This window comes from Larimichthys crocea, chromosome XXII (assembly GCF_000972845.2).
Source record: "Larimichthys crocea isolate SSNF chromosome XXII, L_crocea_2.0, whole genome shotgun sequence".
In the NCBI taxonomy this organism is placed as follows: Eukaryota; Metazoa; Chordata; class Actinopteri; family Sciaenidae; genus Larimichthys; species Larimichthys crocea.
Window position 1 is genome coordinate 16318364 of NC_040032.1, and position 117468 is coordinate 16435831.

General features: G+C 39.7%; 1 protein-coding gene across 5 annotated transcripts; it reads right to left on the reverse strand.

The window, feature by feature from the left end:
- Positions 1 to 17328: 17328 nt before the first annotated feature.
- Positions 17329 to 103120, reverse strand: sez6a (seizure related 6 homolog a). Of its 5 annotated transcripts, XM_010750430.3 has the most exons (18): positions 102813 to 103013; positions 56840 to 57580; positions 56306 to 56427; positions 43275 to 43467; positions 33973 to 34158; positions 32877 to 33045; positions 32178 to 32344; positions 31894 to 32088; positions 30911 to 31049; positions 23424 to 23620; positions 22481 to 22675; positions 20990 to 21181; positions 20591 to 20785; positions 20371 to 20409; positions 20159 to 20267; positions 19973 to 20069; positions 19211 to 19284; positions 17329 to 18428 (listed from the first exon to the last, which is right to left on the reverse strand). In XM_010750430.3, exons 1-17 carry the CDS (start codon positions 102895 to 102897, stop codon positions 19258 to 19260), a joined length of 3048 nt encoding a protein of 1015 aa, XP_010748732.3. In that variant the 5' UTR covers positions 102898 to 103013; the 3' UTR covers positions 17329 to 18428; positions 19211 to 19257. The 5 variants fall into 5 exon arrangements, with proteins under 5 accessions (XP_010748732.3, XP_019127414.2, XP_027129611.1 ...); XM_019271869.2 differs by having other exon boundaries at positions 17329 to 19284; XM_027273810.1 differs by lacking the exons at positions 17329 to 18428; positions 19211 to 19284 and having other exon boundaries at positions 19294 to 20069; positions 102813 to 103120.
- Positions 103121 to 117468: the final 14348 nt, after the last annotated feature.

Sequence of the window (117468 nt, forward strand, 5' to 3'; positions counted from 1 at the left end):
TAAATGATTGTAGCAAATAGCAAAATTGAGACATATTCATGTCAAATGTCAGTGATTGGAAAAGGATTTATGAGACCATATCCTTTGAAATGTCTCCACTGAAAACATCAGAAGTGAATTAGATAAGTGCATTGGGGTGTTGCACTGGGGTGTCAGTCAGAGGGCAGGTCAGAAAGTAGAGCAGATGGTGAGGTTGGGGCTCTGTGTTGAGTGCATGACGTGCCCTCGGGCCCAGGGAAGCAATGTCTAAATTAATATGATTTGTCCACCTTTGATATTTAAGAGGATTATACCTTATGTTCAAACACAGGCTTGTGAATAGCCTAGGATGGAAAGTGACACAGAGCAGAATAGAATTAACGGCTCCTGAAGGACTTCTTCATTCATTGTTAACTTCTTGCCTAATCCTTATTAGGATGTACAGGTCTGAGGGAGCTGATCGTGGCTAAGGGGACATGTGCCCCTATTGTGTGCCTGATGGTTAATCATGCTGTCATGGCAGGGGGAGGGGAAAGCAAATGGGAAGAGAGTGAAGGATCAAGAAAGTGTATAAAGGCCCCCTGCTCTTTATGGGTGTTACCCAGTCTGGCTGAGCTCTGATCCTCCTCTATGGCGTTAAGTATGACATGCAGAGCACAGACACTGGCTCCCAGCATGTGCACATGAGGTATAGCACATATGTATTCACACAGAGAAACCTGCAAATTGCATGCAGTCCCGGATTGAACAGATCAGGCTGGTTTCATGTAGCTGGATGTGGGAACTTCTTTTTCATTTGGTTTAGACTGACAACATATTTGTCATTTGCAAAAAAATATGAGAGATTTTAAAGCAAAATCAACATATTTCTGTATTTTATTTAGGTTTTTTAAATGTATGTGTGTGAGTATGTGTCTCCACTCTCAAGATAAAATCCTCCGACCCTCCCCTGTCTGATTTCTGTGACCTGTTTCCTGGCCTCTCAGCAGGGATCAACTTCATGAAATCACAGTGTGGCAGTCCACTTCATTACAATGTTCAGATTTATATGAGTGACTCATAGCAGATCATTTAGTTTTATGATGTCAGCACAGTTTATATGAACCCGTATGTTGTGTCTTGACAGAATTACTGAATGCCTTTGTGTATGGCCCATTATTCAAGATTGTGTCCGTCCGCCCTCTGCCCAGCCTGAAGCCTCTGTCAGTCCATCAGCATCTCCGATGAAAGGAAGCTTCGTTTCCCTTAGACGTTCATGCCATTAATCTTGGTGCAAAAGAGGCAAGTTAACCCTGAGAGGGAAGTGAGAACAACTTTGACTATTATCTAGGTCGCCAAGAATGTCAGCTGTCCTTAAAGAAATGACGCAGTGCAGACAATTTAAGGAATATATCCTCAAAGGTTGTGTTTTTTATGTGTCAGTGGGGTAGAGCTACACATGTTGTCTTTTGGCAAGTGTTAGAGTCAGTGGAAGTTTTGTCTCATTGAGTCTGTCAACAATAGGAAATAATGCAAAGATCCAGTTACACTGATTCATTTGGATTTTTTCACATCGACACAAAGATTTAACTACGCTGTTGCCCATAAAGTTAAAATAAAATATTTGTATCCTTGTCTTCTCATGAAATTATTGTGACGACGTGATTTATTAAAATTTTGATAGATAAAGTGTTCTCAAAACTTTGTTGATCAATCTCTTTAAAACATATAAGAGTGATAATTAAACAACAGTTAACCAGAGGTGTGTAAATAAAAATAAAAAGAGGAATGTGTCTGAAAACAGAATTATTCCAACTTTATGGGTAACACTGTATTTACCCTTATGAATCATAACTCAACTCCAATCTTGTCTGTTGGATTAACTGGGGGGTTTTTTGGTCATTTTTGATCTTTTAAGTTAATAAGTTAAGATTTGATATGAGGTGATATCACCTTTTTCAAACTATGACATACGTGTGAGAGGAATGTGAGAAAATACCAAAACAGTTCTCACTTTGGCAGAAAATGTTGCGTTTGTGTGTTTTTCCTTTGTACAAGAATATATATTCATGACTTTCCATCTGTAATCAAACATATTTATATGCCTCCCCTGCGTGTCAGTGTGATACAGCATTGTCTGAAGATTAGAGCTCTGTCTTTGTGTAGCACTGTGCATCGTGTGTTCTCTCCTCAGATAAGAAAGCTGGTTAACAGGAATGTTATATTTGTATTCTTCCGGGTGTGCACCTTCCTCTCAGCCCTCACTCCCGCTCTCCAAACCCCAACGTGCTTCCATCTAATGCCACAGTGCACTTGTCTGACCCCAGCATGCTCGCAGAGACACCGTGGCAATACTATCATGTAAATGAAGCCAGGCTCATTTTAAGTACCTTTGGGAGAGCACTGGTTTATCGGAAACATGCCTGCCAGAGCAGCTCAGTATTGTCCAGTCACACCATTGCACGGAGAGCGTGTGTGAAGTCATATTCACAGCCCAAAGGTCAACATCAATACTAATGCAAACAGAGGCGCATACATAAAAAGCAGTTCAGGTTGTTGCTGCCTATTGTTGTTATCATGCTTAGAGGGTCGGGGGGTTTCTAAATCTTAACAATGACGCAATTCACATATCAGTCCATATCTTTATGTTCACTCTGTTTTAAAGAGCAATTTTTCATATTCTTTTGTTCACATTTGACGTTTATCAAATGATCATGATATCATGATAAACGCAAAATCAAAAATAAAAATGCCACTAAGTTCATAAATAGTTCATGTAGGTGTCATTACTATTGGAAACCAAATAGATTTGTGAAATGAAAGAAAAAAAAAATCAGCACTAGATTACTTTTTAAATGGAATCCAGCTCAATATCTGCACAATCCTAATTTACCAAACAGTGCATGACATTGACAGCAATGTACCCGCTTGCTTATTCTTACGCCTGCAGAGCTCTCCATCAAAATGTAATTAAATTATGAACTGATACACATCGGGCTCGCCACGCTTGTTTGTTTATCCATTATTAGAGGCGCAGAGCTTCCATCCTGTGAATAAGAAACAGGGCTGACTATATATGAGCGCTATATGAGCCACAGAAGGGTAGACAAATGAAATTAAATCATTCTTGTACTGTATTAAATGGATGGGGAAAAAAAGCCAAGTATATGGTTTACACAGAGCAGGTTTGACCAGCCAATAGTGATAAATTGCTAATAAAGACAGAATTGAAATGATTAGTGATGGAATTTTATAAAAAATAAAATACATGACCATTTCCATTCAAACGAAACCATCTGCTTTATTTAACTTTATCCGATGACAAATTAGGTGCTCAATACATCTAGGTACATGTTTAAAATACATACTAAGAACTCTGACCCTTTCCAAAGAAGAGGCCGACATTCTAACTCAAAAGTCGCTTTAAAAAAAACAACCTTTTTTTTTTCTTCCTGTTGCTGGCTTTTGTTCACCTGCTTGCTGTCAAAACGGCTTTTGTCAGGAGAGAAACACTCGCCCTACTTTCGGTTTACACACACAAAATTGGAGACACGTTATGCTTCGAGGGTGAAATTCAGCGCCTGTTTGACAATTCAGCCACATCCTTTCTTCAACAACTAATACAAGTTTATGATGAGAGATGCTGTTGTTGTTGTTCCCATTTAATATAGTGTCTAAAAAACATAAATGGTATAATTGGAGTCGTTAGAGCAAATTATGACACTTATGGGTAAACGTTCTGTAAACTGCCATTAGAGGTGAGCAGGTGGAGAGGCAACAGGCTTTAGGCAGCACAATCTGCCATAATAACCCTCCCATTTACTAACATCTTCCATCTCCCATTCTTCTGTGTGACTGAAGTACTTTGACAGTTTCAGCTCTAGGTGCTCCACTTATATTCCCATATCAGGAACATTATTTGTGTTTAAACTTTGCAGTAGCCTATTATGAATGTTTTTTTTTCATCACCTGCCTATTTCTATTTTGAAATAATAAACAGTTGTACCCCATACAGTGCTGTGAGTGTTTAACATAAAATGTCACTATTATTTCTGGTCAGATAAAAAAAAGAATTGTCAGATTTGAACAAACAACGACTGAAGTAAATGTCTGACATTTGAGTCTTTTACTTAAGCAGCCGGCTAACTTAGCTTTTAAGCATGATGTTATAGGTGTAAATTAGTGAGTTTTAGAGGTAGTGCTGTTTTTGTGCTGTGCGACATGTAACATAATAGCCACAGACATGTAAGAGTGATATTGACATTTCCCAAAAAATGTTGAATTTAGCTCTCTAAAGTGGAAGAATTTCTCCTTAATTAACAGTAAGAGCTCTTCATTTAAAGAGTCCTCCATTTCCGTGGTCACTCCTCTCAGATCTGGTACAATTACAACAATTACACAAGCAAAGTGGCACTCCGTCCTCGGTGAGAAAAAAAAGTGTGTCATGTGACCCTCCGGGTGATTACCGTCTCCACTTCACACCGCAGCCATAATGAGAGTGGAGATTATAGCTTGCAGAGGTTATGAACTCTAGCTGGACTTCTGTTACACTAGTATTCATTACTCTGTTGATGTTCTCTGATGCGATAATGATCCACTTATGTCTGCCACAGAAAACCCTCCTCTTAATCAGCACACAGAATGAATGTTCCTGTAAATATTGAGGGAGATTTTTCAAAGCATCGCTAGCATCTGCTTCCACTGGTGGAATTTAGATAAGCCTTTCAGAAATTAAACAGAATATCATACATGTTGATGACTTATTGAGACAATATGTATGTATGAAGTTGGAGCTTGCCATTTCATTAATCTCGAGCCTTGACCTTCTGGGTCCACTGGTCTTTGTTTTGTGATGTCTTTTCCCAGTATTTTGTGACAATGTCTTGTATGTTTTTTTTTAAAGATTTTTTTTTTGGCCTTTTATGCCTTTATTGATAGGACAGCTGAAGATAGACAGGAAGCAGGGGGCAGATAGAGGGGGAGTGACACACAGTAAATTAGCTGTCCGATGCGGGATTCGAACCGGAGCCAGCTGCAGCGAGGACTATAGCCTCCACACACGGGGCGGCCGCTTAACCCGCTACGCTACCGATCACCCCAATGTCTTGTATGTTTTCCTCACACAAAACATTGCTAAATGAGTTACAATGAGAGTTAAACAAAAAAAGATCTACAATATTTGTCTTTGTCCATACTGTGCGCACAGGACTTCCTGATACAGCTTTCTTAAGAAAAAAAAAAGTCCTTCCCTTAATGTAGTCAGAGTACACACCCTTATCCCTTTTTCTTTTTTTTTTTTTTAGAAATCAGTAAATCTCTTTGAAATGTGACACTGTATCTGGCAATCTTGTGCAAATAAGATTTAAGGCGGCGAGATGAAAGCACTAATTTCATCTCTCTATGGCCATTCTCAGCGCTCCGCTGAGTGACCTCCGTTCATTATCATTCAAATATGGGGACGCGAGGCGAGCTGACAAAATTTCGTGCTCGCGCACTTAAGCAGCACACTTCTGGGCAGTTTAGCAGCTTAGCTGAGAGAGTGTGACAGCTGGCATTGAAAACCTGGTTTCAAAGGACGTGCTTAATATTAGCTCAGCCTGATGATAACAGAGGTAAAATAACACTTTCATTCATGCACTTTGTACTCACCGCACACATTAAAGTTTCTATAAGCTCCGATGATGCTATATGATGTCTGAATAACCTTTACAGGGTTGTTTTTTATTAGAATAAAATTCACTATTCAGCTTGTAATCAGTATGAAACTTTCCAGTGATCACTTTGCATACATTTTTACTATTATCTTTCACCGATTGATTAATGACATGTGCTACTGTGCTCCGTCTGCAGACTGGTCATTAGAGAAGAAGCAAATATCAGCAGGCTTTACAAATAAGATTGTGTGCTTGTTTTGGAAAAACATACGCTAGCCTCCTTTCCCTGCCATGCTCCTGCTACAGCAGTGAAACTGAAGTCATCATGATGGACTCTGCAACGCCGATGTGGCCCCACAACGGGGATCTGGCTGCCCAAAGGATCCACTCACCCATTATGACAATATTCATAGCATGATATCTAATAACTCCACTAATTATCATGCAAAAAAGAGTCTTTTTCTTCTAATTAGGATATCTTGGAAAGAGCTGTGATGGTTAGTGGAGTGTGGAGTTCTGGGCTGTAAAACCAAAGGCCAAAAAGGCACTCTGAGTGAAGGATCTTGGGAGATGCTCATGTTTTATCATTAGGGAAATACATTCCATTATGAAAAGCCGAGAACACTGCAATTAACCCTCCAATCATTTATTTAGGCTCTATCTGTATGGGCCTCATACAGTGCTTAATCCCCATATATGTAGTTAAACCCGGGGCATCATTAACTAGACTTGTCAGGAATCTCATCTGGCTCATCTTCTTTACAGTCCTCTCTCCTAACTAGCTATGGTTCATCAGCACAAGTTAAATGAATCAACTTTGATTCAAATAGTTATACCAGTGTGATCATAAACCAGCTATCTATCTACGTCTCCATGAAACCATCCATCTGTTGTCTATATATCTAGTGCAGTATTGTTGGGGGGCGGCTGGAGCCTGGCCCAGCTCATTGACCAAGAGACATTCACCCAATAATCGTAGAAATGGAAGATTAAGTTAAAAAGGAGATTTTATGGAAAACAATGCTTGTTAATTGTCCTTAAGTGAATATGAATCTTTACTGCATGTCAGCATATCTAGATATGAACAATAATAATTCAATTTACATTCTGAAAGGAAGAGACAATGGCAGCAAGGCAGAAAAAGTATGATGGAAGGTAGATGGCTTCACCAGCTAAAAACAACATTATGGAAGTAAAGGAGAATCAATAGCCAGAGTTAAGTAATATTTAGACATCACTTTCCAAATGGAAGCTGCTAGGCTTCTTGTGTAATAGGCCGACACACTCACACTACATTGCTGATTTACAAATGGCTTTGGAATTACATGTACACAGTGTGAAAGCTGGCATGAGGGATGGCTGGGTATTCACAAATCAGGGCCCTCTTCAGCCATTATAAATGTCCCATTAACATGAAAACACTTTGAAGCATGAAACATCAAGCAGTTGGCAGATGTGACTGATGAGTATTGTTTCTAAAATAGAGACAAAAGATTCTGTCATCTTTCTTTTAAAAAAAAGACAGCGCATGAAATATCAACACCTCTTTGACAGTACACTGGAGATTTGCGAGATATTTATGTATTTTTAATGGAACATTTTTGTTCAATAAAAAATCACATTCCTCCCATAGAATTTCTCCTCGGCCTTTTACTCATATACCTCGAGCCACAGTTGAAACACAGAATGACTAATTATAGTATAATTTGAAAATGCATTTGCTGGTAAGTGATTAATCAAGACACTTGTAAAATATAGTCCAGTAGTGCCTCCTGGTTAACATATTAAAGAACATATTAAATTTTAATGTTTAATTATAAAAAGATCTCAGATGAATTATTAATGACTTTTAATGATTCAGGTGATGATTTTGATTCTTATTTGCGGTGTGTGTATGCTGCTTCCACAGCGTCCAATGAAAAACAAAGATCTTACAGCTTTTTAAACTATAAACTATAACTCTATTTTGGTAATAAGAAAGCCCTGAATAATTTATAATCATTCAACAAATGTATTTTTTCCTGCATTGATCGTTGTCTCAATTAAACCACAGAACAGGTGCACAGCAGCATGTACTGCATGCAAATAGTTTAAATGTAATACTTCAAACAAACAATGGAGTCATTAATGTTTTAATACCTGCCCAGCTCAGTCAGAGATAAAGTGATCCGTCCTCTTTGTTCATTTTTGTTCCTCATCGCCTGCTGTGAGACATCGCCTCTCCTTGAGGTTTAAATTCAAGATTTCATCTGATGAAATATTTGTATTTATGATATATAGTCACTTTATAGTTGGATTATGGGTGTTCATACCTAAAGCAAAGGTTATTATATAATAGTAAACTAAACTAAAACATCTCATTTTAGGGATGAAAAAAAAATTGTTAACTTATATAAAAATTTTATCTTTTAGACTTTAGAAATGAATAAATACTAATTGAAACAATATTTTGTGCTTATATAACTAATTAAAATAAAAAATATACAGGAATAGTCTTTAAAAAATTGATTTATTTGTTAACATGACATACATGAGGAGGCACTGGTGCTTGTTTATTGTGACTGGGATGTCTACACAGTCAATTGCTTTCATACTTTCAAGTGTTGTGTGCATATTGCAATCCCTATATTGGCTTTCTTAAATCTTGCCATCATATTCTAATAAAAAAAAAAACTGAACTGAAACTAATAAAAACTAAACTAAATATTTAACATGAATAGAGCAAGCTCGCTCGGGAAACCAACTGAAAATAAGCTGAACTGAAAACCAAAATCCAAAATAAAACCAAAAATTGAAATCAATGAAAAATACAACACTTTAAGAACTCTGCCTGAAATATGGAGTTAGGTACCATTTCTTTGGTTTTGAAGGTTGACAAAAGTGTTTGCCAGTGATAATAGCTTTTTTCTTTATCTTTTCTTTTCCTTATTGTTACGTGCCTCTCTGGCTCCCACAGAAGTGATGAGGGAAATGTCAGCATGTGAACTCTGCAGACTCAGTATTGTTTACTCCTTTATGTATGTCATGCATCCAAATTAAGCCGTGCACAAACAAACTTTTACCTGGCATCCCACGAATTCCGAATCAGTAATATCTGATAATGATTATGCATCACTGCACTGAACCGAAATGTGGGAAGGAGGAGTGAGGAGAGACTGAAATCGATATAAACAGCACATTCTTCCCCTCCATGGCGGAAAGGGGATCTATTATGGAGAAATCATGATTTATGTCAATGGCAGGAGGGATGTCAGCTTGAGCAAGGGATGGAGGTACGAGCCAATAATGATAAATGCCCCCCATTCACAGGCCCACCCAGCCCCCAGTACACTCCTCTGTGGCCAGAGGTGAAGCTCTTCAGCACATCTCTCCACCCGTCCACTGGTGTTCAGCATTTTGCACCACCACACCCGCATTTTCTTCTGCGGTTCCACGCTTCTCTTTTTTATCCATGTCTTTTTATCATTATTAATATCAGATAGAGTGCCATCTTCTCTTCTGTTGTTGCCACCTCTCTGTTGTTGTCTATTGCGTGGGATCTGTCTATGTGGAGACCAGTACTGCTGCTCATGATGGATTCCAATGATCCAGCGCTTTAGGGAACAAGGAGCGAGGCAGTCACCTTTAAGCTGTGGCTGAGCAATCTGTCTCTGTCAGACATCCCCCATACATGCAACATGGGCCAGACAGTGAGCAAGAGGAAGAGGAGGGGATGAAGAAGAGAAATGGCCGAGATAATGTACGGGAGAAGATCAAATACTAGATGGAGCTAAAAAACAAAGAAATAATTAAGGAGGAGAAGATTGTTGAAATAATGTCATCTAAAATATCTGATTTATAGTAAAATTGCACTTTATGCATGTGGGTAATCTAAATATTTGGTGTTGTAGTAGATTTAAAACATGACACTGAGTGGACAGCAATATTTAGATTGTATAAATCATTTTAGTTTAATTAGTATTGAGCTGTGTGTCAATAAAATCTGTTTCAGATGGCAGCTTCATTCATGACAGAAGTGCACTGAATTGTTCATCAATGAGAATTAGCATCAGACTAAGTATGATGTTATTATTTATTAACGCTCATCAATAGGGAAGTTACACCGGAATGATTTTCTTTTATAAGAGCTATTTAGTATGTGTTGAAAATGATAACACCTTGGCCGGTGTTTGCATGTTCTTTCAGTGTGTCCAGACCAAGTAAGCTCAGCCAATAACTATAGGACTGACTGTAAGTGCGAGTGAGTGACTGTCCATCTGTATTAGTCCTGTGATCGAACACCCAATATCTACAGAGATAGACCCACCTCCTCACCTCTCCACCCCCAGCCCTCCCTTTACCAATGGAACTCAATAGGAATAAAACAGGTTAAGTCATTAAAAATCATGAATGAAAGCACAATTGTATCAACGCTTTCTAAAATAACTGGCCTGCACACATTCAGCAGGTGTCTGTTGTGGATGTGTGGTAGGATCTTTTTCACTGCGTGGTAGCAGGAGGGCGAGAAGCACATAGTGTGTAATTGACAGTGACAGATAGCAGTCAGATGTGATTAGTTCCGGCTAGGTAAGCAGTCCATCGGTGGCCTGGCTGACAGAAGAAAACAGAGAAGTGCAAAGGCAGCAGCGGGAAGAGCCTAGGCGTTTGGACACAGGGCAAACAGTAGTAAAAGATCAAATTCAGCATCGCCTATCTTCCTCGAAATTACACAGATGATTAAATAGTCTTCATTTCTACTTCTATTAAATCAATTACTACATTTCCCCTACAGTAGCTTACCTAAAGAGGCTTTAATCCGCACCCAGTGAGACTACCCGCTGACACACCTAACAAAAGCATAAGCTTTCCATTGACTTTGGTAGTTTGACCTTTTATATATGCAAATAGTCTCATTTCTATATTGAGATAACTGCGTTTTTATTTTCCACAACTATGAATTAACATATAGAAATGCCCCAGTTGATTGGCAAATAACAAAATCTGCTTAACATGCTGAGGTGCGTGAGTAAATAAGACAACCCCGGACCCCTGCCCCAAGACTCCATATTTGCTATGTGGTAGACAGATACCTCCCTGCTTTTAAGCTACAAGCAAACAGGATTGCCCGCTACAAATTTACATATAGGATGAATAGGTTATGAAATCCCAGTGCACCTGTATAGGGTTTTCAAAAGGTTAGTTCCACTGTGCGCACCTTTAAGAGAACAGAAAATGGTGTTCAGATTCATGTTTTACTGCTTTATATTTGCAAAAGCAGCAATAAAAGTAAATCTTCTACCCACTTCAATAAGTGATGAATAGCATATCACACATTTTAAACAATCTAGAGGTAGTGATGCTGAGTTTTACTATTAAAGAAGACATTAAAAAAGGCACATATCTTGCTACGGTTTTTGGGGATAAAGGTAAAACAATTAATCTTTTTAGATTAGAGGAGTTAATACACTGTTAAGATTAGACTTGTAAGTGCCATGTAGACTGGTGTAGGCTGAACAATAGCGGAGTTACTGGTGCACAAATAGCTGACAAAATGTCTCTGCCGGGTAGGAGCATGATCTAAATACTAATCAAACATCATTTGCAGCTGGCTTTATTTGAGGCTCCTGAGACTGTCCCATCCTGCTTCTTCGCCATGGTAACCAGGGATTCATTTCAGAGGTGTCATGCTGCATTATCATCTCACCGGCTCATCCACTCCCCTCCGCCCTCTGGCTCGCTCTCTTTTGTCCCTTCTCTGTTCAGACCCTTCAATCTCAAACCTGCCCAGCATCCTGGAAGGAAAACATCTCCTATCTTGCTCTAGCTCAGATAATACACCGGTGTGATCTCTCTGCCGTACACACACACACACACACACACACACGCACCTACACATGCACGCATACTATATAGACAGTATTTCGTGGACACACTTTTAGATTATTTTCACACACAAACGCACAAAACAGTTACTTGAACAGCTACACATATACAACCATCACAATGCCTTCAAACATGTAACATTTCCAGTAACAAAGGGCATGTCTGAAAGGTGCCTATGTCAGCCGTGTTGGTGAACAGATTTGAGTCAAACTGTATGTAGCATAAAGTGTGTAGGTTGCAAAGAGCAGTTACTTTATTTTTTTTTAACATTCTTTTATTTCAAATTATGCATATAAAGAACAACACAAAACATTACACTAAAAACAAAACAGAACACAACAACCAGGAACAATTAGTGTCTCAGCATACCTACAATCCCAAATCAAGACAAACTACACAGATGGATATCCCACCAAACTAATCCCAGAATACAGGGGAGAAAGTACCCTCCGCAGGAGACCTCCACAAAACAACAAAAAACACAATACCGTAATAGCTTCTTACGACCAGCCGTTACCAAATTATCTGTCTGGCCATCCAAAATGGGAAATGACCCACAAAACCAAAAACAAATCCATTTGTACATGAAGTTTTGCAGTTATCTTTTCCATCAAATACACATTCTTTAGTCTCTCTCGCCATTGTTGAAGGGTGGGAGGTAGAGGTTTAAGCCAACACAGGGTTATCATTTTCCTCGCCACTAGTAGGAGAATCTGTAATAGTTGGGCCTTTCTCTTCCCTATATCCCCCCCTGGATTCAAACCCAGTATATAATGTAATGGGTTCAGCGGTAATGTAATTTTCAGAATGCTCCGGATTTCTGCTTGGATCCCTTGCCAAAATGGAGTCAACATCGGGCAATCCCAAAAGATATGAGTGTGGTCCAAGAGCAGTTACTTGATTCACCTTTTTATTGTAGAATTTTCTTCAAAAACTCTCTATAACAAGTCGTCTATTCAAGTTAATTCAAGAGTCATACCTCGACTATGCCATTTGTCCTTTAACAAGTTATCCAAGGAACTTTTCACTCAGTGTCTTGTCCAAGATTACTCCGACACGTGAACAGGAAGAGCTGTCTAAGCCACAACATTGCAGCTATTCAACCCACCTCCATCATCATCATTCATCCCTTTACCCAGCCTTGTACACATCCATTCATCCTCACAGTCATCCTCCCATTCCCTCCCCATGCTCGGCTGTGTGCATCTCTCCCCCATGCTTCAGGTATACCATCTGCGGCTTTCAAAAAAAGCTGACACCTGAGAGACAGATTCCCAACATTGAGTCATTTTCTTTCCACAGTTCCACATGGCCAGCTCTGCCCAACAGCTTCCTGCTTTATTTATCCCGACAGTCATTAATCCTCCCTCTACCATCCATTAATCCTTTAACACCAAAATGCTACCTTTACATCATTTAACCTTTAACCATTAAGTGGTATATGTCTTTGCCAGTAAACAAATCCTGTGCATGTAAAAGTGCAAGGAGTGCTTTGCCGCATCCCGCTGGACAAAACGTCTCTGGCAGTGTGTGACTGGACAGGTGTTGTAGAGGATGAGGTGAAGATGAACCATGATAGGACCCTTTGTCAAGCCAAATCTACTCTGAAATGGAAGATCTGTGTATAAATGTTTCACATGCTCAATAACCTGTGGAGAGAGCCTCAAAGAGTGATCTGCCACATCCTTTCCTCATGAGTATGAAAGGCTGAAAATATTATAGCATGTGCTATATGCAGGATGTAATAATCCTTTTGATCTATAGCAAAAAATAATAATTAAAATACATACTGTACGATTTAATTCTTCTTCTCCATGTCAATCAAGATATCTTCTTTTATGTGTCTAAAGATAAAATGTAATTTCATGTGCCACCATTCAAATAAACGCAAGAGATGAAAATGTATATCCCTCGCTGGAGCCCTTGTGATAAACTTTGCCAGTAGGGGTCTAGAGATTGGAGACGGAAGCTAATTCAAGCACTCTTTTGTTTACATGAGTCTCAGTGATCTGAGGGCATTAGGGAAACCCTGACCCCCTACATATGCTGGTGAGATTTGGCATCTTGCCACATCGAGCAACACCAGAGGCGTGCAAAGGGTTTACCCTTTTGTTTTGTGCAAAATGGCTTCCTGAAGGCTGCACTTTGTAATAACAAAGACAGTGAGCCCTGTCTGTGCGATATGACATGGCTGCCTGCCTCATCAGCCATCGCTCCCCAGGGACTGTAACAAATACAGTACAAAGTAGCAAACCGGAATTCCAGAGTTCCTCCCATGATATCTAGCAACGGAGGGATGAATAGGAAAAAGAAATGAGAGACAGAAAATCTCTCTGTCTGGTCTTTCATCCTCGCACTGATAATTATGAGAGAAATATTGGTGATTATATACTTCTGAATAAAAATTTTCAAATGACTGTGATTCCTAAATCCATCTGTATTTCAAGTATATTTATTACAAATGTGCAGATATTACTTGTAACAAAAATGTTCACACTCAATGTTGTAAAATATATTGCACAAGTATTTATTTCTTCTCATGGTTACAGACAATCGTTATATAAAAAAAAAGACGTGTGGTGGCCCATTTACTGTAGGTCTATGTGAACAAAGGTCAGGCTTATATGAGGGTCACAACCTTCAGCTGGAGCAACCAACCCCGGCACCAACCTTCATTTCTCCTGCACCTGGTGTTGCTACCTCTAAGGCAGGTTTAACCTGTCCAGGTTCCATTACTGAGTTGATATTTCTCCTGCTATACCCTCTTAATGGCATATTAATCAGATTAATAGAATCACGCTTTAGGGAGGGAGAAGCTGTCTGTCAATCTTGGCTTAAAAACACAGAAATAAAAAATTAAAGAAGCCTCTGGGTGAACCATCAAAGCACTGAGAAATCTGATTAAACTTCAAATGTGATACAAAAAACAGACAGAAAGGAAATATTTACATTTTTTTTAGCCCCAAAACTAAAATGGATAAAAGAAAGCCACTTTGACACTTTGTTATTTGGTGGGAACAGTGGAAGGGAACAGCTTGTAATTCAAATACAGTGTATCTAGATCATGTTGCAAAAAATGTGCGCACGACTGGTAGAAAAAACACATAAAATTGATTTAATTTTGAAAGCAATTTATTTGAGAGCTCATTCCTAATATGTATCGTCTTTCTGAAAAATATGTGTTTTACTGAGCATACTGCTTCAGAATTCTCCCAACTGTCACAACTCAGTGCATACCGTACACTAGAACTATTTGAATGGGTCATTACATTAAACTATCTCTCATAATGTGTATCCCACAGCCCTGTGTTAAGCGTACTGTATGCCCTGGGGGTGCCTGCACAGAGAGGGAGGTCTAATGGACTGCTGTATTAGTGGGTTAATTGCCATGTCCTGGTCTCCACTGGATTGTGAGTAGGGCGTTTTATTTTAATTGTGAACCATCCCGTCCTGTAAACCCCCCCACACCCCCCCAAATCCAAGCATCCTGGCACTGGTGGGAGTATTAAGTTTTGGAGATGGTCTTCATGTTGCGGCTTGAGGGCAGCTGACCCCCCCCTTCAGATAAGTGAGTTGGTAGCAGACTGCCACCTGCTGGCAGCATTATAAAACTAACCCATCTTTGATAACAATAGAATCAGCACAAAACAGATATTATGGCGATTGATAAACAGATGTTTATGAATTTGTAGACAGTATGTTGCCGGCCACCGCCTTTCACTTTTGGTTTATCAGTTCCTGCCACGTTCCAGTATCTTCATCTTCGCACTTCTGGTCTTATCCTATCTATACTTAGGCCAGTGTTACACAGTGGAATTATGGACTCCACTTTACTTTTGCAAACTGAACTGTAACTTTCCATTATAGTTTTTGGCGCCTTTACATTTCTAATAAACTGATGCCAGCTAACATCAGTCCACATTCAGAAAAGTAGGAAAATAATGAGTCTTATGATGTTACTCCAAAAATCTTGAAACTACTCAAGGTCTTAGGTCATTTCTGCTATCAGAGCGATATCTGTACTTTTATTGGTTGCTGCATACATTTAATGTAAAAAGCTCAAACTGTTACCAGCCTTTTGGGCCCTTAATCTCTTCCCGAATGTCAAAGAAATCACACAAGAAAGAGTTTAAACGACAGAAACGAGCCAATCTTTTTGTTTAATTTTTTCATATTTGTTCTTTATTATATATTTTCAGAACCCCTGTCTGACAGTGGACATCAGATAGAATCAGTCTGTCATTGATTAACATGTGAACAAAGAAAGAATGAGCTGACACATTAGTAGATCCTCTGTTGTGGTCCTTTTCGTCAACCTACACTGACTGCACAGGAAATTTACATTTTAATGGCTCCAACTGCTCCTTCCACACACACACACACACACACACACACACACACACACACACACACACACACACACACACACACACACACACACCAACCCCTCCCCTCCATGCGTCAGAGTGAAAGCTCAGCTGAAACCTCGGGTGACTGCCTCCAAACTGCCGGCCCACTGAGACAAACCACCTCCCACACAAACACAGGCACAAAAACAGAAACCTTGACATGGTCATAAAATCTTTTTGGATGCACTTCATTTAATCAATCATTTTATTAGATAGCATTTCCCATAATGCATATTAAACTAAAGGGCCAGAGTTAAGTAAAGTCAAGTATAATCTGGAGGACAACCTCTTCAGGTTAACAGAGTCACTGTGTCCCGTACCCACTGCCACTGTTTTGTGAAGCCAAAATAGGGCGTGGTTGTGGATTATATAAATATATAAAGAAGTCTTCTATGACCTGCCCAGTACTTTGAACTTTAGGGAGCTGGCTTCTCTTTGCATGTTCAAGGCAGGTTTCTGTTCCTTGCTAATGTGGATCTAAGATCTGACAACTACTTAACATTTAGTAAACCTAGTTCCTGTTTGACGCTGTTCATTTGCCAGCGTTCTGTAATCTGAACGCCATATAATAATGGCCTCAGATTCTTCAGTATAGTCTGGTCCAGCATATCAGACACGCCCAGTCTTCCTCCTCTCTTCATGCATTATTTTGTTGAATATTTAATGTTTTGTGTGCTCGGTATGACAGATTAAGGATTGTTGTAAGAGATGAATCAAAAATGGGCGTGAAGTGAGTGAGATGACTTGGATACACTGTGTGATATAATAGACAAATATAAGTTGAATGGGAACAACAGCATGAGCATGATGTGCACACTTCATGTCCTACTTGTTATCATGCTGCCATCTAGAGGTAAACCACTGTATGACATATTTAATTTGGTGCTTCCTCCCATACTGCTGTATGTGTGTTACACTTTAATATTAACATGTATGCTTCAATTATACAGAGATAATAGTTTAAACAACTTCAGTTAGAAATGTATAATGGTCCTGGTGTTTATGCTGCTGCTTCTATTGACCAAGTCAAAGAGATTTATACAAAGTATTTTAAGTCTATCTAATTACATAGCTGTACTTGTGATGGAAATCAGTGGTGTTAGATAAAGTAAGATTTCGGCTAGGACTTTTTCACAGCAGATATGTTGACTTGTCATGGCGGGAAATGCACAGGTGTCTCTTATAACATTAAGAATTCTAGTAGGTATTTTATCATATGTTCATGTCTTATGATCATTAGATTTCAAATGAATGTAAATATTAGGCTGATTATTAATCAAACACTTTGCCTATGAAGGCAATTTACACAATATAAACAACAGTTTACATTACATTACCTTATTGTCTGAGGTGAGACTTGTTTCAGTCTGTTTGTTTAACCACAAACTCAACACAATAAAATATCGTATAAATGAATATGCTCATTAATGAGTCGACAACGATACTTTAAACAACAATTTATTTTATTATTAACCAGAGGATTATAGATATTTGAAGGTGATTTGGTTTCCTGGTGGTGGTTTCACCAGTTGTGGTGCTGAAAGAAAGATTTGTTACAGTATAAAGGATATGGAGAAAAAGGATATGAGGCTTATCTACAGTTTTAACATAAGCAGATGCACCACAACAATGTGACCTGAAGTAAAAATCCATCTGTTTACATAAGGATCTATTTTGCAGGACTGTACACTTTCAATTATTGATTTGCAGGCGCAGGAATCAATCTGATCAATGCATCAGTAAGGTAGCTAAATCATGTGGTCACTGTATGTTGTCACTAGGTTTTATCTGACGGCGTGCTAATGCTCAAGTGCAACCACATTTCGGAACATACACAAATGAACAGATTGCTACATAACCTTTGAGGCAGACTTTACAGTGTGACATAAGAACAAAATTAGGCATAGCTGATGGGTCCCACGTGATAACATGGATCTGATATGCAGGTGGAACCACGCAACAGCTAGTAGGAGAAAATCCGGCATCATGAAAATAAACTGTATAATAGGGGGAGGGGGGGTCGCTAAACAAAAAGATTAGTTTTACAAACATTTTCACATGTGATTTGTCAGGTTATAGTCAGTCATGAGGCACTCATATTGGACAGGCAGTTTATTTACAAATAGCAGACCCATACACACAAAGAAAAGAAGGTAAAGATGAAAAATTTCCAAGGAGTTTTGGGCAATGAGAAATTTGTATCCAACAGATCTCAACAATCGAAGCAATTTCCCTCAATCTCTAATTGCTTCTGGCTCGGGGCATCAAAAAGTACTCAAAAAACATACAATCACTGACGATTATCAGCAATTTACTTTATAAAAATATCACCATGGTGATCCACAGAGTCACAGATTTGAACCGTGGAAAGAAAGAGACATATTTACAGTAATCCACACAAAGGGGAAAATGGAAAGAAATTATTAAGGAACAAAAAGGTTGGAGGAAATGATGAGAAGTGCAGAGAGGGTCCCAAAAGGCAAAGCTTGAGCAATTCTTGCTTTAAGGTCTCTAAATGGACACCTCTTAATCTTTTTCATTTGTCCTGTAAAGACCAGATAAATATATCAGTTAAAAATGAATCTTAATGATCGAGGTTTAAACAGTTTGATTTGCAGTTGTGCCTTTATGATTTGATGTGCATGCACAGGTGGAAAATGTATGTACTCTATGGTGCTGCCATAATGATATGTTATAAAATAAATGGTGTTTATCGGTATTGTCTTACACATTGTAAATAACAAAATAATCAGTCATATATCTTAAAGTGCTGCTACTTTATACTCATAACAAAATATGAACAGTTTCCATGTGACATATTACAGTCACCTATTGTTTATTCTACCATACAGCACAACATCATCAAGTTTATCGCAATGTTAGAATGATAGAGATGCACTGGAGGTATTTATGAAAAACAAACATTGAAAAGTAGCTTAAAGCCTTTTAGACTGAAACCAAAAATATCAGATACTTTATATAAAGGTGGAGAGTTTTCCAATTCTTCTTGTAATTTTTAATTCATTATTTTAGCATAAACAAACTTTTAAGAGACCACATGTCTCCTAACTGTGCCTACATTGTGTTTCAGACTCTGTAAACACGGGGTGGTCTGTAAATATAGAAATGTGTTTTTAGACAACAAATGTACAAGTACAAGAAAGAGCAGAATGATTGCATGATTACAAAAATAATAATAATACAAAGTGCCAAATGAAGTTCTGCGGTGAAACCACATCAGTTGAGAGATGTAGTCAAAACTATATGGCAGAAGGGTCAGGTGACATGAGATGTGTTCTCCGCATCAGGAGGAGGAGGAGATCTCACCTCATAGTTCTTCAGCAGTAAAGCCAATGTGGACAGTCTGAGAGGGTTTAATATCTAGAATGAGACGGCCAGCGCTGAAGGAGCAGGGGATAAAAAAGACGAGGATGCAATTGAGATCGGTGCATGAAAATAATAATGAACAACAGAAGACCTACATCGACATATTCAGACAGAAACCTGTGGCTAAGAAGGTTCTTGGCTCTAGCTACTGTACATATCATTGTGATTGATCGGTCACTTGGAAACAATTAACACTGGTACAATAAAGCCTTCACAGTAAACCAAGTGTGAGATGAGCAGAAGCTTTTTATTTCAAATGTCAAGTCAAAATCTATGGATAATAATACCATGTTTTGAAAACAAAACAGAAGAGATGAGACTTAACAAATGTGCATTTACACACATGGTGTAATTACAGCGTGCAATATGACGGGTAAGAGATGACATATCATGTGAGTGATGCAAATCTAACATATAACTCTCACTCACCCAGGTGGATAATGTACAAGACATAAAAATAAGCTCTGACCACAGAATGAGATGAGGAAAAGTGTCCTTTCTTTTATATTCTCATGAGCAACATCATCAGTCAGCTCTTACTGATGATTGCTGCAGTGATGGAAGATGAGGGGTGGTGGTGGTGCCCTCTGCTGGTGAAACATGAGATGACGACAGGATGACAGCCAGATGGGAAGGGGATCAGGACAGCACACTGGTGTTCTGTGAATCCACGTCTTGCATGCTCATGACATCTGTACTTACTCCGCTCTCATATACAGGGTTGTCGAAGGCTGACTCTTCTGTCATGTTGTCATACGGCGGCGAGGACGTCGGCATTCTGATCGACTTCCCTTGGAGTCTGTGTAAAGAGAAGAGAGAGAGGGACATCCTGTAAAGGCTCAGTTGGTTCCAAAATGAAATGAATAAAAGTTTGAAGTTATTACTCACTTTGAAAAGTAGACATAAATCCCGAGGACAACCACCAAGATGATTGCAGTTGGAATAAAAACGGCAAGGGCGATATTGGTTCCCTCCATGCCATAATCCATATTAACAACTGGAAAGAAAAACACAGAAAAAAAAGGCATTATTTTCTGTTATTGTGCACACAAAAGAAATATCAATATATCGATATTGCAATGTCTCAAAACATGACTCACCATCTAGCCTGCGTTCATTCACATATTGGGCCGAGGACACTACAAAGACACAATGGCAGATTAGTCAGTATTTGGACCAGAGTTGTGTAACACAAAGCACAAAGCACAACACTCTGTACATAGGTACAAAATAAATACATTCACAAACGGCAACAAAATCAATAGCACATAATATGGTCTATGTCGAATGAAAAGTTCACAGTGTGTGGGCATGGTTTACCTCTGCAGGAGGGTGGAGTGCTATTCCACTGTGATGGATGCCCAGGGATACAGTAGATGGTGGCCTCACCCTGCAGCTCGTAGCCTGAGTGGCAGGAGAAGGTCAGCATCTCGCCTGCTTGGTAAAAAGCCTTTTCAGAGCTCTGGACGCTGGTGGAGGCAGCGCCAGGGTTCCTGCATGGCTCGTACTTTTCAGCTGAGAAGCAGGACAATAACTTAGGTCACAAAAACAGTAGAAATGCTGACACTCAGCAACAGGCACATTTAAAGAATTTAAATTGCACTTTATGGAAACAGGGATTAACAGTTAATCATGTATTCAAAGCACTCAAACAGTTTGGCTGTGTGTTGTGTGTATTTTCATGTCCATGATGTATTATTTCTGTCTTGTATGACTTACGGACACACTTGGGCAGCCTCTCGCTCCACTTGGGTGTAGCTGAATCTCGGTTGTAGCAGGTGAGGAGGCTGTTGCCGGACAGGACGTAGCCTTTATTACAGACGAAACGTACCGTCGATCCAACGGTGAAGCGGTTGCCCGTGAGCATCTTTTGACTGTGCTCCACATTCCCAGGGTCTTGACATGTCATAACTGAAGCATCACAAAAACAAATGATGGTTATTTATTATCCTTGCAGTCGGTGGTGGTGATAGAAGTAATAAAAAAAGACTTTTATATTCATATATGACTGTTATAATATTACTTTTTCCAGCATAAACGACAGATTATGTCCAGGTAAAGATAATTAAACACTATTTACAGTATGAAAAAGTATTTTAAAAGATTACTACAATTTAGCTTTATACTCCTATAATATTTCTTTTCCTCTTTCTTTTTAAAAAAAGGATCAAAATTAATAGTCATATGTCTTTTTATTCCACATATTTTTCTTCCTTGTCAAAATCTGATGCCTACATTACCCACAATGCAACTAGACCACTGCAAGTTTGGTGATGATGATTGAGGTTTGTTATGCTAGTAGCTAGCACTGACCTCAAGCAGAGGTGAAGAGTGGACTACAGAGCTCTAAGACTTCTTTGATTTTATCATCTTCAAAATCAACCTACGCTGACCCAAATTACATCACTCAAATTTGCGCTGCTGCCTCTGTAATAGCCTGATAACCTGTGAAAGTGAAATATTGATATTGTGTTAATGGCACACATCAATAATGTCTTGTAAATAATCCAGTGCCTCATGTCTCATTTCTCTTTCTTTTTGTTCTTACTTTGTAGTTCACACTACAACAATTAAGATAATACACCTCAACAATAGGTGCTACTGTTACAGATGAGGGAATTCGTTTGCCAAAAAAGAGTAAAAAAAAAACACCCAATAAAAGTTAAAGATAAATTTGAATAATAGTTTTATTTTTATTTTAAAATATTCTAGAGATTACATGGAATATTGTTGTCATGTATTCTCACTAATTGCGTAGTGAAAACACCCAAACACCCAACACCCATAGCCGCAAAAAAGGTTCAGACTTTTCACATATGCAGAACTAGTACTGCCACCCTGACTAGTCCACAAATCACAGTCACTGCTCCTAAGATGTGTCATAGTATTGGACAGCTAAAAATGACAAATGACTGTATATCAGCGCTTGAAAATAGCTAACGCTAATTGGCAGCCTATCAAAATATGATCCACCTTTGCGTCAGTGTTTTCTGCTGTGAATCAGCTGCTTTAAAATATTAGAAAAGTCTTGTTTTCCCGTGTATCACCATATCATATTGTGACAGTTTGCTTCCTATTGGACTACTGAAAAGTCTTTGTGACGTGCAGATTAAACCAAAAAAGAATTAGTTTTATTACATAATCTAATCTGCCCACTACAGATTGCGTGGTCTGGTCACTCTGTGACGGGTTTTGTGTGCTTCATCTCACCTTCCTCACATCTCGGCACATCACCGCTCCAAGTGAGATCCCACTGGCACATGAGTATCTCGGAGCCCACCAGCTCGAACCCAGGGTAGCACTGGTAAGTGATGACGGTGCCGTGGATCAGGTCGGGGTGGGACGTGCTCTTCCAACCGTTGGTGATCTCGGGCAGCTCAGAGCAGGTGTCGTTCCTCGGCACCTCTGTTGCGGTTGGAGAGGTTGGTGTTGCATTGTGTTGGAAAAGGAAAGACGAGAGACAGAATTACACATATTTGTCTATTTATGCTGACAGAGTGAGGAAAGACAAGGATGGGAATACAAAAATCCCTTTTTTCCTGTGCAATAAACATTACATTTTGATTCTTTATATAGGATCGAGATTGTGGAGCGACACGCAGCGAGGCTCCTCAAGGAAATCCTTGCATTATCATACAACAATCTACTCTGAAGGGAATGAATGCAACTGGAAAATTGTCTCTTCTGTGGGCACTAAACAGGAGCAGTTTGGGAGGAGAATGTAAATAGAGGCTTGTGATGTTTACTGGGAGGAACACAGCATGTGGTTTTGGCGCCAGTCAATCTGCGCCTCCTTAACTGCAGCATGCATGGCCAAGAACAAAAAGCATTGGGCAAAACCAGCTGATGTTTAAGTGTAGCCTGTTATTGTGTTTCTGTGTTTGTTGTTGTGCACCTGGGATAAGTCAGAAGACAGACAGAGGCACAGCAAGAGAAATGGAAATAAATAGACTTCTTTTTTTTCCTAATTGGTAACCTGCTGGGTTCTAAGTAAGAGTAACACTTTATATTCCGCAGCCTGGCTTTGCCGTCTTGTCTGAAATGGGAATTTTACACTGAAAGTAATAGATTTGCAGTTAACCAGAACATTTGATTAAAAAAAAATTCAAGCAAAGCTATAACAAAGCAAGAAAAGGAAAAACCATGACCTTACCAAAGAAGTGGACTACAAAGCCGTTGTTGTAGCCATAGATATTGGTGGCAGGATCTGACTGGAATTGAATAGTGACATCAGCCATGGAGGTGTAGAGCTTGAAGTGTGGCCGCGTGCCGCTGTATTGGCCCAAGATGTTGGCTGTCAGGTCATCACCATCATAGAAGGTCAGCAGGTCATTCTTCCCAACATGAAGACTAGGACACACATAGATGACAGAAAATAATAGTGATTACATTTTATTTCAACGACACGAATTAAAGTTTTCATATAAAGGCGCGTCCGTACGGAATGTTCCGTGTTTGTGTGTGGCACGTTTTGTTTGTGCATTTCGCTCAGAGCTCTAAGAGTTAAGTGACTCCCTCGGATGATGAAAGCAAAAGCTGATGACAGAAAGCGGTGTCAGCAGTACTTGGGAGATATTAATTCTGTTTATATTGGATGGATCTGATGTGAAGTAAACACTAAATAATTCATGATGTAGGCCTCTTCACCCCCCCTTGCATTGCTCTCATGAATATCTACTAAAGTGGATTTGCAAATCTGTGAGCATAATATAATATTATCCTTCAGGTCACTACAAAAAAAAAGCTACATTACATGGTAACCCGGCTTATAGAAAAATAATGAGGACTAAAGGCCTCAGATAAGTAAATAAATACCCAATAAATATTCTAAATGTTGCCCAATAATCTGCTCAAATACGAGTTAGCCGAGATGCTGTTTGACAGAATCTCGGCTGTCTTTGATTAAATTACGAATGAATAGACCTTTTTTCTATTTGGAGATTCACATGTCCTTGCCCCGTTCAGTGAGCCTCACTAAAGCTTGACATTTCTGCGCACACATTTGACGATATTAAAGGGAAAAAAAGTGATATACAGCTGATATAATGAGCAGGGAAACTAGTTGCTTTATGTGCCTTAAGCACGGTATGTCAAAATAGCGGTGCGGATTTGTCTGTGTGCTTATTCTGTACTAATATTCACAATCTGGGTTGAACAAAACTGGCATGATGCCATTTTTCATGCGTGTCACAGGAAGAACCAATAGCCACGAATCACCTATCCTCTGATCAGCTCTCCACCACCATTTAGTGTGTGTGTTCAAGCAATCAATCAAGTGTACACGCTATTTTCAGGAAACCAGTGTTTGCCTAAGATGGTAACACATAACAACCACCACCACCACCACCACCCCCGTCAGCTTTTCTCAGTTCCTTTTGCACAATTTGCATGGATGCAAATTGGAAGTTGCAATGCCTGAAAATCTGATTTCCAGCTCCCCTGTCAGCCGTAGTTGTGATCACACCTTGTTCTCAAATCCTCTCTCGTTGTAATTTCCCCTGTGTTTATCTCTTTTATTTATTTATCTACACTCTGCAAAACTATCAATGCTGTCATGTCATTTAGTAATGAGTTGGTACTTTTTTTTTAAGACAAATGTTTTGTCTGTTCTTGCAGATAGCTGTGTGATTAGCTGAAGTGAAAATTGAAAAATAAATAAATAAATGTGTGTTCTGAGACAATTTTCTTCTCCTTTTCTAATGTTGTGTCCTAATATATAAACATATGGATGTTGGTGGGCTTTTTTGCCTAATGAATGGCATCCTGGTGACCTGTGTGACGCACTATACTGTATGTGACTGACTGTTTTTCCTTTCTTGTTTTCAGAGGGCGATTTTTACTGAAACACTGATGCACACTTTGAAATTAAAATCTTGCATCAGAGTTGTGATGGAATTTTTCTATTTTTTTTTTCCACCCTCAAGGCTAGAGCACTGATCATGCACAGACTAACCACATTTTTGTAGCTTTGTTGGAACAAACACACCAGTGGGTGTATTAATCAGTGATTGAGAGAATTCTGCGATCACAGAAAGGAAGCGAATGACCCGAGTCTGTTTACCTCTCCTCAATCTCTTATTCACAATATCCCCCCACGGAATTTTCACAACACATCTGAATGGAAACACGCCACAGCTAGAATCAATGAAAGGCACCCACATTTGTTTTATTCACCCAGGCTAGGAACAAATCATACCAATTTATGTTGACTATCGGCATTAACCAATTATTTATATAATTAGACCCCACTAGTTGAGGCTGGCAAGCCCCCCTCCCCCACAGACACAAAAACATGACCACAATGACTGGATCCCGCAATGTGCTGGTGCTGAAAATCGGACAAAACTAAATTCCAGCTTCTCCTGATGGGCACAAATAATAGATGCCAGCTGCATGAAGGAGAGTGAAATGAGGTGCAGAGTGACAGGCTACTCCCTCTGGTTAGTTGGACAGCTATAGGGACAATTTACACCTCCATGTTCTCTAACAATCAGCCGCTGTGAATAGAAGTGACAGGAATGACAATGCCAGTTTCCATTTCCAAAGTGCCATGAGAACACACCATGCATATATTGAAACGAAATGACGTTTGTTAAATCAACAGAATCAACCAATTAAGTGTCGCATGCTATAGGGCTCCTACATTCTTTGATCTGTATTTTTGTCATATCTTATTGGATTCACACCTTATGGGTAATATGCACCCTGCACACACTCGGAGAGTGCTTTAGATGGACGGACACAGGAGATTTTTTATTAGTAGTGCTACAATAGTTGTCACAATAAAACAGGGGTATCCATCAGTGAAGTCCTTAGAGCAACACTGCAGCCCGATGGTGTATGCATCTCTAAATCTCACACTTCACTTCGATTCAAGCTGTATCCTCCACTTGCTGCTCATGTCAACAAGGCTATCCACCTTATCGTTGCACTGTATTTCACCTTATCTCCTCCCAAAGGGCTCCCTGCATTCAGACAACTCTAGAAGGAGGGATGTGGTACTGTCAGTCGGCAATCTTACCGCGTGATTAAATCCAGTCTCTGCATTTTATCGAACTCAACACATACAGCACCTCCTACTCCATTTTTGCCACATACTATAAATTTATGGCCATTATCCAAACGAGTTTAGTCTTACTGTGACTGTTTATTGTAATGCATTCTATGTTGCTGTATCTAATCAATGCGGCAACCCTTCTTTAGCTTGTTTCACTAATCTGGTACGGTGATACGGCTTAATTGCTCATTTTTTTCCTGATAACCGTATACTATGAACATGGTTTTGCACTTAATAGCGGAATCTGCTTTCTGTTCTTTCTTTCAGAAGTCCAAGTAGTTAAAGATTGAGCCTGTTTTTTCTGTATCTCATCTTCTCCATGGACAGATCAGAGTTCAAATCTATCCTGACACTTTCCGCTGAGGTCCTTGTCTTTCATGCATAAATATTTTGGCTGCGCCATCCCCACAAACCTCTGCGACTTCAGCACTAAATTCTGCTTGTTCTTTCTGACTCGTTCAGACACACAAGTGATGGCCAACTTAATATCTATTTTACAAGACAGATGTTCATTGGCAAAACTTTTTTTTACCGCAGTAGTTATTTCACAACTGACAACAGCAATTTTGGTCTTCTGTTGGACAGGATGCCAAGGCCAACAGCACAGCCATATCCGAAAAACAGAAAAACAGGCCAACCGGATTTATAGTCGAGAGCATTAGAAAATCACACTTTTATATTTGACACACTGCAACCTTTCCTCCTGTCTCGGTTCTTAAATAGTCTCCCTTGTTGCTCTAACTCATCGAAAATGCTGCTGTCAACCTTGGTTTTTACATTTTTCCCACTGACCCCATCTATTCACTCCACTCTCTGCTTGAAGTGTTTTCAAAATCATGGTGACAACGCAGAAGAATGTCAAACGCATTGCCTTCGGTCCGAACATACACAGCACTCCGTGGTGAGTCACTACAGGTTGCCTGGCTGTAGTGACCTGGCGACTGTTCCACCCAAATGTCAACCCACTTGGCTCCCCTTCAGACATGAAAGAAGTGTGTTGCAAACTGATAAATAATCTTCTAAAGAAATACTTGAACCCTGTAACATTAAAAGTAACATAACTGTTTGTCAGGCTGTCAGGGTCTTGTTATTTTTTTGTATATTTTTGTCACTTTAATGTATGATGTTGTAAGAGCCAATCAGACAGTCAAAAACCAAATAATCAAGCAAAAAAGAATAAAAACTAGTTTGAGTCTTCTGAGATTATACAGAGTCTGGATGACCTACCAAGACTAACGTGAGCCTTGAAACTCAGCCAAAGCGATGTCAAAACGGTGATGTGTGAGGGTGTAAAACTGTTTTTTTTACATGGCAAATGCTCACAAGGTAGAAGACAAATGCACACAACCTTTTTTCAAAAAACTTTAAAGGCAATACTTGTTTCCAGTTGTCTTGTTTGATTAAATCTCCTCCGCCGAGGTGGCTTGGGTGTTTACAAAGGTCTGTTTTTGAAAAAAGCACTCAGAGAATTTTCTGAAACCTCCTCTGCATAACAATGGCGCCAGCTCAGCTCTGCAGATGAGGGGCGATGACGGCTGCGTTTTTATATAAGCCTCCAGGCATTTTGTCACCTTCACTGACCTGTCAAGGCAAGTCTAAGAAACCCGGCAAATCCCCTAGTAACTCTAACAGAATGGAAATTGCTTTCAGTGTCAAGCTTTCAAAAGGCAACTTTCTACATCTTCTCAAACATATCTGACACTGAACCGTTCTGCTCTGTGTTTTTTCGGATAAAAATGACGATTTCATTTTCACCCACATAACCTCACATCATGAGCGGGCTTGCCTGTGACGTGTAACGCACAGAGTCCCCACAAGAGGACTCTACAAACCCAGCATGCCATGTCTGGAAAGGTCTCTGATTCTGCTCAGTAAACTGGCACAAACACCACTGTACAACAGACTTCCTCACTGTGTTGACATGTGAAACACATTTCTGGATATGGTATACTCTGAATGCTAAAATCCACATGTGAACCAGTCACCTTGTTGTGTTTCCACAGGTGTGGATATCAGCTGTAACCTCTTCTCTGGCTCTTGCTCGAGCCACGCTCCATGCTAATTAGCAAAGAGCCAGCCCTCCTGTTTGGCCTAAATTAATTAATCAGTGCTCATTATGCACACTGCTCCTCTGTAATTGCCAGCACAGGCACAGTGATGAATGATAATACAGAAAACATTCTCATTAATGTGGAAAAGTGTGTGCCCACCCTTATAATAAGACAGCTCTCATCAACAAGGGCCTTTTGTCACTTCAACATGCATAGCATGTGCACACAAACACCACAAATTACATGTTGACCAGGCCTTTAGGAATGGCATCCTCAAGATGAGCGGGCAAGCCATGAGGGTAATGGCAGGGTTTTCAGGGATCAGACAGGCTGTGGGTTTCTACTGCCATCAAGGCCATGCATGACCAACCCTGAGATAAACACAGCAGCATTAATTTACAGCGAGCAGCCTCATGTGGCTCGGATTAAAACAAATTTAAGTCTGCTGTGATTTATTTGAAACATATCTTTGAATGAAAATCAGTTTACCTCCAATCAAACTTGTTTACTTCTGCATGATAGAAAAAAGAAATCCCCTCTGATCTTTTTACCCTAGGTGCACTGGTTGGCTCGCAACATCAGACATTAAATTACAGAGTCTTAATCTCCATCTAAAGAACAGGGAGGCGAGCAGGGTCACTCAAACCTCTGTGTGCTATTCCGACTTCGTGTATTATTGCTATCCTCTAATTCTATTATTCCCTTTTAATCTGTGGATCATATTTGAATGATGGCTCATATCTCGGTTGCTGTAAGCCTAAAAAAGATAAGGTTTGGGGCATTATGTGTATTGTGATGATGCAGCTGCATACAAAACAGAGCCCGTACAGAAACCATCCACACTTCCATCAAAACCTCTGACTGTATGAGTGCTGGAGCTATTTTAATTAGTATATTTTAGACTTAATTCAGCATAATCTGAACGTCGGCTGAATGTTGTCATGCTTTAGAAAGTTTACTGAGTATAATCTGTTGTTAATATAATAATTCGCATGTTATTCCAAAGTATATTTGGTGGATGATTTCTTGGACATTTTTAATTGATATGGATTACCAATATATAGTATTGAGTCAATAAAGCCAGTACAGTTGTGGACTGTGATCACCTTATTCTGATTAGTGGGGGCAGTATAGCTTCTAACTGTGTCCAGATTAAAGTGAACAGGAAATACTTTTTGTGATATGCCCATTAGTTTATTAGTTTTTATGTATTCATCTTTTTAAAATGTCTCAAGCTGTGTTTTACACATTGCTCTTAGATATACATGAAAAGATAAGCCCATGTGTAACTAAAATGATTTTTCACTTTATTGGAAAGTGTTTACATCATATATGATATGATATGATATATATTTACATCATATTTAATTATGTCAGTATATTATTTTTGCTGCCTAAAGAATGCAATATATATATATATATATATATATATATATATCATCTAATAAAATGATGTTGGATTGTGGATTACAATCAGCACAGCATTCAGACCCCGCGTCTTGATTAAAACTTAGGATCTTATCGACTGTTCGGAAATGTATATGAATTCTTACGGCAAAAATTAATTATGAATCTGAATATTTTTATTAACATAAAAACTAGGATGAAGAAAAAAAGGATGCAAATTCCGACATACATAAATGTCCACCGTGACCGTAGCCTCTGTTTGAGATTTGTGAGTGACTCTGTTTTTCTCCAACCTCAGGCAGTATTCCCGCTGGTTTAATTTGAACCTCCATGCACCCTCTTGTGTGCAAGTGCTTCAGGCAATGACGCAGATCACTTGCGCTGTAGTTTTTTTTTTTTTTTTTTTTTTTTTTTTTTCTACAGGTTTTCATGGAAATATTGTGGAAATCAATCAAGCAAGGCAAAAAGGGCGAATACGTATAAGATAAGCAGACAAGGATGCACATTGTCATGCACACACTTGTTTTGTTTTTTTGTTTAAAGAAAGATTTAGGATAATAAATGAGGAAAATAAAGTGATGTGATCATTTACACTTCATCTAAGAGCAAAAACTTGGATGAGAAAACGGGGAGGTGTGTGTGTGGTGGTGGTGGAGAAGACATTCATGTACAGTAAACGCGAAAGGGAAAACGGAGTGTGACTATATCTTCGTGTGCTTCTGTCTATTGTGACATCTGTGTGCATGTGTGTTGAATTACAGTTGGGAAGGCTGGATAAGTGGCTCAGAGTAGTTCACTGCCAGAGCATATTCATTTCAAAGCCAACTCTGAGACACACACCAGGGAAGTGGGAGCAGGGAGGCTTACTGGCTAATCTGGTCAGAGAGCGAGCTGGAAGCTACACAGAATTCTTAATGTAGCGGATGAGAAAAAAAAAAAAAAAAAATAATTAGCGACTGCAACCACCACGTGCACGTCGTGGCGTTTCTATGTGTGAGCGAGAAGAAAGATGAGGGAGAAACTGTTTGTCTGGAGATGGAGTGTTTAACATTTCGAGGTCAATCTGACCTCCTCCTCCGACCTCTGTGTGATTTCTCACTCTTACACCTGAGTGCAGTCTCTTACACTTGGATGTCAAGCATGATCCTCTTGTCCTCTTCCACATGGATACCCCAGATGCAGTCCTGCCCCTTGTCATAGGCCTCAGGCCAATTAGGAGACAACACCACACCGGCAGAGTCTGTGATCTCCCCGCTGCACACAGCTACAACACACAACAACAGCTCAGGTTGGCGCCGAGGAACAAATACATGCACTGCAATGGATTTCAAGACATTGAAAACTTACAATAATGTCAATTTAACACGCAATGTTAATATCAAGTCATGCAACTTGCAATGTGCAGTGAAAGAAACTAAAAATATGTTCATACATGAACTTCTTTTGTGACTAAGAATGTGGAACTATGCTTAATAAAAGCACAAATCAAGTGTGCAGGCTCCTTGACATGAACCTTGTAAAACTGCATACTACCGCTGAACAGTTTGGTGACCATGACCCACAGGAGCAGAAATTAAATTTTCTCATATCTAGCTTTACTGGAGAGCTTTTCAATTTCACTCTGTGGCAGAATGACCATGTAGGCAACAAAGACCGAGTGTGAGGTCAGCGTGTCGCATACGTGTGTGGGAAGAGTGTGAGAGGATAAAGGAAGAGCAATGGGCGGTTAGAGTATTTAGAACGGCGCATAGTCTCTGCAGTGTGCCAGCGCTCGTCTCAGGCCAACTATTGTATGCATTTTTAATCTTAGACACTTCTAAAATCTGCCCTGCAAGCACACACGTCAAAGTAAATCACTGTTCCAATTTTTTTAAGAGGAAAGTTATCATGGTTCCAAGGAAAGCAGCTTAGGAAGATACAGTTAAGGTCTTTAATACTTGAGTAAAAAGACCTCGCTGCTTCCTGCAGTGATCAGGCAGACAATGAAAGCCTTTGGTCATGTCTGCCTCGATGTTCCTCTCCAATGGAAGCAACATTTAAAAGGAATAAATAAATAAAAAGATTTAACGTTGCACAATTGCACGAGCTCATGAAATCTGTTTACTCACCCCTGCAAGCCGGCTCGGTCTCATTCCACTGTGGATTTTGTGCATCCACACATTCAATCACGACAGAGCCTTGCTCCAGCGTATAGCCAGGGTCACATGAGAATTCAACCACCGCTCCGACACTGTAGGTGGAGTCACTGCTGCTGAAGTTGCCGTACTTCACAAAGGGCTCATAGCACATACCTTTTGCAAAAGCTGTGGATGCAAAACAAAAAATACATAGCATCGCACTTAAGTCAAGAGTACGTTATTAGCAATCTCTGCAAAGTGCATGATCAACCTGCCTTCGTATCTGATGGCTGCACCGGTGGAGGTCATCGTCCCGTCCGTGGTGAACTCTACAAACAAGTAACGTCCAGTGCTGAGCACACCCTCATTGGGCAGATACTCTACCTCATAAGAGTCGTACACAGGGGGAGAGTCTATGTTGTTGCCGTTCTTAATGAGCAGCCTAGAACACACACACACACACACACACACACACAGAAGAGAGACGGATTAAAATAGATGTAAGTGAGCCTTGAAAGGTAAAGAGGAGTTACAAGCTATCTGAGAGCTGTGCGCTGTTCCAGTTGTGGCTGTAATAACTTTCTGATATGATTCTCCACCCCTTGGTAATGAGGTGAATGGCCATGTGTGACAATAGCCATGTGGATCGGTAGTTAGTGAAAAATGTAATGCAATCGCTGTTTCGTACCTCTCACTACCCTCCGTAGTGCCTCCAATTCATTCGCTTGATGGAACACTGTTAAAGGATTATAATGATAAAAGGTTCTTTCAGATTCATCTGTCACTCCCTAAAGATTTTGGTTATTTATAGCCTTTGAGAGTTTTAATGGTCTACCCACGGGCACTGTGTTATTCAGAAAATGACTTTAAGGCTCTGTGCCATCCATTAGCTGAAGACGCACGCAAAACTTTGCATTTGTTTTTTTTTATTCTCAGTGTGTGTTGTTGGGTTTTTAGCAGTATGCATACACCACCTGTCATCGTCCTCTGCCAGAGCCACCTTCTCAAAGTGAATGTGGAGCCGTTGGCCTTCGGGGGCCTCTAGGACCCAGTGGCACGTCAGATTGTTGCTGTAGTTGCCAGGGAAACCAGGAGAGACGATACGTCCATAGGTGGCATTTTTTATCATTCCCCCACAGGATGCTATGTGAGACAAACGATGGTGAGAGAAAGGAGAGGGCGAAGCCAAACCTATAAGACTAGGTGAGAAAAGTAATGACGCCAATTATGGCGGTTGGGGTTGGAGGAGGAGGGCGGGGGAGGTTGAAGAAAAGTCTCTGTCTGAGCGTAGATTGCATCAATAGGCAGTGGACTGTGGCTGGACTACACTCGGCAGCTCACCGAGGCCTAAGAGCGTGTGACTGTGTGTGATGGACTTGTAACAGCAAAAACGGCGGCAGTAACACTATCAGTTCAGAGCAGCTGCAGGCAGGGATGGAGAAAGGCTGGAACTGGCAGATGAGCCTTTACCAGCAGGAGAAGGATAGTCATGCGGCCCAGTTCTAATTAAGGCAGCCAGGTCCAATGGCCTTGTTTTGCCCTGTCTCCAAAGAATAGCTCCCTGTGCTGCTAATCACATGCAAACACATTCATTTGGCCTCAGAGTGTAACTAATCAACTCAGGAGACAGCGTAGTGAGAGCTTCCGTTAATCAAAATCACCTGTATTCCAGAGGAAGGCTGAAGAGGAAAAGGGTTTATATATACCTCCGCTTTTCAAGCTTTTAAAGTTATTTTCTCTGCGCATCATTTTAATTGTTAAAAGCTGCTTCTTTCAGATTCAAAATAATATCACTCAGTAATTTAATTGAACATTTCATGGAAAACATTAAGACAAATTTAATTATAGATACAAGTTCCCTTTAGAAGTCTGTCCCCTAGTCAGTATTACCTACTAGAAGGTAATTTAGTACAAAATAGAAATTGAATCTAGGTAGCCAATAACCCAAATAACCTGAAGGTATAACAACCTACAGTTAAAGAGATTTAGTTTAGTGTTATTACATTTTGAACAGTTTGTTGTTGCCCTGAACTCTCCCAGTGTTATTAAGCCAACAAGTGTTTGTCTTACCCACACATCTGGGCTCCTTTCCACTCCAGTAAGGTACGGTTGCATTGCGACAGGTGAGCATTTTAGGGCCTTGTAACTTGTAGCCGGTGAAACAGCTGAAGAAGGCCTCGCCGCCAGCATGGAGGTGCGTCACAGAAACTTCTCCACCTGCGGGCTCTTTGGGGAATGCACAGCTCAACACAAAGGCTGGAGAGGAGGAAAAGAAAAAGGAGACCGTTTAATCACTGTGAAACATTTTTGTTACGTATAAAGCCAAAACTGAAATGCATTATTTGATTAGCACTACGGGAACTTTTAGTGACTTCCTTTGAAGGAGGACAAGTGTGGTAATTTGGTTCTACTGATGTAATGTCAGTAAACTGTATTAAATGTGTGATTCTCTGTGGTCTGTGCACGGTAAAGCCTGTTATGCACAAGATGTCAAAGGGCAGTGATAAACACTAACTTATTTATTTCAATTATATCGTAACATGATTAATTTGCAAAATTATCGGCTCTGTAATGAAAGCGCAAATAACTATGTAGGTCCCGATAATGAAACACTTCATCAAGAGACCAGCTTGGACCTTTATTTTTATCACAATTTTAAGCATTCTTTCAGATGCCTGAGGGAGATATTTAATGCAAAAATGGTCTTTTTGATGCAAAATTACAAAGTCTTGCCAAAACAGACAGCTGACAGTGTTAACTGGCTCCACAACATAATCCTCTGTGTCCTGCGCTGTGTATAAGCTGTGCTGTTGTGTTGAATTGTTGACCATGTTGTCTCTCTGCCAAACCATCACTGAACACCGGAAAACATTTCAATATGAAGGCAAAAAAAAAAAATAGAAATGAAAAACCAAATTGTTTCTCTATTATTTGTGCAAATAAATCAGGTAAAATGCTTCGACACTCCGTCCCCGCCGTCACGTTTCTCTTAGACACATGCGCTCGCACACACACACAATTAGAGATGCTTTATTACCAACCTTCAACTTTGTTTATAAACACTCCATTTCTTAATTAATTGCAGTTTACCAGTTCGTGCAGTATGCAAATATGCAGAGACATGTTTGCAGCACTACAGTAATTAACATCCCTGTGTGTGTTGCGGTGTGGAACCGCCGCAAATCCTTTGACAAATGGAAACGTTGCTGATCAGCTGAACATCATAGTGAGCCTGTAATGTGATAGCCAGAAGAGGAATTGCCTCTGTAGTGGTTGTCAAAGAGTCGTGATTCCAGCAGGGTAAGATCAATGTTCTTGGACTTGCTTTGCATTGTTGTTCTGTCCCTATTTTTTAAATAAATGGTGTAGGATGAGATGGAGTTCACATGGATAATGGAGTGAGCTAACCAAGTCTGTAATGGAAGCTATTAAACAACCTTCTCTTCCTGTCTAATAACCACACTGTTCTACCTCATTAGTGTGGACACTTTAATGACCAGACAAAAACTTTTAAACTTCTGGAAATGTGTTAACAACAAAACAAGCAACATAATTGGACCCACTACGCCTTGTGTTACAATAACAGTGCGATTGTGTGCTGGCAAAAAATTACAGAAACCTTTTTTTAAAAGCCGCAACTTTACTCAAACTTTGCAAGTCATGTTTCAGCTTAATGGAGTGTACGCAAAAGCCTGAACAAGAGCTAATAGAAGGGGAGAGAATAACAGAAGAAAGGCCATACTGGAGGACCCGTCTGCGTTGAAATTGTATTTGCAGTCTTAAAAGCAATTATGATAATAATCAGGCACGGGCTATGTAGTGTAAACACCTTAATCTACTTATGTTAATATGATTCAGGTTATTGGGTGTTTACAGAATCAAGAATTGGACTACAGCAATGTTCAGCTGCTTTGTTGAAAGGCTGTCTGTAGAAACATACTCACCTGTTTCTATTTTTATTTATTTTTTTGTACATCTAGCCTATTTACTTGATTCCTATCAAATTTAACATCATAGAACTGTATCTTCTATCGCCGCAATATGCACTTCTATTGGGACGAAAGAGGTAGAAAGGGCAACATCCTATTAAAGTTAATGTTTACTGAGGAAATTGAAAGTCCCAACATAATAGGGTCTATTTTCTTTTAGATGGTTTAAACCATGCCCGACCCAATTTAAATTGTCCCGATAAAGCAAACATCAGCTGTTAAAAGATTTTGACACAGGTCCCATGATAAAACTGCCAAAGGCCTTGCCTTTTTAACATCATACGCTCCGAGCATGTAGAAAGCGCGAGCTTGACACTTGATAGACAGACTTGTTGGTCCACACACATGAATACTTTAATACATTTGGCTTCTGAGGTCCTTGCATTCACAGATGCTGAACAAGTGGAGGTTAAATAGCACAAAGGATTAGACACTCTGCAGCAGGTTGGATTTGAAGTGCTTTCATATCAGCCCATCATTTGTAGATGAAAAACAACACTTGATGTTTCTCGCATTACCTTGAAGCTGCAAATTGGAAAAAAAAAAAAATAAATAAATGTTATTCTATCAATCTTTGAACTCGAGGGAAAACAGCCCTAAATGCATAATGGCCATAAAGGCTTGTGAAACTGCCCTCATCTACTATGTTTTAATCTACTGACTGTTTTTTTCTTTTACACAAGCCACTGGTTTCCACCATAATGAAACAGGACTTTCCTTTTGCAGTAAATCAGTGAGCCACAGGGACGAGGTACGCTGCCTCTGGGTCATCCATTCAATTCATAGTTTATCACTAGCTCCAATGAACCTAGTTATTGCCATTATCATAGCAGCATTTACATCCCTATTGAGCATGCAGTGGGAGAGCCAGAGGCAAAAATTGTGGAGCCAATTCCTGAAGTATTAAATTACGTGCTGTCTCCATTCCAGTAGATGTGGTGCTGGGCCATAAAGTCTGATTGTTTTGCCATTACAAATAATAGATCCTCGGTGCAGACAGCCAGTAAGATTAGCTGTTGGTACTTTAGGGGCCACAGGAAACAGATGTGGAGCTTATGTCTTTAGTTAGTGTTCCCTTGTAGAGGAGAGGAAATTGTCACATTGGTAATACACAGGTAAACAATCAGTTTCAACATGACTCGTATGGACTATAGCATTTCAGATAAAATGTCAGCCTTTGCAAAGAGACAAAATTCAAAACGGTGCATGATACAAACAATTTGCAATGTGCATGTTTTCTGAATCACAAAACTAGTTATGGCCATTCTGACGAATCCCTACATAAAAAAGTGATCTTTAGACATTAATATTTAATGTATTCATGTTGAATAGATAATACGGTGTCCTTGTTGAAGAACTTTGTGTGGAAATGATTGTGTGCTCCCATATTTCTTTCAAAATGACTCTGTTTAGACGAAGAAGGGGCATCAGAGGTAAAAACAGGGAGACATTACTGACATAAATCCTATAATGTCAATGTCAAATTACTTTCTACTTGGCACTTAGTTTAATATTGTTATAAAATAGGCCTGAGGGTGGAAAATAGATAAAAGCCTTTGGGATTTAAATGGCAGAGTTTCAAGTTAGAAAGCTTTTTTGCGTTGTCATAACCAATACAAAATCATAAGGCATCTGAACATGGGCTGAATGTTTTTTTCTTTCCAATTTGTTTTTGTCATTTTACAGTACTTGTTCACAAGAGTTCAAGAGGAACATACCCTGTCTTGCTGTATTTTCTTTCTTACTCTTATCCGTGCAGCAGCAATGGATTTGCCCTCCCCTTTTTTGAATATAAAATATTTCTGTTTATATTGCTTCTGGCCCCTTTTTACCTTTCGTAAATTCAAGTATTTTATGTCAACAAATATGGGACCATGAATCTGCATGTGGATCCAATAATGAGTTACATTTTCTTCAGCCCTTCTGTCAAAAGTTTCCAGAGATCAACTTTCGGAAATCATTTCAAGAAAAAAACACCTCCTGAAAGAGCACTTGGTGCGACTCCCACATGCACTCACACACTCCTGCTCCATTAATGAGCCTCATTCTGCTGTATGCACATTTTTCATTTGCCAGACTACTTCAAATTGAGAATGCCACTCTTCAACCAATAATGGACAAATACTGTTGACAAGAGGCAAAACAGATGAGGTGAAGAAACCAGTAATACTACAGTTTTGGACAAACAAGTCAAATGTGTTTCTATTTAGGAGTGTAACTGCTGCTCTGTATCTCAAATGTCGCCTGAATCCCTTCAGGTAGAGACCTGGAATGAGATCAAACTTGGCAAGGTGAGGGCAGGAGATAATGAAATAGGCTGTCTGAAAATGGAACACAAATAATGAATGTAGTGCTGATTGTTATTGTTGCATTTAATGACGGTATATTTGGAGAATATTATCCACCATGTGTTAGAGAATTTAGAGAGTAAAATGTCTTTCCCGAGGAGAGAAAACCCTTTGCTGATGACTTTTCATCACCAGTTAGTTGTTGTTTTGGTGCACTGAGATGTCAGCAGTCATGCAGTTTGCAGTGTGACACTGTGACAGTCACTGTATCCGAGCTTCGTGTCCTGGCTGTGCACCAAAGCATTACCTTTTACAGCAAGATCAATACTGTTGTCTCTGGGAAAGTGATTCAGTTGTAGAAAAGCCAGACCATAGTTCTGCCATGATGTGGCCTATTGATATTTATGTGGTTGGGTTAAAAACTCAATTTTAATGGTCATTTACTCAATAAAGGCTATTAAAGAGAAATAACTTTGGACTAGAGGCGGCATCTCATCAATGCTACTGAGGAGATGTGGCGAATGGTGGATCACTGCCAGTGTCAGAGGTCCTCTGGCCACCTCACTTGTCAAACTGGCTTATTAATTACAACCAATCAATAATTCCCTGCTGTTGGCAATGCAATTGATTATGCTTTTATATACTTCATGAAATCCTGAAATAACAATTCAAGCTCACCTATAGATATTAAAAGGTCAGAAATGATGACAATCGTTTCATCAACTAAATAACAAGGAGGTTGTGGTTGAATTCCATTATAAATTTAAGTTTAAATCAAAATGAAAACAAATTCTGATTTGGAGTAAAGCAGCCTTTGGGTTATCCACATTTCCATGTGCAGATACATTATTATACAATTATTGGTACCCAAAATGTTCATGCATACAAATGATGTTTAAAATGACAGCATTCATTGACCACCCTGTTTTTAAAAAAGTCTGAATTTGTCTTCTGATGATAGAATTATACGTTTTGCCAAAAAACTTAAGCTGCTATTGACATATAGTTATTAGAGTTTTTAGAGGAATGTTAGAGATTTCATTTCCCCGGTCTATAATTAGTTTGGCTCCTCTGGGTGCTAACACTTTTGGATGAAATATCCTCTCAACATGTTTGCATGCAATGTAGCACATTAATGAAAGAAATAAAGCCAGTCTTTATTAAACAGTACCTTTTTTTTCATATATTGCAAGTTGATGACTGCCAGTAATGATAATGTTGTCATTTCTGTAGACTGATTATGCACATATGATTTTTAAAGTTTACTGGAAAATCCTAAAGAAAGTCTCCCAATGAACTGTGACATGATTGGGTATAAAAAGAGTTTTTCTGAAGTAAGGATGGGGAAGGGTTCACCATTAAACTGTGCTGGCAAATAGTGCAACAATTTAAGAATGTTTCCTAAACCTGGCAAATTGGAAAACTGCCCTGGGCAAATGCCAAACCACATTCTGCATGTATTCCAACAGCATAGTAGTAAAAGAGTGTGGGTGTTAAACTGGCAAGCCTGCAGTCCGGACCTGTCACTTACTGAAAATGTTTGGTGCATTCTGAAACGTAAAATACAACAAAGAAGACCACAAAGCTGAAAACCTACATCAAGCAATAATGAGAATACATTCCACTTTCAAGATTACAGCAATTGGTCTCCTCAGTCCGCAGACATTTATAGAGTGTTGTTAAAAGAAGAGGCGATGAACGGAGTGGTAAACATGACCCTGTGCCAACTTCTTGGAAGGTGTTCAAAATCAAAATGGGCATATAATTTAACATTTCTCACTTTCAACAGTTGCCGTTGTGCTATTTTCAATTAAATATGAGCCTCGTGTTTTTTTTTTAGTTTACACAGCGTGCCAAGGATAAGAAAAGTCTTAAGCTCCTCTCCTGTCCCACACACCTACTTTTCCTACACTATACATATCAACAGTAATACACACCTACAATCATGATCCAAGTGTCAGGCTCACAGCTGATGTTATAGAGGCATCCATCAGTCCACCGTCACAGGCGGAGCCAACGCTGTAGCAGATATTAATTACCCCGAGCTGAGATCCATCTCTCCACAGTTCTGTCGCCCTCTCCACGCTTGTCCAATCGCATTTCTCACAGCCCATTATAAAGGACAAGGTGATACTTTGCTTACCAAGGAGAGAGGAACACAAATTGAAATATCTTCCGTGTATCCAATATGTCTTGTCTACAAGAAATCTGCTCTTTGCATTTTTTCTCATTAGTGTAACTAAATTTGTCCCATCATCTTCTAAACCAAATGGATTGTTTGGTAGACAAGTAACTCCAAACGTCTGACTGCAGGGCTTTTTATATGCCACCGTTGCTGGCAACAATTATAATTCAGAAAGCTGTCATTGTGTCAAGTGTTTTATCAGAGTTTTTTATATGGTCGTAACTGTTTATATCATAAAGTGGCAAGGAAGTGGCTACTCGGACACAACAGGATATAGCTGTAAAGTTATTTGAGTTGATGTTAATATAAATTTTAATAGAACATTTTGGTGCCCTTGGCCAGACCTCCACAGGAGAAATGATCTTTTTATAGAAAAATTATTTAATGATAATGATGATTTTTTTTTTTTTTTGGCTTATCTAAACTGCTGGTTTATTCTGTCACCTTCATCTTTGTTATTATCCAACAAATCAGTTTCTGTCCTTGATGTACCAAGGCGCAGCTATGTCCCGACACACATTTTTCATACAAGATTTATTTAAATTCTACAATAGACCATCATTAAATTTAGTACAGAAATTCAGATGTTGGACAAATGTATTTTTGTATAGTTTACTTATTAGCATTATTATTATTATTATTATTTTCTTTAGTAAACATTTGGCTCAACAAATTCTGGCTATGAGTTTTATCCATGTTTTGACCTTATTCAGGATTATGTTTGCACAGGACATAAGGAACCACTTGGTTATTCATGTTCCTTACAAAGCAGCATGAGCAAATGCCATGTGGGTCACAAAATAAGCAGGAGCCAGCAGTTTCAATTAATAATGTGATGGGCAACAGCAGCTTGTATAGTGTCCCCACTGAGTCTGCCTGAAGACCCCTCCCAGCATCAGGTGCATAGTGCAATGCTATTTGGGTTTTATCTAACGATGAATTTGGAAATTATGGGAATATGAATACTTTTGTGTCAAAGATATCTATCTATATACATATAGATAGATATCTTTGACACAAAAGATGTATACATCAAACATTTCACACAGTTATAAGATTAACTGAAATGCAAGGAGGAGAAGTGAAGGAGAAGTACACCTGCTGAGAGTGTTAAAATATTTCAACCATTTGCCACCATCTGTCCCCATCTATGCATCACCCCATATAATCTGTACTGACCCTTCGCTGTCATCATTCAGCCTGACCACACACTGGTATTCACACATCCAACAGCGACTGGGCTGATTTATCCCACGTCAGCGGCTCTGTTTTGATGGAGGCTTTCATTTTCGAGCTGACGAAAGTGCTCCAGTAATGTGGTGGAATGAATGTTTTGTCCACCAGCTTCCACCATCAACTCAAATCGATGGGGCATGTAATTGGAGGCCACTTTGTGTGATTGCTAAGATAAACAGACATTGTTGCGGACACGGAAGATCAATGTCATGCACAAAACAAGCGAGCCAAAGGGGGAGAAATTTATGAGCCATCATATTCACGGACAACATACAGTAACTATCTCTGCTGACAGATTTCGCTGCTGTCACACGCTCTTTTAGCTCCTCTTTGACCACCGTTAACGGTTCGTTCTGTATTGTTTTGACCTCTGCAAAAGGCCAGCGGGATTCAGCAAGCACAAAACTAGTGAATGTTTTAATATCAGTGGCAAGCTGTCTTCCCTTCCTGTCAAGGACGTCGTCTGATTGACAAGTGTAGAAAAGTATAGAGCACAATTACATTCTTGTAACTGTAACCATAATACAGTAAGATCAACAGTCAGCAGAGCATTTTATAGAAAATAGACTGTTATTTATTTTTTTAGTGACAGTCCTTCACTCCCTATCTTGTTGGGTGATAACAGCAACATGATAAGAAGTAAAGCAGAGGAATCTTTTGCATTTCTGTAGATAAAGGTTGTCTCAAAACTTCTTTAGACAGGCATAACCAACTTCAACAAGTGCTGAGAGGCGAGAGATGGCAACATAAATGTCAATATGCATTTACACTTAATGTCAGTGTAATTTAAATCTGTGGTCATATTTGTTTGTAGTCTGTGTGTTTTTTTTGTGCCCTGTGCTTGTGCTGTCTATTTCACATGCAAAGAGGATGTGCCATCCCCAGGAGGCGATTGGTGGAATAATTTTCCAGTCCTGGCCTGTGATTGGTTGTACCTGAAAGCCCCTGAGATTTAAGGAGCCAAGATGGCGGCTGGCAGGTGGACACCGGCACTTCCTCATCCTCCTCCTTTCCCAACTGTCACCACATGTCCTTTTGTGAAACCGTTTGTATGAACTTTGAAATAGCTTTTTGTTTGAAGAGTAGGGGTGGACTGCCATTTTGTTTTGATCGTGTTTTCTCCTGTTTTTTGTTAGTTTAGGAAGGTAAGTTTATTGTGATTTTGATTTTCTGAGGAAAGCGATTTATTTTCAAGATAGTTTGTTTTAGTTGTTGTTTTGGCCTGGGTCCACCCTGAAGTTGATTCCTTAGTTATAGTTGTTTGAGATTTTGACTTTTGTAAATAAATAATTTTTTCGTTTGTACATAAAACTTGTGTAAGTGGCTACTTGGGACTCGGGGAAGATGGAGACACCTATTTCTTGTTATGCTCTAGGCCCCTAGACTGGGGCATAACACAGTCCTTCACTCCCTATCTTGTTGGGTGATAACAGCAACATGACAAGAAGTAAAGCAGAGGAATCTTTTGCATTTCTGTAGATAAAGGTTGTCTCCAAACTTCTTTAGACAGGCATAACCAAATTCAACAAGTGCTGAGAGGCGAGAGATGGCAACATAAATGTCAATATGCATTTACACTTAATGTCAGTGTTATTTAAATCCGTTGAGTCTAGGCTGAGCAGTTGTTGGAGTGGTGCACAGTTTGAATAAAGTGACAACACGTAGCTAGCAGACCTTGGTAATGCAGCAGGACGAATCCGGAGTTGTGCAGTTGGTCACTCCGGAATCTGATGGAGATCTGGTTGCTCCAGCTGCGTAGCACGAGGCCCCTCATCAAGACGGACTCATTGGCGAGGATGAAAGGTTCTCGGCCACCCGTATCCTCCACTGTCACCTGCTCCCCCTCCAACACACTCACATTTAACACCTAAAAAGAAAAATAGACACCGTACCATATGATTACACATCTGAGCATCATATATGTCATGCTATCACACGGTCCACAGTCTGACTTATCCTTTGTAGAGTGACACATGGCGCACAGAATAATCAAAGCAAACTGTCAGCGCATTGTATTTCTAGCCCTGTTAGAACGAGAACATTTATTTCTACCAACTCTTTGGAGGTGAAAGTCTGAATTTTCAAACACTGAACACTGCACACAAACCAGGCGACTAACTGTTGACTTATGATGTCTCAGCTCACACCAGATGGGATCCGAGTTCAGCATCACTTCTGTGTTTACATTCAAAGCAAGGCTTGGTCTAATGACGTGAAAAATGGGTCACCTGCTGTGTTACTTTGCTCACTTGCACAGAGATATGTTTGGTTTAGTCATTTCTTTGCAAACCGGGCTCCTGGAGTAATTGTAGAACCTGCCTGGGTCATTCCACAGTATGATTGACTCATCCTCTTTCTGTGTTCTCCGTGTGCCTATAAGCCACTCTGACAGCAGTGCTTTATGTCTTCAACAGGTTCGAACAGCATCTGCAGCTAAATCTGGTGAGGGAACCTCAGGAGAATTGCATGTAGTTAAACTGTCTGGATAATGGAGTACTGACACATTTTGGAGCAACATCTGATTCATTCCCCACAGAAAAGTGTATAATAAAAGTGTATGATAAAAAAAAAGTTTTCACCTCTACTTGTGTTTCCATAGCAGTCTTTTGGCTGTAGTTTTGGGGGTTTGATAGACTTTTATTCAAGCTGATCCTGGATTTAATCTTGTAAATTTGTATTAAATTATTCAGGTAGTTAGTTTGGAAATGTTTCTAATGCCCTTGACAAAAAAAGTGTCTAACTTCAAACTTTAACTTGAAATAATTCTGTTAAAGATGTTCAAGATACCTGAAGCTCAAAATTAAGCCTGATGGATTAACTAATAGCTCAATGTTTCATGCATTGGCCTGTGCTTATAAAAAAAAAGAGAGCGAGAGAGGGGAGATAAAATTCCTAGCTCCTGTCTTGAAAGATAAGTGCACCATCAAAGCCAATTCAACCACGTCAATTTCAGCCTCTCGGTGAAATTCATAGCACGTTCTGAAAGCTAATGCTGTCATAGGAAGCAGGCTCAGGTCTCAGGTAAGAAGGTAAGAAAAAATGTGTTGCCCTCCATAGGCCGATGTCCCAGAGGTAATATGTGTGCAGGAGTGTTAGTGCAACAGCCTGGAAAAGCTGAGACAGTGGGCACGATGAGCACATTGCACAACAGTGGCAGGAAAATGAATTTGGTCAGGATGACTAACTGTCACTCAGTCGAAGGGGAGCTGACAATGAGCGCAGAGAGGCTAATGGACACTCCGAGCTTAGAGGTGACTTCTTCCTGAATGATCCATGAGGTCAGCCGCTTTGATTGATTTGATTTTTATCACAACTGGATTTTAACACCACTCTGGAGGTTTTTCAGACAAACTGAGAGCACAGAGAGTGCAAACGGTAGATCAAAAATAGACAAACGGCAGATATCACCTGTTTTGTCTGCGCACAAAACATAAAAAGAAACACGTTTGTGTGTGATATAATGTCACTTCTGTATGTTTTTTACCATAAAAAACTGCATCTTGTCATTGTAGCTTAGTTAGTTGAGTCGTGCGGGAGCCTTAAACAATGGTGTCACAGTGAGTAATAAAGGGAATGTCACATTATTTTAGAATCCATGTTTCTGTTTCTCAAGGGCAACTGCAATGACAAAGCCTTAGGCACAGTTCTTTTTCTTTTTTTCCCACTTCTGCCTTTTTTCTCTGCGTTAATATGGAGGGCTTGGATGTTTTGCAAATCAGGTTATTTCGCCTGTTCATCGGTTCACTTCATCATTTATCCCACAGTGCAGCACAGCAATTCAACAGCTTAACATTCATGCTCATATATTCAAGGAACCGTACTGAAAATATGAAATTGCAATTTCTCTCAAGTCTAAATTACATTCATAATTGAGTGGCTTGTGACTGATTGTTTGTACTGAAGTCTCGTATAATGTAGCTTTTTTTAAGATTTCATCATTTTCAAAGAACAAAAACAAGTGGAGCGTTTGTTATTTTACTCTAACATCGGGTTCACATATTTCAGTCAACCATCTCACCAAAAAAAATAAATAAAAGAATGAAAACACAAGGCTAGAAATTACATGTCCGTCTTTCTAAAGCCCTCTGTGGAACTGGTGGAAAGCCTCTTATCCTAGCTCAGCCCAGCTCAGCCTCCCTTACAGCCAGTGGCTCCAAAAATGTCTGTCTCTTAATAATTTGGAAATAATAAAAATACAAGAAGAAATTTAAATTGTGCTCTGCAGTGAGTGCTTTGTGCTATGAGAAAACTCCATCAACCAAAGAGAAATTAAACATTAAAGCCAAAGTCTGCTTCTGACAAGGCACCTTTAAATGGGGGCTTTTCTTATCATAACAAGACATTTATTCTTGATGTAAATCAATGAATAAAAACATTGCAAGTCTAAACAAATTTATTTTTTCATTTATCTAAATGCATTAATGGCATACTCAAAAACATTAGGCCTGTCTGTAGAAATAATTTAAGCATTAGACAGCTAGAATCAAGGTTGTTTTCATCCCTCCGTGTCATTTGTCATGTTGTGCATGCTTTTATTTTTCCCGGGTGGACTACTGTAATGCACTTTATGGTGGTATAAGTCAGAGCTTCCTCCACTGACTCCCGGTGCAGAACATTGCTGCTTGAATTATAACCCGGCACCAAAAGATATGAACGTATTACTCCTGTACTAGCTAACTTATGTTGGCTCCCTGTTCTACATTAATTTGAACATTTTACTGCTGACTTTAAAAGCATTAAATGACTTTGCTCCACAGTATAAAGCCATATCTCTGATTTGCTGACTCCTTCAATACCTTTATGTCGCTTAGATTGATGGATGGGGCTCTTCTGGTTATTTCAAGGTCTCTGCTAGTAACCAAGGGTGACCATGCCTTTGCAGACAAAGTCCCCTCGGACAGCTACCCATTGACATCAGACAGGCTACATCTTTAATCACCTTTAAAGATATTATTTAATACATGCATAAAATAGACCAGTAAATATTTAATCTTCCTTCTGGCTGTGGTCAAGTCCTCTTAATAATTACCATGATTAGCCTGTGATTGCTTTTATTTTGGGTGTTACAGTTATTTATTTCCATTTTTTATTACTTAATTGTAGTTAAAGGTTTTACTTAATAACTTGATACACCTGATAGTATAATACAAAGCAATAGAATAACCCCATAAACTATCTAAAAATAGTGGTCTATTATTTATTTAGTTGTATTTTGTCCATCTACTGTATGGTACGCACTGATATTCAGTGACGTCAAAACAGATTGTGTTTCTGTGACCGCTTGGTTTACATCAGCAGCGTTACTGGTTTACATACTGTTTACCAGGGAGGCTCATAAAGGACAGGTGAGCAGATAGTGGACAGAAAACATTTGGACTGATAGATAGCTTGGCCCCAGAGAGCCCTATCATCTGTCATCCACCCTGGGACCTGTCAGTGCAGCCAGCAACAGCTGTCCTACCTCAATTATGAATCATTGGCCATGTCAGGAGACATCAGACTACCTTATCTTCACCAGTGCTACAGTTAATGCCCAGAGGGACTTCTCTCTCAGTGTCGCACACGCATACAGACACACACATGCACGTGCACGCACGTACACACATGCGTGTTCTTCTGGGCTGTAATGAGAGCAGGCTTATTGTAACTCCTGGCTGGAATGTCTGCCTCGGCAGACACATTTGCGGGACTGGGGATTTGGCTGACCAAGCACACTTCTGCACCAACCACAACATTATCAGAGGATGGCATCTAAACATTGTGTTGTTCCATTTTGAGAATTGCGTTCAGAGTAGAAAGAATGCCTCTTTTGCTTAGCCCCCCCACCCCATCTCTCTCCTCTAGCCAGTCTTTTCAATCAAACCACTATAATGAACAGACCATCCTGCAAGGCCATGGGACAATCGACAGGCTTGAACTGCACCCGGAATACAAAAGATGGGAGGGGAGGGCGAATCTCCAAAATGTTTCAAAAGATAACAATATTTGCAGGATTGGATACCTTGAACTTTCTATATTTGCCGTGACCTTTTGTAGAACAGGGAGCTCACAGTGTGCTGCGGTGTTTAACTATATGAATGAACAGTGAGCCGAGGTGAAGATCCATCTTACTGCATCCAAACAGAAAGCAGCTCGGCGGCGGCTTTTAATCTGTAACAATAGCTGGTCTCACACTTAATCTGTATCATGCAATCAGAGCTGGGCACAAATACATCATAAAGTATTTTGATACAAAATACAAATACTTGGTCAAAAAATGTATCAAAATAAAATACAAAAATACTGGTCTAGAAAATGTATCAAGATAAAATACAAGTATTTTGTATTTTGAAAATACAAAAATACACATGAAATAATGCCAGGATTTTCTTTTATTCTTCTTATTATAACAACAAAACATTGCTTGTGAATGGTGGTACTCCATCACCTTAAAGTTATTTCTCAAAAAAAGTACTCTTCAAGCTGAAATTTGTTTGCTTGCACTGAACTATGAGTACAATGACATGTAAAAGTCAGTGTTTCGGTCTGCATTTGAAACTGAGGAGCATACAGCAAATAAAAGTGGAGGTTGCTAAATTGAAATCCAAAGATTAAAAAAAAAATTAAGCTACAAAACAGAAATCACAGACCAGTTAGAGCAGTAAGTGTTCAGTTGTTTTTTCAGGAAAACCAACTTCTCGAGCATTTCAGGTGTCAACGAGCGTCTGTGAGGCCGGTTGACAAGTCCAGCGAAAGAAAACAAACGCTCGACTGGGGCTGATGATGGTAGTGTGGTGTTGAATCTAACAAAGAGACGTTTTATTAAGGATAGGAACCAGGGAAGACAGGTCCTTCCAGGATCTTCCAGGAAGTGCACTATTTGTAGATCATGCAAACTGATACTTCTCGTTGCACATCAAACAATATGGCCAGTGTTCCTGTGTAGCCTAGGCTGCCGATCGCTAGGTAGGCAGGCAACAAAAAAAAACTGACCAAGGTCAAGCTATCCGACAGAGAAAGCTGCATGACTGCCTCGTCATCATCCTCATCCAGGGCCGGTCCTAGCTATGGGCAATGTGGCGGCCGCCCAGGGCGCATTCTCCGTGGGGGGCGCACGAACGCGTGTGCGCCAGGGCGCAAATGTGGCCAGGACCGGCGCGGTCCTCATCACTGCCATATCGTGTTTAATTTACCTTTTGCGAGTCAGGCACGTTTGACCTGTCTGCTCGATATGTGATAAGTTATCCTCTAAGAAAAAAGATCGCTGACCTAAGCAACTTGTTAATCAACCGACCGCATCTATCTACAACTGTGCATATCAAACACACTCACCATTAATGAGTAGGCCCTACTAACAATTAATGTATGCCCTAGCTCGTGCTTATTGTGTAATTTGGTTGACAGTGTTGGGGGGTGTGGGAAGACGGAACCATATATTTTTCACAAAGCATTTCACCTTAGTGTTGTTTCCATGCCTCGAAAAGCCCGCTTGTTGGTACAGTGTCTCTTCGCCATTCACTGCTGTTGTGACTCTCGTAGCGCGGAAACAGCAAGATCCCATTCAAGCCTCAATGGGCGTGTCACGTGATCCAGGCGTACGTCTTGACTCGTGGTGATTGTTTACGTATCCAGTCTCACATTTAGGCTGGTTTAATCAGGCTAGATTGATTGACGCTTATCTTTTACTGATTCAATAATAATAAATAGAAAAGTATTTTTGTATTTTAAATACTCAAATACAGTACCTCAAAGCATTTAAATACAAAATACAAACTACTTCTTAACAAAGTTGTAAAATACAAATTACAAAATACACTAAAGTATTTTAAATACGTATTTTAAATACTTGTATTTGAAATACTGCCCAGCTCTGCATGCAATTAGGGAGTTACTGTCCTCTTTAAAAAAAAACAGAAGTCAGATTTCTCCTGGTGCTTTGTAAGTAAACAATCAGTCAAACAAATTGCACTTTTTTGCACGTGGCGCGTTATCTTTATTCACTCCTTTATTAATTTATCTGTATAGTATACACGGCGTGAGTTGATCGTCCGCAGAGGCTGCCTCGCATTGATAATTTACTGTTGAAAACATCTGGTGGTGCTCTGCGACGAACATTTACACTGACTCACAGGAGCCATTGCTGATGCAGAAATGAGCAATATGTAATCAAAATGATCCCACTATACATGGAAATTAAATGACCCTGCTGCTGGGGGCAATAAATCAACAGCCATTGGACTCACCAGCTGCAGTGTCATCATTACTATGATAAAAACCTACTGGCTTATGCAGCGGAGCACGCTGGTAGCGTACCTCGCCCTGTATCTAAGGCTCACATTTGGATAATCTTGGTGAGCCACATCCAGTTGGTGTATTTGTGCATCTCCTGATAAATCCATACAAAAAAAAAAAGAAGAGCTCCTCCAGTGCTCATTATATTAAAAACGTTATCTTAATTGAACATTCACCTCTACATAAAGGCAGCCAAGGCCATTTGCTATTTGCTGTGCTGTTTAAAACAATGGATCCTTACCGATCAGCAAAAGCTGAATGTTAATGAGAATGTGCCAGAGCCAGTTGCTTGCCCATTGTCACTTAGGATAGTCCTTTTTTATGCTCCGCAGATCACCAAATGCCTCCACCGTACAATGACCATCTTCTCAAACTAGTTTTTTTTTTGTTTTCCTTACAGAAGCTTACAGTAAAACACACATTTAGACCCTCAGCATTTGAAACACTTTCACAAGTGCTTCTTGCTTTTCTGATAAATCTGCCTTACTTACTTGAGTTGCCTCTTGGGCCTTAACATCTCAGTTTATTTGCTGCAGTGTGGATACATTTTTGCATACATTAAAATTCATGCATTGCTGATTACTTCTTTTCTAGAACGCGTCTTCATCTCTCCCATCCTCGTCATGACACTGAAAGAGTTGGAGAGAACATAGCCTTCTGCCAGACAGAGTCTTCTCCCTTCATGACAGCTAGCTGGGTGGAAGAGCAATTAGTGTCACCTGAAAGCGTTCCCCTCGGGATGGCTAGGCCCCATGAAAACTCATCTCAGCAAAGCCCTGACACCCTAAAAAGCTCATCAAGATCAAACTGGGTTTCTTTATGTCCCGTCTTACTTCCCCAAGGCACAACATGATGAAGGCTTCCTTCTGCCTCATCTCAGGTTGATTAAAGGCAGCAAGCCCTTCTTGGCCTTCATTACTCAGCTGGGCTTAGTTTCTCTGGGACAGATCTGCTATGTGTTGTCAGTTGTGCTGCTGGGGACCACCATCACAGGATAGCCCAAACACGTGCCTCACCTTGGTAAAAACACCCATTTTAGTATGTCAGAGGTGAGAAGAAAGGATTACAGGCGTCATTGTATTTTAAAGGAGAACTGCTGGCTTTACAAAAGTGCTTCCTCTTGGTGGATATTTCATAACGCTTTCTTGTGGCCATTTAATTTGATGGGAGCACAAGCAGAGTCACTGAACACCGACAAAACAAATTTAATTCCCTCCTTCATCAGCCACACTCGACCAGGGTCAATGCCATGTGCATTTTGCTTCTTTTGTAAGGAATACTAGAATTAAAATGAGAGCGCAAGGATCAATACGGCAATTCACCCAGCACTGAGAGGAGACTGTGTGTCAAGTGTTGGTGCTGCTTATTAACATGACTATTGATTGGAGTCAGAGGAGCGTGGTCGCAGAGGCAGCATCAAATACCAATCGTTAACCCTCGAGTCGGGGTTAGCTATAAACATTTGGCATGCTCCGTAACATCTCAATCCTTAAGGGGGCACTTCACTGATGATCAACTTTGACAGTATTTATCCCAAACTGAGGTCTAACTCATTAGCACATACAGCCACGAGCTCATTAGACGCTTTCTTTTTATGGTTTTATTTTTGCTTTGTTTGGAATTGTCTAAAACAATGTTCACTCATTTGAGGATGAAAAACTTGGAAGCTGTAATTTTCTCCACTGAGACTAAAGGCCTTTGTTTCATATTTACAAGCTTTAATTAACGAAATAAACAGAGAAAGTTTTCTGTTCTCTTTCACTTGCTTCACAGTTTTTTAATTCAAGACTCATCACAGTGGCTTAGCTGTTTCTAATTTTGTAATCTACAGTCGTTGTTACAATATTATGCTTCCTTAGTATTTAAATCCTGCTTTAAAGGTCCAGCGTATAAGATTTAAAGGAATTTATTTACAGAATGTGGCAGAAAATTGAATGTGATATGCATGATTATTTCTTTTATTAGTGTATAATCAGCTCAAAATAAGAATCATTATGTTTTTGAATGCGCCTTACAGATTTCCACAGAGTCTGCCATGTTTCTATGCCATGTTTTCTAGCCCAGAATCTAGACAGGGCTTTTAATATCTGAATGCATTTCATTGCCACAGCATTATCTCTTTCATGCTATGAAGGAGAGGGTGAAGCGAGGAGGTTGCAATTAGCAACTAAACCACTAGATGCCACTAAATCCTGCACACTGGTAACATTTTACCGTCACTTATTTCACTTTACATAATGTGGAGAATAAAAGGTAAAAATATTTTAATGAGAATTTGAGAAAAAGCAATTATATCGAGCGAAGCTAGAGTTTTTAATTAATTCCCGTGTTCTGCTAATTTATCGCCGCTTCACCACAAGAACTGCTTTTGTTTTTCAGCCAGGGTAGAGGAACTAGAGGAAAACTGATAAAGAAGAGCAGGGTGGAATTTTTATATTATTTTATGGGAAAAGAGGAAGAGAGTTGTGAGACAGGTGGGGAAAAGAAAAAAAAGGAGTTATACAGTATTGACCTCATCCTCCCTCACCATCTCCTTGAATGATGCGGCTTTAAAGCTGTCAGAAAATGGAAGCGCTCCCCCAATCAGCCTTTTGAAGCAGTGGGAGAAATTGGCCACGTCTGGGCTCCTAACCCCTGAAATGTATCAACCTCTCTCAGTCGTCCCCACACAATAGTATTCTCTTTTAGTGAGAGTGCAGAGATGTGGCCACCATGAAACAGAGCTGGGACAGCCTGTTCAGAGCCTCACATGGTAACTCCTTAAGACTCAGGCAGGTAGATCAGCGTGCAGAGGAGTCGGGGAAATCAGAGCGGGACAGATGGCCTGGAAAGAGCTGATAGCTAGCTAACCCACTGGATTTATTTAATCAAATAAAAAGAGCTCCAAAACAGATTTTAAGCACTTTAATGCCACAGCCCAGTTCTGGAGAACCTCCATCTGTCCTCTACTTAAACCTTATTGCCGTAGTGATTGCAGAGGAGGAGACAGATATAGAGGACAGAAATAAGATGTGCTTAAGATATCGCCAATTTACTGGTTAAAAACCTTCATTTAAATCTGTGTATGCTGTGCACAGTGAAGAGAGGCTAGGCAGACTCACAAACAACTGCAAGACTGACATCCCATCAGTGCCAATTCATAGGTAAATTGAGTGACGCGGCTGTTTTTATATATAGTGTAGCATACAAACTACAGTAAATATATATAAACAGTATATATCTTTATTAATAAGAATACATCACACCCAGAGCAACTTAACTAGATGTAAGATTGATTTATTTAACCTGCAAACAGTATATTTCAGAGACATGAAGACTGAATAAACTAAACCCTGAGGAAAGGCCTTCCTCCATATTACATGAATGCTTTCTGGATATTCATCATTAACTTGATATCAAACTTGATATAGAAAATGTCAGACAAAAATCCTAAAACTCATGACTGATTATTTGCACTCTACCTGTTCAAACGTCCTGCAAATATCTTACATATTGAACTATTAAATGTACGCCACACTTAAGTATTTAAGTGCAACACATTTTTCTGAAATATACTTTCAGTGTTTATTACACCACACTTATCTTTGCGTTGAAAGCTGTTGTTACATCAGCCTCCTAATATTTCTGCAATTATTCTGCAAATAAATTGTAATGCAGCCAGAATCACCAGATGGGGCAATGCATTATATGCCGTTGGCTGTGGCAGAGAGGTTGAACAGTCAGGCTGAGGGCAGTAAATTCTCCTGATACATTTTTCATCCTCCCTCTCTTGCACGCTGCCAAACTGCTGAAAGGAGTATTGACTAAACACAGAAAAGGTCTGATCTTGCTTATTTATTCCCCCCTCCCCAATTGCTCTGTTTTTTGAATGCTGTTGGAAATCAAAGAGGTCTGAGTGCTAGGAAATGACACTGTGCCTATTTATATATATATTATGCTTTAGTGAATCCTAGGAACACATCAACATAAATATATATTATACAGTAACCTCATCTGTCCTTCAGAGTTTTTCTTTCCTTTCACCTGATTCTCTTTCTTTGCCCTTGCCAACTGTTAGTCTGTCTGCTATAATGATGACTCTCTTCCATAACGGAGGCTCGCTGCCAAAACAAGAACATGCACTTCAACCATAATGTCCCTCCTACAGCTCATCTGCTCTGAAGTGTGGAGCATAAGCATTTTCCCTATGTTAATGTTCAGTTGCCAATGAATGGCAAAAAAATCCAGCTGATCAAAATGAATACTGACAAATACAAAAACAAATCAACAAATTCAACTTAGTTGCAGTTTGTTTCAGCATCAGCATTCACATTAGTAGATTGTATGTTGCTATCTGTTGTTAGTCACATGTTTTTTTACGCTATACTATACTGGATTCACATGTCTGGACACAAATTTCACGAAAGAACAACATAAAAATGCCCCTTATGTTACCATTTGCCTTTTGTTCATTACTAGCTGTCCTGAGGGGATGCAGGGATGTGCTGAAAAATGACAGCTGCATGTCAGCATTATCTTTCCTTTTGCACCATTTCAAATCCATTCTTTCCAAATGCAAGATGACTAGTGTTATGTATCACAGTCTTAAGATGTTTACCTGTCTGTCTCTCTTGCTGGGGCAATAATCAGTATGGCAAAGACAAAAGGCACACGTAATGGTTGTTGCATTTCACTCTTAGGTTCATGTCATGTGTCCCGTCACACTGTACTGTCCTCTAATCTCCAAAAACAGGATTAGAATGGGTCGCTGACTAAAATGCCGTGAGGATATAGCACAGAGGATATCAGCCAGAATGCAGCAGCTCATACGCAACTCTGAATCTATATAAAGGTGATGTAATTGCAGCTGCGATGCTCGAACTTTTAGGTTTGGATACGTGGTTTATACATGTGTGTGTGTGTGTGCTCACATGTATTAGATAAATCCCCACAAATAGGTAAATTCCATGGAAGGGCTAAATGCTGTGTCCATCTCTTCTTGCTTGCTTTGGGAATTAAGCGCAGGTGAGTGAGGTTGTAAATTGCCGAGAACTAAGATGTGTAAGAAATATGCAAATTGTAGGGTTAAAAATGTTCCTGCTTGCATCACATTTTCTGTGCACACTGTCTACTTTCTGGTCTCATTTATTCCTTGAAAAGCCTTGAAAGCCTCTAGGTAAAGGGGCTTCATATAGCTTATTGCTGATGAGAAGCTACGACACAAACTCGACTTTAATTTCTATCCTTCCTTCTTCGGTAAGTTGATGTCTTTGCTGGGAACAGAGACTGTGGCTCCTCGTTCTATTCAGTCATGCCAAGCAGTTTTCTGTATAGTTTGCCATCAGATCAATATCAGTTTAGCTGTAGGAGGGAGAGAGACTGTGGCTTCATCTGTTCATATGTTGGTGCTGAAACACATGGCTTCCTCCTGTTTCTTTATCTGGCCTGGTGATGATAAAATGTCTTTGCTTTCACCAAAGAAATTTTCAGCCGAATGCACTGGAGAAGCAACAGAAGTTGAGAGCTGATATATCAAATATGAAATGAAATGTGGTGAAATGCATATGTGTGTGTGTGTGTGTGTGTGTGCAGGTAAGCCTGCCTGTGCGTATAGGAGGTTCAAGATTTACTTAAGTTACCCAGAGGAAGCTTTCAGAGACAAACACTCTCAAACATATACTCTGTCAAGACTTATCTTAGCCCTCCAGAGGCGGCAAGACAAAGCTCACACATTTTAAAGTCTCCAGTGGTAAATGAGGCGTTTGAGGAATTTCAAATGCCAAGGAACACACACACTGACAGTTAATTTTTATAACCTTTTGTAAAAAGACTTACCAAGCAAACATTCCGCCTGAGACAGACCCCATCACTTGTGGCCCTATCCACCCACTCACCCGGGCAATTTGCTGCCTGTCTATCTCCATCAGCCCACACAAGACCAGCCAAGACTGTAACACTGAAGATTAAACTTGTACTGTATATATGTCCATGCTCTTTATTAATATTTTTGCAATGTAATTTTAAAGAACCAAACAGTTTTTCTTTAAATAGCTATAATCAATATGTTTATGCGAATTGGGTCATGACAAATCTGCACCACATTCTGCAGTTCTGGGCTTTATAGTGTATTTCAGCTGATTGTTTTTGGGTTTATGGCTTTTGGTTCAATAACAAAACTCTCATCAGTGTCATTTCCAAGTGCAGGCAGCAATTTTCATTGAAAAAAACTCTGATAAGCTAATGTATGCTACCTGCCCAGCATCAAACAGCAAGTTACCAGCTACTGTAGCTGAGAGAAAGAAACAGATGGGTTGGTGGAGACCAACATGTACACAGAATATTTTCAGAATAAATGCAGGTTTTCAGATGCAGTTCATAACTTTATCAGAAGTTCTATATTGTAACTTAAAAACTGCAGCAAAGTGCATGAACATGTTTTAGGCTTTAGCACTGACCTGAACCTCAATGCCATATCCCAGGTAGACGGTAACCAAGTAGTTACATTCCACTCCAGAGTCAAGTTGCTGCAGGATTTCGATGTTAGCCTCAGGGTCAGTGAAATTCAGACTGCATGGCTCTGTGGGAGAGAGTAAAAAGACAAGTGATTCCTTTTTCCCCGGACCACTGATCTTTCTGACAGCCCACCTGTGCCTCCATGGCCTTGTAACCCTTTAACTAACTCTGCAGATTTCTTCTCCGACACCTCTCATCTAGGCTTTCAACCCTCTCTGGCCAGTGGAAAGGACAGGCAGGACACATCAGGGAAAATCAGATTGCCTTTGACACATGACCAACTCTGTTATCCCTGGTGGAGAAATGAATCCAGTGTATAGCATTCTAAATGAACAGCAGTGATGTTGATGAGCTGATGCTTAATTTTCCTGGCCTCTGGGATGTGAAATCTTTGGGGGAATGTTGTTGAAATTATTTCCCAAAGTTGTTATGCTCAGTACGTCAATGAAAGTCAGAGAAAATGTGAAAGTGCCTACCTGTTTGCATGGTGGTGGTTGTGGTAACGGTTGTGGATGTCGTGGTCATACCTTCTCGAAATACTGAAGTTGGGTTGCGTAGCGGATGATCTGGGCTGGTTTTGTTTTTCCCTGTTGTGTCTCTAGCTTCCTCTTTCTCCATCCTCATTGAGGAAGGTCCGGGAGTAGCCTCTGCAGGAAAAGCGCTGAAACTTTGTGATTGACTTCTCTGTGAGGAAGCCACCGGGTCATTTTCAATTAAAGAACCTCTATTGTTTGGGGTCACTTGAGTGGTGAAGGAGTCTGTTGTTGGTTCTACCTTGTCTTCTCCCCTGGTCTTCTCCTTAGGGAGCTTCTTTTGGGGAAGAGACATGGGTGGTCTTGGTGTTGTGGGAAAAAATGTAGTCAGCGGGGAGGTGGCAGCTGCAGTGGCAGTAGTGGCAATGTCTGAGAAGGCTGGGGCATCCTCATGGGGCACAAGTTGAGTGATAGGGTGCCCTGCATCTAAGGCAGACACAGAGCCCGGCATGGTGGAATATGCAGCCACAGAGCCATCCCTTCTAAAAAAGTGCTCATCCCCTTGGAAGTCCCTTGTAAGTAGGTGTTCATGAAGCAGCAGGCCCTTAAAGACAGGCTGGTGGTTGGGGATATTCACTGGTGAGACAGTGGTGACAGTGTGGACTTCACTCTCTCTGTCCAGTGTTGATGAGTCCCTGTCTGGGTCCAATGTCCTCTTGGTGATGCTGTTGATTTCCTTTGGACCTAAGAGTAAAATAATAATACTTGTGTTAAGCAATTTTGTTTTACAGACCAGTAAGCTACAAAAGGAACATACTGTACACAAGAACAGTACGTCTTCTTGACAGTTTCATTATAAAATCATCAAGACTGCCAGCCTATAATCTACCAAAATTATGCCTAATGAGGTGAGAGGCTGTCCTCTTGTATAATTCTTCCACACATATTTTGTTGCTATTTAAATCAGTTCATTATGCATGTGCGTGTGTGTGTGCGTGTGCATGTGCGTGTGTGTGTGTGTGGCTTTGGGGGGAGGGGTAGTGGTATAGGAAGTACAATGCCTTTGCTATCCATAGAAGCTTTAATAATAGCAAAACAGTGTATTGGACTGACATATGTAGGTCACACATAACATAACGTGTGTTTCATGTATGACGTGATTCTGTTGTAAGAACACAGTTCATTTTCAAGTGTATCTTCTGTGCCTAATTGAGATGTCTTCTTTTAGGACTTTTACATGTTGTTCATTGAACTACATGCAGCGAGATGAGCCGCATATGGACTACACGAACATCTTTTTGAGGTCCCTGTGGCCGATTAATACTGACAGTGGTGAGTAGCAGCTTGCATAAAGTCAGTTTATTATCAAAGATGAATTCCACGCTCACACCCGCAGGCAGTGAAACTTCAGAGCAGAGAAACACGGAGCAGAAATAGTCTAGCAACTTGTAGGATAAAAAAGGTTTTAAAAACACATATTTTTCTAAGACATGTCTCTGTAGGCTATTCTTATTCCCTTTTCCTTTTTTTCCAACCTATCACACACACTACTCAAACACAATGCAGGCATTGTTAAATGTCCCACGCGAAAAGCACTCAGCAAGCGAATAAATCAGTAAACCACAAAAAAAAAAAAAAAAAAAAAAAAAAATCGAAATTAATGGATGAACCTGTTAGTGTCATCTGCAAAACCACTCATATATCCAGATTTAGAAGATACACTGGAGTGAACTTAATCAAATAATCAACAGAAACAGTGATTTTAATCAAAGGATCAAATTAGACAGGAAAAATACGTAGAGAAAGAGTATTTACTCTTATATTAAATGATTCGACTTTCCTACACTCTTACTGATTATCATTATCACCAAACATGGAGCATGTACATGACATTTAACAGTGTAAAATCCAAAACAAAAGATGTTCTCTGCTGTGACTTTGCCATTTTGGCAATGACACTGCTAATCCATTTAAAACACAGACTGAGCTCCCGTTTTAATGAAACAGTCACATAAACACAGTTATAGTGTAGTACCAGCAAGCAGATGCAAGCGTTTAATAATTGATTAAACAATAACTTTCAAAAAAAACAAGACCACCGGTGTGAAGTTAGCAACATAAAACCTGATTTATCAAATTAAAGACTGGGAAGATTAAAGCTCCACATGTTGCCTGCACCTGTCTTTGTGACACCTGTCTTATAAGGCTTAATCATTTTGATACAGTGAAGTGTTTAATAAAAATCTGGTTGTAACTATAGCGCCTTCCTCACCTACGGAAGGTGATAAACCTGATATATAGGAACATTCCAGCCTGATATAATCTAATGCGCTTTATCTACTCACCTCTGTTTAATTCAACATTAGCATATTTTTAAAAAAAGGATACATCAGCCAGTCGGTCGTTTGTCTAGCCGGATAATTGCAAATGTGTGTCCACATTTATTCCATTGTCTGCTGCATTTTAAATTGATTGTTTGGGAGAATCTTGATAAATAGATGGTTCCCACTACTGCAAATCCTCCAGACTGTGTAAACACCAGCAAAGATGTATGTCTTTGTATGTCCTCGGTGGCTTTGACAGGATAGTTACCGTGAAATGATCAAACGTCCTCCAGCTGGATGCTAGTTGGACATGCTCGGATGACAACAAAGATTTTTGCCTCATTTAGGAGCCTTTATGTTTTGGTTTCCTCCGCGGGTTTTGAAATTCAAGTGCTCACTTGCGGCTCTAATGTGTTGTGCATTGGCAGGATTTCTTTCTGTCTTGTTAGGATAGAGAGTGTTTCTTTGGGTACTGCTGGACATAAAAATAAAACATCTATGGCAATCATCATCCATTTAGAACTGAGGAGGTGAGCTGACTAGAAATAGCACAGCTGACTGTGAATTCTTGCCTTACTTTAGGCATCAATGCAATCTCTATCTTTCTTTTCTGTACTTCACCTTAATACACTATACATTGTTCGTCTGTGCAGCTGTATAACCAACTGCAGATATATAACACACTAAATATAATTAATTACCCAAAGCTGGCATCTTAAACAATTCTATGTGTTTTTATATATGCCATGAACAACAAAAGATACTTATTAAATGGCGAGGGAGTTAAAATAATCCTCTTATTTGTCTTTGTACATGTGTCTACATGAAACAATGGCATGTGCTTTGACACCTTAATTAGCTTGCATTCAGGATGACAGCTTGTCTTCATGAGGGATGCCAGCGCACTTTTCATGCTCGCAGATGAGAGGATGTTGTTGACACAGGCAGCAGAACGAGTGAGATATTCCCATGTTGAGCGTTTTCTGATGTTTGCGCCTGTGTTAAATGTCTGATAAAATACAGGAGCGTGTCATGACTGAAACAACATGATATATTCTCAAATGTATTTCACGCTGAGTTGACTTGACTTTCCCTCGAAATTCTATGTCGGATTTCCCGAAAATCCCTTTGGTTGACAGTTCATAGAGTTCCACAGCCAGCCGAGTGTCTATACCTGTTTAATCCCCATGTGATGACTTCTTAACATCTGAATAAATTAGAAAGTTTTATTATTCCACAATTGACTGGCTCATTTTGGGTATATCGATTACAAGCACTACTAGTTGCTTTTTCTTCCTCCCTGAAATAGATCCTTAAAACCGCTTGCCAGGAGGCAAACGCTCACCTCGAGAAAACTGACTTTGTCTTTATTGATTCTTTAAGGATCCCCATAACGAGAAACATACATTTGACTTTTCATAAATGAGAAATTTTGTCTGAATAAATGTGAAAATTAACCGTGCCGAGTGACAATCTCTTCTTTGCTCATAAAACTTTGAAAGTAGTCGTAAGCCATTGTTAACATTTAGCTGATGCTGAGTAGTTTTACTACCATCCAGCTTATTAAAGTTTGATCAGGCTATTCAAGAGGAAGAGTAAACAATTTTGTTACAAGACCTCTCCCAGGCTGACAGAATTGACACATGGTTTTACGTTTTACTGGCGGATGCGACGACACATTTATCTTTCTCGGCGACAGAGGCAATTCAAAGACCTTTTGATGTTCCAAGATGGAGGAGAAACATTTCCTTGTAGCCTTATTCTGTCACAACAAGAGTAGCAAGAAAGCTGCACTATAAAGGCAGACTAAGCATATTTGACATGTCTCACAAGAAGCGAGAATAAAGAGTGTAAAGGGTGGTCCTCATGAATGATTGAACTATGTAAGGCTGTCCCCTGCCCATAATTGCAAAGTCTAGAGGAATCTCAAACACGCACACATACTGTATGGTCACGCTAGGGAAATGATCCTTCTGCTGAAACAACTGGAAACTGAACTCCGCCTCTTGTTTTTCTGTGTTTGTCTCCCTCTGGGTCTTTATCTGTGTCGGTCAGCTTTTGCCCATCCTGGTGCTGCCCCTCAGTCAGAATATCGAGTGAAAGTGGAGAGTGAGAATGGAGAACAGGGTAGAACCAGAGTTTCTCATACACAGATCAATACAGGATCAATGTGTACAGGTTGAAGACCTCTCTGTGGTGATTACAGAGGAGCGAGTACTGCTCCAATCGCGATCCCCCTCTTGGAGCCTTAATTGGGTGTTTCAGAGAATAGAGCTAAAAAAAAATGAATTTTAAACATAATTTGGTGAATGTTGTTTAAATTTAAATTGATACATTCACAACAGGAAATAAGCAAGTCGTCTCTTTTAGTTGCCATGCCCCGTGCATAGTTTACATTAAACAAACAGAACATGCCAGTCAAATTACATTAATGCTACCAGATTATGAACATGAGAATCAATCAGTACAAGCACCTTATCTACAGATTAGTACATAATCAAAGTGCTTGACAGTTGACTGATGAGGCAATAATAACAATGGAAATATAAGACACAGTTTGAGATGAATGCACACGAGATGTAAATATATATATATATATATATATATAGATATATAATATTATATATACTATATATATATATATATAGTATAATAATAAATTATACACATAAAAGGGAGTCGATAGTTTTAAAACAGGCAATTAGCGTGTTATATATAGAGAACATGCATCCTAAACAAATTAACCGGCTGTTCATTGATGGATGATACCGGGTAGGTGATTTGTTACGTTTTAACAGGGAGAAGCGCCCACTGGGATCCTCCTTGTGATGATAAGAACGGTTCATTTAAGTAACCCGCTATGTAGGCTATAGTTTAGAGAATATAATAGACTGAGAGGAAAAAAGGCACAATTACAAATTCATCTGCTACAAATCTCCAGATAAAGGATCAATGAGTCAGGCAGACTCGACTAACGTATTCAACTGAACAACCCCTCTGCCCCCGCACTCTCTCGCTGCAAGGGTTAGGGTGTTCAATTAAAACTCGAAGAGATTCGGTTGGAGAAAGTCTCCGCAATTGCATAATAAACAATCTGAACAAATCTTAACAGTCAAACAGCTTTAACAACTTTTTTTTTTTTTTTGTTAAAAATAAGAGAAGAGAGCTATAGAAATTGAAACTCTATATAGGATTTGCGCTGAATCAGATTGTATTGTCAATTTTTCATATTGAACTGGAGGGATAATAAAAAAAATAAAAAATAAAATAAAATTGTCTCAGACTGTCAAGATGTCAAACAGAGTTAGAAAAAAAAGGGGTAAAAGCTACACTACATTTATTTTATTTTTTTGAAACAAGAAAATAACATTTATTCATTATTAGAAAGGAACTTGTTATTTATCCCTTCAGTTCAATGTGAAAACGACTAGTAAATATTGTTAAACATCATTGAACTGTACGTTCTGAGTTTGATCTGAGAGTCAGTTGTATGTGGGCTACAGACTACTAGGCTACTTCATCTTATATGACATGGAATCATAACACAAGTTAGATAGTATGATGTTCCAGACTTTTGCTTCAGGAAGTTTTCTCTAACATTTTTTTAGATCATATCTGACAGATGTATACCCTCAACACAACTCCTTAACACAAACACAAACTCAGCTATCCATTCATTGTTTGACTGCAAAAAAACAAAACAACAAAAAAGATTCCTTCTATGAAATATGACTCACAGTATATTGATTTTGTATTGAGCAAATTCTAACATGCTAAGTTGAAAGATCAAATCCAGCTTCTGTTCAGTGTTTGGCCAACATTTCTCATACATTTCACTTGGGACAAACAGGCAGACAAGACTATAAACCATGGAGGCTTTTCGTATTTCTCATGTTGTTATCAGGCTTGAAATAAAATGACTGAAATGATGTTCATGTGATCAGTTACTCAATTAATCAAAAATTTGCATCTAAAATTGCTAGACCTCGATTCTGTATAAACACAAGCAGGCCCTGTTGTCACCTTTTCCCACCCACAGTTAGAAAATCACAACCTACTGCCAGCCACTTTAAATTTATTGTGCTTGAAGGACTCCAATCAGGTCATAACCAGTCTACTGTCAGAACAAAGTGATTGTAATGTGCCCTGCCAGGTTCACAAAATGGGTGTCATGCTATCATATTTAACCCCTGAGACACCACAAGCTGCATCAAGCCGGGGGCAATGAATAAAATCACGAAAAAAGATGATGGATATTAACGTTTGTGAAAGGTGTGCTGTGTATTGTAGTGTACCGTGAGTGGTCAAAAATACTAAGTGACAGCGAGCGTATGAGCTGATGGAAAATGTATCACAGATTGTTAGTCTGCACCTGCTGAATTTAATTTACTGCCGTGGATCCAGCAGTTAAAGTAGATCACCACGCTGCATGCGCGTAACTGCATTACATCACACCACACTGAAGCTGGTTAATTAGAGCTAATTCATAAATTAGAGGAGGTAATAACCATTGCAGAATGAGATTACTCTTATCTTATTCTGAGCGGTGACACCAATACAATAAAATACAATTTACTGTCCTCTGAGAGATTTAGTTGGTGAATTGTTTCTTCCTCTGGGCGTAGAGCACATTTCAGGGTATGAAGGGAAGCCAGACGTCTTAAGCGTGTGGTACCTGAAGAAACCTATTGTGCCCTCATGTACTATACCACATCCAGTTATGTAATGTCCCTGGTGCTAATATTCAACAATGGGTTTTTTTTAAAGCTAAATATGCAGCCATAATTACCTGATATCTCGTTAATGATGCGGAAAAATCTGACTTGACAGTATGAAATTATCAGAAGAGACCTAGGTTGGTTCATTAAAAGTAGTCTGCATGTCTTGAGGTCAAGTGTGTTGAGTTTAAGAAGGTAAAGTAAAGATAAAGTATGAATGTAAACAGGATATTATGCCACGGATTCAAGTTTTTGTCCCACGTGCAATAAGTGCTCTTAATTCTCATAAACTGCCTCTTGATTCCTCACACAGCTTAGCATTTTCTGTTTCTTATCTTTATTCTTCGTGTTGCTTTTTTCCTCGCTCTTATCGTGCAGCTTTTATTTTATTCTTGAATTGCATAAAGGACATAGTATCAGCACTTTTAACGTCTTCGATTTTATTGTGTTCTTATTGTGCTGTATTTTTATGCCGCCTTGCTCTAAAAAGCAGTGGGACCTTCTCTCATTTGGGCCGCTCATTTGTTTTTCTCGACATAATGAAAGAAGCGAAGGAAAATATGGTTTGCGGAAGACTTCTAAAATTGTAAGGCACGTTTGAAGTCCTACATTGACAAGATTACAAAAAAATATATATAGACTAAAAACTGTCTGGCCGACTTTTAGAGTTCATGCTTTACCCTGATATTCGGCGGATGCATGACAATTCCTCTGTCTGAACTAAGATGACAGAGTGAGCAATCATAGGGGAACCCTCCTCAAGATGGCAATAGACAGCCTCCTCTCTTCAGTTGCATATCAATGGAGTCATCAGTGAACACTCAGTGCATGGAGAGAGCGCTAATAAGATGGGACAAGCTACACTTGAGGCAAGCTGCTGATTGACATCAATCTTCTTATATCCAGGGGTTTTATTTCCTTATTATTACAGAGAGCCACTAGACAAGCAAATCAATAATCAGCTTCCGCTGGGTGGAGATACGAAGCCTTCAGATCACTCTACACGAGTCCTTTCAGGGTTTGCACTCATGAATTCATTCTAACACCAGAGGTGAAAATTTCCTAGTAGTGACATTTGCTGCAAATCCCGCAGTATGTGCAGATTCTACACTTGTTTACACAAAGCAATGAGGGAAGATTATAGGAAATAATGGGGTATAACTGATAAATGATTCCATTAGTTAACCTAATGAATTGATAATTTAATTTGGTTGGTGGGTGTGACAGGTGCATGAAAGTGAAGAGGGAGGGGGGGAAAAAAAAGGTATCTGGAAGAAAACGAAGAAAATTAAATTAAGTGAGCACTGTCTGGAAGAATAAGCCTTTCGCAAAACAAACAACAAAAGGTCACGATTTCAACGCTTGCACTGTAATTTCCAGCCCGAAACAAATAAAGTGCACCCATGACTGTGCAGAAATTCCAATTTCAGAGCATCGGCTTTTCCTTTTACCGTCTGTCTGGCTTTCGAGTCATGAGGATAACAGCATATTGAGATGAGACACACTCTTATCCTCCATCTGCCCTTTGACTCCATTGAGCGGAACCATAACTTTTCCCTTTCATTTATTACGGACTGTCTGTGTTCCGGTTCATTGAGCATTGTCCTTCAGACAGGCTTTAAACAAACTGTGCCTTAATGGTGCTAGGAAGCTCATAAGACCTGACCTTTTAAGTCTGAGCAGAACAAAAGCAGAGCTACCCAGCACCACTATTTGCATGAAATCTACTGTAAAGCACTAAAGCCACAGGGGGGATAAATGGTCCAACCTTAAACAAATGACATGACATGTGAACTCTATGGTGGCGAGTTGAATGTGGTTTCATTGGCAACAATTTTCTAGGATCTATGCATTCTCAATCAATCTGTACTCCCCATACCACGGCTGTTTCTAATTGGTCTTTTCTTTTGCATACGTTGCTTTTCACCTTTTTTTACATTGTTCTTTTTTATTTTCTACCAAAGAACTAAAGAATGAATGAGTTGCACATCTTGTTGTAGAAATGCCTGGTATTAAAATGACATCATTTTCTATAATCGTGGCAGAATCTGTCTCATAAAGAAGTCAGATCCTTGTTGTATTTCAATTTACCAACGCACCGCATCCGAGAAAATACTGCGAGGAACGTCTCTTTTCACACTTCATTTCCTCCCATTAGAGTCATTTATCTTTTCATTTTCTTCTCATTTACTCCATGGTGGAGTCAATTAAGAACAGAGCTGTGGTGTGAAAGAAAACCTGCGACTTTTAAATCTTTTGCGGATTATATTGTAAATTTGCAAAATGTGCTTTATGTAGTTGTGAAGCAGAAGAAGTTCTGGATTTGCAGAATATACATTTGATATTCAGATTCCAGGTGTTTACTTTATGCATTGCAACACTATAATAGATCAGTGCCGAAGAAAGAATATGTCACGCTCGGTGCAGGTTGTACATCTGGTTCCCCTCCTGACAGCACAGACATTAGAGGTGAGTTTAAAAGCTACCTGATTGATGTCACACTCTCCACCTCTCTTCAAATGATTTCCCAGCCCCATAACAATTCCATCAGCTCAAAGGAAAATGCCACTAAAGGACCACACTGGTGATATTTTTTAAAACCGTATCTGTGTACTCGTCATAGGTTTGGCATGCCTACGTATGCCATTACAATTGTCAATAGTCTGTCTTTCATATGGAGGCTCATAAATCGGTCACAGGCTACAAGCAGGAGCAAGAAAGTGTCCGTGTTTTTCTTTACAAAGTGCTCTCGTGTTCATGTTTAATGAAACTAACTTGAAAAGAAGTGCGTCCTCTCAGTGATTGGAGTTTACATGGTGATATTTGGTGAAGGCTGATGAGATGGGGTTGCTAGGTGGGCAAAGGCAAAGCAAAGTGAAGGAGAGCTCATTGAATTAGATAACAAAGAGGTCGATATTTTCAAAAAGAATGACATCAGTAATAAGTGTTACTTTTGTGTTGGATAAATCCGACATAAGGCCACCGAGCTGTTTCATTCCGAACGCTCCTGCAAACTAGAAATCTGTTGCCTCAGTCGTGCACTCTGTGGGAGTCTTCTCCTGCAGAGTCACCTTCCTTTGAAATACACCTCCTGGCATTCGCAGTGAAACAGAAACTGTGTCTGTGGCTCTTTAATACGTTTCTTTAAGATTCAGTACAGTTTACTTTGCGCCTTGTGCTCTCACCTGACCAGCTGTTTCATTTGTCAACCTTTTGTAGTGTGACATGCAAGTACCAATCCTGTGATCTGTGCTACCTGGTGCACCCACACACACACACACAGCTGGATGCCACACAGATACACAGACACAAACAGCCTTTAAATAACACAGACTGCTAGTCAACCGCACTCACATTAGACAATATACTGAATTGTATCTCATTCTCAACAGCAGACAAGCCATTAAAATAGTAATGATTGATGTGTCAGGATGATATTAAGGACAATGCTTTAACCTACTTTTCTCTGAAATTCAGGCTGAACATTTGGTGTGGTATCTCGAATTGTGGATTTATTTTTTGATCTCTTGCTTCAGGCCAGCGCTGCTCATTTCCACCTGCTGCCACGAGGAGCTTGTTAGATAATTACGACATGAATATTATATTTCATCAACTGTTTCTGATATGGCCATCGGACAAAAGGGCAAATCTTTGGTTTGCTGCGAATAAGCTGTGAATTTCATCCACAACGTAATGTTTTTGTTTTTTTTTACCACAGTTTCCCTTCACTTCTTCTAAAACATAGAGGTGAATATCCATGTATAAGATAAATTAGGTATGTTTACTGTAATAGCACTGAAAGGAAAGCAGAAGCGATCTTATCCGAGTGCGAACCATGACCTTTATGTATTTACAGGATCAGTTCGGCGGAAGCAGCGAGCAGACTTTCAGACAAAAATCACTTTGGCACTTACATCTGCCAGAATCATTCAGATGTGAGCTGCACATTTTATGTGCACTCTGCTGAAGCAAGCAAGCAAAAATAAAGTGTAATTGTTCAGAGGGATTAGAAAGGAGGAGAAAGTCAGAAGGAGCAGAGAGACGATGTGTCTGAAATTGTATGTTTTTGACATTTGATTGGTCGAATCTTCTTCCAATCTTTTTTTTTTTTAAGGAAAAACAGCTACAGATGTAGATAGAAATACCCGCTATTAGGGTACTATTCTTTTGAAGGAGATGTTATGTTCTTCCTTCTAGATATGACATTTTGAAAAGAATCCATCTAAATGGAGTGACAATATTCACCTAAACATAGAAAAGAGGACCACTGGCTTATTTCTTACACTAGAGATTTATATTTTAGTGCGTTCAGCCCTGTTGTTGATGGCTGCAAATCATTTTTGCAGTTGTTACTACTTGAAACCTGTAAAAACAGTGTTCATCTGATACATACAGAGTAGTTAAAGGAGTCCAGTGGAAATCTGTCATGAACAATTTCACATTCCACTTCTTTTTTTGTGCTAACCACTGTGTTGGGGTATTAGATTCAGACAGGAGTAGTAATCCTCATGGCATTTCATCGACCAGTCCTTTTTTTTAACAATGAAGCGCCTTTTCAAATTTTGAAAAATCTAATCGATTACAGCACAATGGTTGTCATCTTCCGACTGCATCTAACCTCGGCAATTTCACGAGAGCACTTTTCCAAAGCAATCTTGAAACAAGAATTGAAACAGAATATAAAACGCAAACAATGATATGCAAAATCCTGAGGGTAGCGATGAGGGAGCGAGTGAGAAACAGAGAGAGAGAGAGAGAAAGATGTCTTGGAGCAGAGGCTTTTTAATATGCTGGCTGCATGTAATGTTGAAATTAGTTTTATGCGTTTTGGCAGGGGAGTGCCAGAGAGCAAAGCCAGGTGAGGGCCTGTGAGTACACAAGTCTGAAAACATAAATGCTGTAAACCAAAACACAAGCTGCCTATTGGGAGGTGAGGGGAAACAATATTAACACTGACAGTGATGGATGATGCTGCTTCCTGGAGAGTTCTGATAGATACAGGGCCCTTTAGAGCTGAGGAGCACCATGTTCTCGACTAAAAGGTGTATACCGCGTGTGTTTCACACAGACAGGTAAAACCTGCGTTTGTAAGGTAAAAGTGTAAGGTACCAATGTGAATCTTTTTGCATGATGATAGACAGGGTTTGTTCTGTTCTTTTTTTGCAAGCTGGACTGTTAAAGTAAATGTTAAATGTATTTAAAAGCACATTCATACTGAACGGCATCACCGGCACCGGTTCTGAACAGTTAGTCTAGAAGTAATAGACTATCTCAGCCCAAAATATACATTTCTGCTAATAAGATGACAAACGACACCTGATTAAGTTAGTATTCATACTGCACTGTAAAAAAGAAAAGCTGGCAGCTGTGGTTGCCATAATTTTACCATAATAAATACGGCATTACCTTTTTTTTATATTATGATAAAAGGACATTTGTACTGTTGAGTTTACGTTTAAGGTTGTCGTTTTATTCCATAGTTTAAAAAGTGTGTAGATTTTTACGATGCCAAACCATAACAGTAAAAGACCATAAAATATGCCATTAAATATCAGTGTTCTGTTGTGTAAATAACAGTCTTAGTAAAATATGAATTCCCTTGAAATGCTGTATAAAAAAAAAAAAAAGTCATTCTTATTGGCATGTCATGTTTGGCAGTTTTTCGTTGTAAAATCTACAGACATACAGGGAGGAGCCAAATCTCATTCCTTCAGTGCTACAATTTTTAATTGCCCGCCTTAAGAGCCGTCAGCCTGATCATTATGACAAATTTGTGACAAACAAAATTAAACAGGCAACAGTGGGGGGGACAAAAAAGACATCAGTGGTGAATGTGTACATTTAAAAAAAGCATGTATTTGTCTCTGTCTGCCAGTGGGTCATCAAGACTAGGCATAATGATATGTTGATTCTATATCAGGAGAGACTTGATGTTCTCTGCAATTAGGTGGGAAATGTGTGCATATATCGGCACTGGCAATCTGCCAAAAGGAGTTGGAAACACATCGTGTATATAGGCAAAAATCCAATGTCATGCATCCCTACTGTTTATGTTTGATGTCCAGTTTTACAAATTTATGGACCACCACCGTTTTGGCCCCTTGAAATCAGCCTCATTACTAACAAGCAACCACAGCTGCTATTAAATATTGTTTTTCAACATCTCCACCTCCTCCTGCTTGATTTTAAATGTCTAAACCAAAAGCTTATAACAGCAGTCATGATTTTTTTAAGTATAAATATGATCTGTAATTTATTTTTCTAGAAAAACAAACATATTGTGATTGCTACTAGAGAAAAAAATGTATCAGAAGACTAGAGTTCAACCCGTATCATCATATAATGCTACTAGATGATTTGTCCCGGTAACTAGTGTGTTTATGTTTATGCTTTATTCTTTATCTGGATCCACAAAGTGGTCTCTAGTCCTCCCGGGGTCCACTCAAAAACAACAGTAATAAGACATCTATTTAAAACCATACAGTATCAGTAAGAGGAATAAAAATAAGTGAAATGACTCTTCACATGAAACAATAACTAACAGTAACTCGTAACCTGTAATGGAACCAAAAACAAAATGTGTTTTTATGTGTGTGTCTGACTCACTAAGTATTAATTCTCAACAATGTTTCCGCGAGCATCTGGAGTTCAAAGAGTAGACGCAAATGAAGTCCAGATCGGTTTATTGTTTTCTCAGATGAAGAGGAAAGGGGAGATCGTCAAGCCCCCACTCTAAAAACAATAAATTATATTGTCTTCTGTTGCAACACTCTGGAGCTCAAATCGATGTTGCTCTTCACTGCAACAGCTCTATCCTAATGTATCAGCCAGCCACCTGTGGTATTTTGGCTTTAGAGCGATTCTTCCCAATCTATAGTTTAACCGTACAACAAGGGAAAAGGTTAGCGGAAGATAAGGTCCTGCAGGGTAAAATAAAACATGGAATTGTCTTTGATGATAAGAACAGATATGATGACTCTGTGAGACAGATTGAAAAAACACACAGAAGCAGATGCCGTGCTGTAATACTTCGACAGTTTAATTTAGCATTTTGTCGCTAAACAGATTACGTAGTTTCAGACACATTTCTGAAGTAATTGTATCATTCTTTACATCGTTTGCGATGCAATCCATCCTTCCATCCATTTCCATGCTGTCTCTACTGTAGCTTATTAATTGCGTATCCTGCGTGACACAGTAATTACTCTATGTAATTACTATATCAAAGACAGGTTTGATATGAAACATAAAACTATATGTGGGATGGAAATTGCTTTTTGGAAGCCAGCAAAACAAACATGCAATCACGTAACAGGCAACATGTCACTGTGATACAACCTCCGATAACAAAGGCAAAAGATTTCTGATCATACTGACTGTATATGTTTTATTAAATCAATCATACATCTTATAGTAGGAGTGTGTTCCTCCTTAGAATAGCTCTTGCAGCCTCTTGTAGCATACTGCATTGATAAACTGCAGCTGGTAGAGCAGCGTACTCATGATTGATTGAGAGATTTCAAATATTCTCCTCGGTTATTATTTAAGCTTCTCGCAGAAAACGAGGGCCCTGCTTCATGGTGTAGGAGCAGGTTATTATAAAGACCTGTACATTACCATAACAGGTAATTGGAGGACATCGCTAGAGCCAATAAAGTTGAAGCACGGACAGATGGTGATAACAAAACATAGATGATGAACTAGTCTCCTGGCAAGCAGCTGTTATTCTTTGGAAACAAACTTTGCATTAGCATTGCTGATTTCAAGTGTATAATCGAAACACCTAGCACTGCACTAAAGTTGCAAAGTTGTTTTTCTATTGGCTTCTGTGTAACGAAAAAAGAATCATCACAGTTTATAAACTTTTTATTTTATTTATTTTTCTCCTGTGGTTTATAGCTTCACCAAAATTGGATTTCAAGCCTGGCTACCCTAAGAGGATCTACAAACACATGTGGTGCACGAGCAAATCTGTGTGGAAGAGCACAGAGTGAAAAAAAATAAAAGAGGGAAAATTAAAGTGGTTTAGCCTGAATGGATTTAAGGACCTAGAAAAGAATTTTTTAGTGCCCAGTCATTCATCCCTCTCATATCACTGGTAATATACATTTTTAATGGTTTGTCTTTTCCAGCTCAGCAGAAATCTTGAGGCACTCATCAGTAGGTGTCTCACTCGCACCCTGTTTCATGCAGCAAAATTGTTGCGTGGGTGGCATTAAGTTGTTGCATTAATCTAGTTGTATTAATTATAGATCCCCGTAAGCAACAATACAGCACAGCTGGTGAATGACTTGGAAAAATCAAAAACAATAGAGACAACACTGGAGAGATAATTTCATTTTTGTAGTGTCAGTATGTCTCCTCCTTCATAACATTCCAAAGTAGCACTTAGAGAAACCTGATTATCCAATAAGAACAATAAGCATGCACCCTATCTATTTTTCTCTATGATGGCAAGGCCTTTTTTGCCAGACCTTCATCTTTGGCCAAATATAAACATTTCTTCCAACTTCTTTTGGCAAAATTTCTGGACACCACACCTGAAAACACACCTGGTTTAAAGTCAAAAGTATTAATCTAAAACTGAATATTAATGACCAAACAGAGGTATGTGACATCATCTTTTTGCAACTGAGAAAAGAACCAGTAAGACCTTAGTCAGAACATGATGAAAAAAATCCATCGAGGGCCTTTAAGATTTCAGCCTTGGCTTATTTGGGGGCTAATGCCAAGTATGTTTTAATAATACAGATCCCAGAGTTTAATTTGTTTCGACTACCGGGGGCTTTTGCCTTTGTAAGTTTTGCGTCAGGAACAATAAAAAATACTATATAGAACACATTTACAAAATTTGGCTACTGCTGGAAAATAATGGTGAGTCATAAGCAACATAAATCACTGCCATAATCATCACTTCATCAAGCTCCAAACAAAATAAGTGCTTTCTAAACTGTCAGATTTGACACTTCATCATAATTGTCCCTCTAGTGTCTCTTGGGTATTTCAGACTGAAGCTTATCACAGCAGCTGCAGCTCTGGAGGGCTGTGTACTGTAGATTTAGGCAGAATTTAAATAAAAAAAATTCAAAGGATTATGTATAGTGAAGTGAGATGAGGTAGAGAATAGACTAAATAAAATACGGTACAGATCAAACCACCTGTCCAACGAAATAACAAAGGAGGAATGGACTGTGTATAATGAGATTCGGAGGAAGATAGGTATTTAACAATGTCTATTATTACCTCCCACAATTGTTGTCCATAATTATAAACTTCAGAAAGATTAGATGCAGCTCCCTCCATGCTCATCGTCTCTAGGAATATTTCTTCTGACCTGCTTCCTTCCAATTTGTTACCATCAGCCTTTTTCATCTGTATGAATGTATATTAAAAATGTGTTTGTTGTGTCTGGACCAGGTTCTTTCAATAGTGTTATTCAAAAAGGCACATTGCTGAATCAAAATGAACAGTATAAGCAATAATATTTCCCAGGGACTGCGTAACATTTTCACAAAAGATTTCTACTTTGGTAAATAGTCCTTACCATATGATCTGAAAGTACCTTCATCTTATCTTGCAGTGCCAACAAAGATCAAAGTTGTACAAGGGGTGAAATATGATCTATGCATTATAACTAACTGATACTTTGTGAAGTATTCTCCACACTTCATTTCCCAAAGATATATAAGTTGGTTTGCCAGTGTCTTCCAATTTATTCCTGATGTTTTGTTTGTCTAATGCAATGCAGTTTTTGTCTTCTGTCCTTGACCATTAGTACTAGTTCAGATTCAGTTTCTGTCAGCCTGGATAATTGCAGCTTCTCTTCCGTCTTTGTACCCTGTTGAGAATCTAGTGTAGCTCCTCGAGGTCTTTCAAGACAGCAGGTGGTCACAACACCCACGCCAGCACTAACTCTTGTTGTCAGAGACATACATCAAAGCTGATTCTCACATCTGCAGCTGTTTGTTTATTCCTTCGCAGCGAGATATGAGATGAACAGCTCTTGATTTTAACGTGATGGAAACATTAGTTCTCTTCACACACACACACACAAGTCCCACTTTCATCCGCCCGCGCCGTGATCATCCGTGTTGTGTTATTGTTGGGCTGCAAAATCAAACTTGTAAGCCACAAAACCTGCACCGTGGTGCATTACAATAAGGTCTGATTTGCCAAAAATAAACCAAAAAAAAAACATGAAAGAAAAACACATTGTTCATTGCCATGTCGTCTTTTTGTCAGCCATGTAGCCTTTCATATGCTGCAGTATTCAAAGTTCAGGTTTATCGTGGTTCTTTTCGAGGTAGTGAATCTACCCACGAGGAGCTTTAACATCTTTCTGACAACCTCACATTTCGGGGATGTTATCTGTTCACGATGTTCTAATGTTTGATCTGTTAGGCTATTGTTTGCTTCCTTCTGTCATTGAACGCCACGCTGCAGTGTCACCATGGTGACTTATACTGTCAGTCATCACCAGTTTAGCCTTTTGAAACTGTCAGAAAACTGTGAAGGACTCCACCCAGTTTTAGCTCTGAAAGATTTGACCGGAGAAACAGCATCCTCTGAAAAGTTCCTGGCCATGTGACATGAATACACAATGCATTTAATTTTTCGTGCAGATGTTCACATTCGTGGATTAACAGGAAAAGTTCAGGCAGTAGCAAGAACTAAAAATCTTGATAAGTCTTCATGTCCATATATAAAAATGAAAACCTTATCACCGCTGATCAGTATCCTCTGGCAGGTTTCACAAACATGACCCAGAAACTTCTCCCTTATCTGCTTTCAAAGTGATGCGGACTGACAGTAGCAGTATCATGCATGAAGCAGGGTGAATAATTCAGTGTACTTTTTTAAAAGGACAAAAGACTAGGGGAGAGTGACAACTTGTCAGCGGGAGATAAACTCGAAGAATGAATAAGAGATGAAGGCACTAAAAGTGTCCCTGCAGTCGTAGGTAACCCAATGCCATCCACTTTTCTGCAGTGTCCTTTTATATGTGTTTATCACTTTACCCTTTCTCTTTTCTACTCCTTTTGTTGTTGTGTTCTTTAAAAGAAGAAACACAAAGATTTCTCCCTGTACATTTTTCTGCTGCTGTATGTCGACGCACAAAGAAGCTGAAGCTGAGGCAGGGATTTCTAGTTCAAAAGGGGGTCACATGGAGAGAGGTGAAGAGATATTTAATGGTGACTAACATTGGCTGCTAATGCCTTTGGCCACTATGTGACTCACTTTAGCTCCCGTCAACGTGAACTCTGACCAAGTGTGTCCAACACGGCAACCATTGTGAGGGGCTGAAGGCGGGGTTAGACGGACAAGACAGGGAGGGAAAGGGTGCGGAGCGTAACTAACGGATCGGCCAGGAGGCAGGTTCTGCTATGATTTGACAGTTTATGGTCAGTGCATTTATCACAAATGTCATCCTTCATCATTGCTGAGCTGTACCACATAACACACATACATGAAATATATAGTAAAGGTCAGGTTGAAGGCATCAGCAAAATAGAAAGTGTTGGACACGCAGTGAGTATTTGATATTTTGTTGGAGAAAAAGTAACAAAAGCAATGCAATTGCCAGTGCTGAAGAGAATGCCAGTGTATTGTGTGATTTTCTACAGGAGTCCTATCATAATATGAGCTGCACGTCCTTGTGAAGAAAGAATATTTCTGTGTCAATCTGTGTTGTGGAAAACCTGATATTCAAAAGTGAGTTTGTGTACCAATATGAAAGCGAATACGTGTGGTTCAAGTGTTGATTTGTTTATGAATGCTGCATGGTGTGAAAAGTCTGAGTGACCTTCACATTAAAGTACACATAGTAAACATATATGCTGTAGTAAAATAAACATTTCATTTTCAATATTTTCATAGCTGTAAAACTGCAACATATTACCGTCTACACTTGAAACGTCTTTCTTTGAACAAGGACATACTGTGTATGAAATGTAAACAAAGCCAGTGCTCTTGGTATTGTATGTGATTCTGTGCTGCTGTGTTAACGCTTCAAGAAAGCACACACACACACACACACACACATTTTCTTCTTTACTCATCGATACATTCAGTGTTTTCTCCCCGTCATCTTTACTTCAGGCATATGATATTTTCCTGTGCACGCACATTCACTGACTGCAGGTCACCAACCATATGTTACTCCTCTGACTGCAGGATTTAAAAGGGCTTAGATAGATAGATAGATAGATAGATAGATAGATAGATAGATATTCTATGGCTAAAATCCACTGCCTTTCTTAAAGAGATGTAAATAGGTCTGCCTCTGGTACCCATTAGTGGCTTACACAAGGTCCAGTCGGTCATTAACATCTGAATGCCAAGGTCAGAAATCAAACATTGGATTTGAAAAGCACCTGCTGTTATGAAAAGGTCTCTGACGTGAAGTAGACATGAAGTACATTCATACACGAGGTACTAAAGAAGTAAGGAGTCATTTCTTCAGCCTGGATTATGAAAGAACCATTAACTTGAGGATCAGTCATTTCCATAAAGGTAGCACTTTAATATAATGGATACATACCCTTTTATTTGCAGTGATAACACAATACATTTTTAGACAATAAGTCTGAAATTTGCTCCAGAACTTGATCATGTGCACGTTATGTTAAGGTCTCATATTTTCTTTCTGTGAAATACAATAAATGTTGAATTCAAGTGGCTGTATCACTGTCTGTGTCTGTGTGTGTGTTTAGGATATGCTAATTTATGAGCCATGAAATCCATCATACCAAAATCTGTCATTTCCAGATATTTCAGTACTGTACACACACATACGCTACATTTACCAGAGAGTGCTTACTGCACCAAAGTAAAACTGGCGAATGTGTACATTTCCTGGTTAATCTGAGTGGAAAACGGTCGTCACGGCAGTGTAAGGTTAAGCGGTCTGTAGCACCATGGAAAATACATCCCCCATCTAATCCCTTTAAATTTTTTTGGCAGATCTAGCAGCACAGGGAAAAACATTGTAGCAAGCATTACTGGAAACAGATACCATGTGAATACACATTGTCTCATTGTTTAATGTTTGATTAGCTCAGCCTTCTGTAAAAAGAGCTCTCCCATTTGGTCACCTGATATTTGTCTCATGTTTGGCAAGAATAAATGAAATGGATAGATAATTGCAACCACTATTTTAATCATCAATTTACCCTAGTCGTTCAACTGTTCTGGTTTATATTATTGAATTTTCAGATGATTTTCATAGTGTTGCAAAATGGAGTGCTCAGTGTTTTATATTGTTTGACAAGCGACAGGAATAAAGCCAATCTCCTAAAAAGGCCTGAGGTCTTAGTGGCAACAACAGCCTGTGACTAAAATACTTAAATAAAAGAGAGTCACTGTTTAAGGCTTGTTACAACATCAGTCAGCCAGCACTCTCACACGGCTCTAGCTACCTGTCTGCTCTGTCCCGTAGGGAGGTGAATAAGCAAGCGGTCCGACACATCAGTGTGTCAGCGCTGCGAGCGGTGCCAACCACAAGGTTAAAAGGACAGAAACCTTTGCGTACGGCTGTTCACAGAGAGGTTATGCTAATTCTGATCTTAAGTGAGTCTGAAAGAGTTGTTGTTTTTCATTTTGTAGCAACGTATCATCATAGTTTCATCACTTCTACTGGGGGGAAAAAGGTTAAATTAAATCAGAGATGTGGCCTGGCTTAGAGTCTGAGACAATCAGACCTTGTCACCCTTATTTTAATATTATGGACCCAAAAAACACAACTGCATACACACACTCCTGTGCCCCCTGAGGCAATGTTTTGAGGTAAATGTTTTTTTAAAAAAAAGCAAATTGAATATGAGCAAATGTGCCACTTTGACTGGAGGGGCGATGATTTTAAATGAAATATTAATAAGAAAATGTCTCTATGTGTTTAAAGAGAACATATAAGGTTAAACCAGACTAAAATCTGCTAGGTTCCCATATTTATTAATCATAAGTCTTCAATCTGTAGGTCTCAGCATGAAAAATAAAATAACGACCTTTACCTCTCCATCTAAGATAGTTTCTCTTATGAAAACCTTTGTGAAAAGTTGTTGTTTTTTCCCCATTGGAATTAGTTAAACCTCCACCGGAGTATTTACATATGACCACAGATTTTCTTTAGCACTTCCCTAAGCCACTCAGTCCACTAAACTGTAGTTTCTTCAGTGGATGCTCTCTGCCATGCCGTATCCATCATGCTTAGTGTCAATAGTGCTGATGGCTGGTTTCCTGGATTGAGGTCTTTGGAGGAGGGACGGGTTGCATAGTGCCAGAGTGGTAATCAACTGCCTGTGAGAAGGTTCATCCAGAGAGCAGAAGCTCTGATTGGGATATTTAGCATAAAATGCCTTTGCTAGTCTCATTTCTGCTCTTTTACATACTGCATAGTGGGATACAGCAGCAGCCACGACCTGCCAACTTGCCCGTAAAGTGGTCCTCTTATCGGCTGGGAATTTATGTCAGCATGCGTAGTGCAATAGCTACATTCACAGATAAAACCACCTCTCTCTCTCCCTCCCTCTCTCTCTCTGTCTGTCTGTCTGATGGCTGAGAACAGAGAGTTCATGTTGCTGTTATAGTAAAGAGATAACTGATGACCTACAACGTCACAGAGATTGGCACAGACGGAGCTTTGCGGCCCAGAAAAGGTCACTGAAGCCATAAACAAAATCAGGTGGTCGACGAGGGGCGAGGGTTGTTGATTAAAACTCCAGAATTTTGCTTATAACTCCGTGGAGACACTTTTTTTTTTTTTTTAAGATTATTTCTTTGGCCTTTTATGATAGGACAGCTGAAGATAGACAGGAAGCAGGGGGCAGAGACACGCAGTAAATGGCCGTCCGATGCGATTTGAACCGGGGCCAGCTGCAGCAAGGACTATAGCCTCCACACACGGGGCGGCTGCTTAACCCATTACGCTACCGATGGAGACACTTATAAATGAGACGCAGACTCATCGACCAATCGCACCAGCATTATAGCTCTGAGACAAACGGTAGTTCAATAAGGTGATAAAGCAGATAAACAGCTGACATCTGAGGCAACAAGTGGACAGGGAGGACGGCGCCGTTTCATACCATCTTAAATGCGGGCGTTGAACAGCTAGTGAAACAGGGTAGATTACTGTCATCAAAGGTCTTTTAAAGTGCAGACTGGTGAGTTTCACTGAGTTGGCGGCATTGCCTCCTGACAGATTTAGATAAAAAACCGTTGCAGTGTTTTTATGCCTGTTATTTCATCGACTGTGGTCATTCTGAAGAGCGACACTTCTGTAACATACATCTTCACTTTAGCTATGAGTGCGCAGCAAATGGTTATAAAACAGAGAGAGAGAGCGAGAGCTCCTGTTCCCCATCCAGACTTGTAGGGCAGCAAATGGATTTAATTCATCAAAGTGAGAGGTGAGGAAATACTGTTATCTAAAGGCCATCCCTCGTGAATATCATTCTGTTTACAGATAAGGCAACGTTGTACTATAATGTGCGTGTAAGGATAGAAATTACAGCGCCAATAAAAGTCAAGATCCCGCTGCAATTCTTTGTCCAGTATGAGTGTTGAACATCTAAGTTAAGCGTCTTTATCAGGTGAAGACACACCTTTTCCCTGAGACGGCCATAATGATGATAGATTGATGGAGACTATCCATAGATCATGCAAGAGTCTCTATTACTCCAGTGCAGTGAAGTCGCAAGTTTGGTCGTGAAAACTATAAATTATTAAGCTGTTTTGTCAGACACCAGCAACAAAATTTTCACTGACGTTGCATACTGCTGACGCCGCAAAGGGATGCACTATAGAATTTCATTCCATCTGTGATTGAGTGCAATTGTCAGGCTATGAGCTGTAGGGTCATAAAAAACACATATTACTGAGCAAGACAGCCAGACTCAGACGGGCGTATGTTTGTCTAGACAGAATGCAGCAGAAGGCCACATGATTCACTCACTTTTAAATTAAAAAAGAATTAGATTATGAAATGACTTCAGCTATGCAGCAGTAAATTTGTGGTAAGAATTGAATTTAAAATGGAAAGTTCAGCATCAATCTTTTTTTATTTTTTTATTTCCAGATAATACTATACACCGGTGAAACCATGATCTCTGAGATAAGATTTAAAAGCCACAGAAGTAGATGGCTGTCAATGGCAATCTGTAGTCTTAGTCTCTCAAAGAGGCCCTTTGTTCTTGCTGATCATCCACTTAAGCGCGAAGAAATATCGTTATCAGGTCTGGAATGTATTGTAATGGATGAAAACTACTGAGAGGGACAAAAGGACAAAGAACGTTGAGTGAGACAGACAGCGAGCGATGTTTGGAGGAGATGATGGCAGGAGAAACCCTGGCCATCCAGCAGAATTTTAATTACTGCAGGCAGCAGCACTTCTCGCAGACTAATCTCCTCCACAGTAGGATTTATAGGCATTACTGATGCTGACAAAGTGATTGCTCAGGGAGAGATAAAACATTATAAAATAAAGCATGGAAATGGATATGAATAACACTTCCTCCTCAAGGCAAGGTTGTTTTAATGTTTGTTTCACTAAATTGAATTGCTTATTAGCAGACTGCTACGGATTATTACGTTTTGTAACAATATGTGTGTGTGTGTGTGTGTGTGTGCGTGCGTGGTTGTAAAATTAAATTTGACGGGGAAAAGAATGCATTGCACTGATTTATAATTATATAATTATCAAGCAGTTTGGTTCCAAACTTCGATAAAAGTCGTTCGCTGGAGTTTAAGCTTCACAGTGTGTGACTTTCCTCTGCAGCTAAGGTTAACACCACTTTAAAGCCGATGTGAGTGGGGGAGTAGTAATGATGAATTCTACACCAGATTTCTAATGCTTACAGTTGGGACATCGTCCTCACCCCCCCGCCTCTCCCTTCCCCCCTTCCCCCTTCCTGACATTTCTATTATTGAGAAACAGCAACTCTAGGATAGCATGCCACTGCTGCCGCACTATATCCGCTCTGACTTAATCCTCCTGGCATTTCACTAGCCTGCTCTCCTTCCTCAAACATGCCAAACTATTTAATATTTAATCCACTTTCAATGGGATTACCATTCAAAGATGAATATTTTGGCAGGGGACGGGCTTATCAATGGTTATGATGCAAAGCAATTTTTGTCTTATTCCCCCCCCTGTTAAAATGGACCATCGGTTGATTGTGCTTGTTGAACAGGGATTGATGAGAGGTCTGAGTCTGCAGAGAGAGTTCCTAATGAACAAATAAATCAAACATCTCTCTGAGATTGAGCCGGTGTCTCATCGCCCGGATCGCAAAGTCACACCACATCACACTTGCTAAAGAAGATGATCAAGGGCACTAATTGAATTGCAGTATACACACGTACAGTGCAGTGTGCCCCACATCCAAACAACCGGAGCTATCACCTCAGTGGATATTGCCTTTAATTTCACAGCCTGAAGTCAATTTCACAGCCTGCAATCTCCATATGTTTATCTACCAGAAATTAAATTTCTGTTATTAGTGACAGTCTTTCGGCCACATGCTCACATGTTCACACGCCATGAAAAAAGACATGTATTCCCGGACTCTGGATGAACACACATACACCCACAAAGTTTAAGTGTGAGAGCAAACATCTTGTAAAAATTCAGCAAGCTTTATTGTCCCTGAGTGAATTCACTCAGCTTATGTAGGAAATTGTTGGCTGGCTGATATTAAATTGAACATTCTTAGAGAAGAAAATGATTTCTCAAAGAGGACACTGATGACTTTGGATTGACATTCAGTTTCAAAAGGGTCCTATAAGCAAAAGGATATTGTGACTTTGTCTTGAGCAATTACGTGTGTTCATATAGTATTCTGCAGAATTGCACAGTATGTTCATTTGAAGGAGAGCTGATGGGTTGAAACAGAACTCTCAAGGTATGATTAATAAAGCTTTCCCTGTATCTACATTGTTGAGATGTTCAAACACTGGAACTAGCTGTTTGTCTAAAAGGAGCCTTGCTGCCAAGTCTCGAAGACGATGAGGATGGGGATCATTACTGGGAAAAATCAGGATATATTCTTGTGTGATCAAAATAAAAAGCAAAATCCTCTCTGGAGGTTTGTCTGCCACGGAATAGAAACAAAAACATCAACTCACAAATCTCGCAAAGTGATAGAAATCCAATAGAACTGGTTTCAAAGCACCCCATAGTTAACCCTACTTGATCTATCACTATGTTTCCTGCAGCAAATCTGAAACTTTCTAATAATACAGTGGAAGGCAAAGTAATGCTTGGCAGGCACACAAAGTACTGTGTTAGTTTCTCTAAAATATATTTCATTTATATCTTGTGTCACACCAGGTTGTTCATCGTTCAAATGTCTCTCTCAAAATGAAGTGTTTTACTTAAAGGCAGAAAAGCGCACTGATACACTGCTTGATTCACAGCACCAGTGACTAGATATGGAATCAATCTTATCCTTATATGATTTATTTTACAACTCAGGATCACTGTTCCAGTTCCTTACTAGAAGTAATATGGATAAACATATTTATGCATGGACTACTGGGACCGAGAGGTTTATTTTTACTTCGCCTCACACTCCCCCACCATCCTGAAATTATCGAGTAGGATAAATTGAAGAATTTTTTTGCAAAGTAAGCTGATACTATTCACCTACTTGCTTTTAGTTTCTTTTCTTTTTTTTCCCAAGCTACCAGGCTTGACTCATTCCTCTGATTCTTACATCTTACAGTGTAAGTTTCCAGGGTGGAAGCTCACCCGTGGTTGCGGTAATGTGCAACATGGACAGACTGATCTTGGGTACAAAAGAACGATTAGGTATCATTCCTGCCTTGCTATGCCTGTCAGCATACAGGACTCTTGGGGTTGTTTACTGCTTACATGCTTTGTGTGCGGTTCAGAAAACATCACAACAAGTCTTGTGTGGAATTGGGAACCTGTAGGAGAGGGATTTAGATGTGTCGCCAACCAGCCCATGCGATTATTGAGAAACTGCGTGAGAGCTCAGCACACCAGCATGAAGAATGAGATTTGTAATGTAGAGATGTGGACGCAATACAACAACATGAAATGTGGGAATGCCCGCTGGCCTCCTTCCCCAAGCTTTCATATGATAAGCTGCAACTATCGTGTTTCGAGCCGCCAAGTTGGTGTGTAACACAGTCTCATCTGGCCAGACCAGTGGGCTATGACATTTCACCCCCCCTGCCAAGAGGATCCTTCTTCTATCTTCTCTCTCCAAAGCCCCCATGGCCTCTAAAAGCACCGTCAGCTTGCAGCAGTCAGCTGAGGCTGATTGAATTAACCGACACAAAATGGATTCTACTTACTCAACCTGCTGGACAGATGAATGCATCACTGACAGACTTTGAATCGAGGCAATGCGAGATTGTGTCTAATACAGGCTTCTACTCAGGATGTAGGGATGCAGTGGTTTATACAGGCAATAAAATAAACACATTCTGAAATATAACTAGAAGATTATCAACCCTCAAACCTGGCATTGAGCTTTCTGGTTCCCTGGCACAGATATTTCCAATTTCTGCACTGCATCAAAGGTGGAGTTGGTTGTTTTTTTTGACGTAATAATTGCACTTGTTTCCTGGCAATAAAACAATGGTAGCCTCAGGTTAAAGAAAGAGGCTTGTTGCTTGAGGTTACTTGGGAAGTTTGAGTTGTGGAAATTAATTAGAAGCACTTTCCCGTGGTTGCAGCAGGCAAGCCCTGAAGCATGTGTGAACATGGCGTATATAATCCTCCTTTCCCTACAACTATAGCCCCAAGGTTGTAAAATAAGTATGAGCTATGAGTCAGTGCCTGCTGAAATACAATGTAAACTTCCCATGCAATCCACAACAATACAACCATTAGTCCATTAGTAATGGATGTTTAGGCCAATGCTGTTGTTACATTTGTTGCACTCAAGGCCCAAAATATACAAGATTGCTTTAAGCAGGAATACTGAACCTTTTCCGTTTTCTGGTTGTACTGTCTTTAACATCTGACTGTGCTGATATTCAGAATTTCTATTTGATAAAAGAAAAAGCATGCAAGGGTAAAAGGAGGGGGGGTTGTAGCTCATATGGTAGAGGCCAGATGGTCGAGTTCTTACTGCAGGTCCTTACCACTGGGTTTGATTCCAACTCTCGGCCCTTTGCTGCCTGTCATTCCCTCTGTCTCCCTACAGTTTGCCCAGAATGTCCCAATCTAAATAAAAGCATAAAAGCCCTCCAAGATATATAAAAAATATAAATTAAGAAATCTACTGAATGGAGGAACTGTGGAATTGATCTTCCATTGAACCTTTTGAATGATCCCAAATCGTTCCCTGTTTAACATGCACTGACCTGGAAGCTTCAGCTGTTTCTTACTGTGCACACTAATCACTTTTCCCTCTCTTAATTTAGTGTTGCTGTCTCACCAAAGAGACTTTAGAGAAGAAACCCACATTCGTAACAACCCTGGAGGATGGGCGTGGGATCAGCCTCAGGGATTGACTCATTGATTCCCTTCAGCCCTTGAGGCTGGCTTTGAGAGCCACTAGGCAGGTTTCAAGGGCTCTCATTACACACACGTACATGTAAAGCTGTTCGCTGCTGCCTGAAGCTGTCTGCAGAAGAACCCTAAATTGAGCACTGCAGTGAGGATGATGGATAGCCTTGTCGGGGATACAGATGGCTCCTGTAGGGGGTTCGGCTCCCCTTTGGGACGAGTCAGCTGGGCTGAGGACCACATGTTGACAGCCAGAACCTCTTTGCAGTGTAACATAAGGCACCACTGAGCCATCTATGACTGCTCGGAGACCATGTACATCTCTGAGATGAGTCGCGCTAGTACCACACGATCAATAAAGCAGCAGAGTGTAACGCTAACAGCTCCAACACGCATGTTATCCATTCCTGACTGTGCATAGTCATGTCTGATAAGTGACTCCTCTCTGGAAATGATCCCAAAAAAGTATTTTAGAAACACAAAATTAAAAATCAGTTCTAGTATGAGCTTGAGTTTTAATTTTTTTGATTTTCAAAAATGAATAACTAACAATATGAATAATTAGTAGCATAATTAGAAGTAAGATACTAACAAATAATTTATATGCATTTGTAAAATATTGATAATGAAATTAATTCAAAGTTGCATAATTTGGTGTAACAGTCATTTATATTTAATGTCTTAAAAATGAATGTGTGAACTCGTATTATTTTCATTATGTTTGCTTAAATAATTAGAACTTGCCGGTTTATTATGTCACTTATAAACCAAGAGAGGTAAAACATTATATTCTGTATATGTCAGAATGCTTCTGGGTATTTCACTTGGACACATCGGGTTAAGCTATTGCCACAGCCAAGGAAGGAAAACACTAAAATGATTTCCTCCTGATAGATAAACTACATCTTCCTGCTTTATAAGAACGTTCTACTGAACGTGCTGCCACATATGCTCACAGCGCAGGGGCAGTAGCATATGTGAAACTGAACAAGCGCTGATTACAGCGGTGCTGTATAGAGAGAACCGTGCTGCATGTCACTTTGACAAAGAGAGCAGGAGGGTAGTGAGTGGTGGAGCGCACTTGTGTGAGTAAAGGCTGCAGGGTCGCATGTCTTTGTGTCCTGCCCTTTGAATAGGTCTTACCCTCCTGATCCTGGTTCTCCTGTTGTTACAGGTATAGCTAATCAGAGACTGTGGCATTGGGTCCAGGCAGTCAGCCCTGAATAAAACATGGAGTGAAAAATTTAATCAAGAGAGGGCATCTGTGGTTGTCTCAGGCTGCTGGTACCAACACTCCAGCTATTCACCACATGTGTCCTCATACTAATGACAAGCCTAAAAGGGAGGCATAGGGCAACCTCTTTTCATAATCAAAGTGTTTTTATTCATGACATGTCTATTAATTAGTTTGGAATAGTCTGCACCATGTGCTCAGAAGAATTTAAATTGGCTGAAGAGGATTTGCCCTTTCTCTGTTGAGCCAATGATTTCTTGGCAAGTCTTTATAACCAGGGAGGGGACAACGAAGGAGGGAGGGCGTGGGCAAGGAGATAGAAAGGTTGTGTGTCTGTCTGTCTTTTAGTTGTTCTGTCTCTCTCTCGCTCTTTCCCTCTCCTTCTGTGAGTGACTCATAGAGCCTATAAATCACTGGGGGGGCAGCAAAATTGAATCTGTCAGTGGTGTTTGTCCTGTTACAATCTATCTGAGCTAGCTGCGTATGTTAGTGAGAACACACACAAACACACTTGAACTCAATAAAAAGAATAACGCTCCCAAAGCAATACTTATTTGGCACACCATCTTTAAAAAAAAAAAAAAGAAAAAGGCAAGGCAGCTTGTTATCTTACTTCTTATTTGTAAAGATTTCCTCAAGTGGGTGAAGACGAAAATAATAAATATGATTGTTTGATACGTAGCTAAGGCCTGAGAGACAACATGACAAACCTCATTGTTTGGATTGCGTTATATCCTTTTTAAAACTTGGCACCGGCGGCTCTCATGTATTATTTCTATCTAACAACTAGCATGACTTGGATAATTAAATGTCTTCTCTCGTGGGTCTAATCTCTATCCTCTGTGTCTCACCTCCAAAAGATAAGAAGCTATTAACTTCTGTTTATGTCGCCTGTCATTAAGTCTGTACTTCGATTTCTTTTGAACTTTGGGGACAATACAATCTGACACGTTTGTTATCTGCTTTCATTCAAACTGTGAATCAGTACCATCAAAACCACAGTAATACGCAACCTGTCTCTGGTACAGTTAACAAGCATGCGTGCAAGTATTGACACTTGTCAAGACATAATCAGCAGTGATGTTTTAGTCATGGTGGAAGATAGAACAGAGGGGCAAATTGTTTGCTAATTCTCATTTCACACTCCCAATGTGAAATCAGCCAGGCACACAGAGCACCGGTTCCTCTACATGCACAATGGTCTGGCTCGCTGCGTAACACCAAATTATCTTTCCCATGGCTTAATTATTCATTAGGCAAACATAATTAATTTAAGAAGCTTCTCTCACAGGAAGTGTTTCAAATAAAGGCCAGAAGGACAGCTTTCTGCTTAATCATTAACTGAACAGAGAACACAGCCAAGAACCTGCAAGGGTCTGAATGCTTTATTGGATATAATCTCATTGCACGCCAATAGATTCTTTTCACAGTGCCGAAAAGTTGAGGCCTTGCGTGAGATTGCGCTGAAATGTTTTTATGGATTCAGTTTGATACAGCTAGAAATACCCTTTCAAATTAAAGCGCCAATGTGTTTTAATGTCAGCGTGTGTAATTTTATCTCCTATAATAATGTGAGCAGCAAACAAAACTGCAAACTCCACTTACTCCTGGTAACACTGTTTTCCAGCCCTTACTCCCACACACCATTTAACAAGCTCTATTTTGTCTCCCCGCATCTGACGAGGGCTATGATGCTTGTGTGACTGAGGGGAACCGAAACCCAGACAGAAGGATTTTTTTATTTTTTTTTCTGCAGCTCTTCTTAGCCAATCCATCTCCCACCCTACACATTTACCAGAAAGAAAAAAAAAACACCCTAATTACACACACTGAGTACACAGGCACACACATGCACAATCTTTGCCCCCTCGTCTCCTCCTTTATGTTCCCTTCCTTCGCTCAATGTTCCCGGCTCTAACGGAAGCGGGATCTCAGAGAGAAGGAAAAGGCTTTGATCTATCTTCTCCGTGATTCTGAGCTTTCAGATCAAGAGGCGGTTTGTCTTCAAGCTCACCAAATCCTCAGATGGCCCGAGACAAAGAGCAAACATACTGAAGTGCCTTTACAGATCCATTTGCGTAATGGCAGAGTTGCCTGTGTGCTTGTGTGTGGGTGTGTGTGTGCATGTGTGTGTATTCATGGATTGACCTTTTTTCTGTTGTGCCACTCCATTCCAGCAATCATTACATCCTTCTTTTTTCTGATTGTATTACTCCGCTCTATTATTCAGTCATGATGAGACATCTGAATTGAAAGACATTTTGTGGCCATCGTCTGCATTCACCTTGTTCCAAGTAAAGTTTCTTCGTGGAATTACTCTCTGCAAGCAAACCTCACTCATATTACCATGGAAACAACAAGATTTCTTTTCCCAGAAGATCTATTAAAACACTTCTTTTCTGAGGATCTATTCACGAGTCAATGAAAAGGGTAAGAATGTGACACCTCTATACATCTTCGTTAGATTTGTCTCTTGGTCATTATTTTAAATCAAGCAGTAACCAAAGATAGGTGGTCAAAATGTATTCTTGAAATTAAAAGAAAAATCTTTTAAAAAGAGTCCAAGACTGAATATTATCTTATTAAAGGTCCAGTGTTTAAGATTTGGGGTCTCTGTTTACAGAATATGGCAGAAATTGAATAGGACATGCAAAACTATGTTTTCATACATTTATATAATTCCCTGGAAATAATAATTGTTGTTTTTTTTTGTTACCCTAAAACTACTCTTTTATATCTATAGATGCCATAGGTCACTGCAGGTGTTTCTACAGTAGCCAAGAATGGACAAACCCAAACACCACATGTTTTCACACCACGTTGCCACTGTGGTTTCTCATTCACACTTAGAATGGGAGGGCGAGTGGAAGCGGTTACAAACCGTAACAACATCCACAACAGTGATTATCTGTGGATTGAGTAGAACACTGACCAATCTTTCAGATATTGGAGCACATATTTAGTTTCTAATCAAAACACAACAGTAATTTAATATAAAAAAAATATTCATTACCCATATAATACAGTGTATTTCATGTTGCCGTAACTATTGTTAGAGTTTTAAAATGTGTTTAGAGAAAAAGTACCATTAGAATCTGGTTGCCTTATGCTGTGAAATGAGAAGTGAGCTTGCAAATCCCTTTGGATTATATGGTGACAAATCCAGTTGTCTTGAAACCTCTCTTATCTCTGCTTTCATTTACAGTCGAGTGCTATAAATATGAAAAAGTCTTTTCTTCCAGGGGGTGGGGGGCACAGAGCTCAGAAACGGCAAGGGATACTGAACTGAGAGTGCACATACAGAAACTAAAACGAGATGCTGCGGAATAAAAAGACTCCAAAATCACAGTGAGCGTTTAATCCAATTTCCTTGGTAGCTGTAGCTGTGTAAAGATCACATAGTGGTTTGTCCCCTATAAAGCCATAGGGATGGTCAGGTGACATGCAAATAAAAAAAATCTCACACTACCAGAACTGATCAATAATCTAGCAAGAGAAAAGTAAATTTAGAAACTAACATGCTCGAGTAAAAACATTGTTGACTGTGAGGAATGAACCATTCTTCTCCAGTTTTTAACTTGTGTATTTTTCTTGCTCTCTCTTTTATTTTTTTTTTATTTTTTTCTGTTTGTGTTGTGTTTTGGAAACGAAATTCCTCAATATATTGTTGAAAATGATAACTGGCTCAGACAAAATGATAGAAAATATCACAGACATGGACCTTTTAAAATCAAACATCTGATAAAGCTCCCTGGAAGTCAAACCATGCCTTGTCTTGCTTTTGTATTCTCTCCACGCTACTAAAGCATTAAACACAGCATAGGCTGACTTTCACCACATAAACTATGTTACAGGGAGCTTCCTCCTCCCTCCTCTCTCCGCATTACCTTTCATCACTACCTCAAATGTGCATCCACATGCAGAGCCGGGGCTCCTGGAGCGGGGCCAGGGAGCGTCCCTACAGCCTCTCAGCAGAAACAGCTTTGTCAAACTCAGTTAGCCGCCTCCGAGGGGAAACACCTCTTTCCACAGTAATACACCAACTATTCACATCATGCCCCTGCCTCTGCCTCAGCCGCCTCATCAATCCACAAAGCAACAAAGGTAAACAGCCTCGCACCTTCCAAACAGAGGCCCTTGCTGCTTTGTTGACACAGTGTATGTGCAAACCGCCTGCACAGAGGGTGAGCGACTCACAGGACAGACTGAGCTTCATTTACAGAAGGTAATTGCACTGGAGCCAAGTGGTGCACTTTTGTGATGAGATTTTTTCCAGCTCTGCTAAAACCTTGTCTAGATTTGTTTGCTCTCTGGATTGAACTACTTTTGACAGGGACACAATAAGTTCAGATAAACACAAACATGTCAGACTGAAGCCGGAACGGCCACTGACATTGACGAGCTATTTAGAGACTGTCTTCTTTATTGTAACACACCTAGGCATGAAATAACATGACAGTTGTCTGGTCAGGACCTTTTGAGATGCTGCAAATGAAAACACAGATAAATATTAACTTTTTCAGGGTTAGATTTTTGAGCCCTGCTGGAGACTGTATACTTTCACACTAGATAAAAACATGAATCAAATAGTGTATCTAATGTTTTCCGTGATATAAGAAGGAGGGGAGAAGATTCCCCACTTTGCTTTCATTTCTTTCCCTGCCTTTGCACCTCTGCTCACACTTGTGCACCGCCCTTGTCGAATTGTTTATAACCTGCTACCTTAGGCGAGTCGAGGCACAATTCTTGCTGATATACCCTCACAGCTGTGATCTTATTGAAGATGTTGGACTCCTCAATGTGAAATCTGCAACTTTTATGCTATACTATGTACACATTCCTCCATCTTAGTCTGGATTCACTGTGCCGGAAAAATCATAAACACATTTCTGAAAAACAACGGATGCCAAGGAAATGTGTCACCCTCTGTGTTGAGATAATAAGAGACAGACACTGCGCGTTGGAGAGTCTAACCCAGTCATTATTTCAACAGCTGTCCCCGCACGTTGCAAGTTTTATTCATTTTGTCCTGATGAAAAACATTCAGAATATTTCATGCACAATACAGCAATAGAAATTGGAGAAAACTCCAAGAGTGGTTGGTAGGAACATGGATGCTTTGTCAAAAAATGCCCCCATGCTCCTTTCGCCAGAATATTTCCTCTCATTTTCCCATGGCTGGTTGCTGATAAATCTAAGGCTGATCTGTTTTTTTTCTGTTAGTGGGGACTCTAGGCTTTATTATAGATGTGTTCATACTGTTATGCTGCTCATGTTGATAGTGGAATTCAGAATGACTCCAAAAAAGACTGCTTCTTAAAACCACATGGTTTCACAGGATTAAGGAATTGTGCTATACTTGTGCTAAAGTGAAAACACTTTAGCACAAGTATAGCCCAATATGTACAGCGTATTTATTCTAAATTTAAAGACAGAGTTCTTAGAAACTGCTGCATTTCAACGTAGCGCTGGATGGAACAGTGGTTGGCATTGTTGCCTCACAGCAAGTAGGAACTGCCTTTGTTTCTCTTTGTACGCTCTGTCTTAGAGTATGTTTGCGTTGGGATAATCTCTATGAACAGCTATCTGCATATGAATGCAGAATCTGCAGGCAAGGGACCAGTAGTATTAAACCAATCATGTTTGAATGGGCTTTGTTTGCATGCAGGTACGCGTCCGTGTGGAGAGGAAAAGAGGCATTGCCTATCTGACGACGATTTTGCTTTTTTATTAGCATTTAATTTGATTTGTCTGCATTTGTATGTAGATATCTTGTTTGTAGAGAGCTAAAATGTGTCTTTCATGTCATTCTCATCTCATATCTGTCATCCATTTTCTGGCAACAGGAAGCCCAGAAACATTGTCCCTATCCTCCAGAGGCCAAAATGTCATCAGATCATAGCTGGTGGGTTCCAAGCTTGACATTGGGATCCAGTTAAACCAAAGTTAGTTCATTTATTCTTATCTTAAGAGAAATACCTTATAGGGCCATGTGTTCAAAGATGGTTTCAGAAGCATTAACTATCGTCAGTGTACCTCACTTCTGTAAGTGATGTGATCAGCCATTATTCATCAACTTGGATAGAAATATCACGATGAAGTCCGATGACGCGTGTTCTATAAATTGTTTACAGTTCAATTAGCACACATTTCATATAATGTCATGTCGTTCTCCCCCTGCTTCTTTCTCTTTCCACGCATATGTACATGTATTAATCATCTTGTTGAGACAAAAAACAGTTCATGGAGTCACATTATGAGAATTAATCTCCCACGGGGACAAAAAGCTCTTCCACATGTGGCAAATGATCAAATTTTAGAGTTGAGACTGGTTCAGTTTTGCTTTCTTACCGACGGTTAGATTTGGACCACTCTTATGCCTGTATGCTATTTATAATGGTAGAGCCAGTAATGTTACCTTAGCTTACCATAAACAGGACCTAACAACTTGGTATTTTTACATTTGGCTTGCGTACAGATTAAATATACAATGTGTAATATGTGGATTAGGGAGTTTCAGAGGCGCTATTAGATGGATTTTTATTCTACTATTCACAGACTCGGCCTTGCTTTTAACCCCAGGTTCTACTCTTTATGCTAACATAGGCTAACCCCTAAAATACACTGCATGCGGAACGGCTCCGCCACCGTGACGGAGTCGATCCGTTTTAATGTTAGTCAATGTGTCAGCTCACACAGTATCCATCCCCACTGCGTCACGGATCCGGAACGCCCTCTGCAACACATACGCAGAGCTTCTGTTTTTCACGGACGCCGGAGCACGGCGCCTAAATTCAGCACAGAGCAGACCGTGCGGGGAAGGTAATCGGCTACAAAATACAAAATAAAACCCCAGTTTATTTTAAAAATAAAATACTCCGTGTTCACCACGGATCGAGTTTCATTACAAGAACACATCATGATGGGCGGGGCCGACCTGAAGTCAACAGGTGAGGGGTTTTCAGGCGTAATCATTTATGACACCTCACATCCTTTTTCTAAGGACACCAGAAAAAAGATGCGGCGTGGAGTGCCATTGCAGGAGTCAAAGAGACTACAGCTGGCAATATCGCGCGATTATGCGTAAATCCGCAAGATCTCTTGCGTTCTCGCAACGCTCAGTGGCCGGCGGAGACACACCGGAGCTGCTCTGCAGCCGTTCCGCATGCAGTGTATTTTAGGGGTTACTATCTCCAGGCTGTAGCTTTATATTTAGCATACCTAACTTGTAGAAAAAGCACAGGTGTTACTGATAATATTAACGATGGCTCTGCCCCAGTAACACTTGACCAGCATGTACACTACCAGGACCCTGAAATTAAAGCGGCTATGTGGAGTTTAGGCACCTGTGCACCAGGTGTCGTGGGTGTGTTACACAGCTATGCACACCTGTGGTTCATCCCCACATCAGCCTTTGTGACCTGCAGCTTGCCACACCAGCTGCACCTCATTACAACCCGTTTTTGTCAGATCGCCTTAGTTTTCCCAGTTCCTCGTCTGGTTTTTTGTCTACCCGTCTGTGTATCTGTTTGTTTCCTGCTGTTATCTTTTGTCTACCTGTGAATTTCTTTTGTTTTTTTCTTCTTCTTTTCTTTCTTTGCAAGTTTACAGTAAAGTTTCTGTTTCTGTCACATCAAGTTCCCTACCACTGTCTCCTGCTTGGTGTCTGCAAAATTGGGTTCAGCAGTGTGACAACTGCTTTTTCACTTTTGAGGAGATGTTTTTTTTATTTTATTTTTTTATTTTTTATTATTTATTTCTTGGCCATAAATGTGGATGATGCAAGATATAGTAGTCATTCCACAAAGCAGCCAAGGGATTTCACCTTCTAGGTCTGATCCTATATGCTTGCATCATTGAATCATTGAAAATTAGTTCAATATGTTCATGTACATCCAGATGGGTGTCACTCGGATCCTTTTCTTTATCTCTTACACAGTTTATAGCAGCTAAAAGGTTGGCTAGCATTCTTCGTGCAATGATTACACTCCTGAGCAGCTTTGAAATCTATAGGCAGGGGAAGTAAATTGACATAATCTGATTATGGCAGCAACACCTGCAATCCATAGTTAAATTAAACAAGAGTTTCTCCACAGTTGGCATGATAGGAATCATATAAATTGTTAGTCCTATTCCCAGCCATTCTCTTCCTGAATATTTCACTCTACCAGGTACATACTGTGTAAAAGCCTTGTCCAGTCTTTGTCAAGTATCATCCCCCACTGTTAGAATTCCTTTTCTCTGTTTGCCCTCGTAATTCAGATTTAATCCTCTGAAGCGCACACAGCCAGGCTTCATGGACTGAATGACATGCCCCTCCCCCCAAGCTGCTGAGCAATGTTTAAGAACTGATTTCTGGGTTAACCGAGAAATCAAATAAGGATTTTGTTTAATTTGTCTATATGTTTTGGATTCGGAGAGGCAGTGAAAAAACGTTGTAATCAATTACCAGAAGGAAAAAAAGGTTGTAGAGAATCGAGGAGTGATTTCAAATGGAGTGATCATTTGGTAAAGGACTGAATACAGATATGCGAACTTTAGTGTTTGAGTAGCCTAATAATCTGTTTTTAATCATGTAAATATATATGAATGTGTGGGCCTTTAGGCATCAGCAAATCAGCCAAGAACAACCAATAAATGACAATAAATGTCGACACACCTCTGAATATACACTGCAGATATCTGCTTCCAGGGAATTATATTGCCCTTAAATTCAAACAGAATTAACAGAACTAGGACCATAAGCATTTAAATAAAAAAGTAATGGAGCAGCTGGTCTTTTCGAAAAGAGAATGGTGGTGGTGATTTGAGGGTAATCCATCAATGTTAGAGAGAAAAATCAGGAGAGGTAGAGGCATGTTTCATCCCCTGGGGACCATGAATGATTGTGCTAAATTCAATGGCAATCCATCTGACAGTTGATGAGACACTTCAGACATCAGCGTGTCTTTATTTTACAAGATGAATTATAAAGGGAGAATGAACACAAACAGATATTAAGCAATGAGTTACATTGTGTCCCTGTCCTATGTATTGTTTGGGCTTTTAAAGATTTTCCTCCATTATTAGAAGGCTACAGAATATCACTACACCATCTCAGAGAAATGTCAGAAATGCACAGACCACTTTTTACCACTAAAAGCAATAGTCCAGCAATCAATGACGTGGTCTACCAGAGCTCCAGCTGTTCCCTGCTAAGTAATCCATTCTTAAGGGCGAGGATTCTTTTTAAAGGCTGCTCGCTGCTTTGACAAATGAGAACGGCCACAATGCGCTGGCTCTCCATCACCAGGCGAGAGAAGCGGAGGCAGAGGATTGCATTATAACTGACAGACAATTGCCCGACCACCCGCCAGTCGCTTGGACTGACAATGTTCGATATTTTGAAGATGCCGGTCGATGTTAGAACCTTTAAATTATACACAAGGTCCTCTGGGACGACACTTCAATATATCTCACTACAGAGAACAAGGCCCATGGTCACGTTGCAACCATCTGCTCTGCTGTATTGTCTGGACTGAAGACGTCAGCTGTACAAAATGCTTGGATATGGATGAATGCCTGTGATTCTCTGCTTCATTTTAGCCAGTGACTTCAGACGGGGTGTTATTTCCACTGGAAGAAGTCAATGTTTTGGGGGATTTTTTGATGATCACCGTGTGTGGTGCACACTGTACAGAGTGTAAAGCCCCATGAGGCAAACTGTGATTTGGAGCTATAAAAATAAAATCTGACTTGACTTTGACTTATGATTAACTTGTCATATGCAGCACTTGTATTTCAAATCATACATCTCTTGGATTAAATTCAAGACAGATATAGAAGCGCAGTGAAGTGAAAAGCGGACAAGCTGCAACTATACAGTGAATGCAGCGTCCTGCACACTTTCTTCGCTTGTGTTTGTCTTTGACTATTTTCAATTACTCGTGGAGCTACTATCCCCTTCCTTGATCTATCCACAACATTGTTATCTTTCTCTGCTACTTATAATATGTTTACTCATCCTGATGAATTCAATTACATCTTTTCAGAGGAAATTACTGTGGGGTTGGCTCAGCCTGCCAGAGGTCAGCACTAACTGTGAATACTAAAACTACTCCTCCAAACACATTACACAGCCTATTACCTGCTGCTTTTCACACAGCACTCTCCAAACCTACATAAGCCTTTCCAGTGCCACAGATGAAATGCTTTCTAGATGGGATGTGGCGTGGAGAAGAGGGGAAGAGAGCTGGAGCTGTCCCCAGGCCTAATCGTTTCAGAGAGCCATCCCCACTGCAGCCTCAAAACACGCCAGTCCTGATTATGGAGGTGTGTACATGGCCAGGCAGAGCGTGAAAGGTGCGGAGAGGAGGTTTGGCCTGGGGGAGCAAACCAGGTCGACTCTTCTTTTCAGTGGATCGATAAGGCACAAGGCCAAAGGCAAAGCAGAAGTAGAAGTAAACCAGTAACCTACTGCTCTGACAAAGTGGTAGACATCGCTTCATTTAGGGTTTTTTGTTGGAGGGGTGTTCTTCACTTGGAATAAATTAAATGTGTATGGCCCCAACAGATTTGGCGAGGCACAGTTTTTGAGACCATTGACTTCCCTGCTGGAAGTCCTGCCCCAGTACTTTGCTTTGAGAGAGAGATTTTATAAGTGGAGCAGCTCTGGTTGCGTGCTTCCGATCCAGAGGAAATTTCTCTCCTTTGCTGAAGATACATGTTGACAATTTCATTGTAAAACCTGTTACCTTAAATCTCTCAGGAGATGATTGTGTCGAGACAAAAAAAACACAAGCCGTTGGAGAAAATTCTCACATAATTATCCAAACGCAATAACCCATTTCAGGCCTATCCGAACGGACAAACTGATTACATAAACAGGACAGGAATGCTATTTTTTAAAACATTTTACTGCACTGAAATACATATTTTTACTTAGCCTTTTTGTGCTCACAACTGAAATTCAAATTTAATTACCAATGACGCTTAATCTACCCAAGATGCATGCTTTTAAAAAAAATTTTTTTATTGCAAATTAACAAGTAGGAAAACAACAGTGGAAATTTGTGGACTTAACACAGTCTCTCAACATTAACAAACCCCCCTGTAACAGTTCTGTGCTACTTAGTTACTTGTCCCTAAAGTGTGCCTGATGAAGTATGTGTTGTGTTTTTGTTTTTTTTACTAATCTACTGTCTGAGTGATGGATTAGAAGCTTTGCAAAACGCAAAGTTAACAAACTAGCATGTAGTTCTTATGTCTGGATAGATTACAGCAGAGGTAATTAGCGCTGCAAATTATTGCTCTTTCTTTTTTTTCTCATGATTTGCTATCGGAAAGTTAACGAATTCTCCTAACGTAATGTAACGCAATGCTAGCTGTCAGTCACTTGAAATCACATGCCACTCCTGTCCTGCAGCTAAAGCGAACATAGATGTGACGCAGCGCTGGAATGAAGCTTTTCTTTCTTCTGGCCTTGGGGGATAGGAAAGTGTTTGCTAAAGACTGTGTTTTTTTTTTCTATCCATCTCTCCTGGTGTGGTTGTACTGTGCTCAAAACACTTTGTGAAAGCAGTTTGTGTTGAATTCCCCAGTAAAAAAACATAATGAGGGAGAACTTATGACTATATGCCCAGACTGTTCTCTAGTAACTCATCATTATCTCCTAAATTATGAGTTCATATATATTTTATGTCGTTTGCAAGACTTATTGCTTTGCGCAAAGCTCTCCAAAATCATTAAAATATCGCTTCATTGCTATTGTATCCTTGTGCGCTCTATGCTGCTATTGATGCTATTTTATTTAAAGATTTAAAAAAATGAAGTGTATGTAGAAATGAATAATAGTATGCATAAATATACACTATGCTAACAAGGCATTATGTTAGGAAAAATGGAGAGAGCCCATTTATCCCTGCCGCAGACAGAATAAGTTTATTTAATTAGTTAGTTTACCCCAAAACAAGGACACCAAAATGTTCAATTACTCTGGGGCAAATGAATGCCAACCACACTCATCTCATAGTTTACCTTAAGATAAACTGAAATGCAAAATGTGTAAATAAAACAGCAGAAAGTAGGAAAAAAAGAGTGAGACAAAGAAACTGATATTAAAAATACATGTTTTGCTGTTCATGCAACATAGCTGGTTGCCCTATTTTTAGAGCTGATGCTGCATTTTGACCACACAGCAAGGCTATGTGTAAAAAAAAAATAATAATAATAAAAATTAAACCATGAGTCCAATCATTTTATGTTCTCCACATTCACATTTTAATAAGTTCAGATTTAGTTGAAGTACAGCCTTGATTTAGCGAGAACATCAGGCTTTATTGTCTATAGGGTGAAATCAGCTGTTGGTGAACCACGCCAAGCATAACGCTGATGAAATCCGAAAGATACTTTTTTTTTTCTTTTCACAAATAAAGCCCCACACTTTTGTGAAAGAAAATATATGAGGCAATGACTGAAATTAGGATGCATAGAACATTCTCACGGAGCGAGAGAGGCATTTGCACATGAAGAGTTGAAAATGAGTCGCATTCAGCCAAGCTGTGAGCTCCACCTAGGAGGCAGTGAAAGAGACCGAGACGGGCACAGAGAGGGGCTGAGGCAGGCAGGCGCCAAGCCTTGAAGAGGGGCATTCTGGCATAATGACTCTCATTTACCATTGACAGGCCTTGGGAAAGTTAAACTAATTATGACAGCACACAGATGCTGAATAGCTCTTGATGAAGTTAATCACTGGCAATCCAACAAACAGGTGTTGAATGATTTCGGTTACCTCCCCTGGAATTATAGGATGTTCACATTTTTTTTCCAATGCAGCGCTCAAAGCTACCATCTACCCTAAATATGCAGTTTCATTCCCACGATCCAATTTTCATGAGCGTTTGTGAATATGAACACCTCCAGTGACCAAAAACGGAAAACTGTTGTTGTAACCTGTAATGTTAGTGAGACAAACAGGGAGTATGCACAAAATGGTTTTTATGAAACGTGAAATGAACTTCATTACACTGTGGTAACAGGTGTCAATACAAAAGCGGGCCCACAGTAATCACGCTCTGTGAGGTCAGTATCTCCATCGCTGTCATCGTGGTGCAGCTTTAATATGCACCACTTTCAGTAATAACCTCAAATCAAAACCAAAACAACATGATGATAAAGAGATTTGTCCTGTTCATTTTCAACTAAAATGTTTATTTCCATGTGGGCTGGATGCTAAACTGATGTTTTATATGATCTATATTCCAATATGTCATAATAATCGGCTTGGATAACATTTGTTAGATATTGTCATTCTGCTGTTTCATTGTAGAATATGACAAATAAACTTGTGTTCTGGAGCAACAAAGACTTTACAAGAATTCACAGAATATCCATTCTTGAAACCAACAGTGGCATGTCAATGAGAGCTCTGTCAAACCAAGAGGAGTTCATAACTCATTTAATGAGCTTTAGGATACATAAAACATGTCTTTCTCACACTCCCAGATCACTGTTAACAGTCTGAGATAATGTGTAAGCATAAAGATAATAGGCTCAGCTGAACATCATTAAATTGTGTGGAACTTCAAGTGCCGCACCAGGTCCACAAAAAGTCTTTACACTGAATGGATGCATGATTAGCTATTATATATCTGTCAGAATTTTATTACTTGTAATAATTTGAATATGAGATAAAAAATTTGATGAATGAATTAGAAACACGCCTAAAGAAAAAAAAGGCTTTTTAAGTAGATGTACAATGATTAATTTAATTAAAGTGGTTATATATACATGATATGGTATGGATTTTTTGTAGATACTGGGAAGTTACATGCTGCGTATGTTCCTTTAACATTTTTTGATACAGCATCTGACATGACCTAGAGCTGTAAAAGTAATAAAACACTTACATCTGATAAGATGCTTTTAATTAGATTAGAGAGATTGATTGATAACTCTTAAGACAAGTTTAAGCTGTTGCTGTCAAGTTGTCTTTCCAAGTTAATGTTCATAACAAGTTCGTTCACTTTGTCCCTCGGAGATTTGCACTGAGATAATTAAAAGCCTGTGGCATTCTCACTCAGTACTGAGTAGGACTTGTTGCACTTTTGGTAATCACATTCTCGGAACACTGTTGTTGGTTGCATACTTAACATATTCGCCGTGATTTCTTTTTTAATTTCCATAAAGTGAGCGCTGTTTCAGTTTTGATTAGATTTTGTATCTGCAAACATATTTTGTTTATCAACCTATGCTGTGAGACAGACTCTAGTTTTAAAATGATTTCCAGACATATAGTACTTTTAGATAAGTCATTTCAGACTCACAAACCACTTGACTTGTGTGTCTTGGGGAGGCCGAAAACCATGCAAACTCTACACAGAACCGGTGAGTCACTGTGCGTTTTCCAAAACATGAGTGAAGGCTGGAGGACAAAGTAAATGAAAGTGCCTCATGAAAGGCATGGCGCAGATTTAGAGGCTGCGTGTTTTATTTTTCTTGTTGTTTTTGCAGTGAAAGTTGTACATAAAGAAGTGAGAGGTTCTGATCCGAATTTTAATGATCCTGAATCAAATAAGATTTCTTTCTCTCTCTCTCTCTCTCTCTCTTTAGCTCTCTCCAAATGACCTCTTTTTATTATTGTGAAAAATTAAAGGGATAGAAGGCTTGACCAATTAATTTTCAAAGCAAATCTTGCATGCTTACAATTTCCTTTTGTCATTTGAATGTTTGGCTGCCCATTTCATGCTTACCGTATAAAAGAAATATAAAAAATGTAGTCTAAAGCGGGGATGCTTTCTGTAACGTTAAAAAGGTCTTTAATGTGTCTGATTGCACTCTGAAAAGGTATGAACGGTTAATTTGAGTCTTTTTTGTTCTGAATATTTACGTTCATGTTGACTGACATTTTAAACGCATGGTGTGACAACACCACACCTCACCTGCACAGTACGTGGTATTGTTTCCTTGGTGTGCCTCAAGACTGCACGACAAATTGCACACACTTTACAAAAACACACGATCAGCTGTTGTAAATTAGTCGGGGCTTGAATCTGCAGTGCAAATAGAAGAAGCAAAACACCTTGGATGGGAAAGGAAAAATAACCCAGAGGAACAATCAGTCGCCTGTAATTTTGAAGAAGAATTGAAGAGTTTATTTGGAGGACCTGAACGCCACTCCTAAAGCGAATAAAGAAATCACAGTTTGATTCATATTCCGTGGAATAAACATGATTTAGGAAAATAAAGAAAGCCAGGGGTATCTGTTTTTGCAAATGAACCCTTCCATTATTAAGCTCCATTTATTACAGAAATTATCACTTTATTACTGAAGTGAAAATGACTGAATAAATGTGCACACAGCAGATGAGAAAATAATGGCACAGTTCCCCTAAATGTAGTGTCTCCGTTCCCTGTGCTCATGACAGTGAAATGGATGGATGGGTGTTTGTATTCCCTGCTAGGTAACAGACTGAGGCAAGTTCACAACAACAGGCTGTGCCACAAATGAAAGATTAAGACCTCGCCGAAACTCATTCCCGTGCATGCCTGCGCCTTCAAAACTTCTCCCAGTGGCAAAACATTGCCACCACGAGAATTAAAAATTGAAATGGCTCACCCTGGAGAATTTGCCAAGACGTGAACATTTGCTGGCAAAGCAACAGCGGGGAATTCACTAATGGAAGCTGTTAAATTTTATTTTGCTCTAAAAATAGTTCCTCTCCCTGGAGTTCTGAGCAGTGAGCAAACAGCGCAGGTGTGTTCTTAGGAATTTGTAAATTCATACATTTACTATTAAGAATTATTGTACAGTGCTCCATTACCGATTGCTCAAGAAATGAAGCGTTTAAATAATATAAAATGTCTTCTGATGGTGTTAGGATATGCCACAAATAACTGGATTCTCACCTTACCTCCACTAGATATGCAATCAGCTGATTTTATTTTGATGGTGGAGAAATATTGTTTCAGGAACTGGTCCAAAATTGTACCTTTTTTTTATGGACTGAGATGTAATAACTGAAACAGCCCAGGCAATGTGAAATCATTTTCACAATTATTACACTGTTAAGTCATCACTTGTCCCTCCTGAACGTGGAACATGAAAAAACACCGCCTTCATAAAAGGCTCCATCAAAACACGACGGCGGAAAGCGTTCAGTTTAGTGTAATTTACTCAACCCATAATGCCAAAGGACAGTGTTACAATATGATATGATACTTTGATGTGATGATCTGAAACAAAAAACAACATTACATGGCACTACCTTGGAGATATGCCCAATTGCTTGGCAAAGAAAATATATAGATCACGAAATAGGGAGTCATTTGAAGCACAGATAGACCAACATAGTTACACTGATAAAGAGAGGGCAGACCTACAATGGAGAAATAATTAGGACAAGGCCACTGTGCATGAATCCTTCCATGAGCACTCAACTGTGTCAAACAGCTTGGTCAATAATCTTCAGCAATTCCTGAGGATTAGAGTCTTATTACCGAGCGCCGTCTGTCACACAGACCTCGGTTCCCAAACAAGTCACTTCCTGACTGTTTACCAACATCTCGCTGGAAGAATTCATCCCATTATGTTGAATGTGCTTCAGAATGGTGTTTAGTTTCTTAATGTGTTGTGAAGTTTTGTTTGTTTTATGCATGGGTTTTCCTTCATGATATGCCTGTGGCCAAGTGTGTGTGTGTGTGCAGTGGAAAGAGCTTCTGTAAGTTGTGACTGACAGTAACCCGTTATGTAACTGAGTGTTCAACACATTTTACCCAGTGGCTAAATGTGAGGATCTATAACTTCTCATTAGTTAGACTCTCTGTGCACAGTACACGTAGCTGATTGGAAGCTGATTTTATTCCAATTTTATTTGCTGCTGTCTCTTTAATGAAATATTTAAATGATCTCTGCAGTTAAAGAAAAAAAAGTAGTAGTTTTGTGGTTAATTAATGAGAGTAGACAACTTTTAAACCAGCAATAACCTCCTTATCATCAGCTTGATCGTGGTGATTTTAACCAACTAATTACAAACTTAAATATCAAATCAATCAATCTGCAAGCACCCCACTGTGCTCGCACCTCCACGGACACACTTGTAGATCTGACAGTGTTGAACCCGGCGTCTTTGCCCTGCACTCAGCTCTCCCTTCGCCTCGTATATAGTTTGACAGAGAGAAGTAAGCTGTACAATCCCCACAAAGTACTCCCACCCTCCCCATAAAATAACCAAGTTCTTACCTTGTCCGTGTATTTGGGCCACGGCAGCAGTCAGAACCAGAACCGCGAAGAGGGTCTTAAATTGACAGTCTCCTCTCATACACATGTCTACTAAAGTCGAGGTCGCTCTTCGCGTATAGCTACAGAAACACGTCCTTGTGTTGTGGAGAAAAGAATACTTCCAGGGCTGAGAAGAAGAAGAAGAAGAAGACAAAAAAAGAAGAAAAGACAAAAACAAGAAGAAAAAGCAAAAGCGTTCTTTTGTTGTTTTTTTTAACGACTGCAAAACACAAACCGAGCCGTGCGGATTTTTTTTTTTTTTTAGCCGATGCACTTCCTTCTATGAATCGCAGAGGGTAGACAGTCAAGAATAATCAAGTGAAATGCGGAGGTCCCTCTTTTTTAATTTGGACGCTCAGTCTCGGATTCCTGACTGTGTGAGCAGTCGGCACATGGAGAAGAGGAGGCAGCCGAGGATTCAGCACCGCGGACAGCTCCTAGCGTCAGCTGCTGGAACAGCCTCCTTAAAGTTGTTTGGAGGAGGGGGTGAATTTCCTTTATACTGTTTGGCTGGACACAGTCACCTCTATATATATATATTGTTTCTATATATTATAACGCCTCATACCATAAACATATCACCACCAGTCTCAAATGTGCAGCAAAAAAGGGATGCACCAATCTACTTGCTTTTATTCAGTGTTATGATAAGCACCAATAAACTGTGTTTGATTGAATTCATTCGTCTTCCTACTTCAGATCAGAATCTAGTCTAATAAAAATGTTGGAATTGACAACAAACACACAGTTTTCCAGACGCAGAATTCAAAGTGCTTAAAGGTCCGGTGTTGTAAATCGCTGCATTGCAATCCCCTCACGTCACCCCTCACCTTAGTGTAAAAAGAGAAACAACACTTTGAAAGGACAGAGTCTAGAGTCAGTATTTAGTTTTTTTTTCTGTTCTGGGCTGAACTGTAGAAGCACGACAAGATGGTGGCCTCTATAAAAGGGGACCCGCTCCCACTGTAGATATAAAAGGATAATTCTGAAGTAACAAAAATAAAGAAGAAGATTCTTATTTTAGAGTAATTATACATGCATGAAAACATAGTGTTGTTCCATGTCCGCATCTTACACACTGAACCTTTAAGTATGGCATTTTAAAATCCTCAAAAGTAATGACTGTCATTATATGTGAGGAGGATAATATTTAAACCCAGTTTTGAGTTCAGTTTGAATGTGTTGTAATCATATATGCATTCAGATGTGGTCAGACAATTATACATGAGATAATTTGGCATTTCTTCTCCTCTCTCTCTCTCTTTCTCTCTCTCTCTCTCTCTTTCTCTGGAGCTGGACTTGCTCACCTTTTTTTCACAAAAGACACAATGGTGAGTGTGCAATTTATCATTAGTGATAAAGCACAGTGCTGTGACACACAGAGTCAAGAGGCTTTAAGGTGGAGGAGGGGGGAGGGAAGGCATGCACATATCGGATATCACCATAAAAGACAGACAATTAGTCAGAGGGAAATATGATTTGCTTTGCTTTTGATTTCTGACCCTAAATTTAGCGTACACCGTTTTGACTAGCTTTTAGCACTACATGAGTCAGAAAACTGCAGCTGAGTGGATTTTTTTTTTTTTTTTAGTCCCATTCCCAGTAAAGCTCAGACCCTGCTGTGCATGACGAGCCCTGAGGTTAGGCTGTTCCTCAGGTGCTGGAAATAATCATGCCATGCTCTCCGGTCTCTTAGGTCACTTCTTTTTTTTTTTTGTCTTTTTTCTTCTTTCTAGGTTCAGTTTATGTCTCAGGGCTGTATCTATTTGCTACTGATGTATGTCTGCCCGGTGCTCAGAACCACAGCAGAACTCGATTTTAATGAATAAAGTGAGGATCTTAAATTGGTGGCAGCAGCTATAGCAGAAACAGTAAATACCATATTTGGACAGCGCAGGTGACAAATATGTAATGGACAATGAAACAAATCAAATCCTTCAGGAGGACCTGGGTTTAGCCTCCTGTGTAGGTGGAAAGTTACCAAACTGAAGCAATAAACAAGCAACTCCTACAAGCTCTAAGGGCTGCTGAGGTTGACCTCTGACCTCCCTATGGAGCCTGATTGAGTGCAAAGATCAATAAAGTATGACATTATTGTTCTTATATGAGCAGGTGATCAGTTTAACCATGAAACAGTTGCTAAAAAACCCATCTTTCATTCATTAATAAACTCATTATTCAGTCTGAGTATGACAAGTGATTATTTAGAAATAACTAGTGCAATATACTCTTCTATTATCTACTACGCTTATCGCTACAACCCCCCCTCCCTTACTTATCTAGGTCATATTAGCCTATTATATCAAAAGAAGCTTAATATAGGCAGAAAAATAATTGCTATGTGCTCACGTTCTGTTCATCCAGTCAGTAATGTCTACACAAGCGATGCATGAACAATAATGGGTAAGATTCAAAGTCAACCGGAAGATATAAGAAACAAAAACATACTGCTTTTCAGGGCAGTTTTCAATGTTGTCACCTGAAGAAGCAGGAGAAGGAGGAGGAGAAGATACAGCAGGTTGATGTGTATTCACAGGCAGCGTGTCGTGCATCAAAATAAAAGCAATTAGAAGACGGGAAGAGAGGATGGGGACGGGAGTGGGGAATAAAGGCATTGGAAGAGGCAGACTCCGACTTCAGTGAAGAAAATAAAATAGTGTGTGTAAGCAGATGCTATTTCAAAACAAAACCACTCATTCTAAAAATAAAAGTGTACAGTGGAGCAGTGAAATGTAAATCTGTTCTCTGTGTCCTACAGTATCCCACCATAAGCCAAGTGTGATGTGTCATTATCAGTCGATGGTTGAATCACCCACTTTCCTGTCACACTTCTGGCCCTGAAGACTCGACTGCCTCGGATTAACAGGAAGTGTTATTTCAGAGAGATCACATGTCATTGTCATTGCACGCAGACTCATTTTGCACTCACACACACACACACACACACACTTTTATCCCTCCCTTTTTTTAGACGTTGACTTTTCTTTCAGGTTCTATTTGACTTTGTCTCACTTTGCCTCCGTCCGTCGCCCTCTGTCACTGCACCAACGTCTCTCTCTTTTTCTTCTAAATTTATCTCTGTTTCCCTCCACATCCCCCAAGCGTGGGACGCTCCTTGCATCACTCCTGTTACTCCCTCCGGACATACTCCCGAAAAAAAAAAAAAAAAGCTCTAATAGTGCAACTTTCCCTTTAGTGAAGCTCCGTGGAGCCATAAAGCAGCCCTGAGGTCTAGTTGGCAGCCAGATGGTTGCAGCCGAGCTTTCATTCTGCTAATGGGTAGGGGGGCAGAGCAGTTAATGAAAATCAGACCCTTGAAATGAAATGACCAATGTACCAAGGTAATGAGGCACACATCGGCAGCAAGCCTTTACAAGCATTAAGGTAATCTTAGATGGCAGGATTATGTAAAAAAATGTCTTCTGATGACTGCTCATTGGACGGCTAAGGACTGATTATTACACAGCATGTTCAGCTAACAAACACACTCCTACTAATTCAGAGCACTGCCTGTGATATTTAGACTGACTGGCCTGGCTAAGTGTTGTATCCAACCAATGTTGTGTGCCAAATGCTATTAATGAGTCTCTGTCCGCGTAGCATTACAACCTGCAAATTACAGCCCATATTGTAGTCACAGACAGCGACAATATCACAGTCACAGGACTCGAAAATGCACGCAGGGCTAATCATCGTGCATTACATTCACAGCGCAGGACCGTGACCCCTTTCAGCTAACAATCGCAATTAGAGCACTATCCGAAAATCTGTTCTCTGTTATTTACTGCTATTTGTCATTAGGCTACGCCAATCAGACTCGCTGCTGTTAGAGGGGAGGGCAGTGTAAAAGATTCAGGGTTTGAAACTACAAGATAGTAATAGATGGTTGTAGCCTTTTTATGTGCACAAGATGCAACTGAGTAAAACGTCTTACTACTATTTACCTGCAGTAAACATTCAAAGTAAGTCTGATCGTGCAGGACAAAACAGGTGGTATTATTGTGCATTTTGCCTGTGTGAGATTGTCAGAGAGGCGTATTGATTTTCCTTTCCCTTTTGTCTCCTGATTGTTGGAACACTTTTTTTTTTCTAACACGATTTTAAAACATTCAAAGGAACAGACATTTTCACAAAATGTTTGATGCCTAAACTTGGACAAGGCTTAATTTCATAGAATAGTACAGGGAAACCTGTCAGATTGCATAAACTATGAAACAGACAAGAGGAAGCTGATGGTTCTCTTGTCTTTATTTTTCTTTTTTACTCATTGTAGTTCCTAACAAATATGCACATCCTGTATATATATTTTTTTGCGGTTATTCATTTTAGCTGTTTGGCTGATTGAGTCGACAGTACACGAGTGTTCTCTGCGTATTAAACTCGTTTTCTATTGTAATGGCACACTCTTTTATCACAATCTGTAAAACTTCCCCTCAGAATGTGTAAACAGTCAGAACAAGACAAACAGGCGTGCGAGTGTGAAGCGTATAATCCATATCCCTGATGATTAGGCTAATACAAGACCAAAACAGGGTTGACTCATTCTGTTCGCTCATGCCTCGTACCTCCACTGGAACTGACATTCTTTTTCTCCTCACGGCTTTTAAATATTTAATAGACAGTGTTGGCAAAATGATGACGATGCCCAATTAGGAAGGGAAAAGAAAAGTTTGCTTTTACAAAAATTGCACTTGTCCAGTTTTAAAACAAATAATCCAATGCATTATCACACATTTTTTTAAAAACAGTGCCATATAAAAGTATTAATGTGTCCATTATCATTTCTCAAAATAGGTAATTTAAACTTCTGTGATCAAATTATGATCTTGCCATAACTGATACACACAATCATTCTTCATGCGTTCCCTACAGCATACCCAAATAATGTTTGTGAAGCTGCAACACTGTTAATGCTCCCCCAATTGTTAAAACCCACAGGAAATAATAGACAATTCCATGTTTACTGATGTGTATCTAGCAGCCACTGTGGAGAGCCATGAATATATAGTATTTGTGTGGTATCTTTAATTTACTGTTTTTTTCCTGTCGTCCCATCCACTCCATATCCCGGTCCTTGCTACAGCAATGACCCATTTTTCCTATAAATATCAAGTTTCCTCTTAACTTGCCCATGCCTGTGTAGCATAAATAGTTCAATGTACTTTGCAGCATTGTACTGTCTTCCTTCCCCCCTCTTTTGTTGTGCACTTCCTCCTCCTGGTAGAGCCCAGTTAATTGCACATTCCTCATTACCATGTATTGGGAAAAGAGCTCCCTCTGAGCAAGTCAACTGCACAGTAGACAGTTTTTCAAAGCTTTTCAGAAAATCCATTTTCTGCAGGAAAAAAAAAAAAAAAGAATAGGAGGAGGGGGGGGAAAGGACAAGCTTCACCTGACCTTTGACCTCAAATTATGAATTTCACAACCCGCTTCATGGATTTGTAACTGTTTGGTACAAGAGTACTGGGAGACTGTCGGAGGAAACATTTCTCTCAGCTGCCCAATTTCTTCTTTCCCGCAGTAAACTCTGTGTGAGCAGTGTGGACGGTTGTTGTGTGCTGCAGTCTGCAAGTCCCAACAGTGGGAATAGAGAGGATGTGACCCCAAAGACTGAGCAGCATCTGTTAACCCCCCTGATCATTGCTTCTATCTGACGGCTAGGCTGGAGCAGCGTCTGCCCAGTCATGCGGGACCCCTGCCAATAGATTCAGCAGACTATGGTAATGAGCCCGAAAGGATTCCCAGGCTCAGTGCTGTCACTTTGATGACTCCAAAATTAACATGGCTGTAGAAATTCTTCACACCTGCTGTAATAACATTCCAAGATAGAAGGAATATGTCACTAAAACAGGTACAAGAAAATGAATGTAACCCCCCTTGTCAAATGTAATTAGAACCGTAGTGACACAGATATGGTGCAGTGAATGTTTTGGAAGGGTGAAGCAAGAAATTACTGCCGCAGTGAGGATTTTGTGCTGATAGCAGTATCCTATGTGCCTTAAGATGGAGCTTTCTGTCGTAAGTATAATAGAGTTCCCGACTAGAAGCGTTAGTATGCTACAACACAACAACACTCCATTCCCACACAGCAACACACACCATGCTACCACCATGCAAGATGGTGTGTCAGGCTCACACAAACAGACACAAACCTGTCACGGAGTGTGTGACATGTTGTCCCAATACTTCCACCATCCACATCTCTGTTCATTGTTTCTCCTCTTCAGCTCGCTGTGTGCTCCTCCCTCTCCTTGACCTTCTCTTTTCATTAGTCAGAGTGCGTCTCATGCCCCTGAGCATGCTGATAGTGCAGTGCTCCAAGGCTGCATTTATCAAGATGATAAAGCACTCTCAGACAACAGCCAAGTATCTCAAGGCTAGTGGCCACAGTACCTGACAAGTGACAACAAGTCACACAAACAGCCCCCTCCCCCCCCCCCCTCCAATCCCGATCCCGATCTCCCCCTCCTGCTCACGTCGGGCATGCCTAGTTGGTCACAGGTTGTTGCCTTATGTCACACGAGCCCCTAATGAGAAGTTAAGTGCAGATGAAAGTGGGTGACTGCACAAGACAACAGATCTGCCCACGCCTATGCACACACACACACACACACACACACACTTTTCTCTCCACGCACAGACTGCTCACAGCACACCAGATTGTCCGTTGCACTGCGTGTCTGGGTTCAGCGACATCCTGTTAAACCATGCAGGCCCTGAGTCACAGAAATGCAAGTCTTGCCACTTTAGCTTCAGCTTTCATCTTTGCCTGCTGCTCACCTCACTTTCCTCAATTCAATGGCTGTTTTCCACTCTGAAGCCATAAAGGCTGCTGTCTGCCTGAGAGCAGGGGCTCCATTCGGCAATCACTGCTCAGCTCTGAGGCGGAAACTGACAGCTGAGATGACGAGGAAGTTATGTTATTCTCTTCAAAAGGTATTAGCAATTTCTTTAATGGGAGGTAGTGGGCGGTTTTGACAGTTCTTTTTTTTTATTTTTTTTGTATCAATGCTCTTTTCTCGTCTCCATTAAATCTCATTTTTAGATTAAAACACGTGTTCAATCATAATTCAAAGTATATTGTTCACGGAGAGTCATTTTTAAATGAAAGACCTCAAAAGGCAATTTTACTTCATTGCCACGGAGTTGGATTTCTTTTGTTCCTTACAGCTCAAATGTGCTTCTTGCTCTGCCTTTCTCTTTCCTGCATGCTCTCTTTCACACACACACACACACACACACACAGACGTATCATTAAAGTGACACTGCGTCAATATGCAAAGTAAATTTACCATGACTATTCAGCTTATCAACATCGTCGCACTTTGCCTTGACATTTTTAGCCTTTTGTGCTTTTATCAGGCACATCAGTGACACTGCAAATCAATTGTGACATTTTTATTACAATATATTTAAATTAACAGCGTACATATCACGAACTGGAGATCCAGCGGGGCATTTTGTTTAAAAGATGTATGCAAACAAATCTGTTCTCTTGGACAACGAGCACATACAGAGTATAGTCTTATATTTTCAAAAAAATATCAAGTAAAATAATGTGTTCACGTGTTCTGAAGAACCACTCTGAAACGCTATAATAGTAGCTATCTGCAGTAAGTGCTGTGAAAGGCAATTGCTTGAGATATTAAGAATTTTCAGGCGGCTCGGTCTTCCACATGTCTTGTTGCAGTGCACGCGGCTCAAGGATGTGATCCCGGCTACCCAGAGGTAATAGAGGACCTCTGAAGTGTTTCTGAAATACCAAATGTCAAGGAGGATGGGCCGTCGTTCTATTACTTTTTTTTTTTCATCTTTTTCTGGATGTTAACAAACCATTTTAACTGTACATGACCAGTAATGACCTTTTTTTCTATCGATTTCTTCAATTATCAAAAAGTACTTCACAGATACTTAAAGATCCCTTTAATGTGGATGCAACTGTAGTCTTTTGTGTGACAATTACACACCAAGGTTGAGTTGCTTTTCATTCTCCTCGACTGAAAAAAGCCTTTATTTCTGTACTGTTGCCATGTCTCTGTGAACAAGGCTCCTGATACATTCATTGGTTCAGTCCCATACATTATCAGGGCTCTAGCTGTGGTCACTTTGAATAAAAAAGAAAATACTAACACACACCATAACCAGAAACCTTCACCAACTTTGTCTTTTACTGGCCTCAAGTTGAGCTTTCAGTGTTTTTTTGTTTGAGTTCATGGTTGCCACGTTGCCACAACTGCACCTCCTTTATATATACAAGCACACACACACACACATACACACAGAGAGATGCTGCTTTCCAGTCCTGCTCTGTCATAGCTTTCTCTCACAAGGTTGTTTCTGTATTCCAGATCATATCTCTCTATAGATGCTTAACTCTCACCTTTGTCAGTCCTGCTGCGGCTGAACTGTCTGATGAATCAAAGACTAACAAAACCTCTCAAGAGCTTCGCAGCAATATCTCAAGGTTGGTGACCATTGCAGTGTTTGCTTTATATATTTATATTTCAGCTTTAACGTCAGTATATATATATATTTTTTTCAGTTTTATGATATTTAGCTGCTGGCACTGTATACTTTACAATCTGAACTGTAAGAAGTTCACTCACGGCAAAAAAACTTTCCCAATCTGCATGGTGGTGTTGTGCACTTGGCATTGCCAGCTGCATTTATTTATTTTCATGCTTCACTATTTCCCTTAATGTTCTTTCCCTTAATAGCCGCCTTGTGTTAGGCTCCATGTAGCAGTCAACAGAAGCATAATCTGGACCTGCATCTGTGTCTCCTTTTTAAATTCTACTCTTCTTATTCAAAAACATAAAACACTGCTTCCATGACATTATACTAGGCTCCTTCCTTGTACTGTGTACTTAAGACAGTGACATGATGGTAAGATTCACAACACGACTGAGTAAACAGAATTCAATAAAGCCTTCCTTCCAGTTGCAGCATCCAGTTATAACATCTGAGACAACAAAAGAAGAATAGAGTAAGAGAAAGAGTTTTCTAAAACTGATATGAAGCTTCTTCTTTTTTTTTTTGCTTTCATCCCGCATAAACTACTGCCTGTATAAAGAATATTAACAACAACCTCAAAGATAAAATACAGCCCACAATCATGTCCTGGAGCCATGACATTTTCAATGATTGATTTATTTTTAGTTCTGCCTCGTTGATTTCCTCAGAGGTCTGTATTTTCATTGCTGGATAATATGATATTACACAGATCACTTGAAAGTGATTATTGTCTGGAAATGATAACGGCCGTCTGCAAATATTCATAGGAGGCACATTGCTCAAGGTTTGAACCCACACTCCTCCCACAAAAGTCAATAGGGGCACAGAGACCCTTGAGCAAACAACTTCATACCAAGCCCCTCCAGCAAAGCGCTGGAAAGTGTGATTGTTGTAAGGAGCTCCCAGGTGTGATTGTCTATGAATCTTGATGTTGTTGTTTTTAAAAAAAAAAGAAGAAAAAAAAACACAGCAGGGCTCTGTAAATCTTCCCTAGAAAAAAAAAATGTCAAAGAAAAAAAATAAAAAAGAAAGAAAAAACTGCTATTCTATTCTGAGTTATGCCTGGCTGAGGCCACGACCTATAGTGCAGGTTGACTTTGACCTCGCTGGCCGGCCGCAGCTGTGGAGCGATGATGAGCGCCGTTTGGCCACGGAAAGCTGCTTACGAGCAACTGTTCTGCTCCTGCCCGGCCTCACTTCTGCTGGAAGGGTTGGAGCTTATGTAGCCTTGACCTTCCTGTACTTTGGCAAGATGTGTTCATGAAGAGTTAATCAATATTTGCCTTTACCTGCACTCAAGTAACTGCAAAAAAAAAGAAAAAAAAGAAGAATGCTGACACTGTTATTTCTCAAATATTCTGTCTTGCTTCCCATTGTGCAGAATGATAATCTGAAACAAGTAAATCCAAGCTATTTAGAAGACATCAGGAGCAATCATATCTCCCACTGGGCTGCATACACTGACCCCACCATGGATGACCCCCTTCCAAAATCCAAATTCAAATGCTGTCTGACACAAGTGATTCATTATTGTTGAATTGTTCTTCAGAGAGAATAGGATAAAGTATTATTTCAATACAAACACATGGGTTTGAGGGATCCAGTGAGAATAACTTGCTGTAAGTGGACTAGAAATAAAATAGATTTTGTAATGGCATTGTTTATGAGAGTATTCCATCAAGCAGTATTAATTCATAACAACTCTACAGGTGCAGCATGAGTTATGCCAACAGGATTATTTGAAAATTATTAAGTGAAACGCTTTGTTATGTTATATTTTTTGCTGCTGAGCTGTCGGCTGTTACTGATGAGCCTTCTGCACGGCTCTGTTTGTGCCCCATGCAACAATATATTCCAGCATCAGCCTCACAGACAAATCACAAAAACATAGCAGTGTGACAAGCACTCCATAAGGATGATCTAATGCGCTCATACGCGTGTTTACTGTAGTCATTATGAAGAAAACGGTGTTATATTTTCCAAAATTTAATAAAAGTGTCAGACACCAGGAAGCTAGATTAAAAAATAAACAACATATCTGTGATAAATACTTAGACTAGCCTGGGGCCATTCAACTTTTTTCACATGTAACTGTGAGCGCAGTTTAATGCTAGAGCAAATATTCATCGACTACTACTTTGTCATAAATATAACAAAGAGAGCAACTGGTGTATCTGTTCACAGTGCAAACAAACAAACTCAGATTTAGGTATGTGTTTGAATTCTTGTGTTCTGTCTGTAAATTTTAGACATTGGTTTTTGAAACATCAGGCCAAAGGAGTGCAGTTAAATAAATAAGACAGCAATAGCCAAGACACATTTACAGAAATGTTGATTCACGTGCGCTGACCTTTATAAATAAATAAATTCAACGAGAGCAAGAATGGCAGACTCGCCAATGAAAATGAGAATGTGTATACAATGAGAGACTATTGCAGAAATAGACGGAGATCATGAATAGTATCAAAAATGTGGTCCGATTTCATGAAAATATAACTTATAGCAACATTTTTGCAAACAATTATGCCGTCTTGGGTTAACAAGAATGAGTCAAACTGTAAAAAGTGTGCAAAATCTTTAACGTTTTTCATTTAAACAATCTGAATGCTAGTTATTGCTGAACAAACGCCATAAATGTATAATCTCTTCAGTGGATTCTCATAGATTTGAACTTAAAGTTAAAGCTCTTTAAAACAAAAATACATGTACTAATTAAATTATTAGTATTCCAAATCCCAAAGAATCCTGCCAACCTTTCAACACTGGGTGGCTGTGTGCAAGGCGTAGCCAGAAGCAGAGAGGTGAGTGGGATACAGCAAAAGTCAGGTAGAATATAGTGACCTGGGGGCTAGAGCAGAAGGGGGTGATAAGGAATCCATGTGACTGACTCAGAGTGATGGGCTTACCTGGCCATGAATATTTCAGACAGCACTGAGGTGTGTTATTACAGCTCAGTGGGAGCACTCACAACATGGGGCAAAACATGCGCCATCACAAGGTAGGAACCGAGCACAAAAACACACACACACACACACACAAACAATGCAATTTGTTCCATCGTTCCGAAAGAACTCATTTCAAATTGCTTATTCATGTTGAATAGCCGAATGGCAAAACGTTTTCATCAAAAGCTAACAACAGCATCTTCCACTGACATGCTCCCTTAAATCAATATACCAGCTAATCAATAAGCAGGGAAAGGTTTACACACTATTTTAAGCATAGCTCTGCGAGAGGAGAGAGTGAAATAAATCCATGTGCAGCATTTTTTACTTGAGTTGGAAGACTCCCTCATGCCAAGAAAACAATTAAATAAATATTCTGTTTACATGCACCGGCTGCCCAGGGGTCTGCAAACCACAGCAAAGCAGCTTCACTCAGCCGGCTAACAATCCAGAGCCTCTGGCCATTCTCATGTATTCCCTCCATTATTTCACCAGCATCTGCCTCTCAAGCCACCATCTCTTACACCAAACAGTGTCTGGGGATGAGAGTGTCATTGACTACTATGATGGGGAGGCGTGTGCTGCTTTAGAGTACCCTAAAAGCTGTTGAGAAATCCACTTTGAATATATTCAGGGTAGTATATGTAGTAGGATACAAATACAGCATAAATACTGTATACAGTAGCTCCTAGACATGGATGTAGCTTATGGGAATGACAGTAAGAGCTATACAGAATTTATAGCAGTGAAGTCAGGCCTTGGTTTTCTTAGTTCAAATCAGTATCATGGCTATAACCTTAGAAGATTTGCAGAGTAGCGAAAACACGATCAATCATACATCAACTATTTACACGTTTTTTTCATCTTGTTAATTTGGCATTCAGTTGAAAAACCACTTCTCTCCAGTCAATACAAGATATTCAGATCCAGTTTCTCCTGATGCTAACTTCCAACACCTTCCAACATGGACACCTGAGACAACGGGCCCTGAGCAGGGAACAGCCAGCCTCATGAATTAAACATCATCCCTTAGTTATTCATCAGAAAGGACGCGCATTAACCTGTGTGCAACCCTAACATTATTAATATTCAGCAGAAGGCGCTGTTTGAAGAGGCCCAAAAATAAACGCCCGCGACTTATACATGCGTTTGACTGGTAATTAAGACAGTGTGGTCCCGCAGCCACACATATGATCATCATAAAAGTATGCCATTTGGAAAACGTACTACATTCTAGCCTTGAATTTGCATCTGTGTTTGGAAGTTGTCAGCGATATCGCTTTAATTTATAATCAGTTCTGGATTTTTTTTTAGTTAAAGCCCCCTGGAGTTCGCCAGTGAATACACTGAGCATGTTTTATTTATAGTAACATAACCTTATTTATACATCGTGTCGAGACAAGCTAAGAAAACCAGTTGAAAGTTGTTGTTGTTTTTTTAATATCCTGGAACTCTTCTATAACAATATTTTGAGTGATTAGATTTGTTTGGCTCCCGGCAGCTTTATACTTTGTTAAACTGACAAAATGATGAATTAGACTTATAGCTGAGCATGTGCTAAATCTCACGTTGGACAAAGACAATGAAAAAAATGCACAGAAAGCAAACCAAAGGAAGACAAAGGGAGGAATCAATATTGTTATTTTTTTGTTTTACATCACTGCATTTAAACATAACCCATGCTTTTGGATAACCATCATCTTCTGCTAAAGCTGATGCAGTCGGGGGGTTAATTGCTGTTTGATGGGACCTGAATGGTATTTGTTGAGGGATGTTGAGGGTCAGCCCAAGGATTCAAATTAATTATGTTTGGTCTAATACTTCTGGGAAAATGACCCCATTTAGTGTCTAATACATTTGTGTGGTAAGTCATACATGCACATGAAACAATTGGGATGATAAATCATCAGATACATTCAAGCCGATATAGCTGCAGCATCTATTTGTGTTCTCATAGATGTTACAGAAATATTTATACGTCTCTGGAAAGTCCAAACTCAATATTTTACCCAGCCAATTTAATTATTTACTGCGTTTCAGGGAGAGCAAAATGATAGTGAGAATCCTGGCAGTGCAATAGAACTGGAAAAAAAAAGTTAATGAAGCTCACCTGCCTTGTAGAAATACAATTCTACGGCTGATTCAGTTAGCTTTTGAATCATGCTGGCAGGCGCACAGCTCGTTGGTTTGAGGACCGGGGAGAGATCCCCGGTGGAAGCTGCCGTCTCTGCTAGCATGAATAGCACCTGTAAAAAAGCCAAGCAGGTGTACAATCAACCTGTGTGGTGTGTTTCTCGCAGAGCAAATTTTTACACCTGCCAGAATGTAATTTTGGAGGAGCAGCAGGACGCCTTCCACTTTGTACACAAATCACACTGGCTTTGTGTGTGGGAAGGTGTATGTGTGTAACTGGTGGGTGTGTGTGGGGGGGACCTTTGATTCCTTTTTCTCCAATAAACATAGAAAACATCCCACTACTACTGCCAATTTAGCTCGAAGCAGTGCTGAAGTTGGATAGAAGCTATCAAAAAATGTTGGATTTAGAGGATGCCATTAACTTATTTGAAATCACCGGAAGATTTAAATGGCATAGTCGCAATTTAGAAAATAGCATAACATGCAGGGAATTTGATTCAACACGAGTATCTTTGGAGATTAGAGGAATAGGTTGAACAGAGAAGAGGCTCTTAAACTCCATGTATTCTGCACTTTCTCCCCTGCTCTCATCTGCATAACCCTGACACTGAACTGACACCAAGGGATTCACTTGGCGGATTTAAAACAAAATGATTATCAAATCATGTTTTTACATCATCCTTCTCTTATTACCCAGAAAAGCAGCTGGAGGTCGTCTCTCACTCAGGTTCATTTGTTTGAATGTAGACCTTTGACAGAATCACTGCAGATAAAACAGCAAACTGAATGTTATGTTGCTTTTTTACTGTCGCTGGACTTTTAATTAATAATTGTATATGCTGCTATCATTCACGTACAAATGATCCACATCTTCAAAAGAAAAGAAAAGATTGTGAGTGATTGAGTATGGCATTTCTACGAAAGCTGCTAGTGAGGCTGTTTTTAGCCACAGTCGCGCCTGAGTGGGACATGAATGTCAGTCCCAATTTTCATGGCAATCCATCCGATAGTTGTTGAGACAT

Coding starts and splice junctions, on each gene's coding strand:
- sez6a (XM_027273810.1), bottom strand. CDS start 102,897: ATGTGTATGAGAGGAGACTGTCAATTTAAGACCCTCTTCGCGGTTCTG. Junction 20,786..20,989: donor GAGGCTGCCCAAGTGTGTCC/GTAAGTCATACA, acceptor CCTGCTTCTCAG/CTGAAAAGTACGAGCCATGC. Junction 20,268..20,370: donor GAATGAACGCAGGCTAGATG/GTGAGTCATGTT, acceptor TTTTCTTTCCAG/TTGTTAATATGGATTATGGC.